The 144,179-nt window shown below is 39.4% G+C and overlaps 3 protein-coding genes and 1 non-coding gene across 7 annotated transcripts; 2 read left to right on the top strand and 2 right to left on the bottom strand.

Annotated features, from left to right (window-relative positions):
- Window positions 1-45,682: 45,682 nt before the first annotated feature.
- EFHB (EF-hand domain family member B) lies at window positions 45,683-99,147 on the bottom strand. The gene is given in 13 exon segments (XM_045520057.2): window positions 45,683-52,175; window positions 54,499-54,680; window positions 56,063-56,275; window positions 58,920-59,127; window positions 65,105-65,259; window positions 69,084-69,151; window positions 69,760-69,843; window positions 74,346-74,475; window positions 75,446-75,556; window positions 77,995-78,175; window positions 78,894-79,033; window positions 79,495-79,561; window positions 95,295-99,147. Coding segments are annotated over 13 exon segments (2,634 nt in total). The 5' UTR covers window positions 96,216-99,147; the 3' UTR covers window positions 45,683-52,001.
- A 1,630-nt stretch (window positions 99,148-100,777) lies between these two features.
- Window positions 100,778-128,486, top strand: RAB5A (RAB5A, member RAS oncogene family). Of its 3 annotated transcripts, none has more exons than XM_074371771.1 (6): window positions 100,778-100,919; window positions 103,950-104,205; window positions 121,382-121,533; window positions 121,839-121,961; window positions 123,449-123,542; window positions 127,050-128,486. In XM_074371771.1, the coding sequence occupies exons 2-6, from the start codon at window positions 104,043-104,045 to the stop codon at window positions 127,163-127,165; spliced, it is 648 nt and encodes a 215-aa protein (XP_074227872.1). In that variant the 5' UTR covers window positions 100,778-100,919; window positions 103,950-104,042; the 3' UTR covers window positions 127,166-128,486. The 3 variants fall into 3 exon arrangements, with proteins under 3 accessions (XP_074227872.1, XP_045376017.1, XP_074227875.1); XM_045520061.2 differs by lacking the exon at window positions 100,778-100,919 and adding an exon at window positions 101,347-101,371; XM_074371774.1 differs by lacking the exon at window positions 100,778-100,919 and adding an exon at window positions 102,264-102,284.
- TRNAA-AGC (transfer RNA alanine (anticodon AGC)) lies at window positions 111,184-111,256 on the top strand. The gene has a single exon. It is a non-coding gene; the product is annotated as a tRNA-Ala (tRNA).
- A 139-nt stretch (window positions 128,487-128,625) lies between the features above and the next one.
- On the bottom strand, window positions 128,626-142,839 carry PP2D1 (protein phosphatase 2C like domain containing 1). 2 transcript variants are annotated; one of them, XM_045520059.2, is made up of 5 exons: window positions 141,892-142,839; window positions 141,164-141,413; window positions 137,886-138,946; window positions 135,242-135,376; window positions 128,626-129,458 (listed from the first exon to the last, which is right to left on the bottom strand). In XM_045520059.2, exons 2-5 carry the CDS (start codon window positions 141,184-141,186, stop codon window positions 128,686-128,688), a joined length of 1,992 nt encoding a protein of 663 aa, XP_045376015.1. In that variant the 5' UTR covers window positions 141,187-141,413; window positions 141,892-142,839; the 3' UTR covers window positions 128,626-128,685. The 2 variants fall into 2 exon arrangements, with proteins under 2 accessions (XP_045376015.1, XP_074227864.1); XM_074371763.1 differs by lacking the exon at window positions 135,242-135,376 and having other exon boundaries at window positions 141,892-142,838.
- Between the last annotated feature and the right edge of the window lie 1,340 nt (window positions 142,840-144,179).

Genomic DNA, 144,179 nt, shown 5'->3' with positions numbered 1-144,179 from the left:
GTGAAGTAAGTCAGACAGAGAAACCCAAATATCATATGATATCACTTATATGTGAAATCTAAAAATAAAATGATACAAAGAACTTATTTACAAAACAGAGACACACCCACAGACATAGAAAACAAACTTATGGTTACCAAAGGGGAAAGCAGGGGAGTGATAAATTAGGAATGGGATTAGCAGCTAGACATTACTATATATAAAATAGATAAACAAAAAGGACCCACTGTTTAGCACAAGGAACTATAGTCAATGTCTTGTAATAACCTATAATGGAAAAGAATATGAAAAAGAATGCATATACCTATAACTGAATCACTTTGCTGTACACCTAAAACTATCACAACATTGTAAATCAACTATATTTCAATTTAAAAAAATACTACATATAAAAGAATTTAGCAGATGTGACTTTTTCTGAGCACTAGTTTACTTAACCAAATAATTGGTGTGTTTCTGGAAGTTTAATTACATAATCAGTATTCAGGCATTTAAAGAAGTGTACAAATGGTTGAGTTGAAAAACAAAGAAAGGGTATACAGAGTAAATAGAGATCACTTATGATTTTCTGTGACCACCAAGATAAATAAATGATGAGAGGAGTAAGTCAAAATGAGATTCATAAAACAAAGTGCCAAATGCCAACAGTCAACAGCTGGTCATTGTAGGCAAGCATGAGCTTGGGTCAAGAATCCAGAGCTTAAACACAACAGGTGCAGTTTTGGTGAAAGTGACTCATTGCACAAATTTTCTGAGAGTTTCTTACAAGAAATATACCAGAAAAAAAGAACTACAAGAGACATGTCTGTGAGGTAATAGCCAAGACAAAGGATGTGCATCAGGCAGGCATCAAGGGTCATCCGCTGCCTGTATTAGTCACGAGTAACTATTTGTTGGTTTTGCTTCAGAATTTTATCTTAAATTAAATATTTAAATAAGGAATAAAATTCACTAACATTTTATTTAGCATTAAGAGACTCTAGAATAACTTACATTAACACTTCGTGCAGCTAGTTACTTCTTTAATGTTTCCTTTTTCTTCCATAAGTTTCACAAGGCAATGACCATGACTTTTTCATTACTGTATCCACAAATGCCCAGCCCAGTGTCCAGCACATGAGGATGTTCATTAAATATTTGCTGATTGACTGACTACAAATAAGCTTATTGGTTCAAGATGTATCCCCCAAGAGGCAATATACTTAATTTTTAATGATAGCCTCCTTTCTTTTTTAATTTTTTAATTAAATATAGTCTGTTTACAATGGTTTGTTAATTTCTGATGTGCAGCATAGCGATTCAGTTATACACATATATATATTATTCGTTTCCATATTTTTTTCATCATAGGCCATTACAAAGAATTGAAAATAGTTCCCTGCACTATACAGTAGGACATTGCTGTTTATCTAATTCATATGTAGTAGTTAGTATCTGCAAACTTTTCAACTTTCAAGAGTCTTTTCATTATTTCAAGTCCACATCAATCCAATATTTTGAGAGACTTATTGTATCAGATTATAATTAATAATTTATCTCATTTTTAAACAAAGGTATATAAATCCCAATCACTACTTCCAGTTGGCTGCAGATAACCAGTGTTACCTCCTTAAATTCTATAATACCAGCCAAAACTAAGAAGCCATGATGTTAGAAAAAGCCTCTGTTGCCTAATCAAAGAATTTTCTTTAGGCTGTTTTTAAATATTGAAAATAACTCAGGACTGTCCAGCAAGCTCCTTCTCTCGGCTGTACTTAATCCCTTTTGTTTACATCTGCTACAGACTTCAAAACTGCCCTCAATCCCCTTTATACAAAAAAATGTATCTTCACATTTCACAAAAGAGAATGAAATAATTACCCTGTACTGATTACTCTTCCTCCTCTCCAAGGCCTCACACTGGTAATGCTGCCCAAAAGACAAAAGAAATGCTACAATCCCATGGGCCCAGTTACAAGGAAAAAAATGACTGATTTTAGGAGTACAGCCTTTCCCAATGTAAAACAATTTCAAAACTTCAATTTTGTAAATTCTTATGAAGCATTAAAGTTTGTGAGTTTTGTTATATACCTACTGGCACTGAATTTTTTTCTCATACTTGTCATAAGGGCTCCAGAATATTCAACTTTTCAGAATTCTCAATTCTTCTGAATAGCCCTGAAGCCAGTTTATTTACAGACTGCTAAAATGAACTGTTTTTTCCTAAGAAGCCAGCTTGAAAGATAGGGAGAAAAATAAAACTCTCTTAAAAAAAAGAAGATGGAGGAGGAGGAGAGTCATTGTTTAAAATGTAGATGCTAAGGCTTGTGTTTACCAGGGATGGTTCTACACTTGAATAGCATGTCTGAAGCTTGTGTACTACATTTGACGTCGGGAAAGAACTTAACACCTTAAGCAGCAATATCTCCTTTCTAGATTCTTAACTGCCATCATTTGTGTTTCTCCTGGAGCCTCCCCATCACCAGAACTTCAATTCACTATTCTCCAAGAACTTATTCTTCATCCAGAATTCCAGAAGAGTTGCAAAAGTTTTTCCCCAATCTGTCCCAGGTTAACAGTACAGTGAGTAGCTAATACTTGAAGTAATCACACGAGCACCAACTCTTCTAAGTGTCAGTGAATTTTAGGTGGAATTCAATTGGATATGATAAGAGTTTAGGTTGTGGTCTTCCAGAAGGCCACAGGGACATTGGTGCAATAAATATAACTTAACATCACTGATATCCTAACCCCTTAATAACCAAAAACATGGCGCAGGACCCAGCAGCATGAGGCATTCCTCAAGAGCTTGTTAGAAATGCAGAATTTCTGACCATGTCTCAGTCCTAGCGAATCATCCGCTGCATTTAAGCAAGATTCCAGCTGATACCTCTTTACATTGCATTTTGAAAAGCATTATTTTAATTGACATAACCTATCAGCAGCAACAACATTCAGAACCATATAATGAATCTGCCAACCACCACCACCACCACTAACCTTTTATACAAGACATGCGTCCTGTTTCTTCACCACTGTTAGTAAATAACTATGCACATTCTTAAAACCTGGCTTTTGCTTACTGATGTAGAATGTTCATAACAAACTTATTCTTGGGTAGAGAGAATTATTATTGTAAATATACTTCAGAAATTGGCTTTTTATAAGCTAATATTTCTTACATCGAAAATGGAATTCTAACTCAAACAGTAATATGTAAGCACATTACTTAACTTCTCTGGAGTTCATTTTTCTCATCGGCAAAGTAGGGATAGCAATGGGTAATCTAATAGAGTGTCATGGAAATTAAATGAGATCATACAAATGGAGCACCCTGCTTCATCTCAAAGCTTCTCCTTTCTTGACACTTCGGTCACTTTCTCTCCTACTGGAGATGACTCTCTGCACGCAGCCAAGGGAGATGGCAGCAGGTTTACAACGCCAGCAATTCATAACTCCTGATTTCTCCAGCCAAAAACTACCCAGAAAAGATGCTTATCGGTCCTGATGAAGCATTCTGAAAAGCAAATCCTAGGTCACATCCCTAACACAAAGTGAAGTAGGGTTAGAGGAAAAAGAACAGGGTCCTCTCAATTCAAATTATGATTGAAAGATGGGATGGGAGTGCTTTGTAGAGGAATAACTAACAAGTAACAGGTACCTAGCCACTTCCAACATCCATTGCATGGAATGGTGTGCTTGGAAAGGGAGGAAGCTGAACCCAGAAGCAAGGCAGAGTAAAATAGATGAAGGGATGCAGAAGCATCAGAAGGATCAGCAGATGCAGTGGTGCCTGTAGTATGATCAGAATAGGATTGATGTTAATATGAGTGCTTGGGGCCAATGGGAGAACAGTGAGGAGTCTTAAGCAGACTGATTAAGGTATTAAGGATTTGACTCTCCTTGCTGCATGTGGAATGGAGCTGTGATTCTCAACTTGGGTTACACATTATAATCTTGGGGAAATTATTTAAATCACATACTTAGGCCACACCCCAGACCAATTAAATCAGAATTCTCCATGTGAGACCCAAGTATCAGTAGTTTGTGTGTTTCCGGGTGAATCTAATATACAATCAGGTTAAGACCCACTGACCACTGGATGAGGGAGGCAAGAATGAGGCAAGGAGTCCCAATAGAAGACTGTTGCATTAGTGCCCACTAGAGACCATCGAAACTTGGATGATACTGATGGCAGTAGAAGTGGACAGCTTCCAGGTATATTTAAAAAGAGTCTACAGGAATTGATAATGGACTGGTGTAGAGTAGGTCGGGGTATGGGAGAAAAAAGAATTTAAGGGTGGTCTTACATATCTGCATAGATGATGGCTGTTCCCTGATAAGGAAAAGATATGGAGAAAAACAGGTTGGGCATGGTGGAGAATCACAAGTTCAGGACATGTTAAATTTGAGATGTAAGTGAATCATGTCAGGCATGTGGTTGGAGTCAGATAAAAGAACTGGACTGGAGACATGCATCTGCGGATCATCAGAATATAGACAATATTTTGAGCCATGAGAATAGATGAAATATCTCCGTAAAACATAGGGAGAGAAAGAAAAAGGAAAGCATTGCATGCCAACCCAAGGAGACATGAAAGTCTTGATGCTTGCAGATAATGTAAATCTGTTTTGAGTCTCCCAGGTGATTCTGATAATGAACCAGGCTGGAAACCACAGTTCTATAGTATTTTTTTCTAGTAAGCTCTCCGGCAAAGATACCTCTCCCATGTTTCAAATAATCCCATTCCTGGGAAGGGGGATATGCTTCTCAAAATACTCAGTGAAAATAATCCCTGGGAAAACTCATGAGGAAAATCATTAACACAATTGATATGTAGTAATATGATGTATATAATAAAATACACATAATAAAATATGTGTATAACAGATATGTATAATAAAATGCACAGTAAAATACGATGTGTATTATAAGAAGTAATGTTGACTAACTGGATAGATATCAACACATTGAATATCCTGGTTTCTTGTACCAGCCTTTTGAGACCAGATAATTAAACACTCTCAAAAAGTGTATGTATTTTTCCCAGAAGCTTGTACCAAACTTGTGACATGAACAGATCCTGTTCTGTTCATGTCAGAAGGAATCATGAAGGGGCAGATGGAAGCTCTAAAATGGAACAGTAATTACAGTAAAGGAGCATAACTATTACTTACAATTACATGCCTCGCTAGAGTTCTTTCCTTCAGTTCTAGAGGTTTGACCCCTTCTGAAGTAGAGTACTTGTAAATACTAGGGAAGTAAGACAGATTTAAAGGTTATCTGTCAGGAGGGTAGAGACATATACTTCACAAACTTCTGTAGCTTCATGAAAGGAGACTGAAAAACACAGCAAATGTCATCTTAAAAAATAGGTGCTTAAAGTCAGAACGAATATAAATAATTTATTGAAATATTAAATTTCAGGTCAATACCTATAAGTTCTAATGGATAATAAAGTAGCATAAAAAGTATTTTCATCCCATTAAATGAATGAAATTTTTCCATTTTGCAGCAACATGGATGGAGTTGGCATTATGCTAAGTGAAATAAACCAGGCAAAGACAAATACTGTACGGTATCACTTATATGTGGGATCTAAAAAGTACAACAAACTAGCAAATATAACAAAAAGAAGCAGACTTACAGATATAAAGAACAAACTAGTGGTTCATGAACTTGATTTTGGGGACGGTTTCAGGGGTGTATACATGTGTCAAAACTTACCAGATTACGGATGTTAACTAGACTTATTGTGGTAATCATTTACAAATATATACAAATAGCGAATCATTATGTTGTACACCTGAAGTGAATATAATGTCACATGTCAATTATACCTCAAAAAAAAATCTTCTGGCAAAAAAAAAAGAACAAACTAGTGGTTACCAATGGGGAGGGGCAATATAAGGGTAGGAGATTAAGAGGTACAATTATGTACAAAATAATCTACAAGGATATGTTGAACAACACAGGGAATATAGCCAGTATTTTATGATGACTATAAACGGAGTGTAGTCCTTAAAAAAAAAGAGTGACTCGGGAACTCTTTCCCAAACTCTGATACTCTCCTCAATGCTGATGTATGTGACTCTCCTCTATGTTCCTGAGTAATTAGTCACCCCAGTGGATATCACTGATTATTTAAAATAAAGTAGTAGAATGAGGAATCTTTAAAAACAAAGTTTCATTCCAAATTATCTGCCAAAGTTAAGGGATATTCATAGAAAAATTTGGCAGTCAGAAATTAAATAAGAACATCCAGATAGCATATTAGTCTATAGGCAGCATTTTTCCATTTTAACCTCTGCCAAATAAGGAGGCAACTCCATCCAAAGACTTCTGATCTCTCTGCATCCTCTCTCTGGATAATTCTCCCACAGCACTCATGTTGATGTAAGTGACCCCCAAATTCCCACTTCTTTTCCAATCTCTTATTTCACATTTTTAATGACCAGCTGGATATTTTCACCTGGGCAATCTTAAACTCACCTAGTTCAAAATTGATTTCATCCTCTTCCTGGGAAAACCTGCACCTCCTCTTGTGTTATCTTTTTCTGTTTATGTCATCACCACCTTTTTGTCACTTTTAAACTGTAAATCTCAGATCTATCTTTGTCTCCTCCTCTTTGCCTCCAGCAGACGATACAAATCTCTGTATTTTTAGTTTCCCAGTTGCCAAGCCCTGTGCTTTTATGTTGATGGAGTCTGATGTTTGTTCCATCTTCCCAGTTCCCTCTGCCATTTCCATGTCCAATGCATGTTACCCCTTATGAAGACTAGTGTTGTATCCACTCCATTTAATATCGCCTGCAGAGATGGATGTTCTAGGAGGCTAGTGAAACTTAGATTTCAGGGCCCAACACTTACATAAGCCCCTTCCAAGATCCTGTACCTAATGTCAAATTTATAATATATTCTTTTTCTTGAAGAGCACCCCCTAATTGCTTAAGCTTCAGGCTCCCAGAGTATAAGATTAATTTTCCTAAGGCATGACTGACCATGCCATTCTCTGACTCAGTGGCTCACCATCAATCCACACAAGTTGACCAGGTAATAAATTTATTCTTCTTTGCGTGATTGAAAAGCTTTCTCGATCTTGCCTGCACATCTCTTTCCACCTGTATTCTGTGAGTCCACTTAATGTATACTGTCCTTAAACCAGTGAGTTGCTACTACCTACCCACTTGCTAACTCACTCCACTGTGCTTCTGGCTACATATTTTCCTCTACTCAGAGCATCCCTCCTGCCCCACCTTCACCTTTCTCCCTACCATACCCCACAAGTTGATATTCCACCCAACGCTAATGTTCCAGATCCAGTATCATCATCCCCATGAAGTCCTCTCAGATGCTTGCTAGCTAGATACTAGCTAAACTCCCATTTACTGGAATTTCTCAAATGAAATTATTGCTTTACATCCTTGGGGTATAAGCAAACAAGGACCCATGTGTTGAATCCAGCCCACCACCTATTCATAAATAGTGTCATTAGAACACAGCCACACCCATTTGTTTACATATTATCCTGTGACTGCTTTTGCATGACAGCAACAGAATTGAATTTTATGACTTTTATCCAGAATATATATTTATATATACTTTCATCTTTTAAACTTCCTAAAATTATGAGCTTTTCCTCTTAGTCAGTAGTTAATTGGGCAGGCTGACTTATCATATCAGGTTTTATTTGCGTTGTTATTTCTTGCATCCCAGGTGAAAGACACCTGGAACATAGAGTAGAGACGTTAAGATGGTGGCTGGGAGGACACTGACTGATCTATGCATTAAGAAAGTCATTCTTTTTTTAATAGTTAGATTTTTTTATTGAAGTACAGTCAGTGCAATGTATCAATTTCTGTTGTACAGCACAATGCTTTAGTCATACATACACATACATATATTCCCAAGAAAATCATTCTCGGTGTAAGGGTTTGTGGATAGAAGAACCTTCCATCAGAGGTGCAAGATACTATAGTAGACAATGAAATGTGATGCTCAGAAAAGGACTTTCAGGAGAGAACTTATTCCCCAGCTGTGAGGAGAGTCGTTGGCTAATAGCCTTGCCAACAGGATGTGCACTCAAACTTCCTGAAATTTGTCAGTGATAGATGACAATAACAGTAGTTTCAATATGTGTTTCCTGACCATGAACAGGATAGAACATTTTTTCGTATGCTTATTTTCAAGTGTTTACAAATTATTTCATTTCTATAAGTTGTGTCTTCATATCCTTTGACTGTTTTTCAGTTGGGCTGATAGTCTTAATATTGATTTGTAGAAATTCTTTGAAATTGATTTGTATATTAGGGAAGTTGACTTTTTATCTACAATGTTAGCTGCCCTTCATTTTCCTTGTCTTTTGAATTTGTTTATGGTGGCTGTGTTGTGAGAGCTGATTTCTGCAGGTCTGGAATTAGCCTGAGCTGTTTGGCTGAAGTACCTGCACAGCACTGACCCCTGGTCAAGGTATCAAATGAACTGATTAATAGTGTTGCTTTGTAACCACGGGTTTTAGGTGAGTTTTGTCATAGTAGTTTATACAAGCTTGTTAGCATTGTTGATTGACAGCAGTGAGAACGATGATTTGTACCCAGCCTCACTGAGACCCCCTGAGGAGCTCTCACATAGGAGCCAGTTACATGGAGGGAATGTGCCTAAGTGACCAGCAAGGTGAAAAAGCCCCATCTGAGACTCCGTTGGGGGTTCCCTGGTTCTGAGATACTTTGTGCACAGGTCCGTGGTTCCTGATCTGAGAGATGAAGGGCATCCTGGGCGAGCCCTCCAGACAAGGTACGGTTGGAGTTGGCACCTGGCCTCTCCAGGCTGCCGTTAGCTGTGGTGCGTATCCGTATATTACTGTGGTTGCTATATTATATCATTTTCCTGTAATAAACTGTAGATTTTAAAGCACTGACATTTGAGATCCTATGAGTCTTCTTTAACAGTCAGATCCTGTCACCATCAATCACTGCAGTGATTTTTGTATTAAAAATTTCATTTCATCTTTATATAGTCAAAACTGTCAGTCTGCTTTCTAGCTTTGGGATTTGTTGTGCTATTATTTTTATCTAAACTAATTTTTTCATCTGATATTTGATCTATTTTACCTTTGTTCTTGGCTTAAAATTGCTTCAGTTGTTGTGGAATTTTGAGTCTCAGACTTGTTGAGTGGGAGCTTTTGCCTTCTTTCTCTCTCTCCTCTCCATCCCAGGTGGACTTATATTGATGATTCAAATTCCTTACCCCAGAGTGATTTGGGAAGTATAGTAAATTGAGTTCAGTCACTGAGCCAGTAGGAGGCTTGCCCCATTGATACTGGTGAGGCTGAATCCCAACTCCGCAGGCTCAAAAATTTCTATTAGTCATAGGTTCACAAGAACTTTTTTCTGACTCATTTCCAGAGCCCAGGACATTGAAAGTGAGTCCCATACAGTCTCAATATACATGTTACCCAAAGCCCAACAAATCTATATTTTGAACCTCAGTCAACTTTTGATTTTCTGACCATAGAGAGATGTTCTTCTAGATTTTTGACCCAACCTCTGTCTTTTACATCTTGTCCATCATTCCAACATGTTTGGAGCAAAACTTACAACTCTTATCTTGACCAGAAATGTGTGGTGGTATGCAAATATTTTTCCTATATTTCTCCACCTATATGCTGAAAGCAATAAAATGTTATATTATTAAACAAAATGTACATTTCATATACATATTTTACTATCTGTAACTATGCTCCCAAGAAGAACTCTCTTCTAAAACCATGATCAGGAGAACAAAGAATAGCTCTCAGGAGAGTTTGATAAATATCCTCTAATCACTCTCAATCAGGACTCCAGCCAGAATTTCTGACACTGCTGTATATTTTAATAATCCCAGCTACTCACTGAGCAATCTTTCCATGTAACAATAGATCACTGACACATCATTCTAACTAAAGTTCTGAGTGTGATGTTTTGATTAAAACCTAAGTTGCTAAGCATTGTACAATGAAAAATCAGGCTTCTATAATTATGAGTTTAAGTAGCTGAAAGCATCCGAAAGAACAGCCTCTGATCTCTTCTTTCATTGATACAGGCAAGAGGATTAAAGCTGAAAGACCATCTAGAGATCTGAGGTCTGAAAGAATGCACAGACAAAGCACACTGTGAGGAGACTTTATGATCCAGCTGAGATCCAGTTTAAGAGTATTAGAAAGCAAAGTCATTAGCCCCTAGAGAAGGTTCTGAGCCTCGGCTAAATCTCTAGAGAACTATTGTTCTCCAATAGTAACGAAGTGGAGAGCACTGTGTCCACCAGATTTCTTTTTCAGGGACAGCACTACCTTTGGAAATCATCCCTCCACAAGCCTGCCTGGGGTGGATGTTGAGACCTGTAGGGAACCTCCAGGTGTGTGGAAGCGACCTGGAGGAAACTGTTAGCCAAATAACTGAGGGGAGAGCGGCAGAAAGAAGAAGAGGGAAAAGGGGTTATAGCAAGGAAGAGGATAAGATGTGCAGTGTGCCTATGATGCCGTCCTGTGTCCCTTCCCCCAAATTCAGTAAAGATCCTCAAAACGTATAAAAAGATTTGATGCAGATGATTTTTTCCAGTGGAAACAATGAAGGGATGGTCCTGTACATTCAAAGTGTCCTGGAACAATCTGGAAATAGCCCACACAGACAAGAGAGTGCAGAAGCAGAGAGAAACACTCATCCCAGAGTCAGCAAATATTTACTGTTAAGAGCCACACAGTAAATACAGTAAATATCTTAGACCTTGTACGTCACACAATCTCTGTCACAACTGCTCAATTCTGCCGTTGTTGCATCAAAGCAACTGTGGGACAATGTATGAAGAAGATATTTTGAAATTGGAAATTTCATGTAATTTTTCATGAGTCACAAAATATTACTCTTTTTTTAATTTTGTGGGCAACAATTTAAAAATGTAAAAGCCATATTGAATTTGTGAACCATATAAAAACATAGAATTTGGCCCTTGAGCTATAGTTTGCCACCCTCTGGCCTGAGATATAAGGTATAAGAAGGCAGTTAAGTCATGGTAAAACCTGCAGGCTATCCAGGGAGTAGAAATCATGCTAGTCTATAAAGGAAGGTTGTACCTGCAGCCATGTAGGTAAGTTCTATCAAAACTCCAGGCAGCTCTGTCATAAAGTCGTGGTGGACTCTAAGGAACTTCTTAGTTACCTTAGCAGACCCTCCCTCCTGGCGTCTGCACCCCTCTTTCTAGGCCAGATTTGAGAAACCCTCTTGTGTATTATTTAAGCAGAACAAGTGTTTTTGGACTAGGAGGGACAAGGAGAAATTTTCATGGGGAGTAGAATGAAGGAGTGACCAGATGACACAAATTTGGTTTGGGGGAACTCAGGACATGGTTAGATCCCAGGCATAGACTTTCAAAGACTTGAGTTCATTGTATAATTAAATTTGTATCATGGAACCTTGGAGATGAAGGCCCTTCTTTCTCTAACTCCTCTGAGCCACATATCTGCTAAACGAGGAGGTAAGTGAAGAATCAAGCAGTTCAAGCTCCCATAGGGCTTACAGGCGATGGTGTGGAAGTTTCCGAGGAGGGAAAGAAATTCCATGTGTACCTGAGTCACTCCAAAAAAGTATTCAAAAACTGAAAGCTGCATGTTAAACTTAGATTAATAAAAAAAGGGAGCATGTAGGGAGAGAAAATACGGGATGAGGGCAGGCAGATTTCAAACGCATTTTAACAGCCCTATATTTTTACTCTCCTCCTTCCCTCAATTACTGTTTTTGACATCATATTTTGAATCTTTTTGTTTTGTGAATCCCTTAACTACCTATTGTGGATATAGATTATTTTTCTGCTTTTGTCTTTGAACCTTCCTACTAGCTTTGTACGTGGTTGATTTTACTACCTTTACTGTATATTTGCCTTTACCAATGGGCTTTTCCTTTTGTAATTTTCGTGTTTCTAGATGTGGCTTTTCCTTTTTCACTTAGAAAAGTCCCTTTAACATTTCTTGCAAAGCTGGTTTGGTGGTCCTGAATTCTTTTAGCTTTTGCTTGTCTGTAAAACTTTTGCTCTCTCCATCAAACATGAATGAAAGCTTGCCAGGTAGAGAGTACTCTTGGTTGTAGATTCTTTCCTTTCATCACCTTCAATATATGGTTGTCAACTCCCTTCTGGCCTGCAGAGCTACTGCTGAAAAGCCAGCTGATAGCCTTACGGGAGTTTCCTAGTAGGTAACTTTTGCTTTTCTCTTGCTGCTTTTAATATTCTCTCTTAATTTTTTGCCACTTCAATTACAGTGTGTCTTGATGTGTTCCTCTTTGGGTTGATGTTTGGGACTCTCTGTGCTTTCTGCACATGGATGTCTGTTTCCTTTCCCAGGTTAGGGAAGTTTTCAGCTATCATGTCTTCAAATATGTTCTCTGCCCCTTTCTTTCTCTCTTCTCCTTCTGGGACCCCTTTAATGTGAATGTTAATACACTTGATGTTGTCCCAGAGGTCTCTTAAACTGTCTTCATTGCTTTTTATCCTGTGTTCTGTTCAGTGATTTCTGCTACTCTATCTTCCAGCTTGCTGATTCATTCCTCTGTATCATTTAAGCTACTGTAGATTCCTTCTAGTGTATTTTTCATGTCATTTATTGTATTCTTCAGCTCTGTTTGGTTCTTGTTTATATCTCCTAATTCTTTGTCACACTTCTCACTTCGTTCATCTTTGCTTCCTTCAAGTTCTTTGATCATCTTGATGATCATTATCTTGAACTGTTTGTCAGGTAGATTACCTATTTCCACTTCACTTAGTTCTTCTGTGGTTTCATCTTATTCCTTCATTTGGAACATGTTTGTCACTTCATTTTGCCTAACTTGCTGTTTTTATTTCTATGTATCTGATAGGTTGGTTTTATTTCCCAACCTTGGAGAAGTGGCTTTTGTAGAAGATGTCCTATGCATTCCAGAAGCTCGCTCCTCCAGTCACCAGGGATATATGCTCTAGGGGTGCCCCCTGTGTGGGCTGCATATGTCCTTCTATTGTGCTGGGCTGGCTACTGTGAGTGGTCTGCTAGGTGTGGCTGGCCCCCAGTCCAGTTGGTTGCCAAGCCCTGCCTTGTGTGGAGGCTGTTGGTCGCTGGTTGGCGAGGCTGGGTCACAAGGCAGCTGGCAGTGTAACTCCAGGTGGTCCTGGCACTAGTGCTGGCTCAACAGCGGGCAGGCCCGGCTTCTGGGATAGGTGGTTGTGTGGCCAGTGTCCCAGGTAACCTAGAGTTGGTGTTGGCCTGCTGGTCCTAATAGTGGTGCCTACAGGCTGGTGGGCAGGGTGGGCCTGGGTCCTGAGGCTAATAAGCTAGAGGGGGGGTTCCAAAATGGGATTTGCCAGCACCAGTGTCCATGTGGTAGAATAACCTCCCCAGATTGGCTGCTGCCAGTGTCTGTGTTCCCAGTATGAGCTCCAGTTTACTCTTCAGGAGACTCTCCAAGGTCAGCTGGTGGGCCTGACCCAGGCTCCTTTCAGATTGCTGCTTCTGCTCTGTTTCCTGTGTGAGATTTTGTGTGCGCCCTTTAAGACAGGAGTCGCTGTTCCCCACAACTGTCTGGGTTTCCTGATAATAAGCCCCACTGGCCTTAAAAGCCAAATGTTCTGGGGGCTCATCCTTCTGCTGCAGGACCTCCAGGCTGGGGAGCCCGACGTGGGGCTCAGACTCCTTGCTCTTTGGGGAGAGCCTCTAACTGTAATTATTTTCCCGTTTGTGAATCGCCCACCCGGGGCTTTACTGTACCGCAACTCTGCCCTCCTACCTGTCTCGTGTCGTTCCATCTTTATATCTGTTGTTGTAGAGGAACTTTTCTGGTAGATTTTGGTTTTTCTCATCAATAATTGCTCTGTAAATAGTTGTAGTATTGGTGTGTCCGTGAGAAGTTGTAAGCTCAAGGTCTTCCTACTCCACCATCTTGTCCTGCCCCTCAAGAGAAGATCTTTAAGAATTGCAGCAGCGAAACTCCTCCATCAAAGTATATTGTTTTCAGATCATCTAGAAAGTTCTAAAAGGGCACTGCTATGGGGAGTCCTGAGTGATATAAGACTTGAGCATTTAGCTCCCCAACAGCTGACTGGTCCTTATCCTTCTTCTTACAAAGAATTTTGGCTTTACCCCCACCATTAAAACAGGGCTCAGCACTCCACAAAAAATAGTTAAGAAATTGGATTTTACTGAAAAGCTGTAAAGGGAGAAGGAAAGATTTTAATTACTTACATACTTATATAATTCTCATGGAAATGGACTATACTCCATATAAAGTTATAAAATATTGGCTATATTTCCTGTGCTGTATATTATATCCTTGTAACTTATTTATTTTATACCTAGTAGTTTATATTTCATAATCCTCTTCACCTATCTTGCCCCTTCCTCCACCACTCTTCCCTGTGGTAACCACGAGTTTGTTCTCTGTATCTGTGAATCTGTTTCTGTTTAGTTATATTCATTTACTTCTTTTTTTTAGATTCTACATTAAGTGAAAACATAGTATTTTTCTTTCTCTCTCTGACTTATTTCACTAAGCATCAATCACTACGTTGTACACCTGAAACTAATACAATAAGACAACAGTACTTCAATTTTTTAAAAATCTAAGTTTAAAATAAATCAGTTAAAAATATTTTTTAAAAAAGCAAACAATGCACTAAAATAATCTAAATTCTTCCTAGACAAAAAGGCCTAGAAATGCTACATAAATATAACCATCTCTGAGCTGGGTTTTGTTTTTGTCCTTTTTTTGTAAGTTCACAGGAAAAAGAAGGAAATCTCCAGATGCTAGAAAGGAAAAGGAAGCTAAATACTAGAGTAATAAGGGCTTGCTCTGATACTAGACTTCCCTGGAGGTTAGATGTGGATCTTAGTAATAGGATTGTTTTGGGTTTTTTTTTAATCAACTTTATCAATTGATGATGTACATACAATAAAATGCACCTATTTTAAGTGTACAGTTCAATGAGTTGTGACAAGTTATACACATATGCACACTTGTAACTGTCACGATAATCAAAACATAGAACATTTTCGTCGCCCCCAAAAGTTTCCTTGTGCCCATTTTAAGTCAAGCCTGCTGAAACCCCAGCCCCAAATAACTTGCTTTCTGCCACTACAGTAGATGAGGCTTCCTTGTTTTAGAATTTGATGTAAATGGAACAATACACTATGCAGCTGGGGATAAAACTTCTTTCTTCATAATGCTTTTGTGACTCATCCATGTTGTTGCATATGTGAGTAGTCCATTCCTTTTCCTAGGGGAGTAGTAGTCCATTATATGCATGTACTGCAGGTTGTTTTACGCATTCACTTGTTGATGAACGTTGAGTTTTCTCCAGTTTGGGGCTAATATGCGTACAAGTCTTTGTTTGGACATATATTTTCTCTTCAATAAATAACTAGAAGTAGAATTGGTGGCTCATATGTTTAACATTATAAGAAGCTATCAAACTGTTTTCCAAGAAAGTTGTACCATTTTTTACTCCCCGAAAGCAATGTATGAGTGCTCTACATCCTCTCCAACACTTACTACTGATAGTCTTTTCATTTTACTCATTCTAGTAGGCATGCAAATCAAATCTTACTGTGACTTTACTTTGTATTTTCGTGCTGACTCATGATGTTTAGCACCTTTCATGTGCTCATTGGCATTCAGATGTCTTCTTCGTAAGGTGTCTATACTAATCTTTTACACAGTTTTATTGAATTGTTTAGCTTCTTACTGTCGAGTTCTAGAATTTATTACATATTCTGGATAGAAGTACTCTGTGAGATATGTGATATTGTTAATATTTTCTCCCAGACTGTGGTTTGTATCTTCATTTTTGTCACCTCAAACTGTGAGAGCAGGTTAAACTAAAAGGAGCTACTGCAATCATCTGATGTCCCATGGGGCTCCATGATGTTTGTAAAGTCTCAGAGTCAACTGAGATATTCTATCTGTGGAGCAGTAAATCTGAGATAGTCTAATTAAAGTCCTATAAAAATCTAGGTAACTGGGCTTCATCAGATATCTGATTTTCTAGTACAGTGCTACCCAAGCTGAAATGTACGGAAGATCAACTGGAGATGTGGTTAGCAGACAGATGCTGATTGAGCAGGTCTGAAATAGAGGTTCAGCTTTTAAGTTTCTAACAAGCTCCAAGATGATGCTGGTGCTGCTGGTCCAGAGGCCACCCCTTAAGTCACAAGGCTCCAGTGGGGCCAGAACAGTTTGAAAAACAAAAGTAAACAAGCATCCATTCCCCTATGTATAACAAAATGCTCCAGGACCAACCATGAAATGGTTGAGTCTGTCCTGTCAACAGCACTATCAGCATGCCCTCCAAACACCCCTAGCCCACATCATGGCACAGCATGGACTTGGCTTAAAAAGTCTCATCTGAAGCTGGTGCAGAAGGTGAAGCAGGGGAGAGGAGAGGGATGAGAAGGGGCCGATGGAACAAAATCTTCTATTCACGTTGATTGGCAGTTTACCGAAATAGCTAACTTTTCATATATTCTGTCTACAAGCTAATATTAACAACAATGATAATTTGTCCAAATTAGGACAAAATATGAATACCACTTTCGTTACACCAGGGGGCCCAAAAGGGCTCTATTCCATCAACTCACATTTAAGAAGATTTAATACAACACTTGAAGAATAGAAAATAATCAGGCAAGAATGTTTGATAGCAGCCAGTGCCAAAAGGTTCATCTTCAGTGACCAACACTTGATAAATCTCTATTAAATAAACACATACCCTAGCCCAAATGGCTCAGAAAGTCATTTGTATCTGCCATCACTTTAACACTTAGCAAAGCAAAACTTGTGTCTGTGCTTTGGAATCACAACCAACTGACTGGACACCTGGGCAACAGGCAAGTAATATATCTCTGATTGATTTCATAAAAAAAGAAATGGAAATTGTACTGTGTTATCTTCCCAAATTGGAATAGAGATTTTTCAGGATAAGCAAAACAAACTCTTCTCAGGATTAAAATGCATGCTATTTCTGAAAGTAGCTTAGTCACATTAAGTCATTTATGAATAATAGATACCAAAGATTTTTCCAGAACCCACCCCAAAACTTCATTTTCTGTCCTGTCACTTCCAGCATTACCATTAGCAGCAGAGACAGCTAATTGCCTTACAAAATCCATTCTCCTGTTCTTCTGCAGTAATAGGGTTTAGGCAATAGTTACCCAATCCACACTATATTGCCTGACCACCCTTGAAGCTAAGCGTAGCCTTGACCTGCTACCACTAATTCAGCATAAGCAAAAAGTAAAGCATTCACCTTACGCTTCACCCACATGTGAGGAAAGATTTCTTGCCCTAGGCATCCCCTCCTTTCCAGTCTACTGTGCCTGAGATTCAGCTTGACCCTGCAGGTGAAGACAAAGCCCTAGGATGTGGACGAACCCACAAGATAAAAACACATGTGGATCCTTGAATGACTGTGAGGAACTGAGCTGTCCTCACCTGGATGCTGACCATGAATCTCTTATGTGAAACTTAAATAAACCACAGTCTTTAAACCATCATAATGTAGCCCCGCTGTGTTCTAACAGCTTCACCTGTATGTTATCTATTGCCGTAGCCTTCTGAAGAAGCTGTCAAAAACTGAGTCTTACTTAATTAATCTGATAAAGCAATTTCAAACCTTCCTAGGAAAGCTATACCAACCACCCATTAGCATTGACTGTGTTTTTAATAATAAAAGAGATATATTTGTGGGCAAAACTTTTTAAAGGAGATTGGAGAATTTAGCCATTTTTATAACGGTTAAATCCTTGTGCTTTAAATAATAAGAGAAATATGTTTAAAGGCCAAACAACTACAAGAAATTGGAGAAGATAGCTTTGGTATCACTATGGATTATTTTTATTTCCTGTTATTCAGTAAATGATATGTGGTGTAAAGGGGGAAATTACTTGTGTAAATTATCAAAGCCAACTGTCTTTCCAAAATCAAAGTGAGCACTGATTCATCCTATCCCTGCGGATGTGCAGCTCATGCACTGGAGAACAGATCGTTGGCATATTCCATTAGGCAGGTTCTCCTAGCACTTTCTCCTCTTTCCATCGCCCCCTGGATTAACGGAACAGCAAGCACAGCTTTGTTATAAGATTCACCCCCATCTGAGCATTGGATCTAGCAGTTGCTGTGTATTCATTCATTTAGCACTAGGGATACAAAGATGGATATGGGTCTGCCACTACCCTCTAGGATCTCACAGCCCAGAGTGGGAGACAGACACCTAAAAGAGATTATTACAAACAAAATGGCAGAGGGGAGCAGGTGCTTCAAGAAAGGCCAAAAGGGTATCTCATCCATTTATGAAGGTCATGGACTTTGTCTTCTTCCACCCTTGTACCCCAGTTACCTTTCAATATATACTTATCAAGCCAGAATTAATTTAGACAAAAGATGCATCTACAAGAATTCTGTGGCCTAAAATGAGTTGCTTCTCTAAGTCACATTTTCCTCATCAGTGAAAAGGGAAAATTAATCTTTACCTCATAAGATTGTTTTGAGGAGTACATGAAATAAAATGTATAAGTACCTGCAGATAGTAAGGACTTAATATATTAAGGTTCCTTTTCCTTCTCTTCCCCTTCCAACAATGACACCCTTCATATAGTTCAGTCTTGAAGCTAGAAACATTCATGTATATTAGATTTATTATCAATTTCCCCCACTTGCACTAATTTCTATACTAAATACTCTGTCATGTATTTTCATGACAGCCTGTCAGTCTCTTGTGGATAATATGTTCTGATGGTTTATTACTTTCTATAAGGAACAGTATTTCCATATAATGGCTCTAAATTTGCTTCCTCAAGTGTCAATGGAGTTACTCTATTTTTTAACACATGGTGATTTATTGCACAATTTCGTTCACATGAGCCAAACTATAATTTCATCAACTGAGTCCAGACACAAGGAAAACAATCTATCTTCAGCAAACAAAGATCAGAAAATCCCAACCCACCAGTCTGAAACTGCAGCATTACTCAGTCACCCACCTCAAGCCACGAGTGGAAGCAGATCCTGAGAGAAATTAGATCTTGTACTAAGCATGGGTGAGGATCAAATATGCATCACCTACACGTGCAGAACCTCCAGTCACAGAAACCAGTATGAAAACTGGTACAAAAATGGAGTTCCAGCAAATCCAAAAATGAACCGTTCTCATAGAAAAGCCTCCACTACTGAAAACACATATGCAGGAACCCCACCCCCATACACAAAAACACATACACACATACATAGAAGATAACTTCCTTTAAATAAAGAATTGACAGAAATCATAAAATACAGAAGGTATTCATGTTATTGTAAAATTTAGGTGCCAAAAATACGTAAGAGACTTCACCTTTTTGATATGAAAGAGTAGCTTGTGGGAAAGCAACTCTTCTTCCAAGAACAATTAGAAAAATTGAATACAGTACTGAAAAAACAATCTCTTTGAAATCTCAGAAAGCTACCAAGGTATGTAGATTTGAGAAACCAAGATCTCAGAAAGGTTAGGCCAACTAAGCCACGTTTACCTTGGAAGCATTTGCAAATTCTTTGCACAGCATCAGAACCTGGGAAGAGAACTACAGAAGTCAAGCTTCTGACAAAGTTAGAAAAATTAGAACTTGGGTCTCCTAAGGCAGCTAATAATTGAGCACCCAGGTTCCTGAAGAGAAAAGAAATGGAGAGAAGTCTAACATGTAGTGGTATTCCACCCAAGGCATGTGTTGGATGCTTACACTGCATGGGGCAAAATCTAAGTTAGACATAAAGATGCTGCAAAGAAAGAAGAATTGGGGGCATTCTCAAGTGCTAAGGAGGCAAAAATAAGAATTCAAGACCAGAAAGGGCTCTAGGAAGTACCCTCACCTGGATTCAGTTGGGATCTGAAAATGGCTACACCCCAGGGACAGGGACAAATCAAATATATGATATCATTTAAATATGGAATCTAAAAAATGATACAAAGAACTTATTTACAAACGGAAAGAGATTCACAGACATAGAAAACAAACCTATGGTTAGCAAAGGGGGAGGGATAAATTAGGAGTTTGGGATTGACAGATGCACATTATATATAAAGTAGATAAACAACAAGGTCCTATTGTACAGCACAGGGAACTATATTCAATATCTTGTAATAACCTATAATGGAAAAGAATCTGAAAAAGAATATATTTATATTTATATTTATATTTATATTTATATTTATATTTGTATTTATATTTGTATTTATATTTCTGAATCACTGTGCTGTACACCAGAAACTAACACAACATGGTAAACCAACAATACTTCAGTTAAAAAAAAAGGACACTGATGAAAGAAACTGAAGATGACACAGATGGAAACATACCGCATTCTTGGATTGGAAGAATTAATGTTAAAATGACCATACTGCCCAGATTCAATGCAATCCCTATCAAATTATGAATAACATTTTTCACAGAACTGGAACAAAAAAATTGTAAATTTTTATGGAAACACAAAAGACCTCAAATAGCCAAAATAATCTTGAGAAAGAAGAACAGCTGAGAGAATCACACTCCCTGACTTCAGACTATACTACAAAACTACAGTGATCAAAACAGTATGGCACTGGCACAAAAACAGACACATAAATTAATGGAACAAGATAAACAACCCAGAAATAAACCCATGCACTTATGGCCAATTAACCTATGACAAAGGAGGCAAGAATATACAATGGAGAAAAGACAATCTCTTCAATAATTGGTGCTGGGAAAACTGAATAGCCACATGTAAAAGAATGAAAATAGAACATTCTCTAACACCATAGACAAAAGTAAACTCAAAATGGATTAAATATTGAAATACAAGACAGGAAACCATAAAACTCCTGGAGGAAAACATAGCAGAGCACAATTTAACATAAACTAAAGCAAAGGAAACAAAAACAAAAACAATCAAATGGGACCTAATTAAACTTAATAGCTTTTGTACAGCAAAGGGGATCATTGACAATTAAAAAAAAACCCTACTGAATGGGAGAAAATATTTGCAAATGATATAACCAATAAAAGGCTAACATCCAAAATATATAAAATATCAAAGAAAAATCCAATTAAAAAATGGGCAGAAGTCTTGAATAGACATTTTTCCAGTGAAGACATACAGATGGTCAACAGGCCCATGAAAAGACATTCAGCATTACTGATCATCAGAGAAATGCTAATCAAAACCACAATGAGATAGCACCTCACACCAGACAAAGTGACTATCAATAAAAAGACCACAAATAACAAACGGTGAGGATGTGGAGAAAAGGGATCCTCATACACTATTGATGGGAATGGAAATTGGTGAAGCCACTCTGGGAAATACTATAGTAGTTCCTCAAAAAACTAAAAATAAAACTACTGTATGACTCAGCAATTCCACTTCTGGGCATATATCCAAAGAAAATGAAAACACTAATTTGAAAAGATACATGCACTCAAATGTTCATAGCAGCATTATTTTTAATAGCCAAAATATAGAAGCAGGTAAGTGTCCATCAACAGATGAATGAATAAAGATAATGTGATGTGTGTGTGTGTGTGTGTGTGTGTGTGTTTTATGGAATACTACTCAGCCATAAAAATGAGGAAAATTTTGGTATTTCCAACAATGTAGATGGACCAAAGGGTATTAGGCTTAGTGAAATAAGTCAGAGAAAGAGAAATATTGTATAATATTACTCATATGTGGAATCTAAAAAAAATGAAACAAACAAATGAATATACCAAAGAGAAATAGACTCATAGATATAGAGAACAGACTAGCGGTTACCAGTGGGAAGAGGAACAGGAGAGGGGCATGAAAGGGGTAGTAATTAAGAGGTATGAATTACTATGTGTAAAATAAATAAGCTACAGGGATATACTGTACAGCACAGGGAATATGTCCAATATTTTATCATAACTTAAATGGAGTGTAATCTGTAAAAATCTTGGACCACTATACTGTACACCTTAAACTAATATAATATTGTAAATCTAGTATACTTCAATTTTTAAAAAAGAGAGAAGGAGCCAAGTGGAGGTGAACAGAAGCAACCCAGCTGACAGGCAGCACCAAGGCTCCCAAAGTATGAATGGGGCCCTGGTGGACATTACAGCATCTCCCAGGCCCAGGTGAGCACAGCCACGTGCGTGAGCTCATCCAGCATTGTGTGCAACAGAGATAAGCTGTCTTTGCTGAGTCTTCCCAGGAGTTCCTGACCCACAGAATTTTAAACAATAAATGATACTGTTTTAAGGCACTAGGTTTTGGGGTGGGTTGTGATGCAGCAATCTAATAAACCATCTCTTTCCCCTACCTCCTTATCTCTGTTACTCACCTGCATTCTATCTGGATCTTTTAGGAAGCCAGGAAATGATGTCCAGATAGGAAAGACTCCCTGGAGCCAAAACGGGCCAGCAGGCTTGTCTCCTGCCCACATTTCCAAGGCCTTGTCCCATTTCCACTTTGCTTTGCCTCAGATAAAATACTAGGAATTTTCCCATTTCTGCTTTATTTTGCAGTACCTCTCTCGTAATCCCAAGGCCACTACCATAGCCAGTTTGGATCTTCCCTCAAGAGACCCTAAAATCACAGTTTGCATATGGTTATTTTTGAGCACAAGGAAGATATGGCAATATCTGTATGCATGTACTTTTTTGTATTTATATTCCGTAAGTCTCAACTAAGTTGAAACTACATTTAATTCTATATAAAGTTGAGTAATACAACCTAAACATCTGTATCTTTATTGAAGTCTCCCAGTGCCAACTAATAATGTACCAATTTCTGACAAGAAGCCCCTTTTAATTCTCTATAAAAGATGTTTTAATCCAATTTGATGTATTCAGTAGTCACAATATGAATATGAATTGACCTGAAGAGCTTATTCAGTGTTTTTAAGAGACCTAAACTGTTTCCAATGGCAACCAGAGAATCAGCGTGACATCTCAGACTGTAATAACCTTCGAGTTCATCCATATGATGAGCCCAATGGATAACTGGGGGGTTTATGACATCTTAATCATTGATAATTTGGTTTGTTGCTGATGAGAAGACTTTAATGTGAGGAACTTGGAGAGGGTTCCAAAGAGAGTTGCCAAGGTAATTAAACCAGCCTTGAAAATTTGTTTGAAGAATGTGTCAGGCTGCCAAATCGGCCATCAGCCTATCTGACCCTCCTCTCCTCTCCCCTGGCCACCCCCATCTATTCATCAGATGTTCTCAGCCTTAATTGAAATTGACAACACAGTGATGACAAAAATGTGCCGTGGCTCATGCAGCACACAGCATTCATAATCCCATACAGGCTGTGACACTAAGTGATGAGACAGAGCGTTTACACCCTGCCGACTTTCTGAAAATGTTTTAGGTAGCTTACAGTAAAAAAAAAAAAAAGCAATGAGAATTAACACAAGGTAATAGCCAGGCTTGAGTATTTTTAAATGTAAACAGGAGAAGGTAAAGTAGCAGAAATTAAATCCCAAAAAATGCTAAATGAGGAGACCTGGGATGTATGGATATAGATGTAACCTTGACTGTACAGCATGGAGGAGAGATGATAGGAGGGAGAGGGGAAAGCGCACTCACAGTGAGCTGTAGTGGGAGATGGAGAAGAGAAAGTGGAGGCAGTGCTGACGTGTGCTGGGGTCCAGTCTCCATAAAGTGAGCTCTTCTAGGGCTTTCAAGCATCTCCTGTGATCTTCACAGGAATTGATGAGCAAATTGAGACTCAGAGCTTGAGTCTCACACAAAGTCTCACAACCAGAAAGTGATGCCTGACTAACCTAAAGCTGTATGTCTCCAAAGCCAGTATTCCTTCTGCCCCGGAATCCTCAGTCAACAGGAACTTATATAAGGGCACTAAGCAACAGAATAGTCTTACGCAGAGCAATTATTTTAGCCATGCCAGTGTGGGTCTGTTTTCAGAAGACGAGAATGTTGTAATGGGGAGGCATTTGTATACAGTGGTTAAGAACACAAGATCCAAAATAGGTAAAAAAAAAAAAAAAATTGAATTTTATCTGCACCACTTCAAGCTGTGTGATCTTTGGCAAGATCTTGGAGCTTCCATTTCCCCATCAGAAGTGAGAACAGTTATGCCTAGTTAATTGGATGGTGAAAGGATGACATAAAATAACACAATACAGAATGCTCGATATGGAGTTCTGAACAAAGTAGAACTTAATAAATGTAAACTATAATAATTATTTTATCCTCATAGCTATGTATATGATTATTAAGATGGCTATGATTTTTTTCTTCTGTAAACAGCTCTATTGAGGGCTAATTTACATGCCACAAAATTCCCTCATTTTATATGTACAACTCAATAATTTTTATTACATTACAGAATTATACAACCATTACCACAATCTAATATGGAACATTTCCATCATTTCAAAAAGAAATCTCATGCCATTCGTGTCCATCTCTACACCCCTCCCCACCCCTAGGCAACTACAACTCTTCTTTCTGTCTCTACTCTTATTCTAGACTGGAACAAAGGTCAACTCTAGTAAGAAAAATATTAAAATATTAACTTAATTGAATATTAATACTTCAAAATGCATGACAAAAATTTGACAACAAAGAAGATCAGTGATAAACACAACTGTCAAATCATTTTAAAAATGTTAGATGGTGAAGTATGTGCTTTGTTACTAATGCATTAAATAACAAGATCTAGTAGTGGCTCTAATAACAACTGAGATTTTTTTAAAATTTTATTTAATTTATTATTTAGGGGGATAATTACGTATTTATTTGTTTATATGGTGGTACTGAGGATTGAACCCAGGACCTCATGCACGCTAAGCACATGCTCTACCACTGAGCTGTACCCTCCCCCTAACAACTGTAATTTTAAAGTAATGGTGAGTATTAAGGATAATTTGAGTATCTAAAACAAGTATAATATGAAAGAAAGATGATTTCTTCTTTTTTAACTTGTGTAAATGGAGTCTTTTACTGAATGAAAGATTCTTTAAATTCTCTAATGCTTTACAATTTTCAAAAGTTTCACACACGTGATTTCATATAATCCCATAATAACGCTTTTCTTTCCCCTACCCCTATATTGCCCCTCCCTTTCCTGTCCCCTCTGGTAACCAGTAGTTTGTTCTCTATAAGATGGCCATGCTTTTACTGAAGTATTTACAGGTAAAATAACATACTTCCTAGAATTTGCCTCAGAATATTTTAGCTTAAAAAGAGGACTGAGGGGAGTTATTACGTGGGAATAGAAGGAACAAGACCAACAATGCTAACGATTGTTGAAATTGGGCAAAGCATGTGCATAAGGTTCATTTTACTCTTCTCTCCACATTTGTGTCTATTTGAAAATTTCCGCAATAAAAAAGTTTTTTTAAAATGTTCCTGATTGGAATACCAAAAGGACACTTGGTTGAAAAGCGCCAGGACTCAAGACTGAGAAGATAAGATTGAATTTGAGGGAAGCCTGGCCTCTTTTCCAAAGGCTTCGTGGATCTGCTCCAAGCCTAGAATTAACACACTCTGGAACCCAAACTGCGCATCACAAAATGGGAATGGAGTGTCCTTGTCCTTCTGAAGTTTGAAGATAGAAGTTATCAGATGGTCTGCAGAGCTAAAGCTAATTATTTTTCCAACCTCATCACCCTGGTTTACCTTCCCCCCACTTGCATCCATTGGTATCCAGCATTTTTATCTCTTCTGTTCCTACTCTCCACCCCACCCCCAAAACACACAGCTTCCCTGTCCCTTTGAACTGCCCTCTACCTACGAGGGATTCCAGCTAAGTGTCTATGGTTGGCCTTCCCCAGATCTCCTTACAATGCTTCTTTCCCCATAGCCTTGAATGTCCCTATTAGCAATACACTTCTTGAATTAAACTAGCACGTTTTTAAAGGCATATATGCTTTCAAGAAGGCAACCACATTGCTACCTATTTGTATGAATTAATTGATCGTAAATTAAGTAGCATGAGATTGTAGAGTGTACTGACTGTGGAAAGAAGACATTGTTCAGAAAGAGGAGATCATACTGAAAGGCAAATTCACAATTTTGTTCTATAGTGTTTCCCAAAGAATTGTCTCACGTTTGTATCCTGCACTCCTGCTTCTTAACAAACCTACCTGTCCTCTGTCACATGATAGCCCACTTTCTGTTTTCTAACCTAGATAATGTGACCAGCTTCTCCTGGGTAAGGTGGAAATGGCTAACACAGTCTACATCCCAAGGTGGAAGCCTCCTAGGGAGACGGTCGGTACATGGAGATAAAACGAGACCTTAGAGTCTCCACAAGCAGTCCTCTATTTCAGTCATCAATGCCACAAGGTGAGGGGGAGGGTATAGGTCAGTGGTAGAGTGCCTGCTTACCACGCACAAGGTCCTGAGTTCAATCCCCAGTACTGCCATTAAAAATAAATAAACCTTATTACCCCCTCTAAAAATAAAAATTAAAAAATAATAAACATTTTTTTGGAAAAGAAAGAGAAATGTTTTAAAATAAATAAATAAATGCCACGAGGCGAAATGGTAGAATTTTATTTATGTTATTAAAAATCAGTTGTGCATTTGCTTTCTGAAGTCGGATTGGACTATGAAGGTACAACCCTTCACCAGCTCATTTCACCTCTTCTCTTCGCCATGTCACCCTGTCACATGTAACCACCATGGGAACCCATTTTACGAAGGTAGAATCCAATACAGCTAGTTTTAGCATTTTCCCACAAGTATGAGTAGTGATAAGACCAGTATTTCTAGGATCTATGTAACAAGCTGCTGCCAGTGGAATAGCCTCATTGTTTCAATTTCATCCAAATCCTGCAGTTTACTCAGTTAATGTCTCTGGCTCCTTGCATAAATTGATTGGAGATATTTGTCTCCAGTCAAATTATTTTATGAAACTTGAAATTACCTTCAGTATCAAGTTATCTTTCTTTGAGAAATCGACTGCTAAGTAACAAAATGTTAGCCCAACGTCATCTCACTTACAGATTTCAGCCACAAAAGGGTTTTCCACGTTTATTACCAACCCAAGCCACCTGTTTTCTATTCTTTCTGTAGATAGAAGCTATAAAAGGTCAAGTCAAAGCACTTCTATTAAGAAATAATATATTCTAAACAGAAATAGATCCACAGACACAGAAAACAAACTTATGGTTACCAAAGGGGAAATAGGAGGAGGAGGGATAAATTAGGAGTTTGGGATATGCAGATACAAATTACTATATGTAAAATAGATAAACAAGGACCTACTGTCTAGCACAGGGAACTACATTCATTATCTTGTAATAATCTATAATGGAAAAGAGTCTGAAAAACAGTAGTTATGTATATATGTGTAACTGAATCACTTTACTGTACACCAGAAATTATCACAACATTGCAGATTAACTGTACTTCAATTTTTAAAAAAAGAGAAATAATATATTCTTCCCTGAAAATTCTACATAAATTCTTTGGTCTTTCCCTGAAAGATACAACAGAAGCCCAAAGATAGTTAGACCTGTTCCCTTAGTCTGTGGTTGCCTTCATCATTGCTTGTGATTGAAAGCTTTCCAAAAACCGTCTGGGCCTCTGTGCATCACTCCAGTGACCTCGCATTAACCTGAGTAACTAGACTGCAGCTAAGGCACCTCACACCTGAGTTTTCCCTGCTGCCAGTCTTTCATGCCCACACCTTATTACTAAAGCAATTTAAAGAACTGTATTCTGGAAAAAAAAATTCTTTATGTGTTATTTTTGCCCCTTTAGATTTTTCTCTTCAGATGGATGAATTAGCCCTAGCCCGGCTAATTAACTCTCGTGCAACCCATCTGTGTGTGTGAATACTCCGTTGTTCTGTTTTTTGGTCTTTAGCTGCAGTTATCCACTGACCTGTCTATTGCTCCTTCTAGACAGAGAGTTTCTTCATGGCAGCGGTCATCTTTCATACACCTGTCACTAATCATCTCTGACAATGCCTGGTGCACAGAAAACGCTCAGAAGTTTGTGTTGAGCACACAGCCCATACTACATAGTGCCCAGTGTGTAATACCATGTCTGACACATAAGTATTTCTACATCAGCTTTGTTATTCTTTAATAACTGCAGTCAGTCTAAATATGGACGTAAAGTATGTATTTATATCTCTCAGTTGGCCCTTTCCATCTGTCTTCTGTTCTAGGAAATTTCCTTTATTTCTCTGAGCATATCCTTCATTCCATTTCTCATTCCAAGAGACTAGCTTTTCTCCTAAAACTCCCATTAACTGAATGTTACACCTCCTAAATCTGTTTTCTCTCTCTCTCCCAACCTCATTTTCATACTTTCCATTGATTTATCTCTTTATCCCTTTGTGCAGTGTTCTAAGAGAAATTTCTTTACCTTGAGTTCTCAGCTATATCCATTGGTTCATCTATTAAATTTTTCCTAATACTGTATCTCTAATTTACATACAGTGAAATGTGAAAAAAGTGTGTGTGCACATACACAAATATATACATACATAAATGTAATATAATAAATGTACATTAAGTACATGTATGTATATATATATATTTTTTTCAACTTTAATCTTTATTAATATCCCAACCCTTGATTTGAAAATCACTGCTCTGAAAAGTCTCTGGAAAAAAACCTCTCCTGGCAAATAGCCTCTTCAAAACCCTTACATTTCAGCGGGAGTTACAATCTTAAATGCCTTTTGGAACCAAGTAGAACCTTTAACTATATAAAATACCTGGAATAAATAGAAAAAAATAATGAAATAAAATGAACTGAAATAGAAAATAACAGCTCATTCCATGTAGTAAAGGTCAGTATTGTTTTGTGAAATCTGCACTATGTATGAGTGCCGTGTCCTGGCTTTCAATGTAAGAGGTATTTTGATTGAGCATCCCAGTCACAGGAGTTTGAAAGGCATGGTGAAAGCATAGTTGTGGGTTCTCCAGTCACTGAGCAGAAAGATCTATGTCTAAAACATCAGGAGGTTGATTTGAGACTGTCAAGGCTTCTTTACGATAGAATCAAGGGATGTGAAGGTCTCACTCTGTCGTAGTGGTAACAAAATTAGGGTGCTCTACCGAGAAGGTAGCATCGCTCCTTCCCCACTATCATCAGCTTCTTGTCTGAGGGCAGACGAGACTGTTAGACCCATCCAGGCTGGAATCTGAGCCTCCCAAAGTGGCATTTTTAAAAGTATGATATAAAGGCACTGACATCTTCAGATTTTTCCAAGTAGATGAAAAAAATATTTGCTTTCTGTGAGAATTCAGCTTGCCCCATTATCTTTGCACGTGAAATTAATTCAACCAATATTTTTCAGAAGTTTGTGCTTCTTGGATTTTTTATTAGTTTAAACCAGCTCTGCTCCCCAGAGTCCAGTGAGCACGATGCTGAGCCCCACCACGTCCCATTAGAGCAGGTTCTCCACGAGAACACACATCCTTCCCGCACCCTTCACAATTCCCATTTGTTCCTCCGCCAACGTGACAAACAGAAACTGTGATTTCCCTGAAGACCAAACTACATTCTTATGAGCTCTGAATGCAAGGAATACAAGATCCTTTGTTCATTTAGCAGAAATGGAACTCCTCTGCCAAAAGGTGTCATCTTAACCTGGGGTTGATGCACATCCTTGAATAGAAGAAATGTATTTTCACAACATCCAACTGAAGTTGAGCACTTCCTTCAATTAGGAATGTAGGCAACAAACTGCTGTACTGTGTGCAGTACCTCTGACTGTGTTACATATAGAATCACAGATATTTTCATATCACATCAGAGGTGTTGCAAACATCTCAAAATACCACTTATGCTCATCATTACTTTGAAATATGCCAGTTATTTGACCTGACACTAGATCTTTTTATTTAATGTGTTAGTAAATATCATATGTATCACAGTATTTTTAAGATTTGATAACTTAATTTCAATGTAATTGATTTACTTTGTAATCTTAGGCATTTTATTTTATGCATTTAAAGACACTATTCTGAAAAGAAAGCCACGGGGGTCACCAAGTTCCTGAAGCTTGTCATGCCCAGCTCATATTAGCCCTGTACAAGTTTTTTTTTTATTGAAGTATAGTTGATTTATAGTGTTGTTGTTTCTGGTATACAGCAAAGTGATTTCAGTTTTTTATATATATTCTGTTTCATTTTAGATTATTACAAGCTATTGAATATAGTTCCCTGTGCTATACAGTAGGACCTTGTTGTGTATCTATTTTGTATATAGTAGTTTGTATCTGCTGATCGCAAACTCTTAATTTATCCTTCCCCATCCCTTTTCCCTTTGGTAACCATAAGTTTGTTTTCTATGTCTGTGAGTCTGTCTCTGCTTTGTAAATAAATTCATTTGTGTCATTTTTTTTAGATTCCACATATAAATGATATCACATATCATCTGTCCTTCTCTGTCTGACTTCCTTCACTTAGCATAATAATCTCTAGGTCCATCCATGTTGCTGCAAATGGCATTATTTCATACTTTTTTATGGCTGAACAGTATGCCATTTATATATGTAGCTCTGTATATGTTTTCATTACACAAATTAAAATAAATGTCAGGAGTTACTGGTGGAAGGTGGGTACAGAGTCATGGCTAGGTGATAGAGGGAATTAAGTTAAACAGAAAATGAGAAAAATATAATGTTACTAAATAAAACCCCACTATGTGTGATATGATCCCATTAAGGCATGTTTATATAATTTTATGCTTATCTATAAAGCAGAATTTTAAATCTCTTTTAAGTATTGGGAGTCACCCTTTCCTAATGCTATACTGAGAGTTTAAAGATAAAGAATTCCATAGAAAAAGCCAAATAGGAGGCATCTGCAGAAAGACCGACCACAGCAAACTGAACCACTGAGACTACACGCTGCCTTTCTCTGAGTATAGAACCAGTCCCAAGTTACTGGATTTCAGTAGATTTTCATTAAAAAGTAAGACAGGTGAGAATTTAAGGAAAACATTATCATCTGTGCTGTGAAAATCTTTCAAAAACTTGTAGCTTCTTGGCAGCTCTCTTGAGGACAAAAAAATAAGTGGCAAATGATGTGTCACAAGATATATTATGAGAAAGCCAAGCACACCTGTAGAGTCTAGCAGGGTCCTTCCCCAGGTTACCCATCACCTGCAGATGTCCTGGCGTGCTGACTCTCTCTGAACTTGCCACGTCTGAGGACTGTTCCCTTTCGGTCAGTTAAGTCCAAAGTAATCCTCAGTCTTTCTGGGTTATCCTTCCTTCTAAGAAGATAGTCACGCCTAAAGGTTAGACTATGGAGAGGGGAGGGTATAGCTCAGTGGTAGGGTACGTGCCCAGCACACATGAGGCCCTGGGTTCAGTCCCCAGTACCTCCATCAAAATAAATAAATAAACACAATTACCTCCCTCCTACAAAAGAAAAAAAAAAGTTAGACTACAGGCACCATCCACTAAGTTTCCATTCACCCTCAATCCATTTTTCTTACTGCAACCAAAATTACTGTTTCTAAACCCAAATGTGACTCTCTCAAACTCTCCGTTCAGAATCTTTTTAGTCTCCCCATTTCCCTTCAGATCTGGACAGAGTTCCTTCACATGGCTACAACACCCTATGGGGTCTCACCTGAGCCTGCTTCTCCCGCCTGACCCACCACCATGCCCCTCCGTCTCCACTCCGCACACCCAGCCCTCCTGTTCTCTGTCCTCCCTGTGCCCCCCTGTCCTCAGGGCCCTTTCTGTGTGCTCATGCCCCTGGCTAGGACTCTCTTCCCTCCTCCTCACCAAGCCTGTGCATCTTTCAGACCTCAGCCTCAATCTCAGTTTCTTCAGTACTTCAGACTCTCTGAGATGAGAGTGTGTCCTACAAGTCAGTGGAGTCTCGCAAGCACTCTTGGCCCAGATTAAAGTCAAATTCTTCCAACAAGAATTGCATTTGCCTCTTCCAGTCATCTTAGGAAACTACCAATTTGAAATTACTTTAAATTCTCTGCTTGAGCTTTTTGGACGTATCATTTATGTGAATTCAAATGGAAAACCATTAAGCACTGAAACGTTGACGTTGACATTGGAACTCGCGGGGAGTTTTATTTTCCTCCTTCAACTCAGTGCCAAGGTTGTGACAAGTGAGTTCCCTTGCTGTCCTTTTCTGTCAGATCACTGATTTCTCGTTTGCCCTTTTACTGGGGTAGCCCAGCTTCATTTGGAGTTTCCTTTTAAGATTTCCATCATGGATGGTTTTCTTCTTGGTGGTACATAGAATAACCATGCATCATTTAAGAACCCCCTCTAAGTTTTGATGGAATCCTGAGGTTTGAATTCCCCAGTTAGAGGCTTTCTTGGTATTCTGTGCAGCTCCAGTCACAGTTTTCTCACTTGTCATCATTGTGATTTCAGCTTTGTGTCCATCGTGAGGTTAAATCTACTTCCCTTACTAGACCATGAGCTCTGAAGACCAGAACATGAGACCTTATTTTTCTTATCATTGCAATCCTAGAGCCTTGCACAAAGCTTGATTGAATAGTAGGTGTTCATTTAATATTAATTAAAGGAATGAATGGCGTGATGGAAGGTTGGAATGAATGAGGTAACTCCTTTGCAGCATAACTGATAGACATGCTGTCAAGATCATGGCCCATTTGACCCACTTCCTTTTCCAATCAACCAGACTATGAAGTTTCATATGTAATGCCACAAGACTTAGAAACACACCTCCCGGATCCTTCAGACCTCTATTTCATCCTTCTTTTACCTCTCAGTCACTTCCTGCCTTTCGCCTTCCCCTAATTCTCCACCCGACCCTTTGGCGGGAAAGCCTCCTCCACCTGCCGTGAACAACGGGCATGCATCGGTGCTGATCTGCGTGGACCTCAGCTCACCAGCCACATCCTCTGGTTTTCCCTAACACGATGCCATTATTTATTTGGGGTGAGGACATGTAGAGCAGTCATGAGCCCCGAGCTGGACACCCAAGTGAGCCTCGGACCCCTCAAAGCCCAGGATGAGATCCAGGTTTCTTAGTCTCTGGGACCCCTAGTTCCATTACTGCTCAGCAAGCCAGTCCTGCTAGACTTTTCTTAGTTGTGAGCATATTATTCTCCAGACTCTAAGCTCTTTGTGCCCAGGGACCACGTACAAGCATTGTGGTTTAGAGTCCTGGATTTGGAGTTAAACTGCATTTGAATCCTTGCTCTGCCACTGTGTTGTCTCAGGCAAACTCCTTAATCTCCCTGTGTCTGTTTCCATTAGTAAAATAAAGATAATAGCTACTTCATGGTATATAAAGTGTTGGGCAGAGCAGACTCCCAGTAATACTGACCAAGGTTATTATCCTATGGCACTGAGCCCCTGTTTCTTTGTTTTTTTTTTTTTACTTTGTTTCTGCCTTTTCTATTTTGAGTTCCAGTGTCTACTCTGTACCCTAGATTCTAGGACTAGGGGCCTGTGACAATGCTATGTGCAGCTGGACACTTGAGACACCTGCTGTTTATCTGCCTCCCTGGTGTCCAGGCATAAGCAGCTGTCAAAGACCCCCATCATCTGCTCCACCCTCCTGCCAGCTCCCTCACAGCTCACTAAATCTTCATGCTTAACAGGATTCTCACTTGAAGCCCGCCACACTCTTCTCTGATATCCCACCTGCCGGCTGGCAGGGGGATCTGCTCAGAAGCATCACTCTCTCCCTTTTTACTATTTAGTTTCCAGGATTCAGCCCTAGCCAGATGGCCAGTTCTACAACCTTCAGAATCCAAGGTCTGTCACCAAGAAAGTCACTTCTGATTTAAAAGACATAAATAAAATACAAACCATGGTCTCTACCAAAGCTGCCTTCAGGCCAAATTTCCAAAGTCAGGAAAGACTGATTTCCCCACAGTATTTCAGCCTCCATCCCTCATGGGTCTTCACGCTGCCACGTGGCCTCCCTCCATGGACCACTGTGTTTCCCCCGGAGTTTCGTCCCTGCCTCTCTCACCCCAACCATCAAGACTTAAAGTCAGTATTCTACGCCCTCAGTGCCCACTTGACAATAATAGACAAGGGCATCTGCATCCGCTATTATCAGATCTGATTCTGGTCCAGCCCATCAACAGATGCTAAAACCACTGGGTAAAAGGTTGGAGCTGGAGAGAATCTCTTAGTCTCAAAGTGTTGCTCCATAGGTCACTTCCTGATGACAGTGAAAAAAGGTGGCCTTTACAAGGACAACACCTGGCAGACATCCCCTAACCGGAGTGATCAAATTTACCATCCCCAGTAATGGGACAGACTGTCACATGCCTGTCGATGACACACCCCAAGAGGAACTCATCATGACTTATGAATTAACTTTTGCCAGAAATGTCTAACACAGATATAACCGTAAGGAAACAATCCAGTGAATCCAAATTCAGGGACATTAGCCTGGATAATTTGAAAATGTCAAACAAAAAAAAGAGAGCGATTAAGGGGCACAGCTACGAACAGATTGCATGATCCTTGGTTTAACAAACAAAAAAGTAATGTTGGGATAGTTGGAGAGACTTGAATGTGAACTGTATATTAAATAATAATATCGAATTAAATTATCTAAGTTACTTTTCTTGAGTGTGATTATTGTATCGCAGTTATGTAGGGATGTTAGTCTAAGTACACAGGGGAGAGGTGTCGTGCTGTGTGAAACTTACTCTCCTACACTCAGGTGCATGTACAGAGATAACTTAAACACACTCAGAGACAGAGGAAAGAGTATGCAGATGTGGCCAAAGGTTAACTGGTGATCTAGATCAAAAGTATAAGATATTTATTACAATGTATTTTCAACTTTTCTGTCGGTTTTATATTTTTCAATATAAAACGCCAAGGGAAAAAGACCAAAAGACTGACATTTCTTTTTGATATTGAGGAAGAAGGAGATTGAGAAAGGATTTGGAGCAGTAGAAAATTTGTCAAGGAGCATGGTAAATATTCAGGACAGAAAGCACTTTACCTTCCAGGAGCTTCTCAGAGAAAAGTGATGCCAGGTCCCTCGTTTGTACTAAAGGGCCTTTCCTCTCTGCCCCAAGCATGTGCTAGGTCATCAGGTGTGTAGGTACTTTACGAGTACTTCTATGTGAGGGCATTGCATACGGTCAGTCAGTCTGCAGAGGAGGCAGGGCAGGCATTACTGTGTTCACCTGACAAGTGAGGAATCAGAATCTAAGAGACTGGTTGTGTTCAGCTCCACTTACTACAGTGAGTATATGGCAGAAGGAGGTCTTAATTCCCGCCTCCCCTTCCATCCTGGCTCAGTATTTTTCCCCACAACAGCTGCTATTCACAATACCATGGCTATTCATACATTTCACAGACTACCATTTATTGCAGGACAACCATATGCTCAGTATTATGGGTATAAAGAAAGAAATAAAATACTTGTTTAGAAATATTCATAGAGCATTTGTTCATTCCATAAATTCTTATTAGGCTCCTATGGGCCAGATACTGGACTGTGTGCTGGGGATACACACCAGTAAATGAGACCCTTTGGGGAGCACTGTCCAGTGAGAGGGACGGAAGCTTCCTGTACAACGAGGAACATGCCATCAGGGTGGAAGTCACAAATGCTCTGCCACAAGAAGGAGCAGCACTTCTACTCTGACCATGATAATCATGCTTTATTGGAATTTCCTCCTTTAATACCCACTTTCCCCATGAGAGCATCTTACCACTGTATCCCCAGCCCTGAGCACAGGTCCATAAACAGAGGAAATGCTGAGTAAATATGTGGGAAATATTTATTAAGTCTTTAAGCCATTTGGAGTCTATTTTTGTGTATAGACTGAGGGAGTGTACTAGCTTCATTGGTTTACATGCAGCTGTCCAGTTTTCCCAGTACAACTTGCTGAAGAGACTGTCTTTTTCCATTGTATGTTCTTGCCTCCTTTGTTGAAGATTAATTGACCATAGTTCTGTGGGTTTATTTCTGGGCTCTCTATTCTGTTCCGTTGATCCATATGTCTGTTTTTGTACCAGTATTGTGCTGTTTTGATTACTGTAGCTTTGTAGTATTGTCTGAAGTCTGGGAGGGTTATTCCTCCAGCTTCATTCTTTTTCCTCAGTATTGCTTTGGCAATTCTGGATCTCTTGTGATTCCATATAAAGTTTAGGATTGTTTGTTCTAGTTCTGTGAAAAATGTCCTGGGTCATTTGATAGGGATTTCATTAAATCTGTAGATTTCCTTGGGCAGCATGGCCATTTTAACAATATTGATTCTTCCAATCCAAGAGCATGGGATATCTTTCCATTTCTTTAAGTCATCTTTAATTTCCTTAATCAGTGTCTTATAGTTCCCCATGTATAAGTCTTTCACCTCCTTGGTCAGATTTATTCCTAAGTATTTTATTGTTTTGGATGCAATTTTAGAGGGATTGTTTCTTTAGTCTTTTCCTGCTATTTCATTGTTAGTGTAGAGAAATACAGTTGATTCCTGTATGTTAATCTTGTATCCTGCTCCCTTGCCAAATTCTTTTATCAGCTCTAGTAGTTTCTGTGTGGAGCTTTTAGGGTTTTCTATATATACTATCATGTCATCCACATATAGTGACAGTTTTGTCTCTTCTCTTCCAATTTGGATCCCTTTTATTTCTTTTTCTTGCCTGATTGCTATAAACCTCCTAGAAGAAAACACAGGCAAAACATTCTCTGACATAAATCTTAGCTATGTTCTCCTAGGGCAGTCTACCCAGGCAATAGAAATAAGAGCAAAAATTAACAAATGGGACCTAATTAAACTTAAAAGCTTTTGCACAGCAAAGGAAACCATAAGCAAAACAAAACGACAACCTACAGAATGGGAGAAAATATTTGCAAGTGATGTAACTGAGAAAGGTTTAATTTCTAGAATATATAAATAGCTCATACAACTTAATAACAAAAAAAAAAAAACCAAAACAACCCAATTCAAAAATGGGCAGAAGACCTAAACAACCAATTCTCCAGTGAAGACTTACGAATGACCAATAGGCCTATGAAAAAATGCTCAGTATCATTAATTATCAGAGAAATGCAAATCAAAACTACAATGAGGTATCACCTCATACCAGTCAGAATGGCCATCATTCAAAAGTCCACAAAGTCCACAAATGATAAATGCTGGAGAGGCTGTGGAGAAAAGGGAACCCTCTAAACTGCTGGTGGGAATGTAGTTTGGTGCAGCCATTATGGAAAAGAGTATGGAGATTCCTTAAAAGACTAAAAACAGACTTACCTCATGATCCAGCAATCCCACTCCTGGGCGTATACCCAGCAGGAACCCTAACTCAAAAAGACACCTGCACCCCAATGTTCATAGCAGCACTATTTACAATAGCCAAGACATGGAAACAACCTATATGTCCATTGACAGATGACTGGATAAAGAAGTTGTGGTATATTTATACAATGGAATACTACTCAGCCATAAAAAAGAATAAAGTAATGCTATTTTCAGCAATATGGATGGACCTGGAGAGAAAGAAAAATACCATATGATACCACTCATATGTGGAATCTAAAAGAAGAAAAATGAAGACACTAATGAAGTTATCTACAAAGCAGAAACAGACTCACTGACATAGTAAATAAACTTACGATTACCAGGAGAAAGGGGGTAGGAAGGGATAAATTGAGAGTTCAAGATTTGTAGATACTAACTACTGTATATAAGAGAGAATCAACAAGTTTCTTCTGTATAGCACAGGGAACTGTATTCAATATCTTGTAGTAACCTATAATGAAAAAGGGTAGGAAAACAAATATCTGTATGTGTATATATGACCGAAACATTATGCTGTACACCAGAAATTGGCACAACATTGTAAACTGACTATACCTCAAGAAAAAAATAGATAAACAACAAAGTCCTACTGTATAGCACAAGGAACTATATTCAGTATCTCGTAATAGCCTATAATAAAAAAGAATACTAAAAGGGAATATATATATATATAATATAGATCTAAATTATTATGCTGTACACCAGAAATTAACACAACATTGTAAATCTACTATACTTCAATAAAAAAGGAAAAAAATAGGAATAATGAAAAAATTTTGATTGTCATTCTAAAGAGTATAATCCGAATGCACAGGGTGTCACAGGGCTTTCTGTACAATATATGTTACATCCTCCTCAGGTGCTCAAACACAATATTGTAAATCAACTATACTTCAGTAAAAAATATTTTTTTAAGGAAAATTCAATTTGAAAACAACAACAACAAAATAGAGATATGAATTGACCAGATCAGGAGGTTAGAGCTACAGCAAAATCAGAATCCAAACTGGGGCCATGATCTCCATGTTCTTGCCACATAGAGGCTTTCTACTTCCTGCAGATTAGAACCTCCCAAAGTTTCCCAGTTTGGCTAGAACTTAACTGTTCACTCCTCAAACCTGAATCCTTTGAAAGCTGAGTTCCCTCCTTTGTCAGTTATCACACGTTTATGCATTCTTCCAAAAAGGAAGGGATGAGCCCAGCTCTTTCTTCCGACTTCCCCATTCCAGTATAGAACTAATCATATTCAGATATTGCACCAACTCCTTCAGACATCATAGAATAAGGTAATGCTTATGGTATAAAACACATTTGATATATTAATACATTAATGCATTTTCTGAAGTTTAACATTACTTACTAAAATCTAATACCCAAAGCATGGATTGAAAAGGAAGGATGAAGTTAGTTAAGACAAAGGAGTTATTTACTAGTGTTTCATTTTAGGAAGCAAAGACGACTACCATTTCTTTTTTTTTTTTTCCCCTGTTTTTGGCGGGGGAAGGTAATTAGGTTTGTTTGTTTGTTTGTCTGTTTAATGGAGAAACTGAGAATTGAACCCAGGACCTCATGCATGCTAAGCACGCACTCTACCACTAAGCTCTATTCTCCCCCCATTTCTTTTCAAATAAAGAAAAACAAATGAGTTTCCTAAGACAGAGTTGATGATCCAGAAATGATCTAGGATAATAATAATAGTTATTTGCTTGAGGCTTTCCATATAAGGTATATGGTATTATGCCTTTTAACAAATGGGGAGATCATAGCTTGGAATGGTTAATACTTGCCCCCAAGGTCATAAATCTACAAAGTGATGAACATAAGATTTGAATTCAGGTAGTCAGATGCTTCTAGTGAAGGAGAGAATTTCAAAGCAGAAAATGATGACTGGTTTCTCATTGCAATGAAAATATATTCCCTTTAAACCATGAAATAACTCATCTGTTCATAAATGTAGGTAATTGTGATACACCTTGGGAGGATGTGGCCTTAAAACTTAACACCTGGCTCACGTGATATGCTGGAAAACTTAGCTGTCAGTATTGATTAGTCAGAAGTCATTTCCTTCACATTTTATATCTTCTGAAAGAGATAAGCATCGAATGCTTAAGTCAAGTGCGTTATTTACACAGTGATTATGCACATTTACTTGGATTTATAGCTTTTTTCCTTTATAGTTTTTTATTGACCAGTACATAGACATTTATTAAATGATGTTTTGAATGGATAGATGGATGGATGGGTGGATGAATATTGCTGACTCTCTGTCTTGGGCAGCTGTTTAAGATCTACTCTGACTGGGTATTGTGATTTTGGCTATTTCAGTTATCTTTTGCTGCCTAACAAGTTACTCCAAAACTTAGTTGGTTAAAACAATAACAGTTTATTATTTCTCGTGATTCCGTGGGTTGAGGGAGCTCAGCTGGGCCGTTTTTCTTCTCCACATGTTGTTGGCTGGATCACTCATGTGGCTGCATTCAGCTAGGAGCTGGGTTGGGCTGCCTCTGTGTTCCTCCACGTGGTTTATCTCTCAGCCGTGTATCTCATCCTCTAGGTGTTCTCCAAATGGACTCTCACTGTAGCAGAGCATCCTGGACATTCATTCAGCATGGCAGCTGGGTGCTGGAAGAGAGAATTCCAAGAGGACCAGTCCCGAAACGCAGACTCTTACAGGTAGTCTTATGGTCACACCCAGACTCACTGTGGGAGGGGAAATACAGAACGTAACTCCAGGAGCTATGGCTCACTTAAGCCACTGTGCAGAGTCTGCCTCACTGGCTAACTTGTTTCCCCTTCTGATCTCTTTGAATATGAACTGGTCTAGAAAAGTGGAGTTGTAATGGTTAGGATGCTTTCAGTTAGACTTAACAAAAACCCACCTCAGACAAACTAAAGCAACAAAATAAGCTGACTCATGTAATTGTAAATTCAGGCATAGGTGGATCTAGGTGCTTAAATATTGTACTCCAGACTCTATTCTCCCTCTCTCATCTCTGCTTGATTCCATGCCAGCTTTATTTTCTAAAAGGCAATTACCATGTGATGAAAAAAAATATCAACCATCCATATTTAAATTGTCTTCATACCTTACAAACTCAAAAGGTGACAGCTCTCTTATGACTTCAGTTTCCCAAAAGAGACATATTTGCCCACAGTCCCCAGACAGAGGGGAGGTTTCCTGCCACATCAGTCTGTCTGTGGAAAGGATCCCTTTGGTCCCTTTTTCACTAAGACAACAGCTGTTCAAGTCATTATCGCTGCATAACAAATCACTAAAAATTTAAGTGGCTTAAAATAACATTTAAAAAATCATTTTATTATCTCATGGTTTCTGTGGGTCAGAAATTCAAGACTGGCTCCACTGTGCAGTTCTGGCTCAAGATCTCTTCAGTGGCTGCAGTCATATGGTGACTGGAGCTGGAAGTGGGCAGGTGGGAGGGGGGAGGCCAGCAGGAGCAGATGGGAGCCGACGAGGCATCTCTCTCAGTATAGTTTCAGGGCTTCTCCATGTGCTCTCTCCACGTGGGATAAGTGGGGCCTCTTCATAGCATGGTGGCCTCGGGGCGGCTGGACCGCTTACACTGCAGCACCAGCACCCAGCACGAGTTTCCCAACAAGCAGGTGGAAGATGCTTCACCTCTTCTGCCCTAGACCTGGACATCATGCAGCATCACTTCCGCTGACCAGCTCCATTGGTTACAAGTGAGACATACAGGATTCAAGAGAAAGGGAGTCAAACTCCACCTTTGATGAAGGAGACATGAGTTTCTACAAAACCACGTGGACCGAGAAATATTCTTATGGCCATCTCCAGAAAATACAGTCACCACAGCAGCCCTTACAGGGCCCTGGCTGGATGTAGGAGCCTCAGTTCTAACATGCCCCCTGCGTGGGCCCAGGTCATCATCACATTGTGCTGCAGACAGGTTTCTCTGCTTTCAGATGACCTTTGTTTTAGGTTAAGCAACTGTGGGTCTCCATCTCTTGTTCTAGAGCTATGGTTGAGTTTTTTTGCTGTTCCCGTGTCCCCTCCATCAGGCCCATGTGTTAGTAGCAGGAGGAAATACAGTCTTAGTCTAGTCCACCTGTCCCAAGACTGAATTTCACCTCTGTTCTTTGTCTCTGAAATTTTTGGCAAAAACTTCCACCAAATTTAAATCAGGTTACTCTCAATCTTTTAACTTGAGAAAATAAAACATATGAAACTCTTAGATTTTCTTTTTAGTTCTCTTGTCAAAAGTGAATCCAGATATAAGGAGTATGAGTTTTGAGCAAAATAAGCAAAACAGAGTCCCACAAAAAATAGGAGAAAGTCTTGAAAGCAAGCAGCGAGAACAGACATATGACCTACAAATAAACAGCAACAGTCCGAAAGCAGTTATTTCAAAAGTAACAATGTAAACTAAAATACAGTGAGTATTGCCAGCATGCTAAGTGACAATAATTATCAATCAATCAAAATTCCATATCCAACTACAACAGCAGGTGAATGAAAATGAAAATGCCATTGAGGATACAACCAAGATGGTGGAGTAGGAAGACCCTGAACTCACCTCCCGCAGACACCCCGAAATTACAGCTCTCAGAGGAACTATCTATGAGAACGACCTGAAGACTAGCAGAAAAGATTCTCCGAAACTAAAGATGTAAAGAAGGAACCACAAAGAGATGACTAGGAGGGGCAGAGACACGGTATAGTCAGAACCCACCTCCCCCAAGGGGGCGACCCCAAAACAGGAAGAATATTACAATTGTTGAGATTCTCCCCAGGAAGCAAGGGGCCGGAGCCTCACACTGGGCTCCCTGGCCAGAGGTCCGGCAGCAGGAAGATAAGCTTCCAGAACGTCTGGCTTAGAAAACTAGTAGGATTTATGTTTGGGAACTGGAGGGCTGTAGGGAACAGAGGCTGCTCTCAGAGGGCACGTGCAACACGTCACATGCGCTAAGCCCCAATCCAGAGGCCATCATCGGAGAGGAGCCTGGGTCAGACCCAGTTGCTGATCTTGGAGATCCTGCCAGAGAGGCGGGAGGCAACTGGGACCTCCTTGGGGATGAAGACGCTGGTCCAGCCATACTGAGGGGCTTATTCTACCGTGGTGACATCAGCACATTTTGGAATCCTCCATCTCGGCTATTAGTGCCGGGGCATCCTCGCCCACCAGCATTGGCCTCACACCCTCTGGGCCACACAGCCAGCCGTGCAGAAATCTGGCCCCACGCACATCAGGCCCACAGTCACTGCAGGGGGCAGGGCCTCAGTGGATGGCAGAAGGGTGGAGCCAGGATTTTCACTGTTGGAGTGGGTGGTTATAGACAAGCAAGGAAAGAGGTCTAGAACAATCTCTGCAGTAATAGATCAGTCAGACATCTATATAACTCATGTTTAGCTCAATGTGGATACAGACATTTACACAGAGAAATATCTGCATATATGTGTATATACACAGGTTAATATACACATGTATATTTGCTTGTTCTATGAGCTATGAGGGCATAGAAGCAGAGGTACCCCAGGAGCAGCCAGCACACTTAGTGCCCAGAACTTGGTTTCCAGTAGCATTCTCTGCTACAAGGGCTGGTTAGGGCTCCTTGGAGAAATGGCTAATTCTATGACCGGGACAGAAAATATACAAGATGAGCCTGGAGCATCTTATAGTGACACAAAATTTTTAAAGTGCTAAAAAAGAAAGAAAGACAGACTAGAAAAAAAAAGAGTGACAAATAAAGTAGTATGGGGTTATAAGCCAAAGTATAAAACAAATACCTATGATATAAATAAATTATTAAATAAACATATAAAGGGGGCGGGGAATAGACAAATCTCCCATACAGAAGAACTGCACTTAATTTATGTTGACCCTTAAAGAGGTGCAACATAACTTGCCACTTCTCAGGCGTAGGCTGCACGTGGTGACTCCCTGCCGTAGAGAGCAGTATGGAAGAGGGGAAAAGAGTAACTGGACAGTGGAGACAGTTGAAAACACTACCTGAGCCAGGTGATCGGGGTTAACACCAACAGTGATAAATAATGTGGAAAGTATGTTCCTTAGATGTGTCGTGATGAGGATGACTCTTTACCTCTGTGATCTCCCTCCCCAAAGCACGTAACTGCAGGCTAATCGTGAAAAAAAAATAAGACAAATCTCAATTAAAGGACATTCTGCAAAATAACCCGACCAGCATGCCTCAGACTGTCAAGGTCATCAGAAACAAGTCATGGCTGAGAAGCTTTCACAGCCAAGAGGAGCCCAAGGAGACACGGCAGCTAAATGCCCTTTGTTGTCGTGGACAGGATCCTGGAGCGGAAAATAGACATCAGGTAAAAACTAAGGAGATCTGAATAAAGGACGGACTTCCATTCATAATAATGCATCAGTATTGGTTCATTCATTGTAACCAACCTTAGTTAATTATTAAGTCAGTAAGAAGGGAAACTGAGCACAGGGGGGACTGTCTTCACAATTTTTCTGTCAACCTAGAAGAGTTCTAAAGTTCAAATTTTATTTTTAAAAAGAAAGTGAGTGCTACCAAAGAGGGAACATGAACACACACGGGCAGAGAGCAGGAGTGTAAATTCCAACCAGGAGGGCGCATCACAGAGAGCTGGTCTACATAAAGCAAAGTCACAGAACTGCCAGAAAGCTTCAAGCTTTGTCACTCCAAGTGTGACCCCTAACCAGCAACGCTGTGTCACCTGGAAGCGTCAGAAATTCAGGACCTCGGGCCCTACCCCAACCTACCAAGTAAAAATCTGCATTGTAACAAATTCTATGGGTGATTAATATGCATAATAACATTTAGAAGGTGCCAGCTTAGTGGCTATCAGATGAGATTGGCTGTTCATCCTCTGTCCTCCCCCAGCCCCACCTCTCCCCAGCAAAAAAAAACCTATAAATCTCAAAAATTCTGTTTTTCTGATAGACATTATTTACTACAAAAGTTGATGAACTTACCAAGGAGTCTAACTGTGAAAATATTTCTAACAGGACAAATTACAGGCTGGATCTCTGGATAAAGACAACACTTTCAGTCTTAATATAGATTCTGTACTAGTTAACTACCCCTCAAACAACTTTGAGAGCTGGCTGGGGAGGGGGGTTCCTTTTAAAAAGGATAAGTTGTTTACCGATCGGTTTGAGGTAAGCTCACTCTGGGAGAGAAAAAGGCTTCCCCTCTGCCGGGATGAAGGTGTGTTCCCCTGTCTACCGAGTGGAAAATCAGGCAGAGTAATTACAGGTGGAACAAGGACTATACGCTCCCGATTACTCTCAGGAAACATTTCTGAGTCTAAATGCACTTTTTAATTAGCTCTTCCAATAGCATCATGCTAATTGGCTAATTTGGAGATGATATGAGACCCCGTGTGCTTTAAAGAAAATCTGTTTGTTGATATATTTATTTGCACCTGAGACTGTCTTATTGCTGGCAGGACAGATATTATTAAAACAGAATCACCTGCTTATTTTAACCAGATTTTTTTTTAATGAACAGACATGAATTGGATTATCCCTCGGGTTTCAGGAGGAAGTATTAGCATTTTGAGTGATGGGAAATTGCCACTTAGCCAGGAAATAAATGAGCTTTAAATAGATCCCATTATTTTTTACAAGGTTATTATTGTAAATGTTCCATAATAGAAGAAATGCCCTTCAAGTCTATCCTCGTTATTGGTTTATGATTGGGGTGTTAACCTCTTAACTAGCCCAGCTCTTCACATCAGACCACAGTGAGTTTTCAAGTGGTTATTACATAAAATAAAATTACCTTTTATTGGTCCACATAATATTTCCAACAAGTTTCTCCATTTGTTAGCAATGTTGTGAAGAAAATGTATTGAGGTTATTCATCTGCGCTAGGAAACAGTGGCTTTTTAAAGCTTTTATGAGTTTAACATATTTTACTATTCATCAGACCATCCTGAACTCTATCAAAACATGACTTAGGTGAGAACACGGTGTTATATTGGGATATTTATTTATATCTCACCTGAATATTTCACACTGCTTTACCCGTTTCACTAAGAGACGGCACTTTATAACCCAAACCAACTGTAGCTTACTATTTGAAATGTTCCTTTCCAGTCTAATTACTGCCACTAAATAATAAAAAACCTGGGTCACCAGGGATTTCGGTAAGTGTAGTGGTAAACAGTCTCCTCCCTCCAGCTCCACATTCTCCTATTTTCCGGAAAGCGTTACTGAGCCGCTGCCCTATTCTGCGCTGCGGGTTGAGCCGCGTCGCTAACTTTAGAAATGCTAGGGTGCCCCCTACCGGTGCAAATGGGGAAGCACGCTTCTCCGCCGTTCTATTCAGAGAGTAAGATTCTTCCAAAAAGAACACTTAAGTTCAGATAAATGATGGTTAGTCGCGTGGATGGATGGATGGATGGATGGAAGCATAAGGACGGATAATAACCCTACCTAAGGATAAATTTAAAATTTAGGAGCGGAGCTACTTTAATGTTCAACCTGGTCTAGAGAGCCATTGGTGAAGAGGGGGAAGGAGGTTGAATATTACATGACCAAAAGTACCTGTGTATGTGCAATTCTCATCATGATTTCAAAGGGACATGTAACCAAGATCACTCTCTGAGCCTTTCGCTGTCACCTTTTTTTTGGTAATGTCAGCATCCCTATAGGTGATCCTTCTGCTTAACCCCAAACTTCTCACTTTTTGAACTCCTCTCTTTCTGTGATCTTGTTCTCCACCTACTTCAGTGACTCAGGCCCATTGTCTCGTCCTAACCATTATTACCAACAACTCTACCACATCCAGACTCACAGGCAAGCATTCCATTCTCCGATCACTAAGTCCTATTTTCCTAGCTTATTTCTTTGTGGTGCTTCTTCACAATTCTTTGACCCACTAGAATGGTTCAATCCATCCACTCTGCCATTTTTCACTACCATTTCATTTCTGAACTCCCTCTTTACCCACCTTAGTTTCCACAGTATGTCACCAGGATCACTTTCTTACACGCACTCAGGTCTTTTATCCCTTCCGCCTACCATCTTACTCACCAGGTGAAATTCCAACCCAAGCTAAATCCAGACCTCCACTATTCCGGATCTGAAGTTCAGGGGTTGCATATGGAGAAACTAAAGATAAACACAAAACCGAGTGATCAATCTTGCCTTACATTTATAATTTCCAAATTCAAGAATTTTACTATATTACTGACAAATTGGACTTCATCAAAATTCAGAACTTCTTTAAATTTAAAAACATCTACAAAACACAAAGCTGATAAAAGACTTGTATCCAGAATACATAAAGAACTCTCGAAACTCAAAAATAAGAAAACAAATGTCAATTTAAAAAAGGGGGGCAACATATTAAAACAGACACTTCGCCAAAGACGGTATAGACATGGCCAATGAGCCCATGAAGGGTACTCAACATCACTAGTCATCACAGAAATGCACATTCAAACCACAGTGTGCCATTACTGAGCACCTGTTAGGATGACTGAAATTAAAAAAGGAAAACCGACAATACCAGGGTGCACGAGAATGCTTGAAAATTGCTGGAGATAACACAAAATGATTCAGCCATTTTGGAAAACAGATTTGCAGTTTCTCAGAAAGTTAAACATAGACTCACCATGTAGCCCAGCAGTCTTACCCATAGGGATTTCTCAAGAGAAATGAAAACCTATCTTTACACAAAATCTATACATGAGTATTCATAGCAGCTTTATTCAGAATTGCCAAAAACTGAAAACAACTTACCCAGTGAATGGATCAACAGGTTGTAGTCCAGCCACAAAGTGGAAGACTGCTCAGCGATAAAAAGAGGGTACCACTGACCTACTACAGTGACATGGCTGGATCTCAAAAGCATTGTACAAAGTGAAAGAAGCCAGTCTCAAAAGGCTAGCTACGTATTCCATGATTCCATGTATATGACATTTTGAAAAAGGCAAAACTGTGGGGACAGAGAACAGATCAGCTGTTGTAGGGGCTGGAATATGAAGGGGGAACGAGAGAATTTTGAGATATGGTAGACCAGTTCTATACTTTGTGCTGGTGGTTGCACAGGCTGAATGCATTTGTTGACACTCATAGACTCACACACTTCAAAAGAGTGGATTTGAACAGATGTAAATCCTATCTCAGTAAACATATTTAAGAAGTGATACAATTGATCACAACCTAGAAAACAAAAAATATATAGAAATAAATCTAATATCTCAACATGGAAACTAAAGAGCATTTACTGAGATGAGGAAAGGCTAAATAAATGCATGGATGTACCATATTTATTGCGTGGAAGTCAAAACATTATCAGAATGTCAGTTCCCCAATTGATCTTTAGAGTCACTACAATCACAATAAGAATCCCAGCAGATTATGTGTGTGTACGTTTAAAAAAAAAAATGGGGAGAGTACAGCTCAGTGGTAGAGCGCATGCTTAGCATGCGTGAGGTGCTGGGTTTAATCCCCAGTACCTCCATTTGAAAAAAAGTAGAATGAGGAGCTCTGCTCAAAGAGAAAAGTGCTAGGCAGGCCATGATGGGTATTCTGAATGACCTGAGCAATCAGCCAGTGGGGATTGTCAAATCTGCCAAAATCAACAATGGACACCTAGTTAAGAAAAGTAAGAATCGTGGGGCTGAGGGCAAAGTCAAGAGGTCAACGTGATGATTATACTAATTGATGAAGAACAAGGGGGTACTTACAAGTGGGTGGGATGAGCTATGACCTATTCTAGGCCTTCTGATATTTTCTGAGCTAAAACGGTGCAAGGTACTCAACTGCCTGCTATCTCCATAACCATCGAAACCACCTTACAAGCTGAGAAGGAGGCCCTTGTTGCTTCTTTGTCAGTAAGAACACAGCACAGCTTCGTAAGGTTAGGTGTCTTTCCCAAAGTCACAGATGCAGTGAATGACAGATTCATTTTTCATGTCTAATGCTCCCAATTTGCTCCTCAGAAGGGATCTGATTGATGAACCAAAATTGCTAAGCCTTGTAACTCTCTGCAGTCAGACTTAGTAAAGCACAAGGTCCTGCAGACTGTGTCATCCTAGGGACTGTGGTTCCTGCGATGGGAATCAAGAAGCCAGCACCCCACATCTGATGCAATACAGCTTAGGAAAAGGGTGTCATTGTAACAAAAAGCAGCTGTTTGACTCCAGGAGTCTGTGTGGGGCAACACAGCTGGGTTCACAGGCGGGCCGCTCGCTCTCTGCTGAGCCCTGCATGATTCACAGGCTAAAGGCTGCTTCTTCAGTCACAGGACCATGTATGCAAATGGCATCAAGCAAACAGCAGAGATGCTGGCCTTAACTGCAGATACACTAGAAAGTTTCCAATTGCTCAGATGTTGGGGGGGGTACTTTATTATAAAGCCATAAGGAGGCCTTGGTGACACCACAAGCTGGGGAGGTGTGCTCAGCCAGGCTTCTGTAACCAGCAGAGATGGCCGCAGGGTGCAGCCTGCTGCTCCTTGACTGCATTTCAGTTAGAACATGAGTCTGCTTGTTAGTGGCAGTGACCTCAGCTTATGGCAGATTGCCAAGACCCAGTAAGCAGCCGCTAAGGCAAGGATTCAGTCCTGGAAAAGAGTCTTTCCACATACATAAACCTTTTAGGCATTAGGAGATGAAACTTTTAAATGGTTAAGTCATTCAGATGCCTTTTTGCCACAGAGCTTGGAAAGAGCTTTTAAACAGGGCTTACGCAGATAGGCGTCACCAGGTCCCTGGTCCCAAAGCCACCCTCCATCAGCCTCACCTGGACTCATGTGGCTCAAGGGTCACCCCCACCATATACCCCGTGACTCTAGACTGTTTAATTCATTGAAGGAAAAAGCCTTCACAGGAGGTAGGTTTCTGAATCGTAAGTAATTCCAATGCAGAAAGCAATGGAAGCAGCTCGTGGGAACAGCATTGAACAGACCCCCTCACAAAGAAGTACTGACAACAGGCTGTGGTGTAGCAGCGCCCATACACAGTTCAGGCCCTTGAGGCTTGGACGGCATCCACAGTCATGAAGCTTAAAGACAGAAAAATTGTTTCAGATTAATGGAAACTAAAGAGACATGACACCTAAATGCAGCCTGTGTTTGTAAATTGGATCCTACCTAGGTCAAGAAGAGTATTTTTCAATATAAAGGATTATTGGAGAGATTTGCATAAAGTCTATAGATCAGATAATAATGCTACAGTAATGACAGTTTCTTGGTATTGAAAATTGCACTGTGATTGGGTAACAGAATGTCCATGTTTTCAGGAAACATAAACCATAGTATTTAGAAATAAAGTCATGTACACATATGTGAGTGGGTGAGTAGGTGGATGGAAGGATAAATGAATGGATGGATATGTTAACATTTAAAACAAAAAAGCAATGCAGAGAGGAAGAGTATAGCTCAGTGGTAGAGTGCCTGCTTAACATGCACAGGGTCCTGGGTTCAATCCCCAGTACCCCATTAAATATGTATATGTGTGTGTATGGGTGTATATAAAATTACCTTTCCCCTCCCCCCCAAAAAGGTAAGCAATTTATCCAGCAAAATCATGTTTATTTGGCAATGGGAGAGGAATTTTAATTCTGGACATGCAAACTATGGCAAACCTTAGGCAAGTCTAGAGAATACAAGAGAAGAACGTTCATCTATAGAGGAAAAGGAGAAAGTTGGGAGGGACTGTTTTGAGCAAAATTTCATTGGAGGAGAGTGAGAGTTCACAGTTGTGGCAACTTCTCATTGGCTGGGTTGTTGCTGGGCAAGGAGAAAACCTCCCTTCTTCCTGCTGGGGCATGCGAGGCAAGCTGCAAAGAGCGGGATGTTCATGAGCGTTCCCCCTTCAGAGCTTCCTGAGTCCATTTTGAAGGAGGTTTTCCTTTATTCATTGTTACAGATAGATGGATGGACGGATGGATGGCGTTAAAGAAGACAGATCTGGACATTTGTTAAAACAGCGAAAGACAGATGCAATAGGGGGAACAAGACCTTGGTACAGAACTGGGCTCATTTTTTAGTACAACAAGGGGAAAGGGGATTGGTAGCCAAGGGAGGTCGCTGGATGGAAAATTATTAAGCAGAGACATCAAGGGTAGGAGGAATGCTCCTAAGCTTATGTAACAGTAGTTCTTGATAAAAGCAGGCCAACATTTGATACATCCAAGATGAGGGATGAGGAATTTGATTGGCTATGGAGGGTAGTGAGGTGTCATCAGTGGGAGGAGTCTGTGCAGAATGACATAGCGAGATTCTTGCTCTAAGTGGGCAGTGCAAGCCCAGGAAGGACAGACAGAAACCCAAGGTCAGGGGCTGAGTGAGAAGAGGGTTCTAAAGAGCCTAACCAAAGTTTGGTCAAGGAGCCTGTCCTTGTCAATAGATGGATGAATAGACAGATGATGTGGATGGATGGAGGGATGGATGGATGGATGGATAGATAGATAGATGGAGGTATAGATGTAGATGTGCTTGTAAATGTTTAACAACTGGCTCTTTGGGGAGGGGGGATCCTTAATCTATAGCATTTGTTGGTTTCCTTAGTGTACATACTCCCACTACAACTGGTTTCAAACCATCCATCTATTGACTGATGGTCTCAGACCACCAGTGTGGGGTCACAGATGCAGTGCTGGGAAGAAAGGCCCACAGTTGACCTGAGTGGACAGCAAGAGTAGCCTTCAACCTACCCCTGCATAATTCTTTGTGCTAATTGTGCAAATCTTCTGTAAGTCTGGAATCATTGCATAATAAAAAGTTAAAATTTTTAATATAAATTACCTATAAGATAAATAGATTATAAATTTTTTCTAGGGTTTGAGTAAAGCAATTTTTTAAACCTTAGTTATTTTTTTCTTTTAAGTAATAGACTACGGCATAACCCAATATCTAAGTTAAAGAGTAATTTCTTATAGTAATAGACAAAAAAACAAACAAACAAAAGGTCAAGGTCTATCACAGAGAAATACTGGTAAGATAAATGTTATTGATCATTCAGTTAATCATGTGATATTACTGAGAAAGCTTTGGTCATGGATTCAACCCACACTGGTCCTCTTCGTTACACAGAAGACATGGGGTTGGGGTCACCCCCCCCCAACTGTCCCCATCTCATCCTGGCCCGGGCATCACATTTGTTTATCAAAGAGCCAGGGCTAGAGAGAAGGAATGATGCAGCACAGTTTGCTACTAATAACTCTCGAGAGCTCCATCTAACGGCGTGGGCAGCTGTGTCCTCTTCAGACACTACAAGGAAATATGCTTTTCTGGCCACAGAAGGATGTTAAAAGCTACTGGCAATTACGTCGTTGTTGGAACTCCAGTTTCTGCTCTCTAAACTCCGCTCCTTGTGATTAAATCCGTTTTCCTCAGAGGATGATAGACTAAAAAGCCCTTCAAACGTACGCTGTGTCACAGTGACACCTAAAGAGAAACATGACAAAGTATTGAAGGCAAAATTTTGTGAACCTGATATCACAAGCCAGACTTTGAATTTCAGGCAGCGAACTAAAATGCGTGGAATTCTTAAGCATACGGAACATTACAAACTTCTAGTAGCATTCTGAACTGTGCCTTTGGTGAGGTTAAAGGCTAACTCCAAGCGCCAAGTTGTCAACTTCTTTGGTGTTTTATAGGAAACAATAAAATAAATTTTAAAATCCAAAATCTATAATTTTTTAGCAAACCATCCAGGCATATGAGCCCTCCCATGGTGATTGCTGAATTATAACATAATATCGAAAACCAGAATGAACTGAACATTTTAGATGAACATGGATTTGTTTTGTGTAAATGCAAGAACTCCAAAAAGGTCACATGGCTGTTTTGCACTTGGTCCGGTCTGCATGCAGTAGCTCATCCAGAACATTTCTGATGTTCTCAACACAAACTTCTCCTCTGTGATGTTTTTTTGATGCAAGATTCCATACATTTTCAAATTCGTCGTCAGAAAGCTTGACCCCAATGTTACACAGTATCTCGGCAATCTAGAGAAAAAAAACTTTGGAAGTCAGACCAATATTTATAGGTTTTTAAGTTTGTATTTTTTGACTATCTTTATAATATCTAAGAATATGAACATTTATCCCCCCCCCCAAAAAAAGGTGTGTGGATGTGTGTGTGTGTGTGTGTGCACTTACTACATATGGTAAGCAGATATCAAAATTCCAGTACTTTCAGTTTAGGAATCATTTTGTTAATATGAATGAATATGATGGTGTTCATCTATACTAGCCTATGTATAAAGTTACTTTCAACTCTAAGTATTTCTGGTTATCTTTTAAAGGGAAGCAGCCAAATTCAAGGAGAAAGAGTGGAAGAGTTACAGATGGAGGACTTGCTGGGTTTGGGTTCCAACCCAGTCACCTCTCAAGTGCGTTCTCTAAACCCCCTGCATGTCGTCTCTGCTTCTTCAAAATAAGAACATTTGTAAAATGTCTGTAGCTGGCCTGTTGCAAACTTTAACTATAGTTGTGGGTGTGCAAATGTCAGAGAGAGAGTGCATGCGTGAGCAAGGAAGCAGATGAAAATCTGAGTAGACTGAACTTGGCTTATTAATAATCTCCCCACAGTGGTAATTATTAAAAGGGTCAAGGGGCGGGGGGACATGCTTTTTATGTCCCAGGGAAAATTTGAGAAAGGAAAGATAAAACCAAGTAGTGGGAAGAAATATGAGCATGAGTAGAGGGAATAAAAGATTTGAAAAAAAAATTTTAATGAGGAAAAACATTTACTATGAACCACACAGGAAGAAAGAAAAGAAGGAAATAGAAAAGTTAGACAGTGATAGGAAAGCCAAAAAGTTAGATAGTTGCAGAATACATCTATAAAATAGAATCGCAACAGTTAAAAGATGCCCGGGATAGGATATGCCTTGTGGGAAAATAACAGTATAATCAGATACACTTGGGATGCTGAAGTGCCGTCCTTGGGCGTAGTCGCTAGTTTCCTGCACACAGTGGCAGGTAAAGAACGTCCCTGCAGTGTGAACCCACCACGTGGTCCGAGTCGGTCTCAGGCATCCCAGACCGTCTCCCCTGCCTCCCCTCCCACACCTCGGGGGGCATTCTACCCTAATCCAGCATTCCAGACTCAGGTATTGATTAGCTAACACTTTTTCAGAAACCCATCTCTTCTCAAAATAATGTTAATACTCCAGCCAGGCCTCTGGGGTCTCACTTTCTCCGTAGAACTGTGAGAAAAAGGATGCCTTCCTAGTTAAAAGAATTTTAGGCATCAGGAAACAAGCAGGAAATTTTTGTTTCTTTTGGCAGCCGTGAAGCCCTGCTTCATAGGCCCTTTAGAGTGATTGAAGGAAGAGAAAATGCAGTCTGCAAAGGGCTCTGCTCTGACCCCAGCAGGGGGTCCTGGGTTCTTGCTTTGGGGGCAGCCAGCAGGCGTCGTCCTCTCTCCCCGAGTTCAGTGGGAATAATCTTTGGGGTGAATCTGTGACTAAATCTGCAAGTCTTCAAGGTATCAACCCTTCATCTGAAGTCCCAGAAAACATCATGTATCTATTCATGTAATTTCTAGCTTTGGATTTGAAAGTTCAAAGAAGCCATTGCTCCCTCCATCATACCCTGCTCTCCACATGGCAGATCTAGACAGACTGGTCTGACCAAACCCTGCTGTTACTCTGCAGCCCTCAGGACCCCAGTGGCCATCCTGACCTACCATGCCGCTCCTGCTTTATAACCAACCTAGTTAGACAATCACCTGGGATATAAGGACCACATTTCTGAGTGAACAGACAAGATATGCAGGCTAACATGCGATGTGGCAACAGGACGGAAGGTTTTCAGTCAGTGCTTGTTGCAGAGAGTCTGAGACGTATGCTAGCAGCACACGAGGAGGATGATAGAGTGGGCCCTCCTCATGCCTCCTCTCTGGTTTTGGAGACCCACAACCATAAGGATACTTACACAAGGTTGGGGTTGGTCCTCTTTGCTTGTTCTCAACTAAGCATAGTGCTGAATGCCTTAGGAAAACACTTTTCCTCTTATACATAGGTCTTAGTGATTATATGACATGAGTGTGATGCTTCTTACCAGAGTAAATTCTGCTTCAAGAATTATACCAAGGGAGGAGGGCACAGCTCAGTGGTAGAGCCCATGCTTAGGATGCATGAGGTCCTGGTTCAATCCCCAGTACCTCCATTAAAAATAAATAAACAAACCTCTATTGACTTCTGTGATATCAAAGCTCAAGGTTTTTGAAGTTTAAAATTAAATCATTGTTGACAAACATTTCCAACTTTGTTTGGGTGAAGTTGGCCTTTCTTTCAACCCTTTGGAAGTAACAATGCTGTACCTCTTTCTTTGATCTGGTCTTGAAGAAGTCTCTTTCAAACACTCCCTTCTGGCTGAAGATGGTAGGGTGTAGTAATGAATAGGCATTTCCATCTTCGCCATAATTAGTTCTGTCACTGATGCGGCGAATTCGGGGGGCAGGGATATCGGACCGAATGGTTGGGATGCCATAGATGGGATGACCTGGGACACCGATGGGGAGGAAAACAGACATTCTAGATAAAACAGCTACCAGCCACAGGTGGCTGTTGAGCACGTGAATTAGGGCTAGTGCCAATTCAGGTGTGCTGTGAGCATAAAATACACAACTTCAAAGATTCAGTACCCAAAAGAGAATGTGAAATATTTAATTAATCATTTTATATGGAGTACTTGTTGAAATGATAACATTTTGGAGATATATATATATTTATTACATATATACTATTAGAATTAATCTCACCTATTTCTTTTTCTTAATGTGGCTACTAAAATTTTAAAACTACATGTGACACCAATTATATTTCTATTGGACAGCACTATTCCAAAGTGAATAGCAAGACCTCATTGCACAGAATGTACAGCGTGTCTATAAAATCCAGTTAAGAAAAATCTATAAATCCTTAATCATGTCCTTAGTCCAAGAAAATGATCTTGACCAACATAAAAGAGTCTTTCTAAATAACAATATTCGTCATGCTTGATATTGAGATGTGGGGTGTTATGGGTTGAACTGTATCCTCCCCAGACTCATAGGTTGAAGTCCTAACTCCTAGTAGCTCAGAATGTGACCTTATTTGCAGACAGGGTCATTGCACATGTAATTAAGTTAAGAAGAGGCCTTACTGGAGTAGGGTGGACCTTTAATCCAGTGTGACTGGAGTCCTTATCAAAGAGGGACATGGGGACGCAGACACTCGCACAGGAGAACACCATGTGAAGGTGAAGGCAGAGATCCGGGCACAGAAGTCGAGTAGTGCCAGAGCCTGCCAGGCAACCCCCAGAAGCCAGGAGAGGGCCAGGGACAGATGCCCCCTCACAGCCCTCATTAGGAAGCCACCCTGCGACTCCTTGAGCTTGGACTTCTAGCCGCCTTGAGATGATCAGTTTCTGTTGATTAGCCATCCAGTGTGTGGTACTTGTTATGACACCCCTAGCAGACGGGGAACAGACAGGGAATGAGGATGTAAGGGATCGTCTCTCAAGAGCTCTTCAAGTATTGGAAGGCAGATCTGTTTGGAGCTAAGAATCCCTTGGTTTAAAAGTCTCCTAACCCTTGATGAGGACTGAATTATGACAGTGTAATTCAGTGTTCTGAGCTCTGAGCTATGCTGTTTCAGTTTCATTAACACAGAGAGAATCATTTCACTTGGGTCACCATTAACAATTGTTCAATTCAGCCCACATTTCTTGAGACCCGACCCCCCCCGGGTGCTTAGAATACAGAATTGAATGAAAGGCCGTGGGCTTGGAGAAACTTGGAGTCTAAGAGAGGCTGGGGACAATGCAAGGACAGACAGAGGGACACTCTCCTTCTGTGTTTGCTGATCCTTTTTAAAACTCAGCAAATAATGGGACATACTCACAAGTAGAAGGAACAGCTCCTACCACTGCGCTGATCTCCGAAGAGGTTGTCTTGTAGTGATTAGAAACTTTATCGCTTGGCCTCAGAAGTGTCCGGACAGTCTTTTCTGAGCTCCCTGGTTCTTTGAAGACAATATCTTCAGATTTTATCAGGAGAGCTGGTTCAGATTCTTCTACATTAGCCTCAGCAGGGTTTGCACAATCTGACTTTCTACCTTTAAGCAGAGGGAAAGGAGAAAATATATATATAGGAAGAAGTTACTACCTGATACTCGCTGCTCTGTAACAAGACGAGTTTTCCCAACTAGTCTCTTCTTGCTGGTGGAAACGGAGGCCGGACTGGTATGAACCCTCCGCTGACACCAGCACCCACTGTGGAAACCCAAGTTCAGGACAACAGACAACGTCATACACCAGGAAATTTGAACAAGGTCTGATGTTTCTGTTCACCACTCTGTTCACTTCAGTCTGGAATAAAGGTTCTAAATATGAAAGACCAAATGAAAACAGAGAATCTATTTTTTTTTTTTAATTTCCTCCTTTTTAAAATTAAAGCTTATTTTCACGTTTCACTTGAACTACAGGATTACAAGAGTTGTTCCAGGACTGTGCCCCGGGGAGGGATAAGAGAAGATATCTCTGGAATTGTAAATTCCAAACATACCCAATCCCAGTGCGGGGAGCCCCATGGATTGCAACATTTGGAGAGGCGGTGAGAACTCGCTGTGAGCGCAGGAATCCATCGTGTAAATGACGCCCTTCAAATCAGTGTATAAAAGGAAACCCTGAGGTGGAACTAAGATTGTAAGATTCTGTCCACTTTTGCAGATTTGTTTTGCTGAGTCAGTTCTCAAGTTTAGGAGTGAATTAATTCCTGGCATCTTTTTCACAGAGCTGGTAAGCACACAGCAAGCACTAGAGGGCGCTGTGGTCTTTCCAGCACTAGAGGAACTCAAGGTGCTGGGGAAGGCCAAGCTCTGGTCACAAAGGCAGATGGTGCCCCAGTATCAGACTGGGGTGGTCAACCAGCAAAGACATGCCGTCTGACGTCAGCAAGCCTCCCTCAGCTCCTGCCAGTCGTCGTGGTGAAAGTGCTCAGGCCCAGTGTTCCAGATCCTCTGATCCCCTCCCTGCACCTCCCCCCACCCCCAAAAAAGGGCAGAACTCTGGACAAAGTATGAAAGACAGTTTCTCAGAAAACTGTTCGAAAGCCGTTGTCTTAAAGGACTCACCCCCTTTGCTCCAGATGTCAACAACAGTAAGATGGAATTCCATATAAGAAAATTCCTGGCAGAATGCCCCTGCACCCTTTCTGACTGATCCACTGGCCACTCACTATCTTAGAAGATGATGAAAACCTCAGGAACTCCATTGAAAATGGCTGATGAAGGCAGGACCCCAAAACTGGGAACAGTTTGAAGAACCATCTGGTTTGAAAGCAGGCTTCTGCTTTCCCCACTACCTCATGAGCTGTGCCAACAAGGAAAATCCTCTGTCATCCTCTCCTTTTTTCTGAGAGGATGAGGATCGAGCTGTTTTCTATAAAAAGCTTCATTGGGATGAGAAACTCCTACTGCTTTCCTAGTGGACAGAAAAGAAAGGCTGTCCCAGAACCTGGTAAGGGCTGCATCATCCAGAAAGCCCAAAATGTGATACCAGCTTTGCAGGAATAAAAGTGAACACAGCAGGATCTTCACTTTTTCAGAAGAGAGTTATTCCAAGAGCAAATAAAAATGTAAACAACCTTTTAAAAGTTAATCCTCTCTAATAATCAAGATTTGAAAATTAAAGCAAACGAGGTATCATTATATAACAGCTAAATTACAAGAATGTTTGAAATAACAGTGGTGGCAAGATTGGAGAAAAACCTTCTCACAGCCTTGACTGCTAAAATTGCCAATTGGTACAATCATTTAAAAAAGCAAAAGGAACAGAGAGAGAGAGAGTTACTTCTGGGACAATAACATTCGTAAGAGATGAGATATAATTAGAAACAGAAAGCTTTCTGAGAGATGATAATGATTATAGTGTCACCTGTATGACTTTTAAAATACCTGGAAATAACTTAAATTTTAAAGAGTGAGGAAATAGTTTAGTAATTCATAATACATCAGCATGAGGGAAATGAAAATGAAGTTTACAGAAGCCATGAAAGTATCTCTTCGTTCCATAGAAATTTGAGAGCTAAATTTTTAAAAGCCAAATAAAAAGGGTACATTCACTATGATTTTAGCTATTTTAAAATATTTCCATACCCACACATGTAGGTAGATATGTGTATCTATGTATATAGTTAGTGATTCAGGAAGATAATGTATAACATGAAAATACTTGAATAAAGGTAAAGGTGATGTTTTTCCTTTTCTTAGAAAAATTTAAAAGATCGAGTTTTCTTACGTCAAATTCTATTTTACAAATTGACTTTTCCTGGGGGAGGGGAGCTAATTTCTCTGAGAAAATGGCTTTCAAACAGCTTTCTGAGGAACTCTTTCATATTTTTGGTTTCAGGTAAATTGTTTTGCTTTTAATTTTTTTCTTTTGAATGAGTAATACACAGTTCCACACTCAAAAGATACAAAAACATAGATTAAAAACTGAATCTTGCTGCTACAAAAACAGATTAAAAAGTGATTCTTGCTGCCACCTTGTCCCTCAGCAACCCAGTTTCCCCTCCTTGGAAAGAATAAATGTTACAAAATTCTTTCCTTATGCATGATAGTCTATGCGTAATAAAAGAAAATAAATGCATATATATGTGCATATTTTAAAATATATAATAATAAATTTGACAAGAGTTGAACTCCTAAAAAATATGAAAGTCCACTTAAGAATTTAGCAGACCTTCAAAAAATTAAATACCTTTAATAATGACCCTCTCTTCATACTCTTTAAGGCGGGTTTTATCTTTCCAGGTGAGAAAATTTGCAAATTCTAGGTAATTAATCAGCCCATCATTATCCACATCACAGTACTCAAATAGCTGGTCCAGGAGCTTCTCATCCAAGTGCAAGCAGGCCTGGTCACAAGCTTCCCGAAGCTCAGCTTTATCTATCACCCCATCTCCTTTCTGTTGGACACAAAGCAAAAAAAAAAAGTGAGCACTGCCTTCAAGAGCAGAGTGTGCAACATCTGTTATTTCCTTTAAGAAAAAAGGAAGAGCTCTATCACATAAATTCAAAGTATCCATCTTATTTTTCACATAATATATAAAATCAAATATTGAGGCTTGAGTCAAATATTGGTCCTTATTGTGTCCATCTGAAATGTGCACAGCCATTTCAACCCTGGTTGGAGGAAGTGTGGCTCATAATCTTTGTTCATTTTAAAGTGTTTCTCATGGAGGTACTGGGGATTGAACCCAGGACCTCGTGCATGCTAAGCACATGCTCTACCAGTGAGCTATACCCTCCCTTTAATGCTTTTTTCTTTAAATCATGCATGTTTACACTGCAGTAGAACGGGCATCACCATAATTCACGCTTGACATTTCATTTGACCAACATTGTGTACTTTTGACAGCTCTCTCCAAAGTTTTTAACACTTCTGGTGTTCCAACTGGGCAGTAAATGTCCCCTACTCCCTTGCCTGGTGAAGAGGAGAAACTGGGCAAGTGGTTGCAGGCCAAAGACAGGTGAATTCAAGGACAGCTGCCTCTGGCTGTGAACACTCCTGTAGGCAAGAGGATTCGTTCACTAAGATTCATCCTGGTAGTAAGAGAAGGAAGGGAAGTTTCCACCCCTTTCAGACAACAGGAGGGAAATTTAGGAAGGCTCTGGGCAGAACCTGGCAGATTCACTCGGGCTTTGAGGGGGTGGAAGGCGTGATGCTTGTTAAGGAAGAATGGCTGGAGCTGGACGTCTCACCACTCGGCCCTGCCGCAGTCTGTCAGGCCAGCCTGAAATCCATCGGTGATGACAGTGAAAGGTCTGAGTGGGTCCCTGCTGCTAGAAGAGAGCTTCGGCCTCCCAGAGAGACTTCCCCGAGACAGATAAACTCCCAAGGGAAGGCATTAAAGACTTATCATCTAGGAGTCAGCTCCTGCGCCCAGGCCTGGCTTCACAGTGCTGTTGAAGGTCATCTCCTGGAGAGTGAAAAACTGAGCTGGTGAGCTCTGGGTAGGTTCCTGCAGTCAGACCCATAGGCCTGGGGAACGTCCCTAACCCTTCTGTTGAAACAGAACGAGAATTTGAAATATGTTATCTTGACAGGGAGCTGCACATGCCCTGGATTCAGGTAGACTGACTCGTTGATGAACGTCTCTGCTCGCAAGCCCAACTCCACCAAAAATGCAGCCTCCCTGCACCTCAGTCAGAAGCCGTGTGGGATGTGGCTGCTGAATCAAGGGTCCTCAAAACTGAAATACGTGGTGGCAGTGATGACTCTGCTGCCCATGGGCCTTGTGTGGATCGAAAGCATGAGTGACTTATTTCAGTGAGCTGCATGCCACCCCCATACTGCTCAAAACCCAAAGTAAATGTTTCTTAATGACTTAAGGAAATACCAGCCATCACTGTTTTGCCCATTTTTCGTTACGTGTGCACATTTTGAAATCTTTTAATGGCAGTAAAGTTACATGTCACTAACATCTTAACTCCAAACATTTGATCTGCAGTGTGTGCGTCAGCAGCTCTCACCACACGATTATTAAGATGTATTTTTCTTCTTAGGAACCAGCAACTTATGTTTTGTGTTTATTTTTCTGAAGTAAGAACTACTTCTTCTCTGGTAACTGGCTCATTTATCACTTTTCAAAAACTAAAAGGTGGGGGAGGAAATGCGATGGATTTTTAAAAATTATTTTTTAATGAGTGAGAAGCATTTACCACTCCCGGCCTCCGCACCCTTGATTTTTCCCTCCCCCAGCCCCACCCTCAGCTGTTCTAAGGAGGATGATAACTGATATGGGACACTGTCTCCCTGTCCCCAAGGGGATCAAAGGCCACAAGTATCTGTCCAAGAATGCTGTGGAGCTTCAGGGGGTGGAGACCCAAACTGCTTCAGCTTTGTTGGATATGGGTACCAAAGTCATCATCCTGCTCAGTCTGTAGGGAGAAGAGATGCCAGGATTCAGTTACGGGGGTCTGGGCAGGGTCGGTTCAAAGTGGGGAAGGAACGCTAACAATGTATTACTTCTGTGGCTTCCACTGCTGGATGTCTAATTGGTACTAATGCTCTCTGTACCTGTATTGGGAGTGTTCAGACACTTATGCCTAAGAGAAGCCGCACGTGGAGAATGCTAGTAACCTGGGGGCCCCTCTTTGAGCTACAAGTCTCTACGAATAAAGATTTCACCACGCAGAGCCTCTGGGCCCGGTTCATTGACCTGAAACCCAGTGGTGCTCACTGATCTGCTGTGGCTTCCAACCTCAGTGAGGGCTGTGAAGGACCAAACATGGGCATAGTCACTCTACTCCGTGGGCAGAACTCAAGGTTATTCTCACAGCTTTGGCCAATACTTTCCTGGATGAATCTGTTACATTTTTACTGACTTTTGGACTGTGGCCAATGGCCTGCCCATTTGGTTGCCACTTGGAAAACTAGAAACTGGAATATTCAAGACACCTCTTTTTGAGACTGAAAGCTAGGGAAACAAATCATGGCTGCTAATTGAACCATCCAGGTGATTCACAGATGCCCAGGATAAGGGCTCACCCTCTGGTGCTGATGACGAGAGTCAAGCTTCAGGCTGAGCCTGAACCACTGATGGCCACCATCACTGCCTGGATCCACGGCGGCACCGGACACGGCAATACACCCACCGTCTGACCGGGCGCAGCGTGAAGTGGTCCACTTTTCTGAGGCACGGGCTACCACCACATGCCAAACTTGTGACTCCTGCCACAAGCTGACTCATCTTCCTCATGGTCAGGGAGGACACTTCACACACAAGGCATCACATGCTCCTGGCACTCGGACTCCGTGGAACCTTTGTCCCCTCTCAGAACTGCTGGTGGTGCATCCCAGTGTTGACACACTTTCAGGTGATGGAATTGCTCTTCCAGTCCAATCAGTCACAAGAGTATATGGCCTGTGAAATGAATCCGAGTCATGTGTTTTGCTTTCCGGACCGTTTTCAGTCTGACAGCGCCCGGTAGCACAGAGGTTCCCCTACAGTGAGCTGTTAGTCAGAGTATTCAGTGCAGCTCTCCTGCTCCCAACCGTCCAGCGCCATCTGGTATTACTGAGCTTTGGAAGAGCCTTCTCAAAAACTGCCTGCCTTCCTCACCAAGCCCCTGGCTCACGTGTCATTGTCAGCCAGTTCTGTCTTTGATCGCAGCTGTCCCCAAAAAGGAACCATCGCCTCTCAGCTACTTCCTGGATAATTAGAATAAAAGGAGCTGGAATTATATATACCTATTTTAAAAAGTTGAGACTCTGCTGTGACCATTCTTGGACATGATGAGTCTTTTTTGTTTTTCCTCCCCTCTAGATTTTAAGTCCCCTACGTGGAAAGCCGACACATTGTCTGGAATAATGTTCAATGTATTATGAGTGTTCAGCAAATAACAGAATTAATCCTCTAAGCCAAGAAGATTCATTTAGGAAACCACAGTTTATTTGTTCTGCTTTGTTTTGCTTTTCAATTAAATTAAATCTGGGCATTCAACAATGTAAGATTCAAATCATCAAAAACCCTCCTACAGCTGTACTAGGAAGGCCCACGTCTTATTACCCTCTCAGAGAAAAACCTCCTCAAAGACACTGAGCACTACATTGTGCATATTAAAAGTTAACTGTTTAAGAGATTTATCAGCATTAAATAATTCTCTGTAATTTCCTCCCTGCTTAATTTAATTTTATCGTAAGGAACGTGCCTGGTGGTTCACTAAGATAATCAACAGCTATTAAGATGATCGTCTTGCCTTTAATTACATTTAAAATGAAGAATTTTTAAAAAGCAGAGCTCCATGCATCGTGCTGGGTTCTCTGTGTCAGTTTCCCTGATGTCATCTTTGTAGCTACTTGGATCTGAGCAAAGTTTAAAATGTATGTTTTAGCTTATGTATTTCAATTCTGAAGAGTAACTTTAAAATTACCTGTAAATAGCAATCAGTCTCTATTAAAAACCAGAGAAACAGTCAAATACTTACATTTTCTTTAAACACAGCTTTGTGAGAAATGTCATCGATGACTGATTGGCGTTTGTCCCTACATAATTAGTCCCAACTTAAATGGGATATTTAACCCACTTTTTGTTCATCATTACAACACAGGCACACAGGCCCTAATCTAAAACCAAGTAAAATGAATGGGCTTAAAATGAGTTAGCCAATGAGTGATCAAGATTTTTTTTTATAAGATAAAAAATGTGAAGTGTAACTTTTCTAAAACTGTACTTAACATTAGAATGGGTTAAGAATATTATATTTTCCTTTGGAGATAAACTAAAATTATCCTGCTCTTTTTTTTTTTCTTCTCATATCAAGATTATGATGGACTACATCCTCACCAGTTTATTTACAAGCTTTTATTTGTTTATATCAGACTCATTCTAAAGTGGTTTTAAGGCCACTTAGAAAAATAAGTACAAGTAGACGCAAAAAAAAAAAGTGAGGAAATCAGGGTAAAGAGAAAACAAAGTTGGAATAAAATAAGATGAAACCTGAAATAAAAAGAGCGCACAAAACATGCTATAAGATCATGTTCACAAACTAGATGTGTTTCTCCAAATTGGCTCTAAGCTTCCTGGCAGCCAAGTCAAAACATGTGCACAATCTGTGCAAAATTCATGCTTTTCATGAGGTAAAGACAACCTAGATACTTAGATGAAGCACAGTTATTTCCTTTAGAAGGACTGGGTTTCCTTAGAAAGAGGATGACAAAAGTAAACAAAAGCTGCATGGGTGTACTAATAAAAAACATGCCGCGTTTCACCAGCAGTTTGTATTGTAGCATTCGTTGGTGTAAGCTAAGGCTGTGCCGCTGGGTAAAAGGAACCCTTGGATGGCCTAAAATGATGCAGCCCAAGGTTGATCTAACTTGCTCAAAGAATAAAATTTAGAGTGGCTTTAAAACTGAACGATCATGCTCTCTCAAAACTGAAGTATACACCTGCTCCCCCGGGGAGAGCATTGTAGGCTTGACTTAGATCAGACTGACGGCACTCTGTGTACAGACTCAGAGTTAGGTGTAGGTCATCCATCCCCCAGGCTCCCAGCACACGACAGTCACTGGTCTACAACAGTGGTTCTCAGACTTGAACGTGCGTCAGAATCACTGAAGGGCTTGTTAAAACACAATTGCTAGACTCACAGATACAAAGAACAAACTAGTGGGGAGAGGGGAGGGGCAGTAGAGCGGTGAGGGAGTGGGAGGTACAATCTACTGGGTGTAAGACAGGCTCAGGGAGGTGTCGTACAGCAGAGAGGAATATAGCCAATATTTTGGAATAACTGTAAATGAAAAATAACCTTTAAAATTGTATGAAAATTTTAAAAATGTGTTTCTTTTTTTTTCCTTTTAAATTTTTTATTGAAGTATAGTCAGTTTACAATATTGTGTCAATTTCTGGTGTGCAGCATCATGTTTCAGTCGTCCATATACATACATATATTCCTTTTCATATTCTTTTTCAGTATAGGTTAGTACAAGATATTGAATATAGTTCTCTGTGCTGTACAGTAGAAACTTGTTGTTTAAAAATAAATTAAAAAAAAAAAAAATCCACAATTGTGAGACCCCCAACCCGAGCCCCTAATTCAGTAGGTCTGGGGTGGGCCTTAGAAGGTGCATTTCTAGTATGTTCCCAGGTGATACTGATGGTGGTGAAAGAACCAGTTTGACAACACTGATCTACTCAGGGGTCAGCAGATGTTTCCATCAAGGGCCAACACCTAAGCAGCATAGGTGCTACAGGCCATTCATTCTCACTGCTCTGCGTGTGGATAGACACATGCTACAGGCAATACTTAGAACAAATGGGCATGTGCAACTATTGACAAAAACAGGTGGTGGACTGGATTTGCCCCGTAATCGGCTGACTCCTGATCCACACCAGCCTGTAAGCCCACGCACAGACCAAACACCTCCGCTTTGCTACTCACCTTGTCGTAGTGCCTGAAGGCTGCCAGCAAAGTGTCAAAGTTTTGGTAGTTAACCTTCTTCAAGTGATGTCTCACTGCCGCGACCAGGGCTCGCTGTCTGTCCTTGCCTCGGAGATACTCACCGGGAAGTCTTCTGTGGATGAGATCACCGGCTCCTATTGAGGGGGGGTGAGGAACAGTCTTTTATCTGAATTTAAAGTCTGTCACTATTCCCATCCTGAGAGAGAGAGAGAGAGATCTAGCAACTTCTGTGAATGAAAAAAAAATCCTAACTCCAATACTATACATGGCATGACAGAAAATCCTTTTGTATACAAATATATATATACAAATTGATTGATAAACATGAATTTTTCTGCTTTATGTTACCTCTGTGCTCAATGAAAAAATGAATTTTATGGGGGAATCATCAGCCTGCTCAGCTGTCAAGTCCTTTCCTGAGACAGCGAAGCCCTTGCCTGTCTGCCTTTTAGCTGAAATTTGTCTACAAGGCTGAGGGTCTGAAAACTGGGGCTGATTCCATGTGAGAGCCACTCTGTGTGCCTCAGGGTTGACTAAACCTTTGGGGAACCTTGTAAAAAACTGGACACAAATTCCCTGTCCCTCGCTAACATTTCTAGTCTGCTTGCAGTCTGCATATTCCAGTCCCCATTTCTCCTCCTCCTTCCCCTGTCCCATCACCAGCCCAGGAGACCTGCCTCCATCCACTACATCAGCTGAGTCCTGACACGCAACCCCCTACAACGACCTCTCCAGTCCCCGTGCTACAGCCCCCAGGCCTGGCCCTCGCTTTCACTTTTCTTTCATGACTTAAAGGAACTTCCCTAAATTAGGACACACAGAAAGTACGTACACGTACACATACACACACACACACACACCACACACACACACACACACATACACACTGCTTATAAACCCCATTCCTGGGATGTTAATGGTGACAGACCAGAGTTGACTAGGTTGCTTCAGATGTGGTAGCCTGGTAGATGTCACCAGAAGAAACCTTCTGCCTCTGTTCTTTTTGCCCTGGGCTATACCCCTCCCTTCCTGCTTTCCTGGAGCAGGGTCATGCTGGCAGTTGGCTGTGATGTTTCAGATAGATTAATTTACATTGCAACGTTGGTTGTAATTCAAGATAACTAATATTTACACCTACTCTGTACAAGGTCCTACATTAGGCTCTGTCAAGGTTCTCTCTTTGTTTTTTTTTTAATTGGTGTATAGTTGGTTTACAATGTTGTGTTAATTTCTGGTGTACAGCACGGTGATTCAGTTATATATTTTATATATATGTATATATATTCCTTTTCATATTTTTTTCATTATAGGCTATTACAAGATATTGAATATAGTTCCCTGTGCTCTACAGTAGGACCTTGTTGGTTATCTGTTTTATATATACTAGTGTGTATCTGCAAATCCCCAACTCCCAATTTATCCCTCCGCCCACTCCTCTTCCCCCCTGGCAACCATAGGTTTGTTTTCTATGAAGGGTCTCTTTAATAAGTCCTCGTAGCACCTCTAAGTTTATTATAAAATCAGGAGCTAATCCTGCTCATCCTGATAAAAGTCTCCTTTCTAAGGGTAGACCCTGAGGCTGGGTGAAAAGTCCACAGCCAGTGGTGCTTCCAGGAACGGGGAAAGTGCCTCAGAACAAGATCATGTGAGATGAGGTCATCTACCATCAGACCATCCTAAAGCGGGTTCTGCGAGAGGAGGTCAAAACGGTGAGGGGTGAGTTTTTGTTTTTTTTTTAATCTGCGTGCTATTTTATTTCCATTAGAAAAATACTATCTATATAAAATTTTGGTCCAGTAGGGGTGATTTTTGAAACCTAAGTGTGATTTCCTTTTCTCCTCCACGTCCCTTCCCTGCATAAACCCTTTAGGGGCTGCTCTGTATAAGGGAGGCCCTGCCTCCACCACAGGATGGCTCTTGGTTGAGTTTTTTATCTTGAGAGATCTTCCCTCTCCATTAACATACAAAAATAACCATTTGAATGGTTATATCTCCAACTCCCCGCTGGTTTTCCCACCACACATATAACTGCCCAGTGGGTGAGACAGACATACGCTGACACATTCTTCTGGCCTCACCCCTGAAAAGAATATTTGTGAAGCTCATGTCAAATCACTGACAGTTACTCAAAAGCCAGCTCTATAGAGTAAAATCAGGAGTACAAGCTCTGGCCCTAAGAGACAGACCCATGACTTCACTACCACAGCAGGGACATCAGAAAAGCCACTCTACCTGCAGCCAGTTCCCATGATGCACCACTGCCCACCTGTCCTGGATTCCCTGTCAGGCCGCCTCTGCCCTGGTGCATTCTGGGAGCTGGCACAGCCCTTACACTCTTCCTAGAGGAATCTCAACATAACCAACAACCCCAGGGCCCCGGGATGAGGTGTTCTTTGTGCAGCTGCCTTATTTCCCTAAGTAAGGGTAATGGAGTAATCTAGGTCCAGTAAAGAAACCAATATGTCTTGTGAAGCAGGCCAACCCTGAATCTTTCCACGGAATATATGCTGTTAGTTAACCCCAATAGTTATCACAGAAGGCAACTAGAGTTCATCTGTGTCCATCCATGGGCTCCAGAAAAGACCTAGAGAGGACTTCCAGGACCCTTTCACAGTTACACTGTACAGTACCAAGGCTGATACTGATCATATTTTTTAAACTATTAATGTCAGTGTCCTTCCTTTTCATTTTATAACACTATCTTATCATTCAATTTATAAAGATAAAATAGCTCAACTCTTAGGAAATTTGTCAATGTTGTCTAATTGTCAACATGATAAACTATGTGTTGGATTCAGCAATTCATGCTATAAATACCAGTGAAAACAATGTCCTGTGTGCTAGACCCCAGGAATCCAACAGACAGCAAGATGGGTCCCCCACCAGCCTAAACCTGCCCTCAACTAGGCAGCTGACCGTGACTACCTACTTGTTTTTCAGGCTAACTGATGGGTTTCCTAAATCATCCTTTACCTACCCCTAGGTGTATGAAGAGCCTCTCAGATGGGCGGGCATCCATTAAACATACAACAGTTTGTCTAAAAACAGAACCAAAATACGATCTCCTAATGTGGTGATTCACGGTGCTCTAAAACACTGAGTAGCATAAGCTCGATAAACCTTTAATTTGTCAGGGAGTGGACTTTAGCTGACACATTTTCAATAGTGGTCCTTAAACTAGTGTACATGAGAGCCTACTGAATCAGAATATCTGGACACGAGTCCCAGGAACCTGCGTATTTAATAAATTCCCTGGATGATTTTAACACAGGTAGACTGCAGACAGTATTTTGACAACCACTAATATGCAATCCAATCCTGATAAGCTTTGGCATAGTTTTCCCTTTGAAGGGCTGCTGTGTAGCTTAGCACTAAAGACAAAATCCTGGGAAGTTTCTTTTGCCGATTTGTAGATTGATTAATTGATGGAATGATGGGTGGGAAGAGTGATTTATAATTACGTGATCATAGAGTACAGTGCTTTCTCGACTTTGAACATCCGTCCAGTTCATCCGGGAATGTTGTTAAAACGCAGTTTCAGATTCAGTAGATCTGGGGTGGAGCCTGAGATTCTGCACTTCCAAGAACTTGCAGGAGATGCCAACATGGCCAGTCTGCAACCACATTTTGAGTCACAAGGGCCTGGTACGATATTTGAATTCATTAAAAAGCTGCCTCACTTCACTTTGGCTTGTTTAATACCCACTATATTTATTTTCTAAATAAATTCTGAGCCTTAACTACGCATAAGGAATTCATTACAAGGGCTTTAAACTGTACCTATCTCAAATGTAATGTGAACATTTTGTTTCCTTCTTGTGCTACAAATTGTTCTCATTACAATTAACGTAATATTTTAAGCCTTTAAAACTGGAAACTTTGAGAGGAGGAGATGGTGAACTCTGGGGGGATTTTGCTGTCGTCATTTGTTTTTTAAGAAGGAAGTTTGTACACTTACCATACTCGTCCGGATGGAGACAAGCCCCAAATGTGTGGTCTGGGGGAACGTTCATTGTTTCTGCAATGCTATCAAAGAAAACAAATCCCTTAGTGAAAATACCCACCACATGGCATCCCTGGAATTTAAAATATGTTTGCCACATGTTTTTAATAGGCTAAGTTTTCTCCTATAACCAAACTATGAAGATCAAACAGAAGTTCTCCAACAGAGCTTTTGTCTAATCTTCCATTTGTATTAGCAATAGCTGAATGGTTTTACTGGCTTTCAGTAGCCCAGACTGAAAACGAAAAAACAGAACATACTCAAAGCAGAATTATGCGAGTGTATATATATATATATATAGAGAGAGAGAGAGAGAGAGAGAGAGAGAGAGAGGAGAGAGAGAGAGAGAGAGGAATGTAGCACAATAGGTTAAATTTCTGATAGCCCAGAAATAAAGCTTTCCACAAAATTCTTCCTCCCTCTTCTCCAAATGCCCTCTCCATCTGAGAGGACTCAGCACTTTCCTGGAACCCCAAGCTCTGTAGAAGTTAATCGAGTTCCCTGAGTGACACAAAAGGATGATTCTTATTGAGAAGGTAGAATCTAATAGAACACAAACCAAAATTCCACAAGAGTACTTTTTAAATTTGAGCCAAAAAATGTATCAATTCTAAGTTAATTGTCGACTTACGGATCTAAAACTCTTCCAAGCTTATGTTGAAACTTTTCTTTGAAATCATCAACTTTCTTGGATATGATCTTAGCTCCTTTTTTCCTGTAAGATGAGAAAATTGTCAGGTATCTGTATTACCTAAAGTATTCTTGGCTACCTAATACACATATGTGAGGACTACCACTGTATCATTTGGGCCATCAAAAAATAATTCCAGTTTTGGGGGGAGGGTGTAGCTCAGGGGTAGAGTGCAGTGCTCAGTGTGCACAAGGTCCTGGGTTCAATCCCCAGTATCCCCTTTAAAAAATAATAGTAACAAGAATAAATAAATGAACATAATTATCCCCCCAAAAAATAGTAATAGTAATTCCAGTTTCAAAAGAAGCTATATGCTAAAAAGAAAGCTTTATGTGTTTAGTGTAAAGATAAGTTTATAATAGAGTGTAAAATTATGATTAAAGAATAAGACAAGCAGACAAAAATATTTTTGGGGAAATAAAACCGAAGTGTTAATATCATTCTTCTAAGTGTAACTCCTAAAATTGCTAGAAGAAAAGTAAGCATCAAATAAATAACCAAAGGATATGAACAAATAACTCACATCTAGTAAACAAATATATGGAGAAATTATAATACTTCTCAGTAATAAGAGAAACTTGAAATAAAAGAACACTTTTAAATGTAAAATAAAGTGCCACTTTTAACATAGTATGTAAGTAAAGAGAGGGAGAGAGACTAAGATTGGCAAAAAGTTTGGTAAAACACTTGTAGATTGCTAGTGCAATTGCTATAATCCCTTTGGAAATAATTTGGTAATATGATTCAGTGAGGATAAAAATCTTCATCCTCTCTTATGTACATCTGGAAACCTATCATAAGGAGATAATCCACATAATTAAAAGTGTGGAGAAGTTATATTCATAAAAATGCTTGTAGCCTCATTGACTATAATGGAAAAAAAAGCAAAGAATCTAAATGTTCAATCACGGAGGATGATTAAATTACATCACATTAACAGGAATACACTTTTTGCATTTTAAATGTTGGTTATTAAGAATAACACAGCAATATAAAATTATTTTATGTCAAGTGGAAAAGCAGGATATAAAATGAGGTTGCACTCTGATTAAAGCTATGCAGAAATCTACACAGGAAGCCACACTAGAAAGAAATAGATTAAAAAGATAATAATGGTTGAATGAAGGTGACAGGATTATGGGTGATTTTATTTTGCCAATTTTCTGTAATATAATTTCATTACTTCTATCACTGTGATTAAATGAGTGTAATTTCTTTTGAGAACTGTGGAATTATACCACCACTATTTAATAACATTAAAATTAATAAATTCTCTATTGTTTTGCTCAGACTAAAAACAATGAACATTAAATCCTTAAACTCCATTTGCTTTTAAAACTATTTCTTGTACTGTAGAATATGGAGCTGAATAAATTTCTGGAGAAGAGTGACACTCTGTGGAGAAACAAAAGATGAAATAAGTAATTCATCTCTTACTTCTTCGTTTACTTCCCCTTAGTTCAGAAAGGGGAAAATGAACAATGTGGGTAAAGTCAGAATAAATCAATGGCAGTTTAAAGGCTGTAATTTGAACAAATGTAAGTGTAAGGATCCCAAATCATGGAGGCTACACTTTTCAGCCTAAAAGGGCTTGGATTATGTTTCTGGGAGAATCAGGAAGTATTTGTGAACAGCCATGTATGTCAGAATATCAATAACTGTAATATCAGTACACACCTCGCAGCATTCCCCAGCCAACTCAGAGTAAAGTCTTTTGCATGCCAGTGAATTTTTTCATTCACACACACACACACACACACACACACACATATACACCGCCTACCGTTTCAAGATTCTAAATGATTCTTCAGACCAAAAGTCACAAACAGAATATAGATAGAGATAGTTTTATGGAAGAAATACATCCCTTCAAAGTTAAGAGTAAATGAAATAAAATGGTGCATGTCAAATTGAGAGGTAAATAAACACGCTTAGCTCCAAGTTTATAATAGAAATCACATTGAAGAATGAAATAGTAAGTTCTTTTTAAAATCCAGCAAACCAGGAGAATAATCTCTATTGTTTCAGCAGCAATTTTCCAACTAAGTTTTGAAATACAGAAAGTATGATCAAATAAAACATTGTTCCATCAATGATGTTTCCTTGGGGGTAGAGACAAATTGGAGGGAAATGTATCTTACATACTGCCTGCTTTTATAAATTCAGTGTGTTTTTCTATGACTACCCCAAGTCATTGATAAATATGTCCTTGTTCATGACCAAAGGCTCTGCTCTTAGGACTTTCTTAAGGACTACATTGTCATTGTGTTTATTTCGTATCTTTTATAAATTGATAGCAGGTTTATATTTCTAAGCTTTCAGAAATGGGTAAACCATATTTGTTATCTCCCTTTAAATATCAATTTCAACATTTTATTGAATTATAAATATCTACAGTCAAATATTTTAATTGTTTCTTCATGTTTTCCTTTACATATGGTTTAACCACTCTAATCATGATAAATTAATGAATATTTGTTTTATGAGCTCTTCTGTTACCCTAAAGAAAACTGGGTTTACTTTTACTTTTTAATATATAAACATTTTTTTATTGAGTTATAGTCATTTTATAATGTTGTGTCTGGGTTTACTTTTCATGTGGGTTTACTATAATATTTTAAGAATTTCACCTGTGTTTGTGTTTTACCATTATTGTTTTGAATAATTCAAGTATTAGAAACTCATATAATAAAGGAGTAGAAGGAGACTGGAAATCAATATTTGAGGCCTGTGATCACAGGGTCAAGTGCCTATAAAGCTGGTGTACTGGTTAGGGGCAGCCTCTGGAAACACACTGCCAGGTTGCATTCCTCCTCCAGTACTTCTTAGCTGCATGATCTTGGGCAGATGATTTAACTTCTCTTACCTCAGTTTCTTCATCTGTAAAATAGAAGGGATAAAAAGTATAGTACACCTACCCCGTCGAGTTGTTGGTAGGATGAAATCGATAATATATAAAGTACTTAGCACTTTGCCTCAGTAACCGGGAGGTGTGACCGCAGCGACCACACAGGCAAATGAGCAAAGCAGGCCAGGTGCCCGAGGGAACGCAAAGTCCGTGTGCACACAGGGGCCTGTGGAAACTTGGAGGGCCGGTATATCCTTTAAAGAGAGCGAAGGGCAAAAGTAATCCACTCCCACCACTGATGTATAGAAATGCAGGCCCGGTATATTCATTTCCTGTGGTTGCTAGAACAAATTACCACAAACATGTGGCTTGACGCAAGAGAAAGGTGAGTTCTCTCACAGTACTGGAGACCGAGTCTGAGATCAGGCTGCACTCCCCCCAGAGGCTCGGGGGGAGAATCTGTTCATTGCTTCTTCCAGCATCTGGAGGCTGTGGGCATCCTTTGGACTTCCTTGGCTTGATGCCACATCATCACAGTCTCCTCTGTCTTCATAGCGTCTTCTCTCCCGTATGTCTCTCTTCTGTCTCCAGTCTCCCTCTGCCTTTTCCTTATAAGGACACCTGTCACTGGACTCAGGGCCCACCCACATAACCCAGAGTGGTCTCTTCAGCTCAGAATCTTTAACTTAGTTGCATTTGCAAAGACCCTTTTCCCATATAAGATAACATTCATAGGTTCTGGGAATTAGAATATGGATAAATCTTTCAGGGCCACTGTTCAGTATTTTCAGTCTTCTGATTTTTTTTAAGCATAGTAGGAAATACGGATTTTGTGAGTAATCTCCCAATATTTGTTGACTTAGATATAAAATATAAGACAAGAAGTGGAAAACTAAGAAATTTTATTTTAATTTCTTAAGAAAGTGGTCATATATAGAATGCAGGCATAAAGAGGTCACAGTTTGCAGAGTTAAGTCAGATACTCAGGCGCTCAAATCTCTATTAAACAGAGCTGAACGACAGATGACAGGTCAGTTACGTGGGACATGTTTGTAGAGATTTGAAAGCCCACCATCTTTAAGAAACATAACAGAGTTGATCCCATAGATTAAAAACGTTCGTGTATGTAGAAAACAAACTTGTGGTTACCAGGGGGAAAGAGGGGTGGAAAGGGATAAATTGGGAGTTCGAGATTTGCAGATACTACTATCTATAAATAGATAAACAAGTTTCTACTGTATATAGTACAGGGAACTCTAATCTCTATCTTGTAGTAACCTATAATGAAAAAGAATATGAAAAGGAATATATGTATGTGTATGCATGACTGAAACATTATGCTGTCCACCAAAGATTGACACATTGTCAACTGACTATACCTCAGGTAAAAAAAAGTCATGTGTGTCTTCAGACCTGCTGAAAAGGCATAAAGTAACTTTAGAATCACACATACACAATGTACACTCAAACACACACACACAAAACAGTATCATAGTTATCTTTGGGGGAACTAGATAGTTCGGAAGACATATCACTGTGCGTCTTTTTCTGTTATTTTTGTTTGAACCACGTCAGTGCGTTACCTCTTCAAAAAATAAATTTAATAAATAAACTTTTCTTTAAGTCCATATGCCATATATCTAACACTTGTTCCAAGACACAATATACTTAAACTTACATTTGTAGTTCCTGAAGCCAATATAACGTTTTTGCCATGTTTCGTCCATCATTAAAATGTGGTGTTGGGACCCCATACAAGTTAAACCTATGAAAACTTGATGGGTTATACTTTCGGTTCTTTGCTTCTCCTGTGAAAAATAAAAGGGGAGGAGGGGAGACTTCTGACTTAAGCAACAGAACTAACCTTATCTTGCATGAAGCACGTTATGTTCTCATTGACAATGAAAATGAGAGTGAGACAAAGAATGAAATTGTAACAGCGCAGGAGACTGCAAGCATTTGGGCACAGACGACAGAGGCCTGCTCCCACGTGACGGGGGAGGACTGGTGGGACAAGAATTCCTTGTGTTAATATTTGGAAAGTGAATGGAAACATGATGTAGGAGAAAGATAAATATAAATGATGAAAGGATTTTACCTGGCATCAAGACGTCAGCAATTAAATTGTAGGCTACAGCACTTAGACATCCATTGCCTTTTAGTTATGCTACAGAATAATTCCAGCAATAGGCTACTTCAAGTCAAGGTCATGTAATAATAGTAATAACAGCTAATAGTTACTGAGCCCTTGCTATGTGCCAGGCATTATGCCAAGCATTTTTCAGGCACTCACTTAATCCTCACAGTATTATTATTCCTACTAAATAAATTAAAATGGATTGTGATAAGTAAAAAATTCAAAGTCTAAAAGATAATAAAGGGACAAGCTAGGACTTGAATCTGATTGGATTCAAAAATTTCTGCACTTGATCACTATCTAACATTCCTTCTATAAAGCACTTCGAATAATCCTGACATTTGAATAAGAGTGGTATTTTTTAAGCCTAAAGCCACTAAAACAAGATTAGACTAACATTTAATCTTTCTTAGCTGTTTTATCATTTTGGTGATACATATTTTTCTGCATTTAATGCACAAAATGCATAGGTGTATGTGTTCCCAGCTATCGGGACTAATAACCTATAAATAATATGTTATTTTTATTGATCACCTATATATGTCAGGCTTTTAACTTTAAGCCCATTATCTCCTCTGTTTGTCTTCACATTCCTGAGAGTCTCATGTGCTCAGGCCTGTTTCACACACGAGGACACTTACCTACATAATAATCATTGTGAGAAACAATATACAGGTCGTGTCCTTCCTGTCCTTCTTCAAATACTTCTTTATAGGATTTTGGTGGATTCACCACATCTTTAGCGGATAATCCTGAAGGAAGAATTAATGAAATCACTTTTAAGGTATTTTTCCTCGTATTTTTTTCTCTTTTTAAAAAATTTTATTTTTTATTGAAGTACAGTTAATTTACAATGTTAGTTTCAGGTGTACAGCAAAGCAATTCATTTATACATATACATACTTTTTTTTCAAATTGTTTTAAAACTTTTTTTAATTGAAGTATAGGCAGTTACAATGTGTCCATTTCTGGTATACAGCATAATGTTTCACTTATATGTATACAGACAGATATTCCTTTTCATATTCTTTTTCATTGTAGGTTACCCCAAGATATTGAATATAGTTCCCTGTGCTATATATGGTAGGTCCTTGTAGCTTATCTGTTTTATATATAGTAACATGTATCTGTTATAACAGATTATCTGTTTATAACATTTAAATCAACTAGAGCAAATGACAAACTAGGTATGCTGATTGCATAAGCTACGTGGGCACAAAGCCAGCACAAAGATTTATCAAGAAAGACAGGAATAGCCCAGATGTTTGCTGTCTTAGGGACCCACACTCGAACAGGCTCACTCTCTAGAATTCTGAAGAATGTCAGAACTCTGTATCAGTTAACCACTTTAGTTGTCCTGAGCCATATTCCAAGCCCAATTTGGAATCTCTGGACAATTTTTATTTTAGTTTGCTACAGACTTCCCAAGATGCTCTAGGCAAATTTGAATCACAAATCAGTTTCAGAAACCCGGATGCCCTGTTGGGAAAACTTCATGCAAATTTTACCAGCTGTAGACTGGAGCACACACCCTTAATCTGTTTTGATGTGAATATCCATCTTCAAAGTAACTGAAAGTGCCAGAGTAATCACTGAAATCAGGAAGAAATTCTTCTTCCTACTAGTCCCAAACCTGGAGCAGGTGGAACAGTTGCTCTCCCAGGACTGGTGGTCCTGGGGATTTTATATCCAGTGAATTATTTTATTTTTATTGTTTTATGTAATGATTTTTAAATATAATTCCATTTACAATTTCAGTCTTCTCTTTCAACCTAACGACATATATTAAGATGTTTTCTTTCTATTGACTTTCTCCCAAGAATTGGGGTCTGTAAACAAACATTTAAGAATACCAAAAGGTTTTGTGACTCAGAATAATCTTGTAAATCAGTGCTTCTTTATGATACATGAACCATTACACCTGTTGATACACATATACACATAACATTTTGGAACATTCCTTCTATTGCATATTTAAATGAGGCACATCTAGACAGTACTTTCCATATTAAATGAACTAATCCCAGATAGCCATTATGATATAATCAGTGAAATACTGTAATGCCACGTCTGCTTAAATACAATTCTTAATCCCACTTAAAAGAAAAACAGATATTTTACCCATTCTAAAATACATTTTTCCTGTTCCAAAGTTTAACAAATGTTAACTTTAGATCTAATACAATAAAGTCTTACTGCAGATTTTTCATCCCAAGAGAAAGGCATCATTTATCTCCAGAATGTATGTCACTATGTTAAGGAAAATAATCTAATGGGCCTTTTGGTGGAAAAAAAAAATAAATGATACAGTTCCTGGAACAGAGCCTTAATGGATGCAGAAAGACAAAGAGAGAAGTGAATTCCTCTGCAGAATGAAAAAGAAAAATGGAATTTTTTTTCTTTTAATCTGGAGGGAAGGATGAGGGACCTGAAGAGGCTAGGAGAACTGGGTAAACGTGAAAAAAAGGTGTCAAGGAGAGCACCCAACAACGTGGCAAGAGCTGCGTTCAGAAGAAATAATGACCTGTGACCAGTTCTATTCTAAGTCCTTTATTGAAAGATGTGCTCTGCTCCCTCTCAAAATGAAAGGGGGATCTGCCTGTTTGGTTAATATGCAGGTAGACATCACGGATCTGCATGAATGAGTACAGTATGCAGAATTTACCAAACTTATCTGTTTCGTGGTCTGTTGTATGAAACAGCGGTTCACGAAGAGTTAACAGTTATGGGGGAGGGTAACAGCTCAGTGGTAGAGCACCTGCTTAGCATACACGAGGTCCTGGGTTCAATCCCCAGTACCTCCATTAAAAAAAAAAAAAAGGGTTAAGACTTATGAACACATCAGAGGCATTGGTGTGTAATAAATCACACAAATAGATGGGGGGTGGTAGCGGGTAACAGCCCTCACAGTTGGCCCCAGTGTCCACTTCCCTGGGTCTTTTTCCTGCCTTTATACCACCTCTACTCTGCCCCATGAGTCACCTCTCCAAACCCTGACATTTCACTGCCTTGACACACGTAAACCCTAAGGCTTCTGGGTCTGAGAGTAACTTTCTTGCTCCGACCCCATCTTTCATTCTTGAATCATAATTTACACCTGCACTGAACACCATCCCAATAGGATATATAATCCTATTTTCTAAGAAAACTTCTTTCATCACCACCACCCCACCCCTTACTTTTTCACTACCTCTGACGACTGCTGTCCCAAACGTCGTATTGAGTGTATCCAGGCCTTTGGGTAATCCCGGCGTCTGATCGTGAGATTTTCCCAGCGGTGCTCGTCGACTGCTAAAATATACTGATTCCTTTTTATCTTTAATTTTCTGTTGAAATGTTGTAATTGGCTGTGGGTTTATCAATACCTTTGCCTAAAGAAATCATACAAAGCAAAGATGCCACAACAACAACAACAAAAAGGTAAAAATCTGAAAACTGAAACTCCAATCAATACCCGGGGAGAAGAGAACAGGATTGTGGGAAAACATTTCCTTAGCATTGCCTTTGCTTACCTTCAAATGAGCTGTCAGAAGTGGGACTATGCAGCTTAAACATGTTGAAACGTGGCTTTGCACTGGGGCTAAAAGGTTTATGAGGCCAGCTCGCTGGTTACTCAACTCAAATCTTCCAGAAAAGTGGGAATGACAAGCACAAGAATCCCATGATTCCCACAAGTGCCCTCCAGAGATGAAATCAGGTCTTCTGACCCTGGACTGTCCATTCAGTCACTGATTGAACACCGAGACCCTGCACGCATTCAGTGCATGTATAAGCATGCTCAGTGCCTCTAGGTAGCATCGCCCAGCCTTTGTCCGCACTGTTCTGTAACAAACCTTGACAGCATCTCTCGCTACTGTGAGAAAATGAAGTGCAACTCAGCTTTTATTATCTGAAGGGAGAATGTATAGTTTGTGGCTCAAACCATTGATTTTTCTACACTCTCTTGGCTGCCATTGCTTGGGGTTTTTTTTCACTGCCCAGGACTAAGAGTGGGAAAGAGATTGGGACCGATGATTTCACTAACACCTCGTTTTGCATTTTCACCTTAGTAAGTTATTAAGGTACAGGGAATAATAGAAAGGAAGTTACCGGTATTGAAATTTTAGATCTTATGCCGTGTGTCAAACAAGGTGCGATTTGAGGATCATTTGCTCTGCCGTAAAATACTCTTTCGGCTCCAGCAGGTGGATATCTGAAGTTGAAAAATTTTTTTGCCTCAGGTGGGGTCACTGGCTACAAACAGTGAGACAAAAAAATAGGATTATCAAGTACAGTTGTTTCGATATTAGCAAGAATGATCTATACCAGTCAGTGAACACCTTTCTTTACATGAGTGTAGTAAGTACATGGGGAACCACAGTCCCAAATAATGAAACATCCTAAATTTTCTTTTGTAGTGAAAATAAACAACATATTTTAGAAGTTGTATTCAGAAAACAGTCAATATCCAGGTTAGGAAGCATACCATAAATAACTTTCCTATCAAAAATAAATGGAATCTCCACTAATTTTAGTAGAGCTGGAGATTGTAAGCCTGGAATTTTCACTTTCTTGGACAAACTCAATAGAGGGCCTCAAAGTACAGTTTTAAAAAAAAAATCCAAATTGATCACATTAAATTTACACAGCTTTCACAAGAAATGTTGAAAATCATTTCTCTTATGTTCACACAGATGCATATTGAAAACACTCACCCTGGGAAGTTTTTCAGTCAAGCAGCTTGCAACTCTGTACCCAATCGGAAGAACTTTTCCTGCCTAAGGGAAAAATAAGCAATAATTGGTCATTGTCAGAGTAGAGGGGGAGAGTTTTGAAGAATGGAATGTATTTCAAATTTGGTCTATGATTCTGGTGCTACAAAGTTACTTTCAACTACTTAACACAATTAAGAAAAATAGTAAGCACAAATAGCAAATTGAAAGCAATCCTCATGTAGAATATAAACATTAGATGCTGCATATATTCAAATGCTTTTTTTTTTTACAGTGCATTCTCAGTGATCCATCCAATTACAGGACCTCTGTGACATGCTGAGGAATTCAACTTTCAGAAATAATCTTATCATCGTTCACAGGTTAATTATCGGCTGTCCTGTGATCATCAGTACAGTGAGAGTAGGCTGAAGTCAAGCTAAATTCTAGATAAAGTGTTAGATATTTCTGAGTGCGTGTGGGTGCATTTGCCTGGGGTTTACATTTCCACCAAGGCTCTTAACTTTTGGCACTTGCAAACGTCACCCCTGGCCAAGCTCCTTCCGTAAATGGCCCAAATCTCACTTGGCTTTGTTCACTTGATTCTAACTTGAGTCTTATCTGTCCTTCCTTTGCCCAAGCAAAGATAATAACTCTTCATTCCCAGCAATGTACCTCTTAACTATTTCCCCTTATCATTTCAAGGCAGCTGATAGTTATTTCTGCAAAGCATAAGTTTCTCTTTAAAAACTGAAAGAAAGAAACTTCCTGTAAAGAGTGTTCGAGGTCTCTGGAGGGGGATGGGGCGGAATGGGTGAGGACAGAAAAAAGCAGAGAGGTTGAGTGAGAGTTGGGTGGATGGATGAATGTGTAGGTGGCAGCACGTGGGTGGACAGATTAGCTAAAAGGAGGGGTGGCTGGATGACAATATGGACAGATGGATATAGATGGGCAGATGAACTTCTTTATTACGTTAAATATCAAGTGCAGAATTCCTCTTAGAGGGAGAGCCATCAAGGATTACGCGAGTATCTTGATGATATCTCTGAGTATCAAAGAGGAAGCCCACAGACATGGTCAGACAGAGAGGTTAATTGCTTTGCTAAAAAAATGGGAGAAAATATAAACTATTGTTGGGATAGACTAAGGAAGGAAGAAGGGGAATGATAGATAGATTGAGAAAAGGTGTGAGAAGAGCAAGATCCAGTAACAATGTGAGAGGCCAGGAAGCCCAAGATGAGAAACTGGCCAGGGATGAGCAGCCCAGCCTTAATGCCAAATCTTGGGTAAATTCTACTTACATAGCTATGTGATAGAAGGAGAACCTGGTGTAAAGAAGGAAAGGGGCTGTATTCTAACTTGGGCTGAAGCAGGTCGGGAAAAAGGGAGGAGAAGTACAAATTTTTTTTGCGTTCTTTTTTATTGAAGTATAGTCAGTTTACGATGTGTCAATTTTGCATGTACAGCATAATGTTTCAGTCATACATATAAGTACATATATTTGTTTTCATATTCTTTTTCATTATAGGTTACTACAAGATATTGAATATAGTTCCCTGTTCTATACAGTATAACCATGTTATCTGTTTTATATATGGCAGTTAGTATCTGCAAATCTCAAACTCCCAATTTATCCTTTCCCACCTCCTTTACCCCCTGGTAAGTTTGTTTTCTATGTCTGCAAGTCTGTTTCTGTTTTGTAAATAAGTTCATTTGTGTCTTTTTTTAGATTCCACATATAAGCAATATATGGCATTTTTCTTTTTCTTTCTGACTTATTTCATGTAGAATGACAATCTCCAGGTCCATCCATGTTGCTGCAAATAGCATTATTTTTCTTTTTATGGCTGAGTAGTATTCCATTGTATATATGTACCACAAATTTTGTATCCATTCATCTGTAAATGGACATTTAAGTTGTTTCCATGTCTTGGTTATTGTAAATAGTGCTGCTATGAACATTGGGGTGCATGTGTCTGTTCAAATTAGAGTTCCTTCTGGATAGATACCCAGTAGTGGGCTTGCTGGATCATATGGTAAGTCTATTTTTAGTTTTTTAAGGAAGCTCCATACTGACCTTCATAGTGGCTGCACCAATTTACATTCCCACCAGTAGTGTAGGAGGGTTCCTTTTTCTCCACACCCTCTCCAGCATTTATTACTTGTAGACTTTAATGATAGCCATTCTGACTGGTGTGAGGTGATACTTCATTGTAGTTTTGATTTGCATTTCTCTAATAATTAGTGATGTTAAGCATCTTTTCATGTGCCTGCCTGTTGGCCATCTGGATGTCATCTGTGGGGAGATGTCTATTTAGGTCTTCTGCTCATTTTTTTATTGGGTTGTTTGTTCTTTGTTTATTTGTTTTGTTTGTTTTGATATTAGGCTGTGTGAGCTGTTTGTATATTTTGGAAATTAGTCCCTTGTTGGTCACATCATTTGCAAATATTTTCTCCCATTCTGTAGGTTGTCTTATCATTTTGTTAATGGTATCCTTGGCTGTGCAAAACCTTTTAAGTTTAATTAAGTCTCATTTATTTATTTTTGCTTTTATTTACATTACTCTGGGAGCTGGTTCAAAAAGATATTGCTGCAATTTATGTTGAAGAGTGTTCTGCCTATGTTTTCCTCTAGGATTTTTATAGTATCTGGTCTTACATTTAGGTCTTTATCCATTGTGAGTTTATTTTTGTATATGGTATTAGAGAATGTTCTAATTTCATTCTTTTACAGGTAGCTGTCCAGTTTTCCCAGCACCACATATTGAGAAGACTTTTTTCCATTGTATATTCTTGCCTCCTTTGTCATAGATTAATTGACTATAAGTGTGTAGATTTATTTCTGGACTTTCTATCCTGTTCCATTGATCTATGTGTCTATTTTTGTGCTGGTACCATACTGTTTTGATTACTGTAGCTTTGTAGTATAGTCTGAAGCCAGGGAGTGTGATTCTTCCAGTTCCATTCTTCTTTCTCAAAACTGTTTTGGCTATTCAGGGTCTTTTGTGTTTCCATACAAATTTTAACATTTTTTGTTCCAGTTCTGTGAAGAATGTAATTCATAATTTGATGGGGATTGCATTGAATCTATATATTGCCTTGGGTAGTATGGCCATTTTAATTATATTGATTCTTCCAATCCAAGAACACAATATATCTTTCCATCTATTTTGTGTCATCTTTCAATTTTTTCATCAGTGTCTTATTACAGTTTTTGGCATACAGGTCCTTTGTCTCCTTAGGTAGGTTTATTTCTAGGTTTTTTTTTTTTTTTTTTTGATGCACTAGTAAATGGAATTGTTTCCTTAACTTCTTGTTCTGATATTTTGTTGTTAGTGTATAGAAATGCAACTGGTTTCCATGTATTAATTTGTATCCTGAAACTTTACCAAATTCATTAATGAGCTCTAATAGTTTTCTGGTAATGTCTTTAGGATTTTCTATGTATAGTATCATGTCATCTGTAAACAATGACAGTTTTACTTCATGTTTTTCCCGTTTGGATTTTTTAAATTTCTTTTTCTTCTCTGATTGCTGTTGCTAGGACTTCCAAAACTATGTTGAATAAAAGTGGCGAGAGTGGGATTTCCTGTTTTGTTCCTGATCTTAGAGGAAATGCTTTCACCTTGTCAACACTGAGTATGATGTTAGCTGTGGGTTTGTCATATATGGCCTTTATTATGTTGAGGTATGTTCTGTCTTTGCCCACTTTCTGGAGAGGTTTTATCATAAATGGATGTTGAATTTTATCGAAAACTTTTTTATGGACCTATTGAGATGATCATATGGTTTTTATTTTTCATTTTATTAATGTGGTGTATCACACTGATTGATTTGCAGATATTGAAAAATCCTTGCATCCCTGGGATAAATCCCATTTGATCATAGTATATGATCCTTTTCATGTATTGTTGGATACAGTTTGCTAATATTTTGCTGAGGATTTTTCCATCTATGTTCATCAGTGATATTGGCCTGTAATTTTCTTTTTTTGTGATTTTTTTGTCTCATTTTGGTATCAGGCTGATGGTGGCATCATAGAATGAGTTTGGAAGTGTTCCTTCCTTTTTTGGAATAGTTTCAGAAGGATAGGTGTTAACTTTTCTCTAAATGTTTGGTAGAATTTGCCTGTGAAGCCATTTGGTCCTGGACTTTTGTTTGTTGTGATTTTTTAAGTTACTGATTTGATTTCTGTACTGGTAATTACAAGTGATTTTTTAATTCAGCTGGAAATGGTAAGAAATCTCAGAGATATCAGGGAACATAAAGTTTCTTTTGCTATTCATGTTATAGAATCTCCAGCCATTCTTTTATTTTAATTTTTTTTGAGTGTTTTTAAAATTAAGATGTAGTCAATTTACAATGTTGTGTTAGTTTCTGGTGTACAGCCTAGTGATTCAGTTATACATAAATAAATGTTCTTTTTCATTATAGGCTATTAAAAGTTATTAACTCTAGTTCCCTGTGCTATACAGTAGGACATTGTTGTTTATCTATTTTACACATAGTAGTTAGTATCTGTAAATCTTGAACCTCCAATTTATCCCTTCCTTCCCTCTTTCCCCTCTGGTACCATAAGTTTGTTTTGTATGTCTGTGAGTCTATTTGGTAAATAAGTTTATTTGTGTCTTTTTTTTTTTTTAAGATTCCACATATAAGTGATATCATATGGTATTTTTCTTTCTCTTTCTGGCTTACTTCACTTACTTGGATGGACTGATGGACCAATCAGTCCATGGCCTGATAGATAACTTTACTTGTCCCTCATCTGCTTCCCTTCCACGTGTTTGACAGTGGGTACTCTAGGTTTCTACCATTGTAAACATTCTATTGGACAGAAATGCCCTTGGTATTCTTTACAGAGTTGCCCCCTGTAAAAGTAATTTGATTGCAAATTAGGGTCTGTAATCAGGTTTTGATGTCCTCAGGCCATTTGACTGGGACACAAAAATGGAAGCCATTGTGTCTGTTTCCTGTCTGCAGTGTCATAATATGTGTGATGTCTCCCCATCTCCTTCAGTCATGGATCTCTTTTTATTTCAGTTGTTCTTAAGGATGCCTGTTCATCAGTTTGAGGTGTGAAGGGGAGCAGAATTTGCCACCCAAAATATGCCTCCTTGAGATAAGGATCATTTTGAACCAATTATTTTAAGAAACAGCAGACATGAGAGAAGCTCTGTAAACAGAGTTGAAATTACCCTTTTCTAAGGAACATTTACATTTCACAAAGGAAATCATTTATAAAGGTGTCTCCCTGTCTGTACCAGAAAGAGAAGGTTGATTCTAAGTGGCCAGAAACTTTTATCAGTAGAGAAGGCACTGATTTAACCTACATAAGAAATCTTACCCTTGTTTAGCATGCTTTCCCTGGTAACCTCCCACAGCTGGCCCTACTTTTGCCCCAACATCTTATTTTTTTGTCTTTAGCTAAAGATGGTATTTAAAGTGGTGGCTTGGGCTATCTTGGGGATTACTCAGTTTTCCTGGGTATCTCCCATGTATACATGAGGTCTCCATGTTAATAAATGTGTTTGTTTTCCTCTTATTAACCTGTCTTTTGTCTCAGGAAGTCTCAGCCAAGAACTCAGAAGGTGAGGGGAAATTATTTTTCCTCCCCTATAGTTTCTCCACCAAGCTCCACAACATGAACATACTCAATTATTTATAGTCTGCACTTTGAACCTGGCCATTGTTGACTGAAATAAATGCATAGCCTAAAAGTTGAAAGTTATGTTTTATTTGGCGGGAGGACTCGAGCCAGGATGACAGCCTCTCAGATCGCTCTGAGGGACCGCTCCAAAGAGGTAGGGAAGGAGCTAAGATACATAAGAGTTTTACAACAAAGACCAGGTAGTTGGAATATTAAAAGATTACTTGTTAACTGAAGAAAACCAGGCATCTCAAGTTAAAGAATTTAGCCCTTTTCTATGTGTGGGAGGGAGCAAACATTTGGGCTCATTCAATTCATTCCTTTGACAAGCACCTAGCTATCTAGGGCCAGTATCCTGTCCTTTCTTATTCTGAGTCCCCTCAGAGGGCACCACTGTGAGTGGCTGCAGAGGCCAGGCTGCAGGCTTGTCTTCACTTGGTGGGGGGGGGGGGGCAGCCGCTGATGACTTGGTGACTTCCGCATTCTTTGTTTACTGATATAGTTTGCAGTATTTTTCATTCACACCAAACATACTCTCCAAGTTTGGTGAAAATCTGCTGTGTAATTTTTCATGTGGTCCAGTAAGAGACAAACAGAAGGAACTTATGTTTTATTTATATAAATATAAACATACTAAATACACAACAATAGGCAAATGGTTAAATAAAATATGGTACCTTCAAGTGATAGGTACGCTAGAAATAAGAGAATCAATTGTGTGCAGAGCCAGGACAGAACTTAGGAGCAGTTTTAACAGCCACCTTGAGTTGATCCTAGTGACCCCCTAACCTGAGAAAGGGAACAATGATCTTCTATGAGACTTCCGTTTGCCTCAAGGGCATTTGTTTTAATGTCCAGGAAATGTCTTTGACTTCATTCTGCAATCCTCTGTTGAATTTTTATTTAGCCTGTCACACTTAAGTTCTAAAATGTTCTATCTTCTTCCTTGGCTGTTATTGTCAAAGTTCCAATCTTGTCTTCTGGATGCAGCATCTTTTATCTCTCAGGTTACTTTTCTGTGTGCTTACATCTTCCCTGTCCCCTCTGGGTTTTCTGTCAGCTTGTTTCAGCCTCTCCCTTCCAGCTGGCGTCGGATCAACAGATCAAAGTTAGGCTCCACAGGGACTATGTAGCTCCGTGTGCACAGGGCTTGTTGACTCTTGGGCTTTCCTATAAGATGATCAGATGATGAGGCAGTCTTTATTTTGGTAGGGTCCCTAATGTCATTTGTTTTTCCCTCTAGGCTATTCAGAATTTCCAAAAGATAGTAATGATGGTAATAATAGCTAATGATTATAAAGCACATAGGATATGCTGGACACTGTTTTAAGGGCTTTGTATTAATTCTTTAATACATAATGATTTCTGTGAGGTAGGTACTATTAGCCTCCCCATTGTAACAGGGTTACACTGCTCATATATGGGCAGATCTCTGAACACAAGTAGGCTGGCTTCCAAATCTCTGCTCTTATTCCCAATGCTCTCCTGCCTCTCTCTGCACTGCCAACTGATGGAAGAGCTGGCTTTACACTGGCTACTTGCCCTCTAGGGGCCTATTGGGAGAGGAAGCTAAGGAAATCGCATCACAGAAAGTACATTTTACAATGCCCCATTTTCAGCCTGGAGCTGCCCCTCTGCTTTTCCTTGGGCTTGGTGTCTTTTGACTCCAAAAACCCTGTTGGAAAAATAAATCCAGTTCTGGTAGAAGGGAGCAGGAGCTGGTGCAAAGATGTAGGGAATCAGGGTAGCATAGGATGGAGGGGAACCAGAAACCCAGCTACGCTGAATTCAGACTTTGAACCAATCCTTCAGTTTTCAGCTTCAGGCTTTACTACATCTTCTTCCAAGGGCTGATCCAGGCAAACTGGATCATTTCTGGTGGAAATTTCTACCTGGTTTCCGTCAGATTGCATTTTCTCCTGCAAAATCAGTTGCTGTAACTCCCTATTTTCTTCTGTTTTCTAAAGTGTATTGAAAATCTTCCTATTTTCTAAAGTATATTGAAAATTTTAAACTGTTGTCTCTTCTATTTTCTTTTATTTCTATTATCTTAAAAAAAACAACCACTACAGGCCACAAAAATCAGGAAATTAGCATGGATATAATAGTAGTATCTAATGTAAGGACCCCTTTCAGATATCACCAGTTACCCTAATACTGTCTTTTATTGTAAAAGGAGCAAATCCATGGGTCACAAGTGTGATTGTGTGTTTCCTTTGAGAAGCAGACACCACGATTAGCCATACAAGAGACTTAGGAAGAAAAACACCTGTGACAGATGAGGGCGGTGTAGGCAGGGGGAGATTTCAGACCATGACACCTTTGAAAGGAGAGCAGGAAGGCAGTATTAAGAAGGAAGGGCTTCAGAACACAGCATGGTTCTGAGAACACTTTGGCCAGGTCAATGCATGGTCTCTGAAACTGTATTTCCCATTTAAGGAGTCTGTGTTGGGTAAACAGGTTCAGTTCTAGAGTCCCTACTGAGCTCCATCACTGAGAGCGTGGCCGGCTAGTTACCACGGCCATAGGTCCCTGAGGGCAGCAGGTAGAGGCTGTCAACTGGCTACATGCCCCACAGCAGGTCCTCTTGAAGGGAGTCAGGATCCAGGCACCTGGGTAGCCAGCACACACGCACAGCATTTAGTCCTCACGTCTCTTCTGTCTCCTTTAGTCAGTTCCTAATGTTTTCTTGTCTTTTATGACCTTGACATTTTTTAGTATAGGCTAGTTATTTTGTTAAATGTGCCCCAATTTGGGTGTGATTAGAGTTAAAGTTACACATTTTTGTCAGAGATAATCACAGAAACGATGCTGTGTTCTTCCATCAGGGAGTACGTGCTGTCAACTTGTCCTATGACTAGTAGTGTTAACTTTGATCACTCATTGAAGGTAAAGCCTGCTGGGATTCTCTGCTGTAAAATTTGTCATGAATCATTATTCTGTGTAAATATCCAGTTCCTCACTAAACTTTTACCTGCTGTTTTAATATCCATTGATGATTTTTGCTTAAACCATTACTACTATGACAGTCACCAAATGATGACTTTCTAATTCCATCATTCCATCTACACTTATTAATTGGCATTATACTGCAAAGAAACTTTCTTTTCTTGCTATTTATTCAATCATTGATGTAGTATATCAGTATGGAGTCATGGATTTCTATTTTATTCAATGGGAATTTTTTAAAAATTGAAATATAGTTGATTTACAATATTATGCTAGTTTCAGGTGTACAGCAAAGTGATTTGGAGATATATATATATATACACACACACACACACACACACACATTTTTTTATTCTTTTCCACTTACAGGTTATTACAAGATACTGAATGCAGTTCCCTGTGCTATACAGTAAGTCTTTGTTGTTTATCTATTTTACATATGATAGTGTGTTATCTGTCAATCCCATACTCCTAATTTATCCCTCCCCCTTCCCCTTATAGTCAAAGATAATTTTATTCAGTGCTCAGAGTATAACAGTTTGGGCCATTGGGGGCCCCTTCAAGCTTGTTTCTGCACTTCCTTTGCCATATCTGCATTATTCTTTGAGAATTTTCTTACTTTTTGGCTCTCTAAGGTGTTCCAAGTACATACTGTGCTACACCAGCCCTAGAGTCAGCCATTCCTCCAAAGGGTCCTGATTCCTTTTAATAGAAAATAATATTTAGAAATCGAGATCTGGGTTCTAGTGTGCTCACTGCTACCAGATAAACATTGTTTCTTTTAGGTCCTCTTACAGGACAGAGCTAGGAAATGTGTGTGTATACCGGCCCCCCCTTGCATCTGTATCAATCCTGTAATATTCTGTTAAATGTGTCTAGTTTAGATACACAGATGTGGATTTTGACATGGTTTCCACCAGTACCTCCAATTACAATCCAACACAACAGGATTCCTTCTACCCTTCTCCTTTTTGTATTTGTAACTGGTTTCTCTACCAGTAAGAAACCTGGCTTCTATGGTCCTCAGTATATTTACTTATCTGCCTCTGGATGTTATCAGCTCCCAGCTTCACTGACCACCTCCCTCAGCCACCTCCTTCCTCAGTTCCCAGCTACACCAGTGCCACCTCACTTGGCCACCTATACTCAGCCCCCAGTATTACAGTTTTCAGTGACCAAGTACCTTTTTTTATTTCTCACAAGATTGGTTACCATGGTTCAAGTCAACTCAGGAAGGTTGATACCAGCCCATTTTCAGCTGCTGAAGACCCACTGACCCATAATCATCATGTCACCTTCCACTCTCCAAACTCAGTATGGGCTAGGACAGTGGTCCTATCTCTCCCACTGTGCCTTGGCCAAGATCACTGTTTTCCTGGTAGATATCCCTAACTCTGAATATCTCAGCAAAAAAGTTAGGCGTGATAGCATCAATCTTTCTGCCCAGAAGGCCCTGAACCCGTTATGCAGTTGAAACCACCCACTTCTCAGAATTCTGCAGAGAATAGCTCTTTGCGAATTCAGACAAAATGAGTCGTTGTGCCTTTTTTGTTTCAAAACAGGGTTTGAATGACTGTCTAGTTCTCACAAGATTTACAAATGGGTGACCCTTTCGCCTCTACCCATCCCCACATAGCCATCAGGTTCTCTGGGTGCACAACAGGAAAAAAAATTAAGGCATCCCTTTGCATGACATTTACCATATTGTGAAATCATTTGTCTATTGGGCTCAAGTCTCTAGACTGTAAGTTTTTTGAAAGCAGATACTGTATCATTTTTCATCTTTGCAGCCCTAGCGCCTGACATACTATCTAGTCATTGTAGACAGAATAATTTTTTTAAAACTTTCTTTGAATCTTTCCTTCCTTCTTCCTCTTGGTACTTCAGGGCTCAATACCATTTACCAATGCACTTTGTAAAGTTCACTTGTTTTGTCTTAATAACCCCAAGGTTTCTGTTATAGTCAGTGCATTAATGGTGATCAAGGGATGGCTTGATGGAAGACTTGTCAATTCTATTCATGTACTAGCATTACCCTAATACCAAACTCAAAGAAAACACAAAAAGGAAAACTACTGTCCAATATTACATGGGGTCATAGATGCAAAACTCCTAGTGAAAAACTGGAAGTCAAATCCAAGAATACATTATAATAATAATATGACAACCCAGTAGGGCTTAGCCCCAAAATATGAAGATAGTTCACTATTAGAAAATTAATCATGTTAATTCAGAAAAGATGTATTTCAACAAATGTGGAGAAAGCTCTTCATGGTTGAAGCTCTATTCCTGATTTTTAAACATTCTTAGCAAACTAAGAATGGATATGGGTGTCCTTAACTTGATAGACCAAAAATCTTCAGCAAAAATAATACTTAACAGTGAACCATTAGAATCATTCCCATTAAAGTTTGAAAAGAGACCTTTCAATATTATCTTATTTATCATAGGCAATGCAGTGATATAGGAAATTGAAATAAGAGCTATGTATACTAAAGAGGGAAAGACAGAAGTGTCAATATGATTGTCTACCTAGAAAATCCAAAAGAAATAATGGTAAGCAATTACCTCACACCAGTCAGAATGGCCATCATTCAAAAGTCCACAAATGACAAATGCTGGAGAGGCTGTGGAGAAAAGGGAACCTTCCTACACTGCTGGTGGGAATGCAGTTTGGTGCAGCCACTGTGGAAAACAGTATGGAGAGTCCTCAAAAGGCTAGGAATAGACTTAACATATGACCCAGGAATCCCACTCCTGGGCATATATCCAGAAGGAACCCTACTTCATGATGACACCTGCACCCCAATGTTCATAGCAGCACTATTTACAATAGCCAAGACATGGAAACAGCCTAGATGTCCATCAACAGATGACTGGATAAAGAAGATGTGGTATATTTATATGATGGAATACTATTCAGCCATAAAAACTGACAACATAACGCCATTTGCAGCAACATGGATGTTCCTGGAGAATGTCATTCTAAGTGAAGTAAGCCAGAAAGAGAAAGAAAAATACCATATGAGATTGCTCATAAGCGGAATCTAAAAAAAAAAAACCAAAAAACATAAATACAAAACAGAAACAGACTCATAGACATAGAATACAAACTTGTGGTTGCCCAGGGGATGAGGGGTGGGAAGGGACAGACTGGGATTTCAAAATGTAGGCTAGATAAACAAGCTTGTACTGTGTAGCACAGGGAAGTATATACAGGATCTTGTGGTGGCTCACAACGAAAGAGAATGTGACAGTGAATGTATGTATGTTCATGTATAACTGAAAAATTGTGCTCTACATTGGAATTTGACACAACATTGTAAAGTGACTATAACTCAATTAAAAAAACGTTTAAAAGAAAAAAAAAGATTGATCAGAGTTCAGCAAGAGGACCAGCTATAAAAACTAAAAACGAAACAATTTTCAATCTTATTATAAATCAAATAAATGTGAATTAAAACAGTGTCTTGCAAATCATTAATTTTTAAACTTTAGTGGTACAATCTTTTAGGAAGGGATTTGGCAACAAGAATTAGAAAATAATCCATCCTTTGGCTTCTGCTGAAACTCTATGCTAAGGAAATATTCTAAGACATGTGCATAAAGAAGTTCATAGACTATTTTTACACAAAAATATGGGAAAAAAATTAATATCCAACAAGAGGAAGTGAGTTAACTAAAGAAGTATATATTGGCTTAAAGAAATCTTGTCCTTATTTAATCACTAAAAGATCTTTTAAGTTCTCTGTAATAATATAAAAAAATTATTAAATAATAGTAAGTGAAAAATCAAGACAATTCTTATGCTTGCTGTATCAGCTACATAAAAGTGAAATTGGAGGGAAGTGTCAGGAAGTGCAGTGCAGTTAAGAACTCAGCCTCTTGAACTGGAAATGGTGACTTCAAATCCTGGGGCTGCCACTTCTTAGCTGTAAGACTTTGGCCAGATTATTTAATTTGCCTCAGTTTCCTCACCTGTAAAGAGCTCATGAGTAGTGATGTTGAAATAGCAAAGCCACCAATAACTGTTAACTAACGTGAATGCTGCAGAGTGCTAGTAGGCAAAGCGTTACGGTGATGAGATTAGGGGTGTTTTCATTCCTGTTTTCTAAATTTTCTATAATGGTATCTTCGTTTTATAGTAAAAGTAGACATTTTAATATTTAAAAAATTATTTTTAAAAGGGCCTCATTTCTAGCCAAGGCTAATCTCTCCTCTGGCCTATGATCCTATTTCCATACCCTCCTGGGTATCTGGAATCTAGTTATGGCCATTATCTCCTTTGCATTATCTCAAACTCCTCTACTGATTGGCTAAACAAATAAAAATACCTTTAAAAACTAAAAACAGACTTACCCTGTGATCCAGCAATCCCACATCTATCTGGAAGAAACTCTAATTCGAAAAGATACATGCACCCCAGTGTTCATAGCAGCACTATTCACAACAGCCCAGACATGGAAGCCACCTAAATGTCCATCAACAGATGACTGGATAAAGATGATGTGGTATAGATGTAATGGAATACTACTCAGCCATAAAAAAGAATGAAGTAATGCCATTTGCAGCAACAGGAATGGATCTGGAGATTGTTATACTAAGTGAGGTAAGCCAGAAAGAGAAAGACATATCATTTATATGTGGAATCTTTAAAAAATGACACAAATATTATTTACCAAACAGAAACAAACTCACAGACATAGAAAACAAACTTATGGTTACCAGGGGGGAAGAATAAATTGGGAATTTGAGATTTGCAGACACTAAAACTACTATGTACAGAATAGAAAAACAACAAGGTCCTACTGTCTAGCACAGGGAACTGTATTCAATATCTTGTAATAACCTATAATGAAAAAGAATATGAAAGGGAATATACATACATATATATATATATATATATATATATATATATATATATATATATATATGTATGTATAACTGAAACACTATGCTGTACACCAAAAATTAACACATTATAAACCGATTATACTTCAATTTAAAAAATTTAACTAAAAATTAAAAATATTCCTAAATAGAATCTTTACTCTGTTCTCTTCACTGCCACACTTCTTAAGGGAAAAAAAAAATTCACAGGAGTTTTCTTCAACTCTAATTTCACTCTTCAGTGTACTGGAATCTGAAATGTCCCTCCATCATGCCATTTTAACAATGTTTCTAATTCCCTTAAAGGCCAAAGTGAATGCATCTTTATTCTACGTATCTATCAGAGATATTTTAACACTGCTGGTCACTTTCTCCTTGAAACTCTCTTCCCTGTCGGATCACATTTAGAAAGGAGGGTGTGAGGGGCAGGAGGAAGCAGAGGTTTTAGAATTGCCTGTATGGGGAAACTGGAAGCCTGTATCAGCTTCTGTGTGAGATCAAGTCTGAAGCCTTAGACTGGAGAACCAATCCAGAAAGGGAAGCAGTCGTAGTCAAGTGAGAAGAGAGTGGCTGGGGAAATCCAATAAGGGAACCAGAAAGCAAAGTGGGTCAGATTTTTAAAAAAGAAAAAAGAAAACACCCGGAATCCCAGGGGGAAGAGAAGTCTGCAGATGCAGAAAACATTCTGCAGAATCCCTGTGACCACTTCAGCTGAATTGTGTTCTCAAATCTCATTGTATGGAATCCTTCATTCCCAGAATACTTATGTTGCTCAATACCACTGTCTCAGACTCACCTCTTTCTTCTCTGACTGTTCTTTCTCCCATTTAATCATCCAGCCTGCCTTCCTTTGATCAAACGTACATTTACTGAATGACCACTGTCTGCCATCTGCCAAGCATGGTAATATGCCATGACACTACAGGATAAATAAGAGAAAATCCTTGTCCTCAAGAACTCACCTAGTTGACATTTCTTTCTCTGACCATCTCATATGTTTCTGAAGGTCCTTGCCTAGACCTTCTTCTCCCATGCCCACTCGTGGCTCCAGCTGTCTCCTATTACTGATGGTCTCCCTGGCTTTTTCATCTGATATCCTGTATCTATCTCAAACTCAGGACGGCCAACACCAGATGCTCATTTGCCACCAAACAGGAAGAGATCTCATTATCAACCTAGAAACTCCTAAGTCACCCATCAACTTCCCTCTTTCACCACATAGATGGACAACTGGATGACAAGTCTTCACAGCACCATCTCCTAAAAAGTTCCCAGAAATGCCCTCTTCTCTCTATTCTTTCTAACTCTACATTAATTTAAGGTCATCATTATGTTGGAGTAGCCTTCTAACTTTTCCCTGTTATCCAGGAGCTCCTCCTTCGAGTCTACCATTTTTATCGCTATCAGAATTATCTTTCCAAAAGGTGTATTTTACTTATTTCTTCCCTCATAAAGATCTACCATTGCTTCTGTTTTACCCCCACATTCTGGACCTTTTGATTTCTTCATGTATTTTATCATCATGTTGGCTAAACAGAAGTACTTACACGTCTCAAACACAAGAAGCTTTGGGTATGCTCTTTGCCATTCTTTGCCCAAGATGCTCCAACCCTTTTTCCCATCTGACAAATACTGATACTTTTCTAAATTAGATCAAACATTATTTGCTCTGTAAAGCCTTTCCCATCGCCTCCAAACAGAACTGTCCAAACGTCATTGAGCTCCATGACTAAAGTGTACTTCTATTAAGGAAGAATCACACTTGTTGCTATTCATTTAGATGTCTGTATAATATTTGTTTTGTTATTGTTTCCAACACTGGCATGAGAGCCTAAACCCATAGGATAGGGATCATGGGCTTTTCATTTTATAGTGCCCTGTACCCAGCATAATGGCCTCCACAAGTCTTTGCTGGAAAGAATAAATAACTCACAGAATAGTGAATGAAAAAAAAAGTTTCTGAAAAATGTACATGAACATTAAGGATAAAATGTGTATTTCAGTAAGAGGGTTGAGAAAATGCAGACTGAGGAATGAAATGTAGATCACAGGAGAAAGGAGAGAGAAATCAAGAGGAACCACTTATGTGCACAGAAAACAAAGCTGTCATCTAGGAAGGGAGGCAGAGTGTCAGAGGCGATCGGACAGAGGAACAGCTGGAAAGAGTCCAATGGGACAAGGAATATCAGAATCTCTACAAATTCTTTGCTATGTGACGCCACACATCCAAACCAGTCTCTCTAGTTTATCATCTCGATAAAGACATGGCTATACATTGTTCACAGGGAAAGTCCTGGGGAAAAAACTTACACTTGGCCAACAAGGCATCCGATCAAAAAACTTGCCAGAGTATATGGGTCTGATGCGATCTGGAGGTTCGACTCCTGGTTCAATATTTGCAGCCTCTTTTTGTTCTTCAGGTTGCTGGGCACACTGGCACCCGGGAGGTTCTATCACCAAGCCCATTTGGGGCTCTGTAGTCTTAGTGTCATCTGGCTCCTCTGGTCGCGGAAGCCCCGTGTCCACCTCCACAGGAGGCTCCATCTCTGCGCTGGGCTTCGTCACCACACACGTGGACTCTCTTTCCAGTTCCTGTCTGGGTTCCATAGCCGGAGCAGGCTGCTTCCCCACAGGAGCCTCTGACCCTTCCGGGTCACCAGCCACAGGACCTTTCTTGCTTCCTAGAGTCTGTGGACTTTCACACACCCTGCCCAGTGAAGGCTGTGTTACCCTTCCAGGAGAACACCCTGCCAGAAAACACTCACCTTCTAAACTCACTCCTCCTGGCAACATTCTCAGAGAAGGTTTTGTTTCCTGTGAGCCTAAGACCCTGCTGACTCCTAAATTACTCCCCTCCATGAAGGTCCCAGAAATATTCTGTCTTTTTAACCCTATTTCAAGCTTCTTGCTTGATGGAGATTTTGTTTTCAGTGATGCCATCCTGTCCTCATATTTATTACTACATGGGGAACCTTCTCTTCCTAATCCCACTCTGAGCCCCAACTCCGTGGGAGAGTTTGTTCCCACGAAGACCCTCCTCTCTCCTAAGACATCCTTTCCTTCCTGGGCGAGCCCCACCTCCATGCTTAGGGGAGAATTCCTCTCAGACACCCTCATTCCTCCAGGGGCACCCCTCTCTAAGGGGTAAGCTGTACCTGGCTAGGGGGAAGATCCCAATCCCTTGGAGGGCCCCAACCCTTTGGGGGACCCTACTCGCACGAAAGAGCACATTTCCACTCGGATTTCCTGCTCACTGCTTCCTGCCTATCACTTAACAGCTGGCGGAGTTCACTGGGAAAAGGAAGATGGTCTGTTTACCCGGTTACCTGGGAAGCGGGGGCGTGGCTTGGAGCGCAATTCTTTCTCGGGCAGGGCCCCGCCTATCTCTCTCCCTCTCTGTCTCCTCTCCCTCATTACCTCCCCCTCCTCTCTTACACCCTCTCTCTTTTTCCCCCCTTCTTTACTAGATCTAGAGGGCAAGAAAACTTGAAGGATGAGGTCTTAGGTACTAGAGCAAATGATCACTAGCTTCTCTTTGCTTTCCCAAGCAGTGCAGTCTCCTTAGAATGGGTTCAGCCAGGGGCTTCCTCCTGGCCATGGGCCTAGTAATCTCACTGGTGATCAGGGAATAAATGGCCGCTTTCTGGTGGTGATCACCAGTTTTGGGTCCTTCCTTGTGAAAGTACATGCACACTGCTTGTGGTTCTTTCAGAGCTTAAGAACTTCAAAAATTCCGTTGTTTTATTTGGCCCCTGTGGTAAGAAACATCTCAATCTTTGAGAACACCTACACTTCAATAATTGTGCTTTAAATAGCATTTCAAGTATATATATTAAAGTTTGAGATGCATTATGCAATAATGTATTATTGAATCTTTAATGTGGCAAATTCAAACTTTTTAAGTATGAGATTTTCTTTAAATTCTCTTTAAACCCTTTCAGGTTTTAATGAATGTGTATTTGGTGAATATTATTTTCTACACATATAGGGGATATAGAACACCTTGCTTAGAATTTGAATGAAATTTGTAAGATTCCACTTTTTTAAGTGCCCTATGATAAACTTGTAAAATCCAAAAAATTTTTTAAGTGATTAGGAGAACCTATTTCACATTTGTAAAAACTGTGTACTGTAATTTTCTAGACAGTTAATATAAATATTCTTTTCCCCCTAACCACTTTAAATGATTTGATAATGTGTAAATCAAGGTATGTCTGTATAAGGGTTCATTCAGTTCTTTTGTTTACAATTATCTGTCGAGTCTCCACTTTGTGTCAGTCCTGGGAATTCAATGGAATATATACCAAGCCCTGTCTCATAGACTATATTCTAGTGGGGATAGATAACCATCAAGTACACCAATAAATAAGATCATTTCACCTGATAAGTGATGAGCGTTGTGAAGTAAACAGAACACGTTGATATGGAGGGAAGCTACTTTAGAATTGGTGGGCTTAGAAATCCCTTCGGTAGGAGACATTTGCGCTGAGGCTTGCATGATGCCCTGCAAAGACACCAGCTTTTTGAACATAACTAGCTCAGGTTTTCATTGCCTTTTCCTCACTGCCTTGCCACCATGCCTACAACTCCTTACATTAGAATGACCTTTTGGTTTGTCTCCCAGTTAACAGTCCCAGTTAGAAGTAAATGTTACCATTCATTACCATCTCTGCCAAGAGTCATTCTTCAACCACACAAGGGAAGAGAGATTTCCTGGAGGAGAAGGTAGAAGATATGGGGGAGCTGGAGGTGATGAGAGATGCAAGGTGCTGGGAATTAGTGACTCAGTGTTTAGGTTTGACAGCAAAGGCAGCACTAAGGGCAGTGTGCAAGTCTGTATAACTTTATTTAGGCTCCATCTATTTTGTAGCTTCCTTAACAAATTTTATCCACTAGTAGGATCACACATTTGATACTAAAATGTATCAAACTATCGGTCCTCTTCAGTTATCTGGGGTTAGGGAAAAAACACAGGCATACTGTAAGTGGCAGTACAGGAACAAAGCTTTACTGTGGCGTTTCAACCTCCCCAAAATTACCACTGGATCTTAGAACTACTAGCCACTGGCGCAGCACTCCCCTAAGCAAACATTATGACTACGCTATAAATACCATGGAAGGCACTCCTGAAGGAGGTGCATTAAAAGACAAAACTGGTAGAAGTAAATGAATGAGGAAGCAATGTCCCAGAACAACGATGAAGTTCCTGAGAATTTACAAATTTCAGCATCCTTGTGTTATTTGTGAGGTCTTCTTAAATGTTCACCATTCTAAATGTAATTAAGCTCACAAATATTTTTGGGGTCCCTATCATATCAATCAAAGGTCCTCTGGGAGGAACTGAAATGATGAATACATTATGATCCTGGCCCTTAAGAACTTTAAAAATCTGAATGTGAATAAAACTCTGAGGAGGAAAGTCTAGGCATTCTCTTACTGCAAAATAAAGCAAATAGATATTAGAACTCTTATGAGTAAAGTACATGAAAATACAGGGGAAAAGATAACTAAATCCAGTAAAGTATCTTCAGATGCCATCCGGAGGAGCTGGCATCCTGAACAAGGTGAGTCCTGCAGCGATGGGCGGTAATGGTGTCGCCGGCGAACAGAGCAAAGTGCCAAGATGAGAACACACAGGCAGCTCTCTGGGAACACAGAGTAGACTGGCATATGATGAGGGCATGAAGCAAGAGCTTGAGGAGAAGGTGGCTATAGAAATAGAATGAAAAAAACATGGATTGGGACTAGAGTTAAAGAAATTTGTACTCTAGCAATTAAACATTTTTGAGTAGGCGAGTGATGGGCTCAAGTGTAAAGAATGCATTGAAAAGGCATGAGTGTGTGTTAATTCCAGTTTATATGAATACTGCCTTGGCCCAGGCACTGGGATTAGAGCTCAGATCTGGGGAGTAGAGAATTTGGGATGACAGAATGGACAAGAGTTGAAGATGATTCTGCTCTTTCAAGTCCAGGTGACTGGGAGGCTGTTAATACCAGTCACCAAGCAGAAGCAGGTTTGAGATGGAACAGGTTTGGTTTCCAACATACTGTTGACATGCCAAAACTGATGTAACACATCCTGTTTCCCTTTTCTTCCTGGGATTGTCAGAGATACACTACCATGACTAACATACCATATTGGAACAAGCCACTTGGGATAAAGTGCCACAGATCCCATTTGCACATGACGCATAATGTTCTTCTGCTTAATAACTGGGGAGTTGATCAGAAAGACTGGCTGTTCAAGGGTCCAAGGCATCTTCATTGCAAAATGTTGACTGAGCACCACAGGATACCTTACCCCAAGCACACATCGAGACAATCAATACTGATGTCCTCACAACAGGGCTATAAATAGTAAACAGCAAACTGAAAAAGCAGCTCTCATCCTGAGGGAAAATCGATTTAACATTCTACCAAATTCCGAAAGGAATTTTGTTCTGTTTTATTTCAGATGCCAACAAGAGGCTGTCTATTGTGCGAGATTTAACCAAAACAGCCTGTCTTAAGTAGGTCTGCAGTGGACGGTAATGTATATCTTGAGTTCTTTTTACTTGGAATAGTGCCTAAGAACGCGGGTCCTGGAGCCAGCCTGCAGGTTAGGACTCAGTTTCGTCACCAACACCGCGGTCATGCTGAACAAGTTACACAATCTCTGTGCCTCAAATTGTTTACCTGTAAAGCAGGCACGCCACATTCATTAATTCCACAAACATGACCCAAGACACTTGGCTGCCAGGCACTGTGCCTGACAGACGACAGCGTGGACCATTTTGGGGGGGTAATACTCAACGTAGTAAGGCAGACGATAAAGCCAGTTTCGAGCGAATGCCTCATATTGTACGAATTAAATGGGATAATTCCTGTAAAGCGCTTAGTACAGTAACTGGCGATAGAAAACTCTGTATAAAAGTTACCTATTATTTTAGAATGTGCCCCTCCCCACCCAAAACAGGTAAGCTGTTTTGTGTTTTCTCCAGAAAAGGAAGTTACTGTTGAAGATTTCCCCGCCTAAATACAACTCTGTGGGGGTGGGGGTAATCTCATCCTTCTCCCTGCAGTATATACCACTTACCACCCTTTACCTACCCACCTACCCCCAGGGACGTGTTGGGAGGCTCTCTTGTACTAGAAAAGTCGCCCCAAGAAAGGCCCTTAGCCGAGTTGGCAGAGTCCGGGTGTTGCGGAGTAAAGAAAGGGGGACTGTGAGCGCACAGCCACAGAGGGAACTTCACCGCCCACACTGGCTGGGAGCAACAAACCCAGGTCTCCCCGGCTCCCCGGCAGGTCAGTCAAGGAGTCCCCTGCACCCGCCCTGCGCCGCCGGGAGCTCGGGACCGCCGCCCAGATAACAATGGCGCCGGCGAGGGCGGGGCCGCCCTCGCCCCGACGGGGTGGGGGAGGGGGGCAGGCGGCGGGCCCCGTGGCTCGCGGGGGCCACGTGACGTGAGAGGAGGGCTCTGAGAGAGGGCGGGGGAGCGGATGGAGCGGGCGGACTGGTGACGACCGGAAGTGACGAAGGGCCGTAGTTCACGACGTGCAGCGACGTGGCGGCGCGGCCGGCGCCGGGCGGCGGAAGTGGCTCCCGCACTGGAACTGGAGTGTTTGTGTTTTGGTTTGCAAAGGAGCCGGCGGCCCGCCTGAGGGGAGGAGGGAGGAGGAGGCAGAATTAGTGGGAACTCGAGCGCCGGCGGCGGGCGGAGGAGGAGAAAGGAAAGAGGAAGGCGGAGCGGAGAGAGGCGGGGACGGAGCCCGACAGGGGCGGCACCGCCGCACCAGCTCCGCACCGTCCAGTCTGAGGGGAGCGGCGCAAGGAGGAGACGCGCCGCCGCCGCCGCCGCCGCCTCCTCGGCCTCCTCAGCCTCCTCTTGGGCTACGCCTGGGATCTGCCGCCAGGAAGCTTCGGCGCCGCGGCTCCGCGCGCTGCGGGCTCAGGTAACCGAGCCGGCCCTCCTCCGCCAGCCCGGAGCGGGTCAGGACCCGGGTGGTCTGCGGGCCGCTGCTGGCAGGGAGTACCCCGCCCTCCCCTTCTCTTGCCGGGTCGCTGGGAGCTGCCGAACCCGGCGTCCCGTCCTGCAGGCCCCGGTGACTCATCCTTCAAGGGGCTCCGGAGGCCAGGATTTGGGGACCGGCCGAGGGAGCGACGGGTGTCACCCTCTTCCCTTCTCAAGATGGCGCCGCGAAGGAGGCCCGGAGGCCGCGGTTCCGCCTGCCCGGTCCTGGCGGTGCGGGGTGGGGGAGGTCCCCAGCTAGAGCCCGACCGGAATCCGGGGAGGCGGATGGGAGAGATGGTCCAGGAGCCCGGCGGGGCCTGCCCTTTCGGGAGATCCGGATTTTGGTGTCAGTGACCCAGGTGCTCTCCGAGGAGGAACCGGGGCCTCCAGCAGGTGTGAATTTGGGGGAGCTCCGCCTACCTTCGACTTCCCGAGCCGGGTAATGGAGGGAGGAGGCGGCTCGGGAAGACAGACTGTTTAGGGATTCTTGTCTTATCATTTCTGGAAGGTGGTGAACCGCAGGTTTAAAGATCTCGAGACAACTAGGCCGCTGAACACCGTCAGAGGGTAGAGCCCTCTGAACGTGCTCTGCTGTCCGCCTCCCTGCATGCTGGTGAACGTCATAATTCACATACTTGGGTTTTGTCTTTTGCCGAAGTGGAGCCAAAGTGTTGAATTAGTTGTCTTTTACATAATTAGCAGGAAAAAACACCATGGAAACCACTGAGATATTTCAGGACAGCTCAGAAACTTTAGTCTTAATGTAAAATGGGAATAATAATAAGATCTTAGAGGGTTGCCGTAAGCGTAATTGGTAGTATAGCGCTTGGCGCAAAATAAAGTGCCCAGTAAATGTTAGCTGCTGCCATTAATACAGTTTTGACCAAAGAGCACCTAGAAGACTATATAGAATACTAGTTATTTTCAAAAGATTTAAAATGTATTTTATGCGAACTCTGGTTTTGCAAAACAAGTTTAAGTAGTGAATACAAATGAATGCAAAAATTACAAAATGTGATTTTTAACCTTAATGTTATGCTAGCTGTACATTTATAATTAGTTTTAGTTATTTTTTTCTTTAAGATTCTTAGCGGGGAACCGTAACCCAGAGCTTTAAACCTTAAAAGGCAAAGCTAAATCATACTTTTTTTTAATGGGCATTTGATGTTTTCCCTGAAATTGTGGAAACACCATGGAAATTCGGAGCATGTTGTCCTTGATGCATAATTCAATTTGCTGTTTTGTAGGTAATCAGACTCAGACCGTTGGGAAGTGTTTCAGTTGTTACTGTGTGTAGTATCTGAAGGTGTGTTGGTGCATTTTCAGTCTACATGACATTCTGTTGATATTTGGTCATTTCATTAAAGGAGCACTTTGCCAGTTTTCAGTCCCTACACTGTGCTAGAGACTTTTCGCATATACACTCTTATTCTCACAGCAGCTGTGTAAATTAGGTATTCCGGAAAAAGAGGCTTTGAAATGAAAGAACTTGCCCCTGCAGAAATTGGTATAGCCATTCAGGACTAGATCCCCAAATCTGGTATGTTTTTAGGACAGTGAGAAGGTAGATGTGGGGTTGGAGCGTTTTTTTTTTCTTACAAAAAGTATTGTAAATGTACAGAAGTAGGGAGAATAGTATAATGAACCCATCACCTACCTTTAGTTATCTTATGGCAAGTCTTGTTTTCTCTACACCCCCATTGTTTGGAAGCAACTCAGACCTATTATTTCATTTGTAAGTGTTTCAGTATGTATTACTTAAAGATAAGGACTCTTCAAAGCTGTGTTTAGGTGAGGCAGAGGTGATTTTATTGTCTCAAGAATGTTAAGTCTTGTCTATACGTTTGTTAATGAGTTCATTGTCAAGAGGGATTCTTGTATAAACTCATTTCATGGGTAAGGCAAGTTTCTTATAAGTACCTAAGTGAAATAAAACAGTGATTCGAGAAGGGGAATCATCAGATTTAATGTTACTAGCACATGATCAGATTTTGATTAAAGATGAAAGAAAACTGTTATGATTGATTTGTGAGGAGATTGGAAGAGTTCTTTAAAAGTTCATAAATTCCTTTGAGATTGAATATTAGCATCATTAGATAATAAGAGAAGACACAGAAGTTACCCTTCTCTGACCAGTCTTTTCTAAATGTGTTAAATAGAAAATAATGACACATTTAATTGTTAGCTCAGAAACTACAGAAAAGTATAAGTAAATAAGACACTAATTAGCTCACTACATAGAGGACCACTGTTAACACTTCCATGTATGATGTACTGGAACACAGGAGAAAGCAGTTTTAAGTCTTTTAGCCACTAGACGCACAACCTGAGAGACTTAAAATATTTGTTGCTCCAAAGTTACCATAAATTAAACAAAAAATATGTACCATTTAACAGGAGACTTTAAATAATAATGACCAACATTGATTGAGATCTTACTATGTTCTAAGAGCTTTCCATTTATAAACTTAAATTTACTCAAAACTGTTTTAACCTAAGTAGTCTGTTTCCAGAACCTGAAGTCTTGAGTCACCTCTCAGGTTGCCTGGGTTTGAAACAGCTCTGTTGAAGTTCAGTCACAGTAAACTATGTGACCTCAATCAAGTTACTTAACCTCTCTGTGCCTGTTTCCTCATTTTCAAGGATTATAATAGTCAGCATTATAGGATTGAGTGGCTGTGTGAAGTACTTAAAACCCCTGGCATAAAGTTGAGTCTTTAATAAACGTTAGCTTTAAAATTTTTAGGAAGCCTTGAAAATTACAGCATGATTTTAGGCTCAGTTCTCACTGAGTTTATATTACTTTCTTAATGAAGGTAGTGATTTAAGCTAAATGGCATTCAATGTCCAGTAGACGTTACAATTGTTATACAATAAATGTTAGAGGCAAAATTTATTAAAGTGATTAGTATTAGGGGATTTGCTTTGTTTTTCGGATTTGTATACTTAATTCAAATTTGTTTCTTTACAGGGTTCTTTGCCTTTAGAAAGAAAAAAATTGACACCTTGCATCCTGGAAGTTCATTTAAGAGACTGAAATTAGGGACTTCTTTCAAATTTGGACATGGCTAATCGAGGAGCAACAAGACCCAACGGGCCAAATACTGGAAATAAAATATGCCAGTTCAAACTAGTACTTCTGGGAGAGTCTGCTGTTGGCAAATCAAGCCTAGTGCTTCGTTTTGTGAAGGGCCAATTTCATGAATTTCAAGAGAGTACCATCGGGGGTGAGAGTTTCTTTTATCCTTTCTTTAATTGAATCAGACATAGACAAGTAAGATTTTGCAGTTCCGATTGTATGATGAAGAATGCCGAAACAGGTCATAGAGTGGAGACAAGAGCTGTTCAGCAGACCTCAAACTTTATAGCTTGATTTTTGTTAAGATAACATTTTTTAATATTTTGATTTCCTGGTTATCCCCAGGATTGTTGTATGGAAGCTAAAATACAGGTGCAAATTGAATAGAATCAGTGTCCCAAGAATAAGATTTGAAATGGTATCTTTCTTGATAATGATTAGAAATTTCTTCAGATTAAAGAAGCTGAATTATATTGGCTGTATGTTTGTGCTGAGTTATATTGGCTGTAGAATGAATAGGTAAAATAGTAAAAGTAAATAGTAAAAGAGTTAACCTTAAAATTCTAATTCTAAATAACGACTGTTTATAAATTACACTGATTTGTAAAATTAATTAAATTTTATTAAACCTGTTTAAAAATGCTCCTAGGGTGAGGGAAGAGAAAAAGTGAGTGATTAGCAGAGAGGAACATGAAAGGGGAATGGGCCCTGGAGAGAAAGATGAAAGAAGAGGGGAAAGAAGAGGAGTTAAGCACTGCATGCAGTGGTTGTAGGAGGACTGAGGTGAGGGCAAGATGAGGTGCCAGACAGAGAGGAGACAGCTAACAGTGCTGTGTTGTGAACAGAAGGCAAGAGATCAGCTAACTGAATTTAGCTAGAGAAATCCACAGCTGTGTACAGCAGCAGGGTAAAACAGGCTTTTTTTGGGCCTGTTTCATCTGTCAAATGAAGCTTTTGAATTAGATAATGTCAGAGGAACCACACAGCTTTTAGATTCACAGTATTTTGCAAGGGGTGTATAATTAAGCAGTACTGTATTTTTCCAGGTACTCTTGAATGTATTTTTAACCTCGTATGTTTTAAAGTCAAACTCTTGAAAGACATAAGACAGATAGCCATTAGCATGTGGCAACTTCTTGGAGTCCACCTTTCAGAAGCATAACTTTATGCTGTGCATTGATTGTATGTTCTCCAGTACACTTGAGAAGTTTATTTGTTGTTTCAGACCTTTCTAATAAGATAAATTACAGAACTCTACTGTCTCCTGGCTTTTCCCTACATGGAGGAGATAAGCTGGATAAGTGGTATTTCCACTTTAATAGGCTCAGCAATATAACACTGATTGTCAGCCCTCTGCGTTTATGTATCTTGTGCAGTGTAATCCCATTTTAGTTTAGTATTTTGTGTTTTTTTATAATGGATGAGCATCAGAAATATAGCCCATATAGTGTGCTTTTATTTTGATTCAGAAATATTGGTATGTTTTAAAACTTTAATGCACATTATTTGTAGTTTCTCTGTTAATGCATTTGTGTGTGTGTGTGTATGTATATCTGGCTTAGTAATGAAATGTTACCTCTCAAGCTTTACCCTCCTCCAGAAAGCAAATTGAGCCAAAGCTAACTAGCCCACATGGTAGGAAGAGCTGTAAAGACTTCAAGGTTATGTTTACCCACCTTAAACTGGTGCAGAGAGTAGTTATAACTGCTTCTTGGCAAGTGATTGTCAATTGCAGCATTTTCCAAAGTACGTATGCTTTGTAGGCTAAATACCCGGGCCAGAGATGTTTGGGACTTGTTATATGCTTACTCTCCCTGCCTTCACAGTTGTATTGAAATAACAAAAGCACTGAAGCACTATAGTAAAGAACTTAATTCCTAGGAAATTTTATAAGAGCCTAAGACTAGAATTTTTATTTTTGCTTTGAATACTTCCAGTTATTTTCTACGTGTATTTTTCCCTAATGACATTTCAAAAAGGACATTTAAAAGAAAAGTTTAACCCCATATCAGCACATCATCATAAACATACATATCCTCTGATATGTGTGTGTGTATATATATATATATAAAATCTTCATTTCCATTTGATACCAATTAGATTGTCTACATTTCATTAATGAGATTATCAGAAGGGTTTCATTCTAACACATAGAACTTCCTTAATGTTTTCTGCTTGTACAGATTCAGTCTGGCTCAGTCTGGCTTTTTAAACCAACATTAGAAGGAATTTACATCCAAATTTCTGTGTTAATGGTTATTGGATACCTTTCACTGTGTTGACCACATATTAGTGTCTTCAGGAGGTATGACAGTGCCCTTATGATATGGCTGTGAGCCATGGCTTTTTGGTTTTTTTTTGAGATATAATTGACATATAATGTTGTGTAAGTTTAAGGTGTTAGGCATATTGATTTGTTTACAGAGTGAGCACTGTTCCTTTATGCCCTTTGCTAGCAGCTCTTACCCTTAAGGACTAGAGTAGGTTTAAGGATTTCAGGGATTTTTCAAAGATTTCAAGGTTTGAGCTGTGTAAGGATCAGTATGTATTTTTGTTTTGGCTGATGTGTGGTAGGAGTTACCTAAAAATGAACCTGGCCAGATATTTTACATTTCATTTGTTCTTTATTTTTTACTTAACTGTTTATATCTAGTAACATTAGTTATGGTTTGAAGAGCTCACTTAAAATTTTCATCTCTGATTGTGTTGTAAGGTGGAAATCATGTACTGCACTCTTGAATTTGTATATTCGAGAACCTTATATTCATCAAGAATATCAAGGTTTCTTCTGTAGTTTTTGTGATTCTTCCTAAACATGATAGCTTGATTTAAGAATCCATGTTGTCCCACTGTACCGCACACCCCTGCCCCTTGACTCCACAACGTTCATAATGAGATTAGGTAGTTAGGGGTGGGTTTAGCACTTTAGGGAATTCTGGCTTATTTGTAAGAGTTTAAAGTGTACATGACATTTATATTCCTATTGGTTTGTCTAAGATCAGCCCAAGTTATCAGGGAGCATTAGATCCAGAAGGTTGTCTTCCTTCTTGTTACCTCATCTGGGGGCTCAGTAGCTCTTGAGTAAGTACTTGTTGATGATAGGATAGGGCTGACCATCTTTCACTTAACATCTTCAACACCTAAAGACTTTAAACATTTCTAGTGAGTTTCTCTTGTCAAAAACTTGTTTAATATATAATGAAAAAGCATGCAATCATCCAGCCCTTTATTTCTTTTGAAAGATAAATGTTTGATATTGCCGTCTAATTTTATATGTAGTAATCATCAAAGAAATATCTTACTCTAAAGTTCAGGTTACGGAACTCTTCATGAGAATAACAACATTACTCTTGCTCGTACTCTAGTTTTTAAGTGTTATTTTAGAGCACATGTTCTCAAAGAGGGTTCCTGTTCCAGAAACATCTGCATTTCATTGGAACTTGGTAAAAATGCATACTCCTATATTGAGTCAAAATACTGGTGCACAGCCAGTAATCTGAAGTTTTAACAAGTTTAACACGTGATTCTAATACGTGCCAAAGTGTGAGAACCTCCGCTTTCTGTTTTCTGAGTAGTCAGTATTACATTTACACTACACATTAAAGTTCTCCCACAAATGGAACAGGTGCTTTTCTTTTTTTAAACTGTGATTTTTTTTGAAGGATTGTTAAAAAACATATTGTTCATCTAACTACTCCAGTCTGAGAATTACAAGTATTGTGTACTGGTTACATTACATATTACCTCTGTCCCTTTGTATGGAAACCCCTTCCTGTTAACCTGCTGGGCCTCTTTAAAGAGAGCGTGACTCCTTTGTCCCATCAAGGATACTCTGCCTTGTCTTTACTTACTTACGGGAGTTAAGAGTATCCATAGTTTTCAGTCATCTGTACCAATGCTGCTTCCTTTCATTGCCACAAATAATCAGGAACTGGTTATACATGAAATTAATTTAATAAATAAGTGCCTTCTTTTTTTAAGGTATTTTCAGCAATTATTAACTCTAAGTAGAGTATCTAAAACAATTCAGAGTGGTTTTTACTGGAAGAACAAAGTTTATTCTGTATTTAACATCTGTTCAGTTTCCTTTAAGGGGCTAGCAAGACTTGTTTTTCTATTCAGATTCAAAAACATCTAATGAGGAAAAGAGTATTAAAATTAAGAAAAACAAGGTTAGTTTCAAAGTTAACAGTCTTTTACCTTATCAATTCATGGCCAGGACTTTAAGAGTTAAGCATTGTGGTTAAGGAGGGCTTTGGGGGACAGTGGACAAACTCTGTATTCACACTGTTTAATTTAAAATTCTAGTTCCAAAGGAAAATACCATATAATACCACTTATGTGTGGAATCTTTAAAAAAAAAAACAAAATGCAAATGAACTTATCTACAAAACAGGAAGACTCACAGACATAGAGAACAAACTTTTGGTTACCAGGGGGTAAAGGGGGTGGGAAGGGATAAATTGGGAATTTGAAATTTTCACCACTTGGGGAGTGATGGAAATGTTAGCTGTCTTGGTGGTGGTGGTTTCATTGGTGTATACATCTGTCAAAATTCATCAAATTGTACATATGAAATATGTGTAGTTTACTGTACAGGAACCATACCACAATAAAGGTGTTCAAAAATAAATAAATAAAATAAAAAAGTAAAGTAAAATTCTAGCTCCACAGCTACATAAGATTTATTTTCCTCTTATATTAAATGGAAATAATAGTAACTAACTTGAAAGGTTTTTTGTAAGGATGAAATGAAAGTACATGTACATTTCTTGGCACAGTGCCCAGTACACAGTAAAATGCTTATTAAATGTTAGCTGTTACCCCTACCATCACCACCATTACTTTCTGCTGAGTCATTTTTATCATTGTTTATATTTTTGTTGTATTGTCATGACATGCCATTATTTTAGAGTCATGACTGTTCCACCTAGTCCATAGCATTTGATTTAGGATTTGACAGTGTTAATGAATTTTATATCCAGATTTTCTTCTCCTGGAGGCTAAAGTTTCTCATTAAAAATTATAGGAACAAATAAGATGTAAAAAACTTCATGAGGAAGTACTTCCTAAATTTGAGCCTTCCTAAAAATGGAGTTTTTGCAGATTCCTTCAGATAGATAGCATGAACATTTACGACTAATTCTCTTTAAATTCTGTTTGGTAAATTCTTACCGATTACCCTCCCATTCATTGGTTTTCACAAGAGTGGTTAGTCATGCATATTAACTGCCTGCTGCCCACATCAGCTAAGTTATTTGTTGAAGTTTTCTCAGAGGGAGAAATTACACAGTTAAATAGAGTGCTACGTGTATGCAGATATTAAAGTTGCTTCCTGAACTGAGAGATAAAAGCTAGCTAGGAAATTTAAATTTGAATAACCATGTTTTTCCTGTGGTTAGTAAGATTTCTATGACTGCCCTTCACTTGTTAGCCTTCAGAAGGAGTTGTTTGTGTAAATGTACTGTCTGCATTTGTTTACTTCTTTTATCTATTTGCACCTGCATATTGTTTTCAACTAAAAGTACTTCTGAGAAGGGACAGAAGACCTGAGACAAACCACATTTGGCATATGATTTTCAATTCAGGAGAAAAATGGTTTTTGAAATATTCATTATTCTTTCTGCTATGGTGAGCATTAAAATTTGTGGAAGTTAATCCTTTGGTTTCAAGTGAAAGAATATTATCTTTATGCATAGTAATATTTCCTTCTAGAAAATACATATTCAGTATTTGAGAAAGGTTGTAGTACTCAGAGAAGTTGGTAAAGGTTTGGTATTCTATACATTTGTACCAGTTCTGACCTAAGAAGTTTTAATAGCCTTAACATCAGTTATTCTTCAATGCCCCAGTTAAAAATGTTATCATATATCGCTACTTAAATATTGCTGTGAATCAGGAACCACTAAGCTTGGCTTCAGTCCTGGCAAACTCTTACAGACAGCCCTGTTTACACATTTATAAAATGGGAGGATTGAGCTAAATTAGGATTCTTCTAAAACAGACTATTTTAAAAGTGTGTACTCTCTTCCGCATTAAACAACACAATCAATACAGTTAAACTGTTTTTTCCTCTTAACTTTTGTTTCACAATTTGGGATCGTAGACGTTTGTTCTTGTCCTGTCTTACTTGATTCATTGATGCCCTCTGTGCTGCTGAAGTATTCAGTGCTGTTTGGTAGAATGATTTTGCCAATTAGCTCTAACTATGGTGAACCGCCTCTATTGAGTCACTGATTTGCTGCTTTTATTCTGTTATATACTGGGAAATAAGATTATAAAGCTTCTCTAAAACTCATTTACTTAAGAGATTTCCCAAGCTCCTAACACTGTGCTAAGTACTAGAAATCAAAGTTGACCTTTCCCCCTTTTGGGTCTTAACACCATAATAACCTGATGTTACTTATATGTAACCTTCCTTATGATGCATGGTGCATTAATTCACCATAGGATAACATTTGGAGTCATCATTGAGAGCCTTTTGTTAATAGGCCTCTTGGTGGAGAATGGGGTGAGTTACAGTGAGAAAAACAACAGAAGTCATTCCAGAGGTTTTTGCTTTTTGATCACACTATTTTGATGTAAATATGAATTTTAACTGTCAGCTTACTAAATTCTTGAAGGTAAGAGTGAAATCACATACTGGATTTTGAAAATGAGAAATAACCCTTAGTGTTTTACACGTGTTGCAAAACACTCTTGGAGGTAGGTGTTGATGAACAGTATTCACCCTCTTTTCCAGGTAACGTAGATGAGGAAGGGTAGCAGCCATATGAGGAACCGACCGTTCATGGTTTTTTAGCCTGTTTCCAAAGTTAAAGATAGGTGCTCTGTGGACTCAGAAAGACAAGAGAGAGTAATGTGATGATGTGGGACTGTAGTCACTCTAATTATCAGACACCTTCAGCATTTCTCAGTCAAAAAATAGTTACTTATCCTTGCATAAAACTGGAGTCAGAAGGGGTTCCACTTAGTTGATATCAGTTCTGTTTGAGGGGTAACATGAATGTATCTTGGACACATAGGTTACTTTAACAAGAGGACTTGAACCTAGAGAATCCTACTATTACATTCAAATCTATGTATTTTCTCCTTTTTATGAGATTTGAAATATATCAGACTGGGGGGAGGTAATAGCTCAGTGGTAGAGTGTGTGCCTAGCATGCACAAGGTCCTGGGTTCAAGCCCCAGTACCTCCATTAAAAATAGATAAATAAAAACCTAATTACCTCCTCTCCGAACACACAAAAAAATTAGACCTACTAATCCTTTTTTATTTTTCACTTTAATACTGTCCCAGTTATCTGCTGCTCAGAAATGAATGACTCCAGAGCTTAGTCATTTAAAACAATTATTAGCCGTTTGGTTCTGGGAGTTGAGCAGGCTTAGGTGATTCTCTGACCTCATAGGTGGCAGTCAGTGCTGGGGCCAGAATCATCTCAACACACCTGGCAGCTCATTCTCGCTGTTTGTTGGGACCTCAGCTGGGGCTGTCAGCCAGAACACTTAGATGTGGCCTTGCCACTTGGTGTGGGTTTCCTCACAGCATGACGGCTAGGTTCAGACATGAATGTCCCCAGAATACCAGGCAGAAGCCAGGTAGCTTTTTATGACCTACCCCCAGAAGTCACATAGATAGCATCAGTTATGTTCGAGTCACAGGCTTGCACAGATTTGAGGAAAGAATGTCAGCATCATGTAAGAAGGATATGCAGGACCTTCTTGTGACCATCTTGGAAAATACAGTCTGATTTTTGATATCATTTTATGAAGAGTGTCCTCATTTTTCTTGGCTGTAACAGTATTCTATTGAATGGATCATATCAATATATGTTTAATCAGTTCTGGTTTTATGTTTTGGGTGTTAACAGTGCTGCAGTGAATAATTCATAGTCTTTTCTCACATGTTCTAAGTATTTCTGTAGCATAAATTCCTCAAAGTTGATGGTTGTATCAAAAGTTATATACACTTGTAATTCTGATAAATTTTTTCCACACTGCCGTCCAAACAGCAATGCACCGAATACCTGTTAACCCTATTTTACTAACTCAAGGTAGTGTCATACTTACAGAATTTTGCCATTCTTACATGCATTGCTCTCTGCATTTTTTAATGTACGTTTTCCCATAACAGGAGTAAGGTCAAGCATCTTTTCATTCATATTTTTAAGAGCCCATTGTGTTTCCATTCTCTGTGAACTATTGATAACTTCATGATATTTGTATGTAGTTTCATTTGTAGTAGTTATACTATTGTATTGTTTCATTTATTAATAATACTTAATATCTCTGTATTGTATTCATATTTATTTTAGTAACTGGAAATCTATTTTTTAACAATACCCTTATTGTTGGACATTTAATGTTTGCATTTTTGTTTGCTGTCTTACATAATCATCTTATAGTGGCTTCTTGGACTTTTTTTCCTTCTGGGCTTATTTCTGTAAGATTAATTTCTCCATGTGGTTACTGAACCAGAGTACTTTTATCAAATGATTATGGGATCAAAAAGATTCTAGTGTTTTCATCAGTTCTTTTTTCCCTTAGGAATAGATACTTCCAGTTTCTTTGAGCCTTGCTTGGCATAGATAATTATATTCTGGGATTACAGGTTTTCTGTAACTGTTACTCTGGGGTTTAGTCTTCTCTGTCTCTTCTCCCATCTTTAGCTTACCCTTTTCCATTCTTACATTGTAAAATTCTCAGATAGTAAAACTTTTATTTTAAGCTTACATAGTGGATAGGCTTATTGCTAAGCATTAAAGAGTCACTTTTAAGGCCAGTAGTGTTTTAAAGGCCTGGTAGATTTCCTTCAGGCCTGGGAAGTATTAAGTGCTGAAGTCTTGAAGCAGATGCAGAAAGGGATATCTCCAAGGAGAAGGGGGAAAGAAGCTTCCTTTGCAGAATAGCCTGGGCACTATCCTTGCACATTATCTTTGATTTTCTGTAGTTTGAAAATGATATGCCTCAGTGTAGATTTTTCAGCATTTATCTTTCTTGGTGTTCTCTGAGCTTTCTAGATCAATAATTTGGTAACTTACATTAATTTGGGGAAATCTTTGGTCTTTATTGATTCAAATATTCTATTCCTTTCTTCTTCTGGTATTCCCATTATGAATATATTACACATTTTGTAGGTGTCCCACAGTCCTTGGATATTCCCTTCTGTTTTTCAGTCTTTGTTCTCTATATTTCAGTCTTGGAGGTTTCTATTGATATACCTCAAAGTCTGAAAGTCTTTCCTCAGCCATAGGCAGTCTTCTGATAAGCCTATCAAAAAAGGCATTCTTTCTGTTACAGTGTTTTTGATCTTTGACAGTTTTCAGGGGCCTAAGATTTCCACCTCTGCTGCTGCTGACTATCTATGTTTGCTTTCTGTCTTCACCATTAGAGTCCTTAGCATGTTAATCCTAGTTGTTTTAAATTCTCGATCTGGTAATTCCATCTCTGCCATGTCTGGTTCTGATGCTTGCTCTGTCTCTGCAGTCTGTTTTTTTCCCTTTAGTGATTTTCCCTTGTGATTTTTTTCTTGCTAGCTGGATATGATACAGTGAGTAAAAGCAACTGCTGTAAATAGGCCTTTAGTAGTGTGGTAGAGAGTTGGGGCAGGGAGGAACCATTCTGTGTAATCTTACGAATAAGTCTGTCTTGCAGTGAGCCTGTTTGTTCGAACAGTGAACTTCACAAGTGTTCATCAGTTCTTTTCTCCCTCCCTGAGATGAGGCAGGATGGCTAGAATGGGCTGGAATTAGAGATTTCCCTTCTCCCCAATGGAGGGATAGAACTGGCTTGAGTTGGACGTATTTTCCCCCAGGTCAGTTAGAGTCTAATAATATTCCAGCAGGTTATGTTCAGATTAACCAGTTTCTCATGGATTCAGGCTTTGTTAAGAACAAGGTAGTCTGGTTTATTTCAAATGGTTCCTTTTGACAGAAGCACGAGGGGATTTTTCTCTGATATTTTCTGTGAGAACCTAGTCAGATTCCTGGAGATAAAACTCACCAAAGTGTGGTGCCCCACCCCCACCCCATGACTACTGAGTTCCCCTAGAGTTTTTAACTCAGACTTGTCCATACCTAACCTCCAGCGATTTGTTGATTACAGTTCTAGTGTTCCTTCACCAGCACTGGTTTCCTCAGATTTCTGCTCTCAGATGTTGTGGGGGTTTTTGTATCTACTTGTCTGTCTCTCCAATTTGGGGGGCAGCAGATTGCCGTGTGACCTCACTTCTCTTTCAGATCTAAGAACAACTATTAATTTTTCAGTTTGTTCAGCTTTCCATTTGTCAGGATGGAGTGGCAACTTCTAAGCTCCTTATATGCAGAACCAGAAGTCATCTTTCCCTGCACACCATAGGAATTTTTTAAAGTACTGTTCAAACTATTTAACAAAGTATCTGTTGTCCATAGATAAAATGCTTCCCAATTTAATACTTGTTACATCATTTTTATATCAATCCAATCTGGTAAGTAGACTTTATAAGGATTATGCCCTTGATGTGGTAACCACAGACTCTCAGCCTTGAAGGTTCAATTACTGGTTTTATCAGTTCATTCTAGGTGATCAGGTTTGGTGTACTAAATAGTAACCAAATTCAAACTCCTAAGACTAATTTTAAAACAATGTGCATTAGTGTGCTATGAAAAATACTAGTACAGTAATGTTCAACTGGTGTCTTGTGAGCTTATGTCCTGGCTTAGTGGAGTCCCTTAGAAGAGTTGGGTGTCCTTTAAGAGTAATTGTCAAACTATGATAGCAAAAACACTGACTTCCGTTACTCTTGGATTATTTCTGAAAAATTATAAGAATTAGGTCTTTTAAAAATAGTATCTTACTCCCAGTGTTGGAGAAAAACTGATTATTACTCTTTACTTCATTTTGCATGACTCTCCCCTTTATATCTTTAATATTTTCTACTATTGCATTCATTTGGCGACAGTTACCTTAAGGTGTTGCTTGAATAATTTTTGTTATGGTAAAATATACATGATAAAAAATTTATAGTTTTAACCATTTTTAAATGTGCAGTTCTGTGGCATTAGGTACATTCACATTGTGTAGACATCACCATGCCCACCCACCTTCAGAACTTTATCTTCCTCGGCTGAAACTCTACCCATTAAACAGTAAATCTCCATTTTCCCACACACATACACACACACACACACACACACACACAAACACACACACGCACACACACACCCATGGCAAATAACATCTTCTATGAATTTGACTACCGTAAGAACCTCGTGAGAGAAATTAGGTGATATTTGTCCTTTTGTGACTGGCTTACTTAATGTAATATGTCATCAAGATTCATCCATACTGTAATGTGTCAAAATTTCCTTCCTTTTTAAGGCAGGATAATATTCCATTGTATGTATATATCATATTTTGCTTATTCGTTCATCCTTTGATGGACTCTTGGATCTCTTCCATCTTTGGGTTATTATAGCAATGCCGTGAACAGTGGTGTACAAATATCTTTCACATCTTTTGGGTATATACCTGGAAATGGAATTTTCTGATCATTTGATAATTCTGTGTTTAATATTTTTGAGTAATTTCGATACCATTTTCCACAGCAGCTGCACCATTTTTCATTCCCACCATCAGTGGACAAGGATTTCAATTTCTCCACATCCTTGCAAATTTTTGTTTTCTGTTGTTTTGATAATAGCTATTCTAATGAGTGTAAAGTAGTCTCATTGTAGTATTGATTTGCATTTTCATAATGATTAGTGATGTTGAGAATCTTTTAATGTGCTTCTTGACCATTTGTGAAATGTGGAGAAATGTTTACCAAAGTCCTTTGTCCATTTTTCTTATTGGGTAGTTTATGTTTTCATGTTGCTAAGTTGTAGGAGTTCTTTATGTATTCTGGATATCAATCCCTTATCAGATGCTTAACCCCTATCAGATGCTTACTGATTTTTAAGAATGAGCTCAATGTGATGAGTATTCCCAGATCATCTCATAAGGTGGACTTTGGGCATATTGCTGTCTTTATACATGATCTGTATAGTAAAATATTTTACCTTGTTGCCAGGCTTTTGGAGTATTTTCTGTTTGGGTTTAATGACTGTATACTTTCCTCTGCGCCAGTCTGTTTTTATCACCTTTCTTCTCTTCACCCTCTGATTAGTTGAAACGTGACTCTTCTCTGAATACATGGTCTTTGTCTTCTTTTCTGCCATATCTACTGGGTACTCCCTCCTATACTACACATACAATTTTAAGGAAAATAAAAATGGCTTCAGGTTTTATTTTGGCTGTTGTTGGCTCTTACTTAGACCATTCATGTATTCTTGTCTGTGTGCAGTTTTATCATTTGAAGTCACTGCTCATCTGTCTGATAAAATTCATTATAATATTACCGTTGCACTCATTTTTCCAGCAAACCAATTTCTACCTTCATGGATAACTTTGGTAACTGGTTCTTGATGCCATTTGATCAGTTCCTGCCTATCTTTGTCCCTGATCAGGTCTTCAACTTGGAGTGTGATCCAGATCCATTGAACTCATCCACTGACTTAACTTGGCTCTGAAAACTTTGCTTCCCCTAAACATCACTTATAAACAACCTCTAATTTGGATTTTATGATCACAAGCCTCTGATCTACATCTGAGATCTTGAACAAGGCCCTTTCCCTCTCTAACAACTACAGCCTTTTTATAGGGCCCCAAATCCACCACTTTCATGACAGTTTTATGTAAGGGAGAACATTCTGTCATATACATATATATTTACTTTTTGGGAATTAAGAGGTCACTTTATAACCATTTTAAATTTAATTGCTTCTTAATGCTTACCAAGCCACTGGTGCCTTTTCATATATATATTAGGTTATTTGAGTATAAAGATGTGTTCTCCCTGCTCTCCTGCTCCCTCGTCATCTTTTGGAGATTCCATGAGATACTAGGTTAACGAGTATTAGCATTTTCATGGCTTTGCCACATATTGGTAGAATTGTTTCCAAAACAGTTACACAGTATCTCCAGCAGAGCGTGAGTTTTTGCCACATTCTCTGTTCTATTTTAATTTTTTCACTTTGCTGAGTAAGGGATAAAGCTTAACCATTTTTGCTGTGAGGATGATTTTGTTGATTACTAGTGGTGTTGACTTTTTTCTGTGTTACATTCCTTATGTGAACTTCCTTTACACATTTACCTTTGATGCTTTTCGAGTTTTCTTAAGATTTATATGAACTTTCTACGTACTAAAAATTAATCTCATAACATCCACTGTAGAAATTTTCCTGTGTTTGCCCCTGTGTTCTGAATGTAAGATACATGTTTTACAAACCTAAAGTCTCTTAAATTTTATGTTACCAAACCTGACAGTCTTAGAATTTTTGGTCAATTCTAGTAAAGTAATTCTTCCCTATCAAATTTGATAAAATAATAAGTTGAGAGTTGAGTGATACTGATTCCTCGGTTTTTCTCTTTTTTGTCCTGTTTAGTTCAGGTAGAATCACTTTAGTTGCTAGTTTAACCTTTTTTTTTAATGAGTTGTTAACCTTGGGTTAATGCCGTTGATTCAGATGTTTTCTACCTTGCCCTGTATGTTGTAGGGTCTCCTCCTTCCTTTTTAATTATCAAGGTCTTACACACTATAGGCCTTTGGTATTTGCAGATTTAACATTTACAGTTTCAGCTACTCTCAGCTGACCCTGAGGTCTGTCATCTAGTGATTTGTATTTTTGCTGAGACTGAAATGTTACTTGCTTGCTGCCAGGCTTGCAGATAATTGGAACTGATCATGTGAGCTCAAAGTGGGAGCCTATTAGACAGGCCAGCACCCGCATCTCAACGCAGCTTTGTTTTTCTCTGTCGTCGCGTACACAGTAACTCTCCAAGTGATAAAAGCTGTTTCTTTGTGAAATATGGGCCCGAAAAGAAAACCAACCGCTAGTGCTGGTGATGGAAGTGAAGAGAAAATGAAGAGGTCTAAGAAAGTGATGGTTCTTAGCCAGAAAATAGACGTTTTGGATAAATTAAAGTGGTTTTGCAGATTCAGGTAAGTTTGTGGTTGGTTAATGTCACTACAGTATTTATGTAGTAATTTATATTTTGAGTGCTAGAATTTATTTTTATGACTTTATAAATGACCAGTAATGTATTTTTAGAAGCACCAAGTGTTTAAAGATGTCAGCTATACTTCACTGACTTTTATGGGGGAGATTAAAAACTTTGGTAGCATTTGAAAATCTGAGAATTTGGGGGAAATCTTGATGCTTTTGCGGTACATAATGCTTACAGTACTGGGGTATCCTGTTCCTGTCATATTTCTGTCCTTGTGGCACTACAGCACTTTTACATGGTCTTAATGTGTTTTTGATGTGCCCTAAAACTCAGTCCCCTGGCCTCTAATATTGGTCTTTTTCTCCTCCCTCCAAATTACACTCTCTTTATCATACCACGTGAACAGGATGGTGTTATCAAATTAAAAAGATCTTATTGGTATTTTGTTTGAGATGCTGCTAGTTACATAATAACTTGAGAAGAGCGAGGCCTTTTGAAATACCTATTTTTTTTTTTTCCTATTTGGGAACTGTGTATCTAGTCAAATGTTACTGAAATAGCCCCAAAATATTTCTACATATCTTTTATGAACTTCAGCAAACCAGTTTGAACACTTACATGAACTGAGTTTATATTAGATGTTGGATATGGACGAGAGTAGCTAGTTTCTCAAGGAACTCCCAGTCTAGGAGAAGAAAAAGATAATGTGTAAACTAGTGATTTTTAGAAGTGTAAAACATGTTCTTACACAGGCAACTCTGGGAGCCCAAAGGTAGGACCTACTGAAAGGGTGTGATGAAGGATGGTTTCTAAGAGGATCTGAGGGGTGAATTGATAATTCTTGTTCTTGGTTAATTTGATTAGGATCCATCTTCGTCCCAGCATAACGCTGAAAACCTGGTCATTGTGTATTGTAAGCCTATGACTTTGATCTGTTCCAACCAATTTAAAAAACTTACTATCTTTTTATTTTAACTGATGCCTTTGGATTTTCATTGTCTTGCCTCTTCCAAGTAATGTCTTTTTCTAATAATTTCTTACTTTATTTTAAGAATATCTGAAGTGATATTACATGATCTTGATAGTGGTCATTCTTTGGTTTCTAGGTTTAGAGAGACTGCGTAAGAGCTTTGCTACTAAGCAAAATGCTGGTTTCAGGCTTAAGGATGGAATGCACACTTGATAAATTTTAAGGAAGAATTCTTTGTGTGTGTTAGGATTGGGTATTGAATCAAATGACCTTTAGTAATTTTTTAAAATAATACATGATTTTTCTTTTTTAGCCTACTGGTATAATAGCTTTGTATTTTCTTCAAGAATCTACTTGGGCATGGACTATTGTTCTTTTAATGTATTTGTTGGAAATTTCCCTTTCCTGTATTTTGTCATTTTTATACATGCATTTATAAAAAAGATTGGTGGCCTTCTGTGATGTCTTTAACTGGTTTGAGAATCAGATTATATTTTCTTTAAGGCAGCATTATTAATAATTATTTCCCTGAGCCTAGAATTGACTTATGGAACTGTAAATGAATATTTTTGTTAGCAGTGTACTTTGTGGTTATGGAAAAGAGAAAACAAAGTCTGAATGCAAATTGTAATCCAATGTTTTTCAAGTTGTATCAAACTATACTTGTGAGAAAAGGGTTGTATTTTGTGATCCATTCCTTACGTATTTCCTCTTTTATTAAAAAGGAGTTCTGTCTTAGAGCTTAATTTAAATGTTTAAAACTATTAATTCTGCATAAGAACCTTTCATGACTGAAAAAATGACATAGTACTTTCTTGGTATCCTTTACCATAAATACAGGATTTTAAAAAATGGATGTTTTTGGTAATTTTGTATGGTAAAAGAAATTTGAAATAGAGTATAGTTCACTTGTGAGAATTCACAGAAGTATTAATTTGAATTTAGGTCAAAATAAAGACATTTCCAATTATGATGTTTGCAAAATTGAGAAGATTATAGTTGCTGATACTAAAGCCAGCACAGCTGCCAGTTGACCTAATAAAAAGAAAAAACCATGAAAAATGTTATGTCTAATATAAAAGAGATATAATATCAAATTAGACTTGACATGTTCAGCACGTTGGTATTAACTAGTGAATCTCGTAAGTTTGACATCACTTAATAAACTGCTACAATTTACAGGAATAGATCCTAATTCTCTTGCATGATAAGACAGAGTTTTAGAGAACTTTATAACAATTCTGTGCCAGTTTCAGAGGAATTGAATACATCTTGAGCTGAAAGAGGAAGAAGCTTATCAGCCACTGGTGGATGAGAGCAGCAGGGTTTAACTACCAGAGTCAATGAAGGAATGGAGCTGTAAGGTGTGCTGACCGTTGGCCAGCGTGCTGGGGAAAATGGCTCTGTGTGGGTCTTGTTTAATCTTCAGTGCCACTAACTAAACCTAGAAATTTACCCTAATAGTTGATACTTTAAAGTTCGGTTCACTTGATTATAACCTACCTCTTAACAAATCAGTGGTTCTTCATGAGTATCCATGTGGTGTCTTTCGTGATGTTTATTCCTAGAGCCAAGAGAGTCATGTTCATAATAGACATTTTACTTCCTACTTTTCTCATGAAGCGATTGTGAAATAAGCAATACTGTAATTCTTTGCAAGATATGACAGCAATCTCTTAATTTTAAAATCAAAAGTATTGTTATAAAATGTTATGTATTAAAATCTGAGAAAAGAACGGATGAAAAAGTACAAATCAAAAAATCCTTGAGGCAAGGAATGAAAGAGCTATGAGTTAATGTTTAATGTACAGTTAACAACTAAAGTCTCATAATGTTTGATGAAATAATATTTTTTAAAAATTGACTTAGTGATGATGGACTGGAACTAAATCCCCAGAGTATGCCAGTAAACCCCGGGGCAATGGCGCAGGTGGCATGGGGTTGTCAGTACAGATGGTAGTGAGGTGGGTCTGCTGATCCACCCTCCCCCGTTTTTTCAAGAATATCAATATATATATTTCTTAAATCATTTTACCATTTAAAATTCTTAAATTTACAATTTGTAAAATAATTTAAGAGCTGTATTAATAAACTTATTTAATATTACAACACTTTTTAAGAATGTAGAAAACACTTTAATCTGTGATTTTGCTACAAAGGTTTTATATGTGAGCATATATTTATCTAGCATTGAAGCATAGCTCTTGCAGGTATTTAAAGCCACTGTTAACTGTGGGTGTGCAGTGTATCAGGTTTCCAGGTGTTTTCTATAGTATGGAAATATTAGGAGGAAACTGATAAACTTATTGCAGACATTTTCTTCTTTCAGCTGCTTTTCTAACCCAAACCGTGTGTCTTGATGACACAACGGTAAAGTTTGAGATATGGGATACAGCTGGTCAAGAACGGTACCATAGCCTAGCACCGATGTACTACAGAGGAGCACAAGCAGCCATAGTTGTGTACGATATCACAAATGAGGTACGTGGAAACACATTCTCCAGTGGAACTTGTCTGAGTATTCTTTTTTGGTATGCAGAATTTCAATTACAGGAAAGATTTTTTAAAATCTTTTTTTGTTAGCTAAGCATGACATTTCTGCCAAAGCTTTTATGAGATAGAAAAGCTGATTTTAAAAAATAAGATGAAAGTGTCTCAAATAATAAAATAGTCCTAATAATTTCCTTCCAAGTGTCACACTGACAGTCTTTAAAGTCTCTTCTCACAAAGACGCTCCCTAACCATTTTTTGAGCCTGTGCCGAATAGCTGTTTCTTTGTTTCTCAGGAGTCTTTTGCCAGAGCCAAAAACTGGGTTAAAGAACTTCAGAGGCAAGCCAGTCCTAACATTGTAATAGCTTTATCAGGAAATAAGGCTGACCTCGCAAATAAAAGAGCTGTGGACTTCCAGGTACGTTGAATTAACTTTCACTTGTAAGCACATATTTTTCTTCCATATCCACACTTAAATTATAGTTACAACTTTAAAACCATGCACAATAGAACACTTTTAAAGAAATGTGATGTACTGTATGTAATAAAATCTCATGATAAACCTGCATTTTTTAAATATCATTATGTAATTATAATATATGTTGATTCAAAGATCTTGTTGACCTAAACAATTACAGAAGAAATAATTGTTCACAAACAGTGCAGAAACATACAAAGCAAAAGATGATTGCCTCTTGACCTAATCCCTCCACTCCTGCATAGAAGTCAGTATTCCTAACATTTTTTTAAATTTATGTATCTGTATATCAACACATATGTGCATACTCACTTTTACACGTACAACCTATGTGTTTGTTTTTAAAGGGGTCTTCAAAAATAAAGGCTTTTAAGAGATCCAATTTGTATGTTATCTAATGTAGCTAATTAGGCGTGTTCGCTGCTGCAAAGTAGAGAAAATACAATCATTCAAAACAAAACAAATGTCTCTAGTTTGACACTTTTAAACTTCCTGTTCTCTGGCTCTTCACTTTCTCTACCAGAGAGGTTTGGTTGTGGCCAGTATACATATAATATCAGTGATAAGAGAATTGTCTTTTTTGACGATGGAGCACCTGCACCGGGAGAGAGGCAGTGATATTTCTTGCACCATTAGGTATTAAACTGAGCGTGCTGCACGTGTGGCTTCCTTTAATTCTGGTGAGAGCCGTGTGAGGTATAGTATCTGCTACTGTTTCTAAGGTAGCTCCCTCCCCAGCACAGAGTGGTAGGTGGAGCACTTAAATCTTAGTCAGAAGTGGCCCTGTCACACCACATTGCAGAGGAACCTCTTTTTTTTTTTTTTTTTAAATCAAATTAGGAAGATAATTGGTTGTTCTTCTCAACAGCTGTGAGGATCAGCGGTAATAATACATGTAAACTGTGAAGCACGATAGAAATGTAGAGTAGTGACAGAATTTTCAAAGGAATGAGTCATGACATATTCAAAATTAAAATGTTGCTTGTGGAAGTCATTCAGAATTAAATATAAGGGTGCCATTTAGTGGTTGAAGCCAGTGTTAAAGATTTGGTTTCCCCTTTGTCTTCATTGCAAATAATGAGCGTAGGTAAAATTGCTGCAGAGATCAGAGAGTTTTATTTAGAATAGGATCATCGCCCCTGCCTCAAACTTGCCATTTGAAGGCAGATTTAATGTGCGACCAGAAGGTGCAGGATGGGATAGTGCAGGAACTTACGGCAAAAAGGAATGATAGACTTCACAGTACTCTTAGCTTTGCTTTACTTTTAACTAGAAATAATTGCTTATTACACAGTTGCCACTTTTAGGTGATCAAGTTGGAGCAGTAATAAGGAAGCCTCTTTTTTTCTGTAACAAGATTGTATGCAATACTATGTGTGGTAATAGTATGTGCAAAAGATGTGTCTCATTTTTTATCCTCTAAACAGGAAGCACAGGCCTATGCAGATGACAACAGTTTATTATTTATGGAGACATCGGCTAAAACATCAATGAATGTAAATGAAATATTCATGGCAATAGGTAAGATTAACTTTTTTGCAGACAATAAATACAGGTAAAACAGATTAACCTGGGAGTACATTTGGTTTGACTGTCTTCTTTTTTTCAATTCTTGGATTTTTTTTTTAATGGTTATACTACTTACTATTCTAGATTTTCTCCACAAAGCATTACTTTGTTAGGTATATTGTTAAATTTGAAAAATTACTACCCATTAGGTTGTAACACTTTGTTAAAATTTTTCTGGTGAGTTGAGAGCCTGAACTTTGAGCTGATGGCTCAAGCAGATAGATTTTTCTGAAGATACCACTGAAAATTTTGGATAAATATGTTTTTCTATTACAGTTTTTATATAAAAGGAAGATAAACTCAGTAATTTTTTCAGTGCAACATGTAGGCATAATGAGATTTCTTTCCCACTAATCAGTAACTATTTTCACCTTGCCTTTGCCCCGAACAGAACATTATTTTTGTTTATTTTTCAAGTTCTTTTTAAATCATTGATTATTGACAAACATAAGACAGGCAAGTACAATGCACGTAAGTGTACAGGTTGACAGAGTGTTTTAGTGCAAATATTGCGATGGAGAAAGTCTCAGAGCACTGAGGCTCAGAGAGGAGGAGGGAAGGCAGAGCGGCACCCACACTTTTCTTTTCGTTGCCGCCAAGGGTGTTTGGTTCTTCACTGTGCTCTCCCCTTTCCTCTGTGTGCCCTCAGCTGATGATTACTGCTACACAGTGGTTGATGATAGGTCGTGACCTTGAGGACTTACAAGGAAGCTTCCTTTTTTCTATAACAAATGCATTTTTATTGACCCTAGTCTTCTCCTAATTGTAAGGTGCAGGTTCTAAGGGAGAGGTCTGTTCTGGTGGCTCTCCCTGTCTCCTGCCTTCACACTGTTCGTGTGCCACGCACTCATCTCATCCCATAGCATCTTTTATTGTACAGCGGTGATCACATCCTTGTCCCCAAATAAAAAGTATTCTTTTATATTGGAGTCCTACAAATTAACCAGTATAAAGGCTGATTCAGAGGCTAGAGAAAACCGAGAAAGAGCTGCCGGTAGATGAGCGAGATGGTGGCTTCATTTAGGGAAAAACTTGCCTGTTTATTGGGTAAAATATTTTCCTGAGAAACTCAGACTTGCAGTTTATTAGGGAAATACTAGCACAGTTGTGAAGGATTATGTGACAGTGTATACTTTAATAAATAAGACAGACTATACACCCAGAACCACATCTGAAAAGTAACAGGAAACGAGGAGATAATAGGTCCCTCAAATCAGGCTGAACTTTAAATCTTTCTGATGATATTAAGGCTCCACCAGATGGGCTTTATTTGATTTGTACCTTTTATTCAGACTTGCTAATAAGGTTATATTTTCAGTCAGAAAGTAGCTTACATATTAGGGCTTTCGGTTATGTTTCTGAAATTAGAATGTTTCTTTCCGTGAAGGAAACTTCAAGTATAAATTGAATTCTGGCTTCTCTATTAGTAAGTTAAGTAAATCACATAGTAAACTCATGTTTTCACTTTTTTTTTAAATTGAAGTATAGTCAGTTTACAATATTGTGTCAGTTTCTGGTGTACAGCATAATGTTTCAGTCATAAATATACATACATATATTTGTTTTCATATTCTTTTTCATTATAAGTTACCACAAGATGTTGAGTATAGGTCCCTGTGCTTTACAGTATAAACTTACTGTTTATCTATTTTATATATAGTGTATATCTGCAAATCTTGAACTCCCTGTTTATCATGTTTTCACTTTTGATGACTTCCCACTTGTTTAGTAGGAGAGAGTCTACAATAAATTTATCATCTGCTTTTAATCTGATAAGGTCTTGAGTGGCTTCTTTCATTGCATATCTTCATTAACTTGGTTCAGGATACTTAGCTTCTCACAGTGCTCATCAATTTAGAGTCAGATTGATCAGCTGCAATTATTTATGTACAAAACAGATAGTGCCAGCTTCACTTTGGTAACACTCTTTAAGATAGGAGACAGGAGACTACTTCTTTTGAGACTCCAAAGGCGTGTTTTACTTTATCTTCACACAATAAAAATTAACCAATAGAAGTTAAAGGCTCCTCATTCCAGTTTATTTCTTTCAGCCTCCTAATTTCACTCATCTAATTACAGAAAGCCCTTGGAGAAGTATGCTAAAGGGAGAAATGGTCACTCAGTCCAAAACCTATCTTGGTATTAATTATAGTAAAGTTATAATGCTAGCTACTCTTTGTCCCTCCAGACTTTGTAAATACATTTGACTAGAAATTTACCATTTTGTTACCATTTACACTGTCATTGCCACAGCCATTCCTAGAGAAGTAGACCAAGGGTGAAGGCGCTTCTTCCCAAACCTCAGCGCTCCTGGCTCCCAGATCCAGCGCCCAGCCAGCATCTAGGATTCTAAAGAGGATTAGTGCTCTTGTGGAATATTACAACAAATAAAGGGTAAAAGATCCAGAACACAACGAGGCATTTAGATTTTGAAGTAGAGCATGTTTGGCTTTTGTGGAGCCTGAGCCAAGGCTAAGGTAAAGCTGGAGTCTTACTGTAGTGGTCTGTCCCCATGGTTGATAGACCAGCATGTCTAGCCACCCTTACAGTATGTGCTCTTAAAGGTATTTAATGTTTAATAAATCCCAACACATCCAGGATCTTGGGGTCCAGGCAGACTACATCTAGCATGTAAATTTTCTAATTAGTGGGAGCCACAGTCTAGAGAACAGCCATTAGCACTACAGGGCTTAGCAAAGCGAAAGCCATAACCGCCAGTTGTGGGGCTTTTTCCAAATGTGTCACGCCATGGTTATCTGACTCAGAATTGGAATTTTTTTTTTTTTTAAATAGAGCTGTCAGGATCAAGTCCATTTTTATCAGGCAGAGCTACTGACGAATCAGATTAGCTAATTCTTAATTAGCCACAAGAGAGGAAAATGATAGACGTTTGAAGTGAAGTCTGTAAGCCAGGAAGAAAACAGGAGCTGTGATCTGTCATGAGTTGGGGTAATAATTTGCATAGTAGAGGACAAGTTCCACTGGAGATGGTATTTGTTTATATCCTGACTTGTTCCAAAAAGTTTGTGGCAGTCCAGACATCTCTGATGGGTAGGGGCTGAGCTTCTTGATTATAAACACATTGGCTGGTCATTATCTTTAGTAACTTAGGTATTCTTTAAATAACAGTAGTAATAATGATGATGAAATAAAGTACAACTTTTTCTGGTATTGTTAAATGACTCTATACAAAAAATTAAATATATCTCTAGTCAAGTTTTAATTATGTGTCTTCAACTGGCTCAGTTTTACCCTTCCCTCAACCTACTAAACTCCCTAAGGACAGTGATCAGTGTTTTGGTATTTCAGAGATACTTAGTAAACATTTGAAAACAGTGAACACATGGTTATATGACACTTAGGGGTAACCTAACTGGAAAGAAAGATTACAAGTAAGCAAATAAAGTAATTCTCTTGTGAATATTCTAATGGCGTTTGTTTTGATAATTTATCTTACAGCTAAAAAGTTGCCAAAGAATGAACCACAGAATCCAGGAGCAAATTCTGCCAGAGGAAGAGGAGTAGACCTTACTGAACCCACACAGCCAACCAGGAGTCAGTGTTGTAGTAACTAAACCTCCAGTTTAAACTAGCTGGAATATTCTTCTGCTTCCTAAATGTTAATAACAGTGGAATTGGAGCATTTAACCAGCCCAGTATGACTTCCAAAAAGAAGAGACTTACGATAGAGTCAAGTTTCTAATACAGAATTATTTTAAGTGTTTTGAACTTAATTTTTAATAACATGCATGTGGCCCTCTGACTAATGTTTCAGCAGTGGAAGGGGGAAATGAGAGCTTTGTGTAAACTTGTTTCCTTGGAAGGTTAGGGGGACTCATTTCTCTTCACCAGGGATATTGACAGATGACTCTGAACCCACAGGTAACCAGCCAGTTCTGTGAAAAAGATTTGGAACTTACTCATTTGGGCTTTTCAAGAAAACATTGTTTAGAAGGAGGTTCTAAAGAGATTTATGCTTAACTACCATATTCAGGCAACCTATAATTTCTCTTAGGATCCATATTAAAAGTATACATTCCACATTTTAACAAATTAGCCACAAGAAGACAGTCTCACTTTTCTGGGGGGAGAAATGAATATTAGTGGCACCTAAATTATAGCCAATCCTGTTATTTTTTCAAATGGGGTTTAAAAAAATCAAATGTAATCCCATCTTGTTTTAGGAATATGAAAACTGATAAAAATGCATCTTAAAGGATGGTGTTCCCTTCAAACATGTGAGCTCTTCAACAAAAATGAAACCAGGTGTCTGATTTCTGTTTAATCACTGCTGGCCATTACATAGGTTTTGTTGTTTGGGGGTAGGGAGGGGGCTTTTGTGCCCTTTGGACATAAATATAGTCAATGCACTAACAATTATGTACATTCAAACTTGATTATTTTAAATTTGATCTTCAGCTGTACTGTAAATAGGGTACTGCATTGTAGTCTCCATGTATGTTTATTACTTTTCTGTAATATTTAAGAGTTGCTTAAAAGTATACAAAATGTACAGTTACTAAAACAGCTAATTTTTTCCTTCTCTGCCTCTTTGAAAGGAAGGGGCTTCAGTTGTTCCTACCTGGTTAGAACCATAATAAACAATGTACCGGTAATTTGTAACATAAGTATTGGATATGTTAGTAACAATCTTGCAGCCTTGTTTTCCAAAGTTCATTTTATTTTGATCAGTTCAGTATATTGCACTAATTGTTTTAGGTATTTTCGTTACATGAAATCTACCATGTGTTGGAGATGATTTAATCTATTTAAGTGTTGAACTGCTAGCCGAACTTGTCCATTTACAGTCATTCAGAGTTAGCAAGGACAACAGTTCACCAGTGTTTAGTTTTATATTGAGGTGCTCAGGTTGGAATAAAGTGGTATGAAAAGCAAGTGCTGGTTTTTCTCTCTTTTTTGGCATGAAACAATGCACATACATAAATGGTATCGCATCACCTAGAATATGCTTTTGTATTTTCTTCACTACATTCTTTAAAATGATTTGCGTGATATTGATGTATTGTCTTAGTATCTGGTTCATTGAAGAACTGTCTTCATGTTTCTGTTCTCTGGATAATCTAAACTTTAACTTTTACATTTGAAACTGATACTCACTTCCGCTGAGCAGTATTACCATAACTGTAATGTTGTCTCTGGAGCCAGCCGCTAAAGCAGCGTTCACAAGTTCACGGCTAATGTACTCAGCAGCTCCTTCGTAGAAACTCTTATGGTAAGATTTTTTTTCTTTGTCACTTGCATCTTTTGGCACACTGTCCATGCTGGTTGGTTCATCAGTTTCTTTCTCACTGCAGGGACCAGGGTTACAAGTGAAATGTTCAGAATCTTTTGAGTCCGACCTTTCTTTTGAATTTGTAGTTGACACACATTCTTCAAATTCAGATTTGCTCTGAAATACTATGTGGATATTGGTTTCTGATTTAGATGCGTTTTGTTCGTTGATTGGGGAAAGCAGGGGCCCCGTGGATGTTGACAGTTTGTTTCCTGTGGTAGAACGTGTTTCTGTATACACGTGAAATGCTGTCATTGTCAGTGCAGTGGCTTCCTTTATATCCAGAACTTCCCAGAGCCCATTGGTAGCTAAGATAAGGAATTGACATAAGTCATCGATAGGGACAGAAATAGTTTGAGGTGCTGGGATAATGAATTTTTTCAGTTTGGGATTTCCATGAAACCCAAGTCCTCGTGTGGTTTTTATTTGCTCTTCTACAAGCCCATATGGTTCATTTGAGCTACTTACTGCTCCGTTCTGCAGTACTCTTCTTCTTTCATTTATGTTTTGCATGGTGTGTTCTTTGGTTAGGCAAAAGCCTTTTCCATTTCTGCATAAGACTGCTTGCACGTTACCTAAAAGATTATTTTAAAAAATTGATCCTAGAGATTTATAATCAATCGTGTCAAAGCATGCTGTCAACTTCATAGATTTGTTTCAGTACATAAACAGAAAGCAGGTCATTTAAAAATATTTTTTTAAATATGTGTAATATTGATACCATTATTAGAAGATACACAGTAATTCAGATATCAAACGAGGAGGCCAGTTTATTCCTCCTTTTTAAGCAACTTAGTGTTAAAAATACTGCATTTAGTATTAAAATAACTAAAACTACAGGTAATGAAAAAGAAGTAATTTTTTTTTTATGAAACAGCCTCTGAGTGTTACATATATTGGTAGTGTCAAGAATTGAACGTTTTTATAACCAACATATCTTCCATAGAGCAGACATTTTTAAATGTTTTAATAAATGCCTTTTCAATTAAAAACACAAACTGACTTAAATTTAAGAGTGGAGTTTGATAATTTTTTAACTGGTCAGAGTTAAAACCTGAATGGATTGTAGGTGTGTGTGAGAATGCCACTGTTAGTCCGTCTTACTAGGCTTGCTATTTGTGTTAAAAAGAAGGAAAGTCAGCTCTGTGAAGAAAACATATCATTGTTTTAAATGGATAATAGCTAGCCAACATTAAAACCTCTTGATTGAAAACTGAAATCTTAAAAAGCTGACTAGTTTGTTCATGGTTCAGGCGAACCCGTGATGTGTGCTTTATTGAAATCTTAAGCAAATCTGAGCACAATGCTCTGAACAGACTGAAGGGTGGTTGTATTACCAGTTTCCTTTGGCATACAAAAAAAAAAAAGACTCAGAATTTTTTTAGCTTGTTAGGGAAAATTGATTTTCCCCAAGTCTTCAGGAACATAATTGTATATAATACCTTTGAGAATTAAAATTTCTGGAATCATAGGAAAATTTACATTAGAATATTCTGATTTGAAACTCTGTACCTGGAATCAGAATTTTGTGCTGCAGGCCTTCATTTCTAATCCCCTGATGTTTTAGGTAAAGGATATAGATTTCAGAAGGCTAAGGTTCACCCCACTAATATGGTCGATCAGAGCCTAAGTTGGTGAAGCGTTCGTGGCAGGCATAGGGGTGAGCCTATTGGCTTATTTACATAATGGGAATTGTTAATATCTGAGCAATTGGACGGGACCAAAGAGGGTACAATGTAGTGGAAAGTGTTTTGGAACCCTAATAACTATGAATGATGTAGTCCTCAAAACTGTGTGACCTCTTTTATTTCTTTGTGGTTTGATTATTAATATTTTCTATTAACTTCTCTGCCAGTCATGCTAAGTTTACACTCTGTAGAAGGTGAATCAGTAAGATAATTGTTGACTTTTGCTGAGCTGTAAATTGTTACTGTAGCAGCAAAGCAGCATGGATTGGTGTTGAACATGCCAACTGGGTAAAGTGAATTGTTTTATTAGGAGAACATTTGGTTCCGTTCCCCTTTTAAATTAGAAAATTTCTTTGTATGTGTACCTACACGTATAAATAGTACACCCATAGCTCTGAAAACACAGGGGACATAATTTGGCTCAAAATAGTCAAGTCCACTGACTGCCTACATGTTTTATTTGCATGTGGCAAGCCAAAGCTCACTCAGCAAGAAGAAAAGGCATTGTTTCTCCTCCGTGTGATTTGGAAAGAACTTAATACGATTATGCAGTTACAGTGAAAGGGTAGTAAATTGGTATTTTGATTTTAGTTGCCTCTGCAGAGAGCTTATGTACTTACTATTTGTCTTTTTTTTTTTTTTAATTGCTGTGCTATAGAGTAGGAAATGCCATTTTGGTTGATTTTATTATTGTGGACATCCCTTGTGATCAGCACAATAAAATTTTCTAGAAAATGGGGACCTTAAGTAATGGCTGCAGTTTTTGCTCTACCATTGACTTGCTGTGCCTGACTTACTAAGTGAGTTATTTAATTTCTTTGACAGTTTATTCATCCTGATAAATTGTGCCTTCCAGATAGCTCACATCTTTACCTGTGTGAATTTGCATGAAGGAAAGAGGAAATGACAGAGAGGTGCCCGGTGTTTCTCAGCTCTTCATGCATAGCCCAGGACATAAGAGGATAAGTAAGATTATTTTGGAAGAGTATTCATGGAATAGACTTGAGGAAACAGTGAATGTGCAGTTAATAGTTTTATTTCCTGACCCTCAGGTTGCATATGCTGTCAGCTGCAAATGGGGCTGTTGAAAGCAGGTGAAAGCTGAAAGCGAGAATAGATGAAGATTTAAAAATAACACTATATGTCCATGTGTCACTGAAGGAAAAGAGAGGCTAGATTTGCTCTAAAGAAGGGTTCGTGTAACATCTGTTTGAAGGAAATGAGACTAAGCAGTGAACCGTGATGAAGACCCTTAGGCAAAAATTTTAATAAATCTGAGCATAAATGAGAATTCAAATTCCTGACATAAAGTTACCATCTTTTAATAGTTGGAGAGATCGTGCCCTTCAGAAACTTATCAGAACCAAGGTGGAACAGGGTTACTAGAGAGACAGCATGTTTGGGGACATTAATCAAATGGGAATTTAAAAAGAGCTGCTGTGAGGTGATATTTAGGCCTTTCTTAAGAGGGCATATCCGTATAGTCAGGCGAAGTGTTCCTTACGCGGGAGGCAATGGTGTAACTGCCTCCTGCGGTTACTGGGTTGTCCCTAGTTTTATGAAAAGGAAGGGTGTTCCTCTGCACCTCAGAGGGACCTCTAGATCTGAGTGGGCAAGATCAATACTTTTTTCCAGATAAGGCCATCAAGGTCCTTTACTGTTGAAAATAACAGGAAAGCTTTAAGAAAGTACTGGAGGAAAAGAGGACGAAAAATTTTATGCGGTGGTAAAAAAAAGGAAGCATCACTTGGATACATGAGTGTCCAGGGGTGAAAAAAAAGGTGGCTTGGTGTGGATGCAGCAGCCTGGGGAAGAGGAAAACCTGGGGGCCTGATACAGTTGGCCTCTAAACCCCAATTTTGTCTGTGTGACCTTCATTAAGTCACTCTATTTCCCTGAGTAGCAGTTTCCCGCCTGCAATGTTATTTTTTGTCAAGGTTATTGTGAGGATTTAAGAAGAATTTAGTAAGTAGGTAGCTGGTAAAGTTTCTTTTGCTTTGTGTTCCAGTGAAGGGGGAAAGCAGCGGAAGAGGGGCTGTCCGAAAGAGATGGAGGGGAAGCTTGAAGTGTTTCATTTCAGACCCATTTAAAAAACTTGTAAGGAAAGCCTTACTAAGAATTACAGGCTTAAGGGAGTAGGGAGCAGGAACTTAGGAAATGAGGAGATAGTTACTGGAGGAAGAAAAAGGAGCATAAACTAAGGAAACGTAAACCCTAGTGAGGTGTACCTAAGAGGGAGGCATGGTTGGAGTGCATGTAAATGAGATCAGGAAAACAGCCTACATCCAGTTTTTCTTCAGGACTCTAATTTTGGCAGAAGAAGCTGAAATTGTGTGCATAGGCATCAGGTTTATGACTCTTCCTACTGCTGATTAGCATGAGCGCCTTTTTGATATGGAGCTGGTTTTCACTGTATGTTCAAAAGATCCCTTTGTTTTGTAAGATGGGTGAGCATGGAACTCATATTCACTGTTTTCCATCTGGAGCCTAACAGTCCTGTCTATCAAATATGTGTTGATTGTGTTCTCAGAATCAGATTTGTATATATGTGAATCCACCATCAGTATATCGCAAAAAAAAAGGAAGATGGGGAAGGTTAAGTCTATAAAAGGTAAGTGTGTGTGTGTGTGTGTATATATATATATATATATATATATATATATATATATATATATACATTTTTTTTTTTTCCCTACGTAAGATAAGGTGATTCTAGAGCTGAATTAGGTTTTGGAGAAAAAGGATAGGGCTGGAAATAATTTTAAAAGCAACTTATTAAACCACTATGAGTGAGCAGAAATATTCACATCTTTCAGAACAATCACAAATCTAGATAGGAAAATTTAAAAAAATTCTAAAATCTGCAAATACAGCACCAGTTGTGAGTGAGGAAGATGAAGACCACCTAAGAATGAAGGGACACCTTAAAAACAGGAAGCTGCTGGTGTTCACTTGAATAATGAGACTGAGTCCTGGCTCACTCGCTAACAGTGTAACCTCATATAAGGCTTTGGTGAGGCTCAGTCCTCGTGTATTAAAATGTGACTTCTTACCCTCAGAGGTTGTGAGGATTCGTTAAAGTAGTCACTTGGTAACCTTGAGAAGAAGAGAAGGAAGGGGGCTTGAGGAACAACTAAGGAATTGTGAGGAAGAGAGAAGTCTTGGCTAAGCCATGCTTGCTTGGCCTCTGGCTCTAGAGTGAGCTCATGGGACAGAACGCTAGGACGCTAGGGAAAGTAGTTTACAGGGCCTCATTAAAAGGAATTGTTAACAAATATGTATAATCTAGACATAAAGACACTGGAATAGCAGATACACTAAATACTCAACTATTAGGAAGGAACAGTAATGCACCAGTATGGGTCTTAGACTGACCCTTCCACTGAGGATAAGAAAATGTCCCAGATAACACATACACTTTTAAGTCATATAATTTGATGAGCTGGTAAGAAAGTAAGGAATTCTCAGGTCAAAAGAGTAATGGCTGAATCCTAGAGTGTGCCAAGAGCAAAAGCTAGCTTTTAACTTAAAATTCATATGGAAAAGCAGGAGACCCAAAATAGGCAAAAATACCTGGAAAAATAAAACAGAGCTGGAGACTCACACTTAACAAGTTTCAAAACCTACTACAAAGCTCCAGCTTTCAAGACAGTATGGTACTGGCCTAGGGACAGATAGAATAGAATTAAGACTTCAGCTCGAAACCTTTACACTGGCCAGTTGATTTTCAAGAAGATTGACAAGACAATTCAACGGGGAAAAATAATCTTTTTAGCAGTTGGTGCTAAGACAACAGTATATTAACATACAAGAGAGTAAAGTTGGACTCCTACCCCGTCACACGTACAAAAGTAACTCAAAATGTGTCCTAGAGCTGAGTATAAAAGATAAAACTGTACATCTAGAAGAAAACACTGCTGTAAATTTTTGTGACCTTGGATTAAGCAGTGGTCTCTTACGTTTGACACCAAAACTAAAAGCAACAACAGCATAGTTGAGAAATTGTATTTTGTCAAAATTAAAATTTTCTTACTTCAAAGGACATCAAGAAAGAGAAAAACAAGACATAGAATTAAAGGAAATGTAATATTTCGTAATTTTATATCTGATAAGGGACTTGTATCCAGAATATAAAAAGAAACTTTCCAACTCAACAGTAGACAAATAACCCAATTAAAAACGGACAAGAGATTCGAATAGAGATTTCTCAAGGGGAGATATTCAAATGACTGATAAGCATATCAAGAAGTATTTGTCATCATTAGTCATCAGAAAGTGCAAGTGAAAATCACAGCAAGATACCACTTCATACCTGAGAAAGGCAGAATCAGAGACAGTGTTAGGAGAATGTAAAAATTAAAACACTCATACATCACTGGCAGGATAGTGAAGTTGTGCAGCCACTTTGGAAAATAGTTTGGCAATTCCTCACATGGTTGAATGCAGAGTTACCTAATAACCCAGCAATTTAACTCCTGGGTATATACCCCAAAGAAGTGCAAGCATGTCCACACAAAAACTTGTACACACAGTGTGCACGCCCACATTATTCATAATAGGCAAAAAGTGGAAACAACTCCCATGGCTATCCGCTGATAAGGGGATAAGCAAAATGTGGTCTATCTATGCTGTGGAATATTGTTTAGCAATAAGAAGGGAAGCGTACTAACATGTTACAACGTGGCAGAACCTCCAAAACGTGCTAAGTGAAAGAAGCCAGTCAGAAGAGAACACACACTGTGTGATTCCACTGCTACAGGACGTCCGGAATGGGAAAACACGTAGAGACCCACTGGAGGTTAGACCTAGAGAAACAGGAGGAGGGGCTGGTTACTAAAGGTGCTGGGTTTCTTTCTGAGGTGACAAAAACTGTGGTGAAGGGTGCACGTGTCAGTGAGTGCACTAAAACCCACCGAACGGTGTGCACGCTTGACCGGGTGACGTGTGCTTTTGAATGCTATCTCAAGAAAGCTAATGAAAATAAAAGCACTGGGGAAAGGACATAAGGGTTCGAGTAAGAACCCCTTCTGTTTATAAGGAACTAGTGTGGTTAATTAGAAACGGAAAATTTGTTATTTGATGTTAGGAAAAAAGTAATTTATGTATTCTGTATTAATACATTAGTGTTTTAATCCTAGTTAAAGTGAAATAAGACAGCTCCAAGAGGGGTGGTAACAAAAAAATTAAGAATGTCAGTTTGGACATTTTTCCACAAAGTACAAGTTCAACATTTATTCAGTGGCTTCATCCCTGCACTCATGTTTCATTATAAAGTGGGGGGGGGGGGGGTTAATTCCAGAGTTGTGATGGCATAGGTATTTTACAAATTTCAAACAAGAAAAATGAATTCCCTTGCTATCATTATAGGCCTTATTTTTATAAAATAACAAAGATATGCTCTTATAAACGTGTGAAAATGTATTTTTTGTAACCCATTGAAATTGATTGCTTTCTTGTAGAAGCACTTCTGTATCAGAAATCATGACCTGCCTTTCGCAAGTTGGGTATTTTTCCTACCATATTTGTTTCTCTGAAAATGAAGGGGGCCCAGATGAAAACATTTTAACACAGTTATGTCAGCCTGTTGACAACAAATGTCTGACCTGGAGATGAGAACCTGCTGGTGAGCTTGGAACTAGTGAATCACAGTAAACTGACCACTTGGTGACGGTGTGTACTTTTTGAATGTCTCATAGTTTTTCCTCTAATTTTACAAGAACCCTGATATTGAATGATATTTTCTTTTTCTTTTTTAATGATATTGTCTAATAGAGGTCCCGAGTCCAAGAATATAGATCAGTTCCCAGATTGGTGTGAAATCTGAAAACTCTCCATCCATGAAGCAGGCCTGCCCTGAAGCCCTTTGGAACCTCAGCGTAGAGCCTGAGCAACAGCAGAGCCTCCGGGAAGCCGGCACTGCACGGGGCTCCTTGGCAGCGCCTAATCTCGAGCTCTCCTTTTGGGCTCAGAACCAGAGCTGGCTCAGAAACTGGCTGGCTTCCAGGGCCCTTGACACTGTCGTGGTCTCTGTGATTCTCTCTAGCCCTGGTGTGGAGCTGTGTCTGCCTCCCGGTTCCTGAGGCCCAGACTCACTCCTCAGGCTCTGGAATCAGTCCCCTCCAGAGGCAACTCCAGTTCCTCTCACCTCTGACACCTTGAACAAGTTATTTCACCTCTCCAAGCTTCCATTTGCTCATCTGGAAAACTGGGTTAACAACACTTAGAAATACCAGGGGGTGGTGGGGGAGATAGAACAGATGTTTCAGGGTCCAGACTTGCAGCGAGGAGTCAGTCAGTCCTAGAGAGCTCATGCACAGAAGACGTAATTTTATCACCAAACTTGCTAAGAGTCTAGAACTTAATTTTTCCAACCACTAAAAAGGAGTGATAGTTATGTAACCTGGTAACAGTGCTTAATAGCGCCATGATGGCAGTCATGTTCCAATATAAAAATGTATCAAATGAACAGGCTGCACACCTTAAACTTACACAGTGTTATACGCCAAACATTTTTTTTTTCAAACAATACTTAGGTATCTTTAAATATCAGGGTTCTCGTAAGACTACATGAGAAATTACTCTGTATTTGATATTCTATAAGTGGACACTGTCATTAATCTATCCATGAAAGGGGAACCCTAGTTGAGCATCTCACGGAACTCAGCATGGAATTCAGGTTATCTTAAAGCTGTTTTACCTCTGGGCTTTTCATTTTGGCAGGCTCCTTAGCTACAACTTTAGCGCTGAAGGTCTAAAGAATTGCTTTGTGAAATAAAATTAGAATATAGCCAATTTTTTTTTTTTTGAGAAGAGAATACATGCCTATAAAACGAAAGCAGGAACGATTGTTTTCTCTAAGATGAAACTGATGTTACTTGACCAGTGAGCACGAGAGTGCAGATACGTTAGTGACCAGAATAACTGACCCATTTGAGCAACTGTACTAATGACTCTCAAAGAACTTTCCATTCCCCTGAAAAAGAGAAGTGTGGGAGATGTTTTTAGCTTCATTTAGATCTAAGCAAGTGTAATGTATATGCTTTGCCTTTATCAGCAGCTATATTGCTACCCCATTTGAAAACCTGATGCTTTGATCACCTTACTTTATATACGTGCCTCCTTGAAAAGTAGTTACAATTAACTTGGTGCCTGTAATCTGAATTTAAACCGGGGTTGTTGATTGTTTCTTAATTTAGTCAATGAAATATCTATCATCAGTCGCTCAATAATAGGTCACTAAATAATTCTGGAAGCAGGAGAGGTTTTGCTGCCAGGAATAAAACAAGGTTAAGGTGTAACCTGGCGCATACATACCCGTGTTTGCAATGTGTAGTACTCCGGAAATGACTTGTGGCATCTCCTGGGAAGGGAACCTGTCTGCCAAACCATCATGGCCGCCCATCCTTCTCCAACTCCTCTCAGCATAGGGATTTTTAACGTTGCCTTCCAACAGACAAGTCACCGCAGAACAGCCACTCCATCGAACCCTGGAGGCTTCTTTCCTCCCGAGACGTAAAAGCCTGTCCATCCTCCAAAACACTTTTGCAAAGGCTTTGTGTATCTTCTCATACTCCCCTTTCAACTCTCTTGTCTTTCTCTTTCTGGAGAAGAGGTCTTCTACAGCCGTGTAGTCTTCCCTGAACACTGTGTGAAAGGAATCGATTATGCTTTGCTCGTCAGAGGTCATTTGGTAGGAAGGATCAAGTGTGGAGAGCTGATGGAGAAGTAAAACTGGGAATTCCACGGATGTCAGGTCTGCCGCTGAGGCCCCGTGATGGCCATCAAACAAACCAAAAAAACACACGTTGGGCTTGTTGCCAAAATTATTCACTATCGTGAATTTATCGTTCATGTCAACCCTCCACATAGAATTCCTGTCTTCACAGATGGCTACTCCTTTAATTAATAGGTGGCAGATTTTCTGAGAGTATGTGGAACTCTTGGGAATGTTGTCAATTATCTTATAGTATGATGGTATCTGCTTCTTCCGGAGTAGCTCGAAAGCACTATTAATGCTTTGTAAGGTCTTTTCAGTGAATGCAGAAGATGACAACAGCTTAGCGATGATGGACTGTCTCTGAGTGGCAATCACTGAGAGCCCCGGCTTCTTTCCGCCCATCCACTGAAAGCCCAGCATGGCCAGGGCCACGTGCTGCTTTTTATGGAAGAAAATTCTAGGCAGGTCAATTTCATGGTTGCATATGGAACAGGGGAATGTGACTGTCTGCGTATTGTCCTGGTCCTTGTGGTTTTCAGAGTCTTTTGAGGGTCTCCTCTTCTTCCTAAAATACTTTCTCCTCCATGAAAGCGGGACTTCCTCATCTGAATCACTTGTCGGTTTTCTCATAGTCAGTTGCCTAGGTTTCCAAAACATTCTGTAAATGAGATGAAAGCTATTTACATGCCAGGAATGATGCAATGAAAACCTCTTCAACATCTGTCTTTATTTTTTAGTGGAGGTACTGGGACGTGAACCCAGGACCCTGTGCATGCTAAGCATGTGCTTGTTCTGCTGCTGAGCTACACCCTCCCCTCCACCCCAAACAGGCCCCTATCTTTACATTTTGCTTTGCTCCTTGAGATTTTATATCAGCCTAGAATTGAATGTTCTGATTTGTCTTTCTGTGATTCCCAAAAAAACACTTAGTAAGTACTCAGTGAATTGGTGATTGACCTGTGTATGCCTGAATGAAATTAGGCAAAATCTCCATAAAGACAGCTAGGCATCTAAGAACAAACACTCAGAGAAACTGGCACAGTATTTTATCTAGGCATGTGAACGTGTATGCCTGAGCTCTAGGAATCTGATTTCAAATATGAGCATAATTATTGTTGTATTCTATTTTGTCTTGCTTAAAACACTTTTGCCCTAATAAAGAGTTCTCAAGAGAATGTCAGAACCAAGCAGAATAATGAAAAGAATTGATAGTAAGGACAGAATTTGTAGGATGACAATGGGAAAGAGGTATGGCCTAAGGAAAGGAAAGAAAAGATGTGGCGCTGGATGAGAAATTTCCCAAAAGCAGAAACCCTTTCTTATGCTGCTTCCTCTCAGAAGCATCCACTCAGCACATGAGGCCACTTTTATCCATTTTATGGGAAATTCCTAGGGCAGGAGATCTTTGCAAGAGACGACGGAAATTAGAGACTGGAAAAAAAAATGCCTTCGTTATAAAATATTTTAAAACCTAAAAAAAAAAAAAAATCAAAGTTAGTAGCTTTAGCTGTTTATGCAAAGTGACATTTTAAAACTAGTTAATGTCAACACAACTCATACATAAATTGTACTTGATACGAGTACAGTGGGCTGCTCTTGCTTGGACTGAATTCCCCGACGTTCACAACTCTATTCTCATCCCGACAGTAAAATTTCTTTTAAAAATTTCCACTCCATAAATGCCTGTACAACTGTTAACCTGTTAGCAAGCCTTCCTGGCTTTGCCTCCCCAACACGTTTTTGTTTCTTTTTTTCAGTGGAAAATTTTTTAAAATCACACAAAAATGGAAGGCCACCTTGAGCCCCCATCGCCCATTTCAACCAGGATCAACTTTTTCTTCACTCTTCTTTTATCCATATCCTCAGCCACTTTATTTCATTTCATTTCATTTCATTTCATTCATCATTCATTACTGGAGTATTTGAAAGCAAATCCCAAAGTTACATCATCTCACTCAGAGACTTCAGTAGTCAGTCAGCATCCATTTACTTCCTCAGTACCCGCAACAGGCCAGCCACCGCATGCTGCAGCCTACGCATAAGGCTGGTGTCCTGCCCTGGAAGCCACGAGGGAAGGACCCTGTAGCACCATCCATGTGCTCAGAAGAAGAATCAGATGAGTCAGAGAGATCCAGGACCAAGCCCCACCACAGGGCCCCAACAGGGACCCAACCCTTCCTCTGGCTAGCAATAGTTTTCCTGGGGCTTGTTGAACCACTGGGATGCTGATACTGTGATGTGACCTAAAGTCATCAAATCACAACAAAGTTATATCAGAACTTTATTTTTCTGTAATTAGGGGATAGCCATGATACAACTCTCTCTCACGTGGAACCATTCTTGGAATGTAATGTGTCTTGGGGGGAGGGTAGAGCTCAGTGGTAGAACGCCTGCTTATCATGCACGAGGTCCTGGGTTCAATCCCCAGTACCTCCATTTTTTAAAAAAAGGATGTAACGTGTTTTCATATGTTCATTCATTCTTTCATTCATTCAACAAACACTTGGGTGTCTGCAATTTGCCAGTTTAACTTGCTTGGGATAGAAAAGTAAACAAAACAGGCATTGTCTGGGATGAAGCTTATATTCTGATACAAAAGGCACACAATTATAAAGGAAATGTAAAATAAATATAATAAATAAAATATAATATCAGATAAGTACTATCATGAAAAATATAGCAGAACAGGAGTATAGAGAGATGGAAACCCTTTTTGTATAAGGTAGTCAGAGGAATATGTCACTCCTCCATGTATGTAGTCCAACAGGAAGCCAAGGTGTCATTTTATTACTAAGAAAATGGAGGGACAAGAAAACCACACGTATAATTGTTCATTGAGTACATTTGTCATCGAATAAAAATGAAAAGCATTTACCTGAAAGCATTATTAATGTCCATATTCCTTTGGAATTGCTACCTTCCTTTGCTCTCTACCACCTCTCTCCAGTCTCTGTTCCTCCAACCTGGGCAGCACTGGTAGTGGCAGCAGTGGAGGTGGTGGTGCTGGTGGTGCTGGTGGTGCTGGTGGTGGTACGGCCCCACTGACTTGGCGGTAGACCCCTCTGTGTGGAATGTTTACTACCTCACCTGGAACCTCAGCCAGAACTCACTATGATTCTGAAAGACTGTGAGGCAATAAGGTCACAAATTGTACAAAGTAACAAACTTGACTTTGAAAGTTCTGAAAGAAGGCTCATTTATTAAATATACTGTATTATTCCTGCATAATGGGATTTTTAAAATGAGAGGAGTGACTATCAATTAACATACAGTTACCTTCCCACTGGGGGGTAAGGTATCTCAGTCACATCTCCCGACACCCCCTCCATCCTGCTCCCCAAGTCACCGCTTGGAGGTTATCAGCCTTCCCGAGACTTTCTTTTTGTTTCTTGAAGCTGCCTTCACTCCTGGCTGGTGTCTTTAGTTCCCAGGTTCTGAATTCACAGCCGCAGTTACTTTCTCACCCCAGGCTGGGTTAGAACCAGAGTCCTAGAGCAGCTTGTTTGCATATTGCAGAAGACTGGATAAACCCCACTTTCTAGACATCTCCATGGGCATGTATCCCGGTCAGTCTAAAGTTAACATATCCAGAATAGAACTCACCGTCTTTCCTCCAGTCACCTTCCGACATTGGCTTAGTTAGGCTGGAAACTGTTTTCCAGAATCCCTTTCCCTGTGCGCTTCCAGGTTAGACTTGGCCAAGAAAGGAATTTGGGGGCACCACATCTGAACGCCGTCGCGACCCCAGGTGCAGAGGGGCCTGGAGGTTCCGGCTTGCCCTCGCGCCCCCTGCGTTGCCTGCCGTCGGACCTGCGACGCTTCCGCTTCGCCGGGCTGTCCGCCAGCGTCCCCTCTGCGGTCCTGCTGTAGCGGCTGCACGTCCTAGGCTTCTCGGACTGCCTGGGGACCCCTTAGCCCTCCTCCTCCCCCTCCCCCTCCCCGATGTTCAGCGGCCCGGCTCCTTCCACGAAGTGTGCGAGGTCAGATTTCAACGAGGAATTCTTTGCCCCGTAACCCCTGGGGTTCAGCTTTCCTGACTGAACGGGCGTTGAGCTGGGCACCACCGCGCCCCCAGCCTCCCTTTCAGGACACGCAGGCAGTCCCCGAGGACTGTCCGGTCTCGCCTCAGCATCCCTCTGCTCATCCTCGTCTCCTCTCCGCTGCTGTCACTTCGCTCCTGGGCACCAAAACGTTTGACTGCGCTTGGCTCCCAGCTGCGCTGCCTGCTCGGGGCTGGTTGCCTGTCGGGGCAGCAGCCGGAGGTGGGCCCGCCGCCTGCGGCGTGTGACCGGCCTGCTCTCTGCTCTTGTTCTTGGGGTAAACGCCCTCAAGCCCGGCCTCTCCGACTCCTGCTAACCTGTCTAGCTTCACCTCCCATCCCTGCCCCTCCACCCCGGGCCATTAAAGCAAACCTTTGCCACTTTGGGAAGAAACGGAATTTGATTGTTATCATCTGAATTGCTTACTACTCAGTCGCTTTTCAACCCACACCACTTCCGCCGGCGCTGCCCGGTCGCTCCCCGCAGCTGCATCCCCCCGCGTCACGTCGGCGTGGGAGGTGAGCGGACGGCTCCTCCCTGAGCGAGTCCGGGGGCTCCCGCCGGCTCCCGCCCCCCCGCCCCCGCCCCCCGGGGCGGGCGCAGTCCCGTCTCCTCCCGCAGCCCTCAGGCCCGCTGGTGTTAGGGTTGCAGGAAAACCCTTTGAAGAAGTGACAGTGTCTGCTTCTTTCCAGAGAGGCAGAAAGAAAGAAAACCCAGTCCCAGAGTACTTCGCAGGGGAGAAGGTGGATTCCCAGTGGCTTGTTTCCTTCCTAAGTGCACTTGCTGTTAATTTCGTCCATGAATTGATGATTTTATTTCTGTTGTTACTAACAAATAAGAACATGCACTTTTATTATTTATTAGCTACCCATTTAACATATTCTCCTCTTAATAATAATCAAACAATACGGGAGTGTGTAGAGGAAAATCAGAGGTCTCCCTTTACCCCAAGTAACCACTGCCAAAATTTGGGCGTGAATTCATTGCTCCAGACCAGTTTCTACATATTTTCATATATAGGTACATGAAAACATAGACACATCCTATTTTGAGATTTAGGTTCAATTTCCCTACAGTCAGTTGCACAAAATCTTAATGTGCAGCTGGATGAATTTTTATACAGGAATCCACTTGTAGACTCCATTAAGTCTCCTTTTCTGTATTTTTAAAAATAATTTGGCAGCATAATCATAGTATTATTCTGTAAATGTTTCTACTAGTACGGGGTGGGGAGGGTGATGATTTTTTTAGGTCAGGACCTATCAACCTACCCCATTCTTGTTAACCACTGTGTTATATTCCACAGTGAGTGTAAAGATGTCACAGAGTATTTAGCCATTTATCTATAATGATGGAAGTGCTTAATGATCAACATTACAGCAAACACTTCCAGGCCTCTTTGTGCAGATGTCGGTGCTCCCGGGATGTCCAGCCCACAGGAAGTCGATACAGCTGAGTAGAAGGAGCAAGGCTTAGGGACAGGCCACTGGACTCAAATCCCAGCTTCCTGCTGCCTTGCTGGTGCTCTTAGGTGAGTTAGCCAGTGTGGGCCACGGTTTTGTCAGCAGCGAAATGGAGAGAATACTAATAACCTTGCTGGGTTGATGTGGAATGAGAGACATCTGCCAGACACTGAGCATGGCATGCCGGACAGATGCTCCCTATGTGATTATTATTAATATTCACTGAGTAATATTATTTGGTATCCCCACATTCCACAAACACCTTTGCATATATGTTTCCGTTAAATTCTCTCCCCGTGACCCCCTTTCATTGATTTGTTTCTTCCTGCTCACATTTGGTCCTCCTTATGCCTGCATCTAAACTCACCAACCTGGCTCCACATCACCT

The sequence above is a fragment of the Camelus bactrianus genome, chromosome 1, assembly GCF_048773025.1.
Source record: "Camelus bactrianus isolate YW-2024 breed Bactrian camel chromosome 1, ASM4877302v1, whole genome shotgun sequence".
In the NCBI taxonomy this organism is placed as follows: Eukaryota; Metazoa; Chordata; class Mammalia; order Artiodactyla; family Camelidae; genus Camelus; species Camelus bactrianus.
The sequence above is the reverse complement of the archived record's forward strand: the minus strand, read 5'-3'. Positions and strand labels throughout refer to the sequence as shown.

Excerpts from the sequence above, each read along its gene's own strand:
- RAB5A (XM_074371771.1), top strand. The coding sequence starts at position 104,043 with ATGGCTAATCGAGGAGCAACAAGACCCAACGGGCCAAATACTGGAAAT. Across the intron at positions 121,962-123,448 it reads AAAGAGCTGTGGACTTCCAG|GAAGCACAGGCCTATGCAGA; the intron begins GTACGTTGAATT and ends TCCTCTAAACAG. Across the intron at positions 123,543-127,049 it reads TGAAATATTCATGGCAATAG|CTAAAAAGTTGCCAAAGAAT; the intron begins GTAAGATTAACT and ends TTTATCTTACAG.
- PP2D1 (XM_045520059.2), bottom strand. The coding sequence starts at position 141,186 with ATGGACATTAATAATGCTTTCAG. Across the intron at positions 135,377-137,885 it reads ACTACACATTGCAAACACGG|GTCTAACCTCCAGTGGGTCT; the intron begins GTATGTATGCGC and ends CTGTTTCTCTAG. Across the intron at positions 129,459-135,241 it reads GTTCTGCCACGTTGTAACAT|GTAACGTGCAAGCAGTCTTA; the intron begins GTTAGTACGCTT and ends ATAATCTTTTAG.